The following is a 144,179-nucleotide window of genomic DNA, read 5'->3' as shown; positions in this document are numbered from 1 at the left end:
GAAGTGCAGGAGTGCAGCAGAGATTTGGCCCCGGATCATCAGTTATCCCGGCCAGAAAAGAGTGGATTTTGTTCTTTTCACAAAGTGTGCCACCATAACACTGAAAACTGCAAGGCACTAAAGGGGAATTATGTCTCACCCTCCATCCCGGGACCCAGTAACAATAGCCAGAGGCCGAGAGTGCCACCTTGGACATCTCGGCCACCACGATCCAGCGCCCGAGGAGAAAGTGTGAGGAATATCCCGAGGATTGAGCCCAGTAGAAGAAGGGAGCCTGAGCCCGAGAGAAAAAAGAATTCGCCCCCTGCCACAGGAATGATCAAAATGATATTAGGAGGCTCTACTTATGGAGACTCTAACCGGGCAAGGAAAGGGAGAAGCAGGAGGAAATGTTTGGAGGTAGAGGAAGCAAGAAGGAATGAGGCGATCATTAGTTTTGGCCCGGAAGATTTGAGAGGGGTGAATCTGCCCCACAACGACGCCCTGGTGATCCAAGCCCGAGTGGCGAATTATGATATTCTACGGGTCTTTGTGGACTCAGGCAGCTCTGTAAATGTAATTTTTAAAGATGCCTTTGTACAGATGGATTTGCAGGGCTACCACCTAGAGGCTGTGGAGACTGCCCTCTTTGGTTTTGCTGGCCATATGGTTTACCCGGAAGGGGAGATCATGTTGCCATTAACCTTGGGTTCTCAGGATCTTAAGAGGACGGTGATGACTTCATTCACCGTAGTGGATTCTCCGTCATCATATAATAACATTTTGGGGAGACCGGCTATGAACGAATTGAGAGCCGTAGCATCCACATACCACCAAAAGATAAAATTTCCAGTAGGAGCTCGGGTGGGAGAAGTCCGAGGAGATCAACCATTCTCTCGGAAATGCTATGTGGAGGCAGTCCGAGCTGATCAGAGTAGAACAAGGAAGGAAGGGAAGAAGGCAAGGGTGGACGGGGAAAGAACGATGGGGAGAGGAGAGGTGCATTTTGTGGCAGAAGAAGAACAAGAAGTAATAGAAATCGGATCAGGCCAGCAAATCCGGGTGGCCCGAGATCTCAGTATATCCACTCGGGTCAGTCTGATTCATTGTTTAAAAACTAATATTCGTGTGTTTGCTTGGTCCCAACAGGAGTTGACAGGGATTTCTTCCCTGATAGCAGAACACCAATTGAACATCCTCCCGGGATCTCACCCAGTAAAACAAAAAAAGAGGCCCTTTGGCCCTGAAAAGGACAAAGTGATTGATGCGCAAATTAAGGAGCTTCTGAAAGCTGGCCACATTCGGGAAATTCAATTCCCCACATGGCTTTCGAATGTGGTCTTGGTACCCAAATCTACCGGGAGGTGGCGCATGTGTGTAGACTTCCGCGATCTCAACAAGGCGTGCCCCAAAGATCATTATCCTCTGCCCAGGATTGATCAGCTGGTAGATTCCACCTCGGGCTATGAATTGCCAAGTTTCATGGACGCATACCAGGGGTACCATCAAATCCCCCTGGCTAAAAATGATCAAGACAAAGCCAGCTTCATCACCTCGGGAGGTACATTTTGTTATATTGTAATGCCTTTCGGGTTGAAGAATGCAGGGGCTACTTACCAGCGTCTGTTGGATAAAGTCTTTGAGAAGCAGCTGGGACGGAATGTGGAAGTCTATGTGGATGATATTCTATCCAAATCCCGGGAGGGTGCCAGCTTTATTAGTGATCTAGAAGAAACTTTTGCCACTCTCATGCATTATGGAATCAAGCTTAATCATGCCAAGTGTATTTTTGGCGTAAAGAGTGGCAAATTCTTGGGATTCATTGTGACAGACCGAGGGATCGAGGTGAATCAAGAGAAAGTCAAATCTGTGCTAAACATGCCATCTCCCCGATCTGTCAAGGAGGTACAAAAGCTAACTGGGAGAATTGCTTCCCTTTCCAGATTTATTTCCCGATCAGCACACCGGAGTTATCCTCTTTTTCAAGTCTTAAGGAAGGCCCAGAAATTCGGATGGGATGAGAAATGTGAAAAGACCTTCCAGGACTTGAAAATTCATCTTGCCGGGCTCCCGGTGTTGGTGAAACTAGAACCTGGAGAAAAATTATATGTCTACCTGTCCACTACAGAGTATGCTGTCAGCTCTGTTCTAATAAAAAAGGAAGGAACTGATCAAAAACCTGTCTATTATGTCAGTCATGCTCTGAGGGGGCCCGAGCTCCGGTATAGCGAAGTGGAGAAAATTGCTTTGGCCCTGGTCATGACCGCCCGGAAGCTAAGACCTTACTTTGTGTCACATCAGGTTATTGTTCTTACCAATAGTCCTCTGGGTAGGATCATGACTCACTCTGAAGTATCCGGGCGAATGATAAATGGACAGTAGAGTTGGGGAAATATGACATCGAGTACAAGCCCCGAGTGGCCATTAAAGCGCAGGCTTTGTCATATTTCTTATCTGAAATGATCCAGCCCAGCGAGGAGGAGGTATGGAAAGTGTCAGTGGATGGGGCATCTAGCCTGGTGGGGTGCGGAGTAAGGGTGGTGTTAGTGTCTCCCCTGGGAGAAAAGGTCAAATTAGCATTAAGAATTGATTCCCGGATAACCAACAATGAAGCTGAGTATGAGGCTGTTCTTGCAGGTATTCGAGCTGCCCGGGAAGTTGGAGCTTCTCGGATTATTCTATATTCTGATTCACAGCTCATCACTCAACAAATAAAGGGCATTTATGAGGCTAAGAATGACAGGATGCTTAAATATTTACAGCTCATTCGAGCCCAAGCAGAAAGCTTCATGGATTGGAGTATTGAACAAATACCCCGGGAAGAAAACAGTGAGGCAGACGCTTTGGCTAAAATGGCTGCTTCTTTATCAGAAGTTAATACCCGGGAGGTGCTGCATATTACTCGGCTGGTTCTCTCTACGGAGGAAGAAGCATCACCCATGCCTGAAGATTCATGGATGACACCGCTGATCGCGTACATTACGAACCATGAGCTCCCTGAGGATAAAGCCCGAGCTCAGAAGATCAAAAGACAAGCTCCCAGGTTTGTTCTCTTAAATAAAATTTTGTACAGAAGATCATTCCAAGGACCGCTTTTGAAGTGTTTAAATGAAAAAGAGGTGGATTATGTTCTCCGAGAGATTCATGAGGGGTGTTGTGTCGAGCACCTCGGAGGAATGTCTTTAACTCGAAAAACAATGCTTGCTGGATTCTGGTGGCCCACCTTAAAACAAGATTCTGCTCGTTTGGTCCAGATTTGTGAGGGCTGTCAGCATCATTCGAATTTCAGCTACAGCCCGGCCACTCTCATGAGGCCTATTTGGGCATCCTGCCCTTTTGATCAATGGGGCATGGATATTGTGGGTCCTTTTCCGGTTGCCCGGGCTCAGAAAAAATTCTTACTAGTAGCTGTTGACTACTTTTCCAAGTGGGTTGAAGCTGAGCCTTTAGCAAAGATCACCGAGCAGGAAGTATTGAAATTCTTGTGGAAGAACATTGTGTGCCAGTTCGGTGTGCCCAGGAGAATAATCTCGGACAATGGAAGACAATTTCAAGGCAAATGAATTACGTCATGGTGCCAGGAAATGAAAATCACTCAATCTTTTACCTCTGTTGCATATCATCAAGCCAATGGTCAAACAGAAGTTTTCAATAGAATCATTGTGCAAGCATTAAAAGCAAGACTTCAAGGTAAAGGAAAGAATTGGGTGGAGGAGTTACCTAGTGTTATATGGGCTTACAGAACTACTTCCCGGGCACCTACTCAAGAAACTCCCTTCAGTTTGGTATATGGTTCTGAAGCAGTTCTTCCAGTAGAGATCGGGCAGACTTCTTCCCGGGTAGAATCTTACCCGGAGGACAATGACCAGAGCAGGGCCATGGAATTGGACTTAATAGAAGAAAAAAGGAACAGGGCATTTATTCGAATGGAGGCATACAGAAGTCGTGTGATGAAATCATATAACAAGAAGGTCCGCATCCGAGACTTCCAAGTTGGGGATTTAGTCATGAAAAAAGTCAACCCTGCTGGGGAAGTTGGGAAGCTGGAAGCCCGATGGGAAGGACCTTACAAAATCACTCGGAGAGTCAACTCGGGATCCTTTTATTTAGAAGATGCGCAGGGACGTCCCCTCAAAAGGCCTTGGAATGTGTTTAACTTAAAGAAGTACTATGCATAATAGATGTAATTGTTTGATGGAAGAAATCAATAAAAAATATATTTTCTCAGAGTATTGCGTTTGTTATTATATCTCGGGAGCTGCTATGACCCGGTTCTTAAAAAGCCCAGGGCACTACACCCTGGCTCGGGGCACCACACCTCGACCATTCCGAAGTCCCGGGACATGATCCCCGGCCCAAGGCTCCGTACCTTGGTTCTTAAAAAGCCCAGGGCACTACACCCTGGCTCGGGGCACCACACCTCGACCATTCCCAAGTCCCGGGACATGATGCCCGGCCCAAGGCTCCGTACCTTGGTTCTTAAAAAGCCCAGGACACTACACCCTGGCTCGGGGCACCACACCTCGACCATTCCCAAGTCCCGAGACATGATCTTCGGCCCAAGGCTCCGAACCTCGTTTCTTAAAAGCTCAGGGCACTACATCCTGGTTTGTGGAATCCAAGAAATACTCCTTTTGAGTTCAGGTTTAAATCTCTACATCTGGAGTATTAGTTAAGCTACTTATTTAACGTATGGACCGGGACCCCGGGTATTTGATTGAAATTACCGTTTTCTCGTACTAAGAAATATTCATAAGTTATTGCATTACCCGGGTTGCGGAAAAATTGTCAAAAACCATATTGAAAAAGGCACAGCGATGGAAAGAAATCAGCATTTCCTTACAAAGTTCAAAGGCAAGAAATACAAAGGAAAAAATACAGAGTAAATTACAAGCCTATTCTAAAGTCTGCTGCCCTGATGGTTCTCCGGATTCCCCGGGAGTCTTCTCAGCCTCTTTCCCGATAGCATCATCTTTGGGAAGGGAAGCAATGGCCTTATCAATATCGGGAAAGCCCTCCTTATCTGTTGGAATCAGACCTATCTCCTCAAATTGCTCCTGGCATTTCTCAAAGCCAATAGTAAAGTATTTGTATGCCATATCTTCAACAGCTGCTTGGAATTCCGCCGATTGAAGGAAAATAGTCCTCCATTCTTCATGGGTCAGCTGAAGAAGTCTAAGCTTATCTTCAGCAATTTCGGCTCGATGTTGCTGGGCACTGGCCTCATCCTCGAGATAGCTAATCCGAGATGCCAGGAACGCAGTTTGCCTCTGAGAAGCCTCCTCTCGGGCTATGCTCTCATCACGAGAAAGTTGAGCCGCGGCCAGCTCTTGATTAGCTGCTTCCAAGGAAGCTTGGAGACTGGCAGTTGTCTCCTCGTGAAGCTGAGCCCGGGCCATCTCTCCTTGGAGATGGTCATGGACATCCTGAGCCGCCCGGGCTTGCTTACCCTTCTTGGTTGCCACCGCTGCCACCTCTTCAAAGGCCGAAACTAGCATCTGGGCAGCCTGGACAAGAAGGAATCTTAAAAAAAAAAGGGGGGAGGGAGAGAAAGGGAAAAGAAATAAAAGAATAAAGCTTACAGACAAAAGACGGTTGGACCCCTCCAAAAACCTCACACTAGAAGGAGTGCTTTTCAGGATAGCTATCTCAGCAGGGCTGAGCACCTTCTTGAAGTGCTTAACACCAACAGCGGAAGCTCCCTCGAAGAAGATGTTGGCTAGAGAAAGCTGGTCGGTTGGAGGGAGCTCTTGGCAAGGTTCTTCATTGGACTGGGGGGGGAGAGGAGGAGGTGGAGCAGATCGGAAGGCGCCTTGGTCACCCTCGGGAGGGTCTTCGAGAATAATCAGCTCGGGTTCTGCAGTAGCTTTTCGTTTTCTTTGATTGATGGGAATGAGATCTTCAGATTCCTCCGAGTTCTCAGTCATCTCTCGGGAAGCGCCATCCTGGGGAGGTTCTTCCCGGGACACCTCAGCTCTCAAGGCTGCCGCTTCTGCATCCCATTGTTTCTTTTCTTCCGCAGCTGCCCGACGAGCTGCCATTTCCTTCTCTCGGGCTGCCTTCTCAGCTGCACGCCTTTTAGCAAAAGCTGCTTGCATCTAAAAGTTATCTGCATAGAGGAGTGACAGGGTTATGATACATTAAATAAACAGGACAAAGAAATAAGGAAGCACAGAAGATAAAGTATGTACCGGGTTGAGAGCCCGAGCCAGCCACCTCATCAATTACCCGGTCTATGGGGTCCTCAGCCCGGGAACTCAACCCGTAGGTCACTAAGTTCTCTTCTGAGATAAGGATGGAAGAGGAGTACTTGTGTCCCTCCACGAGGGTTTGACTCATGAGGAAAGGCTCCTAAAATTTTTAGGATGGAGGAAGGGAAGGTTGTTGGGGAAGGGAAGGGAGAAACCGGGTTAGACAGGGTAGAGGACCCGGGAGTTGGATGTAAAAAAATCTTCGTTTCCATCCCTTTTGAGAGGAAGGGATGTCATCAAGGAATCGGGTGTTTAGCCGGGATTTAAGGGAAAATGCATTATCTCCGAAATGGCAAGAAAAATAATAGTGAAGGATGAGGGGGGTGATGAGAAGATTATTCATTTTAAAAAGGACATAGGCCGAGGCCATAATCCTGAAAGAATTGGGATGAAGTTGATTGACAGGTACACCAAAAAATTTGGCAACATCAATATAAAAGGGATGAACGGGAAATTGAAGACCATTCCTAACCTGGTTCCGAAAGAAAGTTGTGTACCTGGGAGGAGGGTTATCGGCCCTATCAGAAGGCCCAGGTATCAAGATAGAAACGGAAGAAGGAATATTGCCCAGCGCTCGAAGTTCCTCATCTGCCCCCGAGCGTAAGGCGCTTCGCATAGAGGAGAACCAGGGAGTTCCCGGGATCTCGATCGCCCGAGGACTCGAGACCTTGGCTTTACCCTTACCCTTGTTCTTCGAAAGAGCTCAAGCCCGGGAGGGGCCAGAAGATGAAGGTTTAGAAAAGAGAGGTTTGGTTGGAAGTGCCACTGGTTTTTTAGAAGATTGGGTGATGGAGCGACGTGGGGGAGAGGGGGGAGAATCGGAACGAAGTGCGGAAAACTCAGCGCTAGGAGAGCCTCGCGCATTCGCTCCTAAGGTGGAAGAAGTGGAGTGAGACATTTTAAGAGAAGAAAACTTACGACGATATATGCGGTGGAAGATTGCCGGAAATGATTTCGCACAAATAGAGTCTCGAGAAGAGAATTCGCAAGAGCTTCGCTGCAATTTCGAATTTGAGAGTAATTTTTGGAAAACCTGTTAGTTAGTATATATAGGCGGTGGGGGAAGATCTCAGCCGTTTATTTAAAAAGCACGCGTGGACGACCACGATTTGCCTAGAAAATTGTACCAGGCATACGGCGGGACACACGCAATAATTAAAAATGTCAGACTTATCGGCTCCTCGAAATACGAAACGTTCCTGACCGTTGAAAGAAAGGGCACGCGTTATCATGGCACCCCGTGGGTTACCCAAGATCTCATTATAGCCCGGGAGGTTTGAGGCCCCGGCATTTACTCTTAAGCCCGGGAGGTTTGAGGCCCCGGCATCTTATCTTAAGCCCGAGAGGTTTGAGGCCCCGGCATTTACTCTTAAGCCCGGGAGGTTTGAGGCCCCGGCATCTTATCTTAATCCCGGGAAGAGTAAGGCCCCGGTACTTCATTTTGAGCATGGGGAATTTTAGGGCCCGGTTTTTTCAGTTGGTCACTTATCAGTTCTGGATATTTATTCTGATTCATTTTATGGTACATATATCATGCGGTGGCAATGAAATACGGGCAATAAGAGTAACTAGATAAGCATTTTTTTATTATTATTATTATTCCGGGAATTCTTTACCCGTTACATTAAAAAATTCCTCTTCTACAGAGGCTATCCACTTAATCACAAAACTCTTTACAGAGCTACCAGTGAACGCCTTCATAAAGCTAGCGGAGTCGGCAATCTTTTGCAGCGTCCTCCTCTCTTTATGAAGCAATAGTTGGAGGATGAAGTCGTCCTCAAAGAGGTCCTCCGTATCAGAAATCTGCAAGCGTTCCCGATACTTTGCAAGCTTGGCCACCAGCTCAGGAGTGATAGCCTCCTCCCACTCGTGAAGAAGCTGAAGTCCTTGCAGCTCCTCCCAGTAATGGAGGATCTTTTGGAAGACTTTATCTTCCAATTCAGATTTCCGTTTCTCAAAAGCTGCTTGCATGAACTCTGCTGCCATGTCGGGAGCTTTCGAACCACTGGAACCCGCCATTGCACTTCTTGAGGACTGAATTGATGGAATGTAGGAGAATAGGTAAGCGGGTTACTGTATATATATATAGGAAGGAATCAGTCTCCACCGTCGATCCGAATCCAATCGGACGATCAGAGGGAATCTAGGAAATTGAGCAGGCAGATGAAAAGACGTGTACGGATATCGAGGAAACAGGCTCATTATTACCTCGGAATACGAACAATTTTCGACAGTATCACTGTTAACGCATGCAGCATAATGACATTCATTGGATTTCCCGAGAGTACTAAACGATGAATGTTCAAAACCTGAGAGAGATGGAAAACTTACACCTCATCACTTCTGCAGGATATTTAGAGACCCAATGCTCTTATTCACTCTGGGATATGTTTTGGAGTAAACATGCATGACTGATCGGGACAGCGAGTCAAGCTCTAGCCCGACTATTTTTAGGATGTGTGGTGATACCCCTGAAAAGGTCCGGGTTAATGATGACCCGGGTTATCGGTTGAATAGCCCGGATCAGAGGCCAACTGCCCGGGTACTTTTCCTCCACCCGGTCTCTCATACAGGTACCCAGGTAACCAACTACCCAGGCCACCTCGAGAATTGCACCACACTCGAGTGTGATCGATATAGGCAGTCTAATCCGTCAGAACCACTTGGGTTTGGAGTGTCCGAGAAGTCATCAGAAGCTAGTATGATAAACCGACTTAGTAGGTGGTGTGATAATCGAGGTAACTACCCATTCTTCCACTATAAATAGCAGGTATTAAAGTCATTTAATGATTCTGAGATCTTTGAACTAAAATCACTTACATATTTTCCCTCAAATATTGCTTGTGTTCATCTAAAAGCCTGCTGACTTAAGCATCGGAGTGGCCACGCCGGACATCCCTCCGGCGCCCATTCACGAGTTACTTTCTTGTTTGCAGGTGTTGATCCAAGCCATTATCTTCACTCAAATTCCCAAACATTATAAATTATTGATTTGGTCCGTTGGAGTCCCGTACCCGGCTCACCCATTTTAACGAGATCACATCACTACCTTTCCATAAATGAGTTATTGTCGTGGTGTCGGGGTCAAATGGCGGCAACATTTGGTTTTGTCATAGCAAAGCCTAAATTCTATAGTTCTCGGAGAGTTACTAGCCATTCGAGAAGGCCTCAAGATTGTACTGGATGGAGGCTTTCATCAAATGAATATATCATCCGACTCATTTTTTGTATTGCAAGCAGTCACAAAGCCATTGAGTGACTTGAGTTATCTTGGTTCATGTGCTTCAAAAATTCAATCTTTGATATCAGATTTAGCAATAATCTCTTTCTATCAAGTAGACGGCTACTGAAATGGTCCATTTTTAGCAAAATATGTTTGTTCTTCCCTTGCATCGTTCTATTGTATGCCTGAAAATTTTTCTTCTTAGTTGGTCAGTCTTGTAACGAGCGATATTAATCTTCATCAATAGAAGTTATAAGTTTTACCTGTTAAAAAATATATAATTAATTTAAAACTATCTTATTTCCTACACTGAGTTCATATCAGCCATTTTTTTTTTATCACAAATGATATTTTAAAAGTAATATTGAGACGTTTACCACTTAAAATATTATTAGAATTTTTTTTGTGTAAACTCATTTTCAAAAATATACATCTTTAAGCTTGCATGCGATAAAAGCTGAAAATTTCATATTTTAAAAATAAAAGTATTCAACTATCAATAAAAACACTGCAGTTAAAAATAGACAAATCATCAACCGTAGTCTTACGTTTTAAAATAATGCAAATACGACACGTGTGAAAATCCGGTCAAGCACCAACATAATAAAAAGACATAGTTTGAAAATATCAAAAAATCACTACATCTCAACTTCATAAAAGATCAGTTGATTCTCAATAATCCAGCGATAGATGATGTAAGTATGTAATCTTTAGAACTTGTTCAACTAATTTATTTATAACTTAATTTGCAACGGTAATCTTTTCAAAATAATATATATATGTTTCCAAATACATATGTCATTGTTGTCATTCATTGTCCTTTATGACATGTTCTGGTAGTGCATCGAAACCTGACATTATGTTAAGATTCAGTGAGTGTTGGGCTCTGATCTTTAATCACTGATTATAGTGGCTATTTAGGGAATGTATGGGTTTGGACTAACTGATTAACTGGATATACTGTCAGTTGAGTTTCATCAGTCAACCTTGAATCAATTTAGCTATTAGTATCATTCTTATATTTTATCAGTCTGACTTTGTATTCAGTTAAGTTTATTGGAAAATTTCTTCTCATGAAAATTCAGTTTTTTTCCTTGAATTCGGTTCGATTAAACTCTATAATTATCCGTTGGATTAACAACAATGTTCAATCACTAGAATTTAAAATATGTTAAACAAAATATTACCTCTTATATCTCACTTTTATTCATAACAACTTTACTATTAAATATCAAATGACACATGGCGTTCCTATCAGTTACTTTAATATAAATTTAAGATCATTATATAATTACTTTGAATTTTTTTCGCAAGAGAATAATTGAACAACCAAAATTTTTCGAGTTTAGATTTCAGAGTTCCATGAATTTAATCATTTACTTATGGTTATCATTTCAATCAAGTCACACCCACTTGAACTTCACAACATGCCATATTTAGATAGTATTTTGTGTCATGTTTTATTATAAAAATATCATTTTTTATTTACACTGTAAATAAATACTAATTAATATACGTTGATTTACGTCAAAAATATTATTTTATGTCAAATTTTTTATTTTATACTAAAAAATAAAATGAGTCCATCCGACTTATTACACAAAAATGAAAAAGATGAAAAGAGTAGATCTCTTGTGAGACAGTCTTATGAATCTTTATCTGTGAGACGGGTTAATCTTACCGATATTCACGATAAAAAGTAATACTATTAACATAAAAAATAATATTATGAATGACCCAAATAAAATATATGTCTCACAAAATACGATCTGTGAGATCGTTTCATACAAATTTTTGTCAAATGAAAAATAACAATACAATGTATAAGACAGTGAAAGCGAAACTAATGGCATCTCAAAAAAATTTCATTGACCATAGATCGTGAGAGGGACAGAGAAAGTATTTCTTCAAATAAAATGAAATATAAGGGGCGAATTTCGTAATCACAACCAAAGTAGTACAAAACAAGTCCCCATTGACCGAGTCAACGCTCCGACAGATCAGACGCGAGCCTGGAGGCGATGGCCGAATGGTACATAGCATCGTGGAAACTGGATGTCTCAATCGTCTTCCTACGTAGCTCCCTCGCCTTCTCCGCCGTGAACCTCCCCCTCAAGCCCTTCTCCTTCTCGTCGGAGCTCCGATTGTTGATGTAGTCGGGCTGCGTGGACCATCCGAAGATCGTCGTCCACCACTTGTTGGACGGATTCGCATTCGGTTTCGGGTCGGGTTTGAAGGAGCAGATTATCGGAGATCGAATTGGGGAAAATGTGGTCGCCATTGTTGTTGATTTCCTCTTTCTATTTTGGTCACTCCAGTGAAGAAGAAGAAGCAGACGGGGGGTTAAATGGGGGAGGAGGGGGAGTGGATCAGATTGTACACGTGGCAAAATAATATTTAATTAAATTAATTCTTTTATTATTATTATTATTATCATCATTATCATCGTCATCATCCTCTATTCTATTTTATTAAAGTTGAGAGCATGATAGTAACCACCTAAAAAAGACATAAATTTTTTTTTCCAACTTTACCCTTATATGCTATTAATATTACACTTTTTTTGTTTTTTTTTTATATTCAATATACACTTTTATTTTTATTTTTTTATTTAAAAAATTCAAATATCAATTTAGTCTCTCAATAATTTGTCAAATTTCATTTTAGTTCATCAATAATAATAAAAAGACTGTACACACGTATCGCGTGCGCAGAATAACCAGTTATTATAATATATACGTTTGTGTTCCTGTGGGCGGTGGAATTCGAGCAGGATAGGGTATTTTTGGGAAGTGGTAATACTTTATTTTAAACTTTATCTTTGTTTAATTGATAATAATAAGGTAATAAGCTTTTTCATTTAAAATTTTAACCAATTCAAAAATGTACATCAAATACTTATACCGTGATCTTGATAATAAATCGAGATGATTATAATAATAAAAATATATATTTTCGATTAAAAAATTTTAAAAATAATTTTGAAATTACATTAATCCATATTTGTTATTACATCTGCATAAATTAAAAAATTTGATGGATTTAAAATTGATTACAACTTAAATGCAAAACTGAGCATAAAGACATGAGACATCCCAAAATCATGCTAATATTAACCTTAATAGGAATGGAACTATGATTTGCAAACTTAAAGTAACATCCAACTTCTAATTTACTTTCATCCAAACAATTAGAGTTGTAAATTTGAGTTGGTTTGTCGAGTTGATCTGTTCCACCGTACAATTTAATTGAGTTTGGTTGAAAATTTTCAACCTATTTAAAAGATGGCCCAGATGGACAACCCATGCGGGTCGTGGGCCTAGACGGGCATGGAAGAAAAATAAAAAATATTTGTTTTATATTATAGATTTATGATGATATATGTATTTTTTAATGAAAGTTGTGTATTTATTTTTATTAATCACTTTCTATAAAATACAGACGTGTGAAATCAATAATGATAAATTTTATTGGTATTTTTTTATAAATAAATATTTCTTTATTTATGAAATTTTTAAATAATTATAATGATTTTTTTTTCTTTTTTTCAGACTGATCTGCCTAACCCGCAACCCACCTTACGTCGGAGATTTCTAACCAGTCGAGATGGCGGTCCAGCCTGCTTCATCAAATGACGGATTTTTGGTGGGCCGGCTGATAAGTGCATTTTATGCACTTAAATTATCCTTATACTTCAAATAGATTGTTAGTCTTTTTTGGATGGAATTATGCGCTTTTGTTGTTTTTTCGTGTGATTGCAGGAACCTAGGTAAGGCTGTCATTTGGGTGCGAAGGTAAGTGAAAATGGCACCTAGTAGAAAAACATGCAAGAAGTGCAGCTCTGAAGGCAGTGAGACTCGCGCATATGCGCGAGCGATGCACCAGCGAAGGAAAAAGAAGACCCCGTGTGGGGACCCCGACGCTAATCATGTTCTTAATCATCATGGGGACTAATTAATCAATTAGTATAAATAGGGTCTAAAATTTTTTTTTTGTTTTTAAAATACAAAGCGGAAACGTAATGTAATTCAATTCAAATTACATATTAAACATAAATATACAAATCTTGTATTATCAACAAGAATTTAACTAGGTTCAACTATATCTCAGTGTTGAATCCTAAGTTGCTTCGAAGCCCGGATCTCCACGCTATCTAGTCCAGCCTCTTTCTCTTCTTGACCCTGATCCTATCTCACCTGTTGCCATGCACACATACAGACAAGACAACAGCCGGATAACTCCGGTGAGAATTACATTCTCAGTATAAATCATGTATACATGCAATCATAAAACAATGTAAAAGCATATAACAGATATGTCTAACATGTATTCAAATCAGAAAATAAATCCATATCAAGAATAAATCCTATTCTAAACATGTACCATCATCAGGAACATAAATCAATATGTACCACATTCAGGAACATAATCAACATCAATCAATATAACTGTCAATTAGACTCGTGACTCCACATTTAAGACTAGACTCAATCCTAGTCTAGGGATCCCGGTTTCCAGAAGTTAGCATTCCTATATCGACCAACAGTAATAGAAAAGACTCCAGTTCTATCCACGTCGATAGGGTATCGATCACCAGTAATAGAAGAAATACCAATTCTATCCACATCGATATGGTATCGATCACCAGTAATAGAAGAAGCTCGTATTCTATCCACATCGGTATAGTATCGATCACCAGTAATAGAAAGAACTCCGATTCTATCCACATCGATATAATATCGATCACCAGTAATAGAAGAAGTTATGATTCTATCCACATCGATACGGTACCGATCACCAGTAATAGAAGAAGAAGCTCCAATTCTATCCACATCGATATAATATCGATCATCAGTAATAGAAGAAGTTATAATTCTATCCACATCGATAGCCAAACATCCGGTGACAGACTTTGGCACTATCGCCAATACACTATCTTGTGACATCGTGCAATGTGCCCGTGGCGATCCCACCACTATCGGGCACTTCTGTCACAAGATTACTCGTCTAATACCTGCTGTCTATAAATCAAGAGAACAAGTACATCAATCAAATCAATACAATAAGATAAAGTATGTGATTTAGGGAAACTCGAGCCAAACCTCACTCGAGTTGTGCAATCCCAACTCAACATTAATTTATACATTTCTCTTCTCGCTCTGACGAAGACGAAGTCCTGCATTCAATCCTGTCCATTCTCAATCTGGTAATAACAATACCGAACAGACACAATATCAGTATATAACTCAATTCAACACATGTTCTGATCAATACTCAAATCAAAACATAATCTGATCAATGCCCATCGACATATGATATCACAATACCATCTCACTCAATATCGAATCTGATCAATATCAATCAACTGATCTTTCGACGGCATAACAATACAGTCTCGATAACCCCGTCAGTCCCAACCTCACAGATATAATACCAGAACTCATAATCGATATCGGTGCAACTCATAATTTCAATAACAATACAAATCTGATATCGAATCTCAATTAATCAATTCCAAAAATCATAACAATCACATAATCAGTCCGTTTCTTAATCTGACTTCGATTCTATGATGTCTAACATGTCAAGAACATCATATATGACGTGTATTCAATTCCAACAACATCATAATTTCAGAACATGTCTAAACGTAATAAAACTTACGTCCAGTTGTAGCTGTCGCCGCTAGGAATACGGTACTATACCCGGATTCGAAAACAGACGGACGGATTGTTCACAAAAGGCGTAAGGATTTTCTATCACTTTTCCCTAACCCTTTTCTCGGTTTTCTTGCCAACTTATGAAGGAAATTGCATTGTATATATATATATATATATATACATCAACGATGCATGCTGAAGCCAAGTGGATCATCCTTCATAAAACACGTCTCGCGCATATGCGCGACATCAACCGGCGCATATGCGCGAGACACCATTTCTTGGCGCGTGTGTCTCGGCATCTCTCGCGCATATGCGTGCCTTCCGTTGCGCATGTGCGCCGAACTCACTGCCCTGCTCGCGCATATGCGCCCATTCACGTCGCGCATATGCGCCGAGCATTTCCTTGGCTACTGGACACCTCGCGCATATGCGCGCCCTCACGCCGCGCATATGCGCGGAGTCTTCTGTCAAAACCGCGCATGTGTGCGCACCAACTCGCGCATGTGCGCGCATGACATTTCCTTCGCACATATTTCGCGTCTGTTCTCGTCTTTCCCGGTCCACTCCGTTCCGTCTATAATCACTTCAATTAATCAAGAAATCATCTCAGATTAATATCAGATTACGGTAAATATACCCAAATCATTTCCGATTACGGTAATCAAATTCTCGGGCCTTACATTTCTCCCCCTCTAAGATATGATTTCGTCCTCGAAATCACAGACAATCAATTCAGATAAGGAAGGAATGTATACTCAAGGTTACTTCAGAAAATTCATTCTATCAAACCATTCTGATAAAATTAAGTGCAAATACTGGCTATACAACACTCGTATATATCAATCAACAGCTCATACCAAATCAATATCATCAGCTGTTATCAAATGCAATCTCAGATATCATCGTAATATCATTCCCATTCAGGAAAAATCCGCAGTACTCACTGTACAATACCTCGACTAAAGCTATCTCGATACTCATTTGATAGATATCATTATACAATAATTCATAAAGTGACAAGACATCAGGTCACCAGTGCTAAAATCTAGCACTACAGTTCCTGGATATCCTCCAGTATCTAGATAGTTCACTCCAACTATCCGTCAATCTATAATCCATAGATAAAACATCATGCTATACATTCTGCCAAAAGTTTAAAATCAACCAAAAATCACGGTATGATATAATTAACTATGGCATTCAATACCATCTGACCCATTTTATGACATACCTCTCAGTCGTCTTGTCATATCTGTACGTCATCCTGTACAATAAACATATGTCGATTTGAACAATCGTTCAATCATAACCACATCCTGGTACATTCTTGGCACGATTTCGGTAAATCTATCACCAGATGCATAGAATTGTACTCCAATTTCTATTCAGGAATCGATAATCTGTATAACCAATCTTCTGGTTTCTATCTTCAAGTCTTCATCTGTCATCGACTTAGACATTTCAATACAAACTCTGACATAACTGATTTCGTTTGTTTACATCAAAACTATCCGTTCGAATTATCACACATCACGTGTTATCAGAATAGTACTGACTCTACTACTGTGTGCTTCTGACAATACCTGTCATTTCGAATTCGAAATATCCGGCACAAACAAATCAGCTAATTATATAAAATAAAGCATTACCTACCTGGTATTCTGATTAACACACTGTCCTGACTATCGAAATCAAGTTCTAAACAATCTGATCACTGTCTCAACTGTGCTACAATCAATCAGTATACTATCTTCAGATATCACAGATTCTGAATGCAATCTGGATTCATAGTCGAATAATTTTGTATACAACAATCTCAGTTTCCAGAATATTCAATACAAATTTCAACTGTTCGATTCAATCAATCATACGCTGCGAATATATCAAAATATCGTAGATAACACGAGCATAAGGTCATCAGAACACTTCGGAACACAGGATTTATCAATCCATACACAGAACTGAAGTATTTCTCAGAGGAACACATAATCAGATGTAACTCGAACTCTCAGACAGTAAATCTTCTAACTGACATTTCAGTTTTTTTCAACTCAATCAATATCATTCTGTACAGAAGTCTAAAATGAAATTCATACCTGATATCAAATCAAGGCTGAAGTCACTCTCCCTGATATAAGACAAATCCGGAATTCATTTGGAACGACTACAGCAACTCTCCTGCTACTGACAAATCATTCTCAGATAGGCTCAACTTCAGTAATCAACTGAATACATAAGGAATTACTCCATTCTTTTCGCTAATCATCGAATCATACATAATACGGATATCAAGGTATTCAAAATCGAGAATCCTTACCGTGTATCATTCGTTCATCGGCCATTTCAGGTCCGAATCTTACCATCTCCTGGCAAGAATCTATAATAGTTCTGTACTTGTTAGCATATTAATATCAATAATGTAATCAGAATCAGATAAAACAAGTACAATACAATCTAATTCAATCTCATTCTCTTTTTACTGCAGTACACAATATATCACAGAATTCACTGATATCAATTCCTTTCCCCAAAAGGTACAAGGACCAATACTACAGTAATACAGACCCAGCAGGTACAACATATCTCAATACAACTCAGTCAAAGATAATCGTAGGGAATGCATTAGTATATATCAATACATATGCAACATAATCATAAAAGATTATTACCTGCCAATATATCATCACGTGTGTCCTGGGTCTGTTCCTCGATCACTACCACCAGATGATTCTGCTCCCTGACATCTTCGGGAACCTTTCTGTGGACAGACTCTAGCAAAGTGTCTTTGCTGTTTACAGATATTGCACCGACCAGTCACTCCCTGGCACTGCTCCATGGGACGCCTCCCTCCGCAAGTCCTGCAATAAACTCCAGTATAACTCGGGCTAGAACCACTGGAGCTAGATGAACCGCTCCCTAACTTCTTGAACTGCTTCTTTCGAGCTTTCAGCAAATCTTGCTTTCCACTCGTGCTGCCGCGATCAAGTCGGAGAGGGGATTGCTGTGTCTGGGGTTGCATCGCACACACCCTTCCTAATTGTCTAATCAGACTCGCCTCCGCTCTCTTCGCTCTACTCAAGGTATCAGCAAAATGGTAAGGTCGCTGCATATTCATCAATGCAACTATCTCCGAGTTCAATCCTCTGATGAACTGATCAGCTACAGCTTCATCATTCCCAGCTATCTGAGGAACAAAACGCAATAAGGTAGAGAATTTAGCAACATATTCTTCAATATTGAGTTGGCCTTGTCTCAAATTCTCAAACTCTGCTCTCTTGTCCTCTCGGTACGAAACTGAGAAAAAATCTTCGATAAAATTCAGTTCTGAATGTTTCCCACGAAATCACTGTACCTCTCTGTTCTAACATTCTTTTACTTGTAATCCACCAACTCCTGGCGGCTTCTCGTAACTGGTTAGGCACCATTTTAACTCTCTGTTCATCCGTACAATCAAGTAAATCAAACAGTATTTCCATGTCATCAAACCAGTTCTCACAATCTTCAGACGTTTCGATACCACTCAGAATCGGCGGCTGAAATAACTGAAACTCCTTCAACTTTATTTCCATCTGAGTTTCTGACACATCTATCAGAACAGTCGAAGTACTACCTCGTTCTGGAACTCTTCTAGGAGGAATATCTGATAATCATAGATGTTAGTAATAACAGGAGACAAATTCCGTCTCAATCCCAATCCTGATCAGCTTACCCCTGATCAAGAATTGGTTCTGATTTATTTTCAAATCAGATACATTACCAAATCAACTCAGGTAATCAGGTAACATGTATTTAAAAGCAGTAAACATACTATCATGCTAGCATACACAATGTAATTCCACATTATAAGTAATCACATGCTAGCAATCAAAAGCAGGAAAGAAAACCTCAGTCTACCCCGCTCACTCTCTTCTATCTCAATCTCAAGAACCTACAGTTCTAGAACCTACTGTTCTGGAGCCTAATGCTCTGATACCACCTGTTGTGGGGACCCGGACGCTAATCATGTTCTTAATCATCATGGGGACTAATTAATCAATTAGTATAAATAGGGTCTAAAATTTTTTTTTGTTTTTAAAATACAAAGCGGAAACGTAATGTAATTCAATTCAAATTACATATTAAACATAAATATACAAATCTTGTATTATCAACAAGAATTCAACTAGGTTCAACTATATCTCAGTGTTGAATCCTAAGTTGCTTCGAAGCCCAGATCTCCACGCTATCTAGTCCAGCCTCTTTCTCTTCTTGACCCTGATCCTATCTCACCTGTTGCCATGCACACATACAGACAAGACAACAGCCGGATAACTCCGGTGAGAATTACATTCTCAGTATAAATCATGTATACATGCAATCATAAAACAATGTAAAAGCATATAACAGATATGTCTAACATGTATTCAAATCAGAAAATAAATCCATATCAAGAATAAATCCTATTCTAAACATGTACCATCATCAGGAACATAAATCAATATGTACCACATTCAGGAACATAATCAACATCAATCAATATAACTGTCAATTAGACTCGTGACTCCACATTTAAGACTAGACTCAATCCTAGTCTAGGGATCCCGGTTTCCAGAAGTTAGCATTCCTATATCGACCAACAGTAATAGAAAAGACTCCAGTTCTATCCACGTCGATAGGGTATCGATCACCAGTAATAGAAGAAATACCAATTCTATCCACATCGATATGGTATCGATCACCAGTAATAGAAGAAGCTCGTATTCTATCCACATCGGTATAGTATCGATCACCAGTAATAGAAAGAACTCCGATTCTATCCACATCGATATAATATCGATCACCAGTAATAGAAGAAGTTATGATTCTATCCACATCGATACGGTACCGATCACCAGTAATAGAAGAAGAAGCTCCAATTCTATCCACATCGATATAATATCGATCATCAGTAATAGAAGAAGTTATAATTCTATCCACATCGATAGCCAAACATCCGGTGACAGACTTTGGCACTATCGCCAATACACTATCTTGTGACATCGTGCAATGTGCCCGTGGCGATCCCACCACTATCGGGCACTTCTGTCACAAGATTACTCGTCTAATACATGCTGTCTATAAATCAAGAGAACAAGTACATCAATCAAATCAATACAATAAGGTAAAGTATGTGATTTAGGGAAACTCGAGCCAAACCTCACTCGAGTTGTGCAATCCCAACTCAACATTAATTTATACCTTTCTCTTCTCGCTCTGACGAAGACGAAGTCCTGCATTCAATCCTGTCCATTCTCAATCTGGTAATAACAATACCGAACAGACACCAGTATATAACTCAATTCAACACATGTTCTGATCAATACTCAAATCAAAACATAATCTGATCAATGCCCATCGACATATGATATCACAATACCATCTCACTCAATATCGAATCTGATCAATAGCAATCAACTGATCTTTCGACGGCATAACAATACAGTCTCGATAACCCCGTCAGTCCCAACCTCACAGATATAATACCAGAACTCATAATCGATATCGGTGCAACTCATAATTTCAATAACAATACAAATCTGATATCGAATCTCAATTAATCAATTCCAAAAATCATAACAATCACATAATCAGTCCGTTTCTTAATCTGACTTCGATTCTATGATGTCTAATATGTCAAGAACATCATATATGACGTGTATTCAATTCCAACAACATCATAATTTCAGAACATGTCTAAACGTAATAAAACTTACGTCCAGTTGTAGCTGTCGCCGCTAGGAACACGGTACTATACCCGGATTCGAAAACAGACGGACGCAGGCACCAACTCGCGCATGTGCGCGCATGACATTTCCTTCGCACATATTTCGCGTCTGTTCTCGTTTTTCCCGGTCCACTCCGTTCCGTCTATAATCACTTCAATTAATCAAGAAATCATCTCAGATTAATATCAGATTACGGTAAATATACCCAAATCATTTCCGATTACGGTAATCAAATTCTCGGGCCTTACACCCCGCTCATGTGCGCAGAGCAAGGGCGCGCATATGCGCGAGAGAAGAAGCTCAGCACAGAAAGAGGCGCGCATATGCGCCGGTCTTGGGCGCGCATATGCGCGCGATGCGATTTCCAGAAATCGTAGGTTTCGACATGGGCTTTATAAGGAAATTAAGATTCGGAAATTTTGAGCAGCCAACACAGCAGAAGTAAAAAAAATAGCGAAAAGGTCAGAGCACGCGGACGACGGCACGCGAAGAACAGAGACAGAAGACGCTGGATCCGGACACGGAGACGCACTTTCACCTCTCGCCAACACGTTCCTAATTCGGTTCTTTACTTTTATGTTTTTAATGAATACAAACAGGTTTTGTATTAATTTAGATTCGAGTATGAACTATTATTTAGAGATTGACGTAGTCGAGATTGAACCTATGATATTGACGTTTTGAATTTTCATTGAATTAATTCATCGTGTTTATTTGTGATTTCTTGGTTTTAATGCTGTTGGATTACTGGCCATAATTCGATTGATCAAATAATTGAGATCTAACACTCGACAGAGGGGATTGAAATTAGGACAGGGAAAATTGCATCGTCAGTTGTATATAACGTGCACAAGACGTATAACTTTGGCGAATCCATAAGAGAACCTTGTTGTCATTTATTACGTGTTACATGATTTTGAATAGATATATTAAAATCGATAATAGGTAGTACAGTTCTATTTATCACTTGAAAAATGGAATAGAAAATATTGTGGGTTCTTGGGTAGTAAATATGGTGCAAATTAATAATATGTTAGACGATTTTAATTTAGCATAGGGGAGACCAGACGAAATCATATCTCTAGATTGCTTTACTCATTGAATTTCGACTGTGTGCATAAAATTTATATAATTCGCTATTTTATCTGAATTGATTATAAACCATCTATTTGATTTCTCTAAATAAAGTTGAACTATGTCAATTATGGTAATTAATATACAGTTTTAAATAGTTACTCCTCGTAGGATCAATATCTATACTCTAACCAGTACTAAAACTTGACACCGTACACTTGCGGTAGTGAAAATAAACAACATCGGCCCAGCCATAAATTTACCTCTTTGACAACTGTACAAACAACCAAACGCAATCGAATATCTTTATCTGAAGGCAAAAACTTATGTGAGACGGTCTCACGTGTCGTATTTTGTAAGACGGATCTCTAATTTGGGTCATCCATGAAAAAGTATTACTTTTTATGCTAAGAGTATTACTTTTTATTGTGAATATCGGTAGAATTGACCTGTCTCACAGATAAATATTGGTAAGACTGTTTCACAAGAGACACACTCTTACCTGAAACACCAAAACATGCTTCAAGGAAAAAGGCAACATGTATCAAATAGTTCAATGGCATTAATATCATAGAAATGTTTTAAAATACATGTAATAATTTATTGGCCGGAGAGAATGTGGACTTAAAATTGAAATGGAACCAAGCATATAATACTGAGTTAATAAGTTTAGATGTTTCTAGCTCACAATTACTTTTAAGGCATACTTATACGATAAAATGAAATATGACAGGAAAAGAATCAAAATATAATGATAGATCTATTTCATACATCTGATTATTACATAAAAAGTGATAAATGAATTAAATATAAATTTTTTAATAACCAAATCATGTTAAGATTAATAAAGTATTTAAATAATAATTATTCTAAAATTATTTGCTATTACTATCGTCATTATTACTTATTGTTTTAGATTATTAAATATTAATTATTATGATAATATTTATTATAATTATAAAATTATTATTTGTTGGGATTGAAAAAGAGTTTAGAGGATGAAGAATAAACTCTTAAAATATTTCGCAAAACTTGGGCTACAACAGCTCGTTCTTGAAATGTCAAAAAATAAACCGAGCATCGAGAAATTGTATTGACTTTCGTTCCAAACCAAGCGAAATAGCCAACATCACTCTCTAAAAATCAATTAAATATTTTATAAATGATTTAAAAAGAATTCAAGTTTAATATATAAAAATGATTTGGTTGAAACATCAAACACTTTGTATCCACTATTTTTGGCATTTCAAATAACACATAAAATTATTCGACAATACATCTGATGTACAAATTTGTTTATGAATATTCAGAAATTAACAAATCTTATGTCACTCATTCTATCACTTAGGAAGATATTCACTAGAAGACTTTGATTGATACAAATCTTTGTATAAACCAACTTCAACTACGATTGCATGTCGCAATCTCACAATCCGCATAATATTTAACGTCTTTTATGTTAAGACTCAAATACAATCTTTTACGTCTTTGTATAAAGATTATCACTCAATCATTCTATGAAATACTTCTCTTTTGTGAGTGATCTCGCTTCAAATAATGTATTCTTCAATACTTGAATATGGAATAATGTTCTACAAAATTTATTTTGTATAGAGGATTTATCTTTGAATATTTAGTCCTCGTTTTGTTCCTCACATCTTACTTTATTGGGCTTGCGACTCATTCTACCTTTTTTTCCTTGTAGAATCTGCATATGCTTTTAATCATCGTCAAAAGCTTGTTATTTGATTTTCAAGGTATTGTATTAATGACCTTCAAGAATGACATGAACCTTTAAAACACGAATATGAATGTTGGGAAATGTTTTGTATGGTCTCTGATATTAAAACAATCATATTTGAGTGGATGTTCACTTCTTGATATCGGGCTGATTTTATTCCAATTGCAGTTAGAGTGTCTAGCTGGTCCGAATGGGGATGTCTAGCCGGTCCGGATGGATGTCTTATTGTACCAAGTCTAGTTGCATCAAGTCGAGCCAGCCTCTTCTATTGATTATAACTTTTAATTCGTCGATTTTTGTGCAAAGTGATCAACGTAAAAGTTGTATCAATTTCTCTTAGATTTCCATAGAATCAAGAATCGCTCAATTTTGATATACTCAAATTACCAGACTATATACAGTTGGTGCCTGTCCGACCGGTGCAAGTTTTGCTGGACAATTCTCTCGATTATCGCTCTTGATTCATAAATTTCTGAGCAAAATGATAAACATGAATGTTGTAACTTTTTGTTGAGGATCGAAGTTGAGTTTAGAGGGGGGGTGAATAAACTCTACTCGTTTTTCCTTTCTTTTGATGAGCTACTAAAATCCTGTTAGAGATAGTAGTTTATCTTGTTGCGTATACCTTCACCTAGATTACAATTATAGGTGCGGAAACAATCTGATGAAGTAAGTGAAAGACAATAATAACAGTAGGCAGTAGTTGTTTATGGAAGTTCGAAGATGAAATCTTCTACGTCTCCCCTTCTCCTGTTTCCAGAAGGTATAACTAAAAGACTTTGGATATTACAGTACAACTCTTGTACACACCCACTTCAGAAGGACTTACACCTTTGTCTACTGAAACTCTTAGTTACTCGACTCAAAAAGAACGTGATACAAAAGGTTCTGAAAAGACTCTTTTCAGATTACAAGCTCTTCCTGATAAAGTATAAGTGTTGTAAAAGATTGTGAAGAGTGTAAGAATCAGTAGCACAAGATGATCTTCAAAAAATCAGATATTTGCTATGAAGCGTGTGCTACTTTTCTTTGTGTTGAACTCAAAGTTATCAAGGAATTTCGAGGTTGTCTCGTTGAGTGAAATAGCGTTGATCCTTGAAAAGATATTATGCGTAGAGTTCTTTTTCTGTAAGGGTTTGTTCCATGTATATATAAGCGACCGAGTTCAACATTTATGATCAGAAGACGTCTTCAGATTTCTGATAGAGTCAGCTTTATTACCAAGAAAAGGTTCCTGCAGAAAAGCTATAAAACAATCAGTCATGTTTTATACTAAACTCGGTAAGTGAATTAAATGACTCCGTATAGTATTTAATGCTGCAATTAATACTAGTACTTGGTAACTTTAACGGTAACATTTAAAGTAGTCACGTTAGGCAACATCTTCTACTGATTCTGTTTTTCTATCCTTTCTACTGCTTTTGTTTTACTAGACCAGTAGCTTCTGATTTTCTTTTTGTCTACTGTTTTCTTAAAGAGTGCTGCTGGTCTGCTGGTTTTTATTTTCATCGCCACAATTAATTCATGTCTATCAATTTCCCCCTTTATGGTGATGCCAAAACCTAAACAGTAGGAAAGCGTTAAATAACAGATTATCAGTTAGCAAAAGGATAATATCAATGAAATTAACACAGTAAATTGTCAATCAGTTCCAATGTCCCTGTAAATGACTTCTTCATCTTGAGGATCCTGAAATCTTCTACCTGAAGGTTCAGCTTCTGATTGCCTTAGTTCTGCTTCAGATGGATCTCTTCGTTTTTCTTCCCCCTTTTTGGCATCAGCGGCAATCACATGGGCCATAAGATCATTCATTCTTCCAGACAAATTTTGAATGCCATTGGTTAACATCTCCAGATATGGAGCTTGAGTAGAGATACGATCATTGAGAGTAGTGAGAGATTGAGTTTGAGAATCAATCTTGGCATCCATTACTTCCATGGAGGTGGAAAATGATCGAATGAGATCATCATGCTCGGTGAGTCGATTTAGTATATCAGTTTGAGCAAGCACGATGTGATTATAATTTCTCGATACAGCTTGTCTGAAAACAATGGTTTCAGCATGCATTTTCTCCACGGATTCCGCCGTTTTATATATTTGTTTGCTCATTCGTTCTCTGAAGAACTGAGCACCACTAAATTCTGATATGCTTTCACAGGACATTCGCTTGACTAAATCAGACAGGTTATTGAGTTCCCTTTGCAGAACGTCAATCTGAAACTCCAAATTGAATGATTCTGATTCAGGTGAGGGGGTTCGCGCAAGCATACGTTGCCTCATTTTAGCAGCGCGAGTGTTCGTGAGAGTTTGAACAGGATCAGTGACAATCAGTGCAGTAGAGACTTGATTGGTGGTGAGGGAAGTGGTGTCCATCACAGCAGTAGAAGGACCAGGGTCAGTAGAGGTTTCATCTAGAATAGCAGAGACATTTGGTTCGGCAGCAATTATGGTAAGAACAATCTCTTCATCAGGAGCAACCAAGTTGGAGACCAAGTTCTCTTCTGTTGGAGCAACGGCAGTAGGTGAAGCTGATTGTTCTGCAGTTATGGTTTCAGATTGCTGGTTCAGAAGAACTTTCATTTCAGCTTGATGAGCAGCAGAAAATTTCTCTAGATTTGGCAAAAGAGATACAGCATCTGATTCTGCCATATGTTGTTCTGCGGTTGGAGAGGGTGATTGTGGCAATGAAGTAACTGGAACTGCTTCCTGAGTAGTAGGGGACGTGGGAACAATTGACTCAATGACTTCTTCAACGGAAGCCAGTTCATGCACAGATAGAAGAGATGATGACTGAAGAGGCCTTGTTGGTGATGCAGGAGTACTGAGAACGGAAGCTTTTGGTGAAGCTGTAGTCCGTTCCTCAACTGTCTGGATCTGTGGAAAGTCTGGAACAAGGCCGACTTGATATTCAATTGGCTCGCCAAAGCCCTTTTCTTGATCAAGAAGTTGCTCACTCATCTGTTTCGATTTGTCAGTTAGAATCAGAATGACATTTTGATCCTGAACAGCAGTAGGAATTGTAGGATCAAAATTTGATTTAAGAATTTTCAGAACCGATTCCAACTTCTGACATTTCAGCTGTTCGAGGATGTAGCTTCTTCTACGCAAGGCCTCGATTACATTTTCTGTTTTGGCAAGCTGAAAGACCCTCTTCTCAGCGTTCATTATTTTCCCATAGGATCCTTTCTTCTTGAAGTAAGCAAAAGAATGAAAAATTCGGACCTTGTGCCACTCGTCAAAGAAATTCATGTCATCATTGGCAGAGCTTTCTATTTCTGCCAAATGAAGATCAACACCTGTGGTCACAGTTGTTCTGAGTCCAAAAGGTTGTGGTTCTTCAATCATCTTTCCTTTGCCTTTGTCGGTTGATGAAATAGGCAAAATGGGTCGAAATGCAGAAGACCCCCTTGTTGGTTCTCTAATCACTATTCCAGACATTGGTCTGAAAGTAGAAGCAGTAGATGTTGCTGGAACAGATGCAGCAGCTTGCACTGAAGTAGGAGCATTGGATCGTGCAGATGGAACCACTTCTGGAAACACCTGTCTGATTGGCACTTTCTCAATTTCAGAAATTGCTGTTGTCTTCTTGATTTTAAGAACAGTCCGTGCTTTCTTTTTTATTTGAGTTGGTATGGTTGGTTGAACATCAGCAGCAGACTCTTCTGATACTGTTTTATCAGAATCAGTAGAGACGATCACTCTTTTCCTTTTAATCTTTCGTTGAGGTTTCTGAGTCTCAGAAAGAGTCTCTCCAATCTCCTTTTTCAAGGCAACAAATTCAGCCACGGTTGGCTTGGGCCTTAAAGCGAGTACATTCTCAGCATCAATCATTGTTACCGAAACAGCATCCTGTTCACTTGTAAAAGCGAAACCAGCATCCTTGAGCATTGTGCTGATCTGAACAGCAAATCCAGAACTTTTCTTGATGACCATGTCTTTCATGATTCTGAATATGAAATGACTCCAATCCACTTTAGTTCCCTTAGTGATGGCAGCCATCACTTGAACTTTCTCATTTGTTAACTTGTCGAACGTGCCAGCTTTGACTAATATAGCCTGAAAGTGGGAGGAGAAAAGTTGCCCAATAGTGCGACATCAATGGAGATGGATGCATCTCCTTGAGAGTGGACGATCTTTCCTTCATGCACAGTTGCCTTAGCATAGAAATCCAGAAGAGCATTTTTGTATATCACAGCTGGTGCTTCCAAGAAGTTTCGAAGTCCTGATTTCTCAAGGTCTTGAAACATTTTAACAAGATTTTTATCTTTGACATTGAGAACTGAAGCAAAGTTGACTTGATATGCATTAAGAGTGTATGCTCCGGCCATTTCTCTACGATGAAAGGATCGGATAAAATTTGCAGTAGATAGAAGATGATTAAGAGAAAGCAGTAGCTGAGTAGCAACAGTTTTGCAACGGTAAAAGTGAAAAATGAGAAGGTGATATTTTAAAATGAATGTACAACCGTCAAGTAAACATAAGGACACGTGTCAGTATGTTTATGGTTGAATGTTTGAAAAGACTTGCAAAGTTTGTCAGAGACGCGAATGATTTAAAAATTTGAAATAGGCGGGCTGTCCAGACGGTTACTAAAAATAATCAGAAGAAGATTTGTCGTTTTATGATAACGTCTGCTGGAAGTTTCAGAGTGCTGAAATATTTGAGCACTGTGACAAAACCAGCAGACTTGTTGTTTTATCGAAAAGACAAATACTCTATCTGTTTTCTGAAAAAGGTATAAAAATCTTAGTCTGACTAAGATACTGTTCCCCCTCGGTAATGCAACTAATAAGTGGACATTAAACACCAAACGACTTTTGGCAATCTTTCCATCTGAACCGTTGAAAATGAACAGTCGCAAGAGTCTTTGTGTCTTCCGAAGATTACTATAAATGCCTGCACAACTTAAACGAAGTTAAACATTCATAATCTAAAATGAAAGCTCAAGTTAGAGAAGAGTTAGAGTCTGATTCAGGGGCCGAGGCAAAAATGTTCAGAAGGAAGTTTGAAGATGTCATTCTTTACGTAATGATCCTTGGATCAAACTCCTGGAGTTGTAATGTCAACAATCAAAAAGATTTGTTGCTTCCATTTAGTCGGAGATGTAGCATCGATCTTTTCCAGAGGTTTTCTAATTCAATAAGAGAGTTCCGGTTGATCGATGAAGCTGATGCCCTGTAAAGTATCTGATTATACATTAGTGCTAACAAGACCCAAGCTTGCTAGATTCTTACTAGACCCAAGCTTGCTGGAATCTTTTCGAAGCAGACCATCCTTTTCCTGCTGAAGATACTACGATCTGCTGATATTACTGAATGCAAAAAGTTTAATGTAAAGCTTCTTGTTAAAGAGCATTTGTTGATCTACTGCTTTTACTTCTGCATCGTTTAATGTACTGGAATGGTTTCTAATAAAATTTCAGTTTAAGTACTTGATATTCCCTTCTGCTTTCCTGCAAATAACTTACTGTTGGCTAAATAAGATAAATAACTGACGAATGATGAATAAAATTCAGAAGAAGAGAAGTCGTCTTGATAGCTTCTATCCAACTGGGATCCAAAAGAGCTTCTTCAATCTTCTTTGGTTCATCTTGAGAAATAAACGCAGCATGTATGTATTCATTTATCATTTGCCTTCTGGTTCTCAAAGGCGCTGCTGGATTACCAATAACCAATGATGGAGGATGAGATTTTCTCCAAATAAAAGGATTTAAAAGGATATCTTCCTGATTTGATATGTTGAGATTGTTCTCGATGGAACCAGTAGTAGGTCTTGAGTGTCTTCTACTGATATTGGCAGATCTAATGTCTGTACTTCTGGTTCCACTATCGGAATGTCTGGTTCTGGATTTTGAAGATCCTTGATGTTTGCTTCTACATCATCTTCACTGTCCAGTTCCAAGTGGATCCTGTCTAACATGTTACTTAAATCTAACGTGTTAGATATTTCAGGAGCACTGCTGTCTTCATCGAAGACAACATGAATCGACTCTTCAACATTAAGAGTTCTATTGTTGAAAATCCTAAAGGCTTTGCTTACAGCAGAGTAACCAAGAAATAGTCCAGCATCTGATTTTGAGTCAAATGCAGTTAAGTGATTTTTGCCATTATTTAGTACAAAACATTTGCAACCAAACACATGAAAATAAGATAATCATCAATAACAACAAGAGTATATTTCATTCCCCCTAAGCTCATGATAGGGATTGGACCAAATAGATCCATATGCAGTAATTTCAGACATCTTGAAGTTGACTTGCTATCTTTGTTCTTGAAACTATATCTTATCTGTTTCCCAAGCTGACAAGCAGAACAAACATGATTTTTAACAAAATTAATATCAGGTAGGCCATCAACTATATTCTGCTTTTTGAGATGATTGATTGACTTGAAATTCAGATGATTCAATTTCTTGTGCCATATCCAGTGTTTATTACTAAGCGAGGCAACTAAGCATGTAGGAGTGTTGACATGATTTGAGTTCCAAGAGACTCTGTAGGTGTTGCCTTCTCTCTTTCAAGTTAATACAGTAGTTTCAGCAGAATCTCTAACTACACATGAGTGCTTCTGAAAAGCTACAGAATAACCATTATCACATAGTTGACTAATGCTAATTAGATTGTAACAAAGGTTGTCAACTAATAAAACATCATTAATGGTTATGTTACCATGGATAATCTTACATTTACCCACGATTTTACCTTTTGAGTTGTCTCCAAAAGTTATCTTTGGTCCAGTGCAACTCATTATCTCGGAGAGTAGGTTTTTCTGTCCAGTCATGTGTCTGGAACGTCCACTGTCCAGATACCATGTAGAGTTACTGATTTCTGTTTTCTTCTGTTATTCCTGCAAACACAAATTTTAGTATCTGGTACCCAAATCTATTTGGGTCCAAGCCTTATCAGTCCTTTGGGGACCCACATTTTTACAATTTTTGTACTTCGGGTATCCATGGAAGTGTGTGCAACAAAGGGTCTGTTGTTTTTAACATTGTGCATCCTAGTATGTTGTCCTTCCCTTCTGTTTCTGTTGTCTAGCATGTATCTCTTCTGAACAGGTTTAGAATTATAGTACTGGTAGTTTTTAACCTTCATAGGAGGTTGTCTTCCCGAGTTGAATCCACTCATGATTCTAGAACTCTGGTCAACTTTTTCCTTAGGTTTAACATAACCCAGACCATAGTGCATTCTTCTGTTCATCTGATTTACATTCCTTTCTACTGAAACAGTAGGTACTTCTGGTTTCTGTACCACGCTGGATTTCACAAAGTGAATATACTTCCCTTTGCACATATCCAATTTTGGCTTAGTATTTGTTTCAGAGGTGCCTTCATTATTACAAAATCCGAGACCACTCCTGTCTCCAGATTGTTTTTGTAACTCTTGCATCTTTTCCAGTGAAATAGAAGACTTGTTCCAAGCATTTACCAGTAGTGATAACTTCTGGTTTTCAGAAAGCATCTTCTGGTAATCTGCTTTTGCTCTTTCATTCTCCGTTTTTAATTTACTCATCTCAACTTATAAATCATTACAGCTGTCTACTTGCAAGCAAGTTAACTTACTGTTCTGATCCTTTAAGTTCTGATTTTCGATCTTAACTTCTTCGAATGATTGAGAAAGTCTAGAATACTCTTCTACCATGTCATGTAATGCATTAACCAGATCAGTTCGTGTGAATTCGTTAGAATCAAAATCAAATACCTCTCCAGATGTCGAGGTTGAATCAGTGTTTGCCATGAGACATTTAACTTCTTCTGCATCACTGTCACTGGAATGACTTTCTGAATCAGATGACTCAGAACTGGAGTCCGCCCATTTGGATTTGCTTTCTTCAGCAATCATTGCTTTTCGATCTCTTCTGGACTTTTTGTCATTCCTCTTGTGATCCTTTCTCTTCTGGTCATCCTTCTTTGGTTTAGGACAATCAGCAATGAAGTGACCTATTTTTCCGTAGTTAAAGCATCCCGTATCACCAGATGGTGAATCTTTCTTGAAGTTACGATTGGGACCCTGATAAGTTCGATGGTTCTTTTTCATGAACCTGGAGAATTTCTTTACAAACAAGGAAATAGCATCACTACTGATTTGTTCAGCAGTCTTCTCCAATGTACTGTCAATGATCACAGTAGGTAATGCTTGAGGTACAACTGTAGCAGCAGTAGAAGAGGTAGTAGCAGTAGCAGTAGCAGCAAGAGCCTTGGTAGGTAGACTTGAGGGCTCTTCTCCACTTCTTACCTCCAGTTCGAACTCGTATGCTTTCAGGTCTGCAAAAAAGTCGTGCAGTTCCAACTTGTTTAGATCTTTGGACACTATCATAGCCATTGTTTTTACATCACATTCTCTGGGTAAGGCTCTCATCACCTTGAGAGCTATTTCTCTGTTGCTATGCTCTTTACCCAGAGCTGTTAGCTCATTTACCAAGCTACTGAATCTTTCATCGAACTCATTTAGAGTTTCACCAGCTTTCATTTTTAGATTTGCGAACTTCTGCATTGCTACAGACAGTTTGTTTTCTTTCGTTTGCTCATTTCCCTCACATATCTTGATGAGCTTTTCCCAAATATCTTTTGCAGTAGAACACATTTTAATCTTGCTAAAGGTATTCTTGTCGAGAGTTTTATATAATATATCCTTTGCAACATTATCAAGGTTGGCCTTCTTCTTATCTTCGCTGGTCCATTCACTTCTTGATTTTTCAACCATCTGCGGTGCACCCTCAGTAACAGCAACAGCTGTGTTAGGCTTTAATATTTTCAATGGACCATCTGTGATGACATACCACATGTCATCATCTTGTGCTGCAAGATGAGCTTGCATTCTAATCTTCCAATCATCAAAATCTTTCTTAGAGAATATATGGATCTTGCTAAAGTGTGCCATATGTTGTAGTTTTTCACGAACAAGAATAACCTGCTCTGATACCAATTTTTGAGGATCGAAGTTGAGTTTAGAGGGGGGGTGAATAAACTCTACTTGTTTTTCTTTTCTTTTGATAAGCTACTAAAATCCTGTTAGAGATAGTAGTTTATCTTGTTGCATATACCTTCACCTAGATTACAATTATAGGTGCGGAAACAATCTGATGAAGTAAGTGAAAGACAATAATAACAGTATGCAGTAGTTGTTTATGGAAGTTCGAAGATGAAATCTTCTACGTCTCCCCTTCTCCTGTTTCCAGAAGGTATAACTAAAAGACTTTGGATATTACAGTACAACTCTTGTACACACCCATTTCAGAAGGACTTACACCTTTGCCTACTGAAACTCTTAGTTACTCGACTCAAAAAGAATGTGATACAAAAGGTTCTGAAAAGACTCTTTTCAGATTACAAGCTCTTCCTGATAAAGTATAAGTGTTGTAAAAGATTGTGAAGAGTGTAAGAATCAGTAGCACAAGATGATCTTTAAAAGATCAGATATTTGCTATGAAGCGTGTGCTACTTTTCTTTGTGTTGAACTCAAAGTTATCAAGGAATTTCGAGGTTGTCTCGTTGAGTGAAATAGCGTTGTTCCTTGAAAAGATATTATGCGTAGAGTTCTTTTTCTGTAAGGGTTTGTTCCATGTATATATAAGCGACCGAGTTCAACATTTATGATCAGAAGACGTCTTCAGATTTCTGATAGAGTCAGCTTTATTACCAAGAAAAGGTTCCTGCAGAAAAGCTATAAAACAATCAGTCATGTTTTATACTAAACTCGGTAAAGTGAATTAAATGACTCCGTATAGTATTTAATGCTGCAATTAATACTAGTACTTGGTAACTTTAACGGTAACATTTAAAGTAGTCACGTTAGGCAACATCTTCTACTGATTCTGTTTTTCTATCCTTTCTACTGCTTTTGTTTTACTAGACCAGTAGCTTCTGATTTTCTTTTTGTCTACTGTTTTCTTAAAGAGTGATGCTGGTCTGCTGGTTTTTATTTTCATCGCCACAATTAATTCATGTCTATCACTTTTTGTATTAGCTTTTCAACAAATCAAGAATCACTCAATTTCAAATCCAATTATCATCGGCTTTGAAAGATAATTTGTAGATCATATAATACTAAGCTTATATGTTTAGATGTCTGTGGCTCACATATACTTTTAGGACATGCTTCATATGATGAAATAAAATATGAAAGGAATATAATGGATTTTGGAATGAATTAAAAATATAATGATAAATCTATTTTGTTCTTATAATTAGTTTATTAAAAAAATGAGAAATGAACAATTATTTTTAATAGCCAAATAATATTATAACTAAAACATTTAAACTAAAATTATTTGTTATTACTATTATCATCATTATATTTTATCATAATTATAATTATAATTTTTATTAAATAATAATAATTATAATATTTTATTTGGTAATATCACTGTTATACTTTTATTAGGTTTATTATTAGATATTAATTATTGATGTTCTATTTATTGTTACTATTCTTTTATAAACAATAATATTATTGACATTATATATATTATTTATTTTTATTTTTATTTTTATTAATCTTGAATTAATTATTAATAGTATTGTTGTTTTTACCATTATTATGGTTATTATGACGATGATGATTATTATTAAATGGTAATTACTTTCATTATTATTTTAATTATTTATATATTGTAATTATATTTATTATATTTAATTATTAAATATTAATTATTATGATTATTTTTATTGTAATTATAAAATTATTATATTTAAAATTATTGATAATTAAAATTATAAATTTTTATTAATTTTATTAATTATTATTATTATTAAAAAATAAGTGATAAATATTTATTATCTAAAGATTTCAAAATATAAAAATGAAACACACGCACATATCTATAATATATATACTATCTATACTATCTATACTATATTATTAAGTGTGATACCCTTAAAGTAACTACTTTAGAGGATATCAAATGATTTAATTTCTAATTACACTTCTTATCTACTAAAATCTCCTCAAGTCTCTCCATATTTTACATAAAAAAAATCTAAACAAAACTTCTCTTTTTAAATCAAACAGCTCTTTTAAATTGAAAATAATTTTGTGTTAATTATTAGATTTATTTGATCAAATTAAAAATAATAATAACACATGCAACGCGTGTACATCTTTTAGTAGTATATATAAATGTTGGGATAATGAGAATGAGTAAACCCAACCAAGAGAGTAGGAATAGACATTTCCATTATTGGAATTACTGGAATGAGTGTTCAAATTCAAAAGGCTATAACCAAGCAAAATAATGAAATGATCTAGAAATATATATTGGAAAAAACTTGGTTGAAACGTTGATTTATAAAGTTGATATGAACCAGATATGCAATATTAGACAAAAACACATGTTATAGTCATTAAAGTGTATGAAAATTTTGCCAAAAAAAAAAAAAAAAAAAGACAAAAACTCGTCTATACTATAGGAGAAAGACAAAAATCCCTGAAAAATGAGGAGCGGAGATATATATAAGCAACTAGAGGCATTTTTTTTTAAAGACGGCAAACTTACATTTTAATTTTTTATCAAATCGAGCTCTGACTTCATAAGCGTACCGAATTATCTTAAACAAGTTTTTTATCAAGTCGAGCTCTGAGTAATTACGACATACCATAAAAACACGTGAAATCAAAAGGTGCAACGTGGGTCTGCAATTTGCACTTTCGATTAAAATATTAATTTAATTAATAATGTGATACGTTGATACAAAGTATAATTACCAATTTTTTATACTAAAACTTGACTTGTCTTAAAAACATTAATAAAAATATTGACTTAAAAAAATCTTTTAATAAAAAAAATCGATTTTAATTGTACGCATTAGACACTAAATATTAATTTTTAATAGTATCATGGCTAGTTTTTTTTTTTCAAGCAAATCCTTAATGCACGTAATTAATACAAAAGTAAAGCAATCTAAATAAAAACCAGAACTCACAACTCAAATACTTCATGTTCATGATGTTGCATCCTTCTATTAACAAAATACATCAGATACCACTCATGTTGCTCGATTCAAATAAAAAAAAATCTCTAGTCAAACTTGATCCAGCCAATTAGACTGTTCCAGTCCTAGTCATGATTTTTTTTTTTTTTTAGGACTACAAATTAGAAAATTTGCTTAAAATAAAGTATAAAATGCCGAGATGTTTCGGAAATATCTATACTGAATATCTATACTATTCTATCAAGTGTGACACACTTAGAGTAACTAACTTTGGTGTCATGGTCTGTTTTACTAATTATATATATTAATAAAATGTTCGAATTTTAATGCATGTTATATGTAGTTCAACGGATAGAGTCATTGTTTCTTAAACTTTAGGTTATAAGTTCAATTCTCATTGAAATCAATTTTTTATTCTTTTTATTTTTCAATTTATTTTTTAATTTATATATCAAAATTACAATGTAGTCGCTCGCTATTTCTTACAGTTATATTTTGATCCTCATTTAAATATAAATCAAATGAATTATAAAAAATATTATACAAACACGCAACGCGTGCGTCGGTGCACTAGTACTAATGGTGTACAGCTCTATCAAACGAGCACTTTTCTTCTATTTAGTGACAGATTTTGACGCCTGAAAACACCCGGCAACATGAGAAATATTCATAGGGGGGAAAAAAAACAATGCTTGAACATATGCATCGGAGTACAAGTCCATCGTTCAACGTTCAGTAGCCAAATAAGAGGAGGTACTCTACTTCCAGAGCTTCCTCAAGGACATGTTTTTGTCAGTTTCCTTCTTCATGACCTTCGCAACAGCCATTTCAAAGTCTTCTTGAGTAACATGAACCCTCCGCTCTCTTAGAGCAAACATACCAGCTTCTGTGCAGACGGCCTGCCAATGTAACAGATTCTTAGGTAATGTTTGTTCATCTTTAAGGGTTAAAAATTATGTCCTAAAAGTACATTTTCAACTCGTTTTCGCATTTCTAAATGTGATCACTATTTTATGTTAAAAAAAATTTCGTTGCCACTACCACTGATTTTCTATTATCTTAAATTCTAGCAAAACATATTATATTGTTCAATTTCAAACTACTACATAGTATCTAAAAAACTATATACCCCAGCACATCAATATCCGCAGGAGCAAGAGTATCATTCCAAAAACATAAGCAACATACTTTAAATTCCCCCATTCATTTCCCAAATATACATTTTCAGGAAACATGTCTACCAAGACCACAAAGATAACCAAACGTATCCTTACAGAACTTTTATCACAAACATACATACGAGAAGAAAGGACTTTCTGTACACGAAAAGGGTAACTTCTCATTATAAGTTTTAAAACAAGCATACGGGAGATCCATAAGAACTATAAGACCAAACAATACATTTAAGCCAATGCTTTAATCAAAGAAGCACACAGACGCCTGATTTCTCATCCATAGAAGCCAAAACATTAGAGAATATATTTATTGCAACATGGTGTATGTTGTACACATGTTTCAGACTTCTTTTACTTGGTATAGCAAATACACATCATATTGTAGTCGAGAAATACTCAGACGAAGCCAAGAATTTGCAATTATACGACCCAATTGTGCGACAAAAAAAGTATGACCCAAAACTTTTATATTGTTAGGGTAATTGAAGAGAAAAACTATATTATAAGGAATTGATGACTTCAAGGGCATTGAATATACTAAGATTAATTTTCTAAAAATGTCGGCATACCTTGAGTTCTGCACCAGATGCGCCGTTCATTTTCTCAGCAATCTTCTTCAGATCAATTCCACGCATCATGTTCATTTTCCTCGAATGTATCTTCAATATGTCAAATCGGGACTGGAAAAGAAATCAAGTTAGCTGTGTGGAAGTCATATGGGATAAGCGACAAATGACAATGTACCAATAAAAACAAAATTAGCAGTTGAAAGAAACCTGCAATATAAGTTTCAAGGATAATCGAAATGCACGGGATAAAGTATAAACAAAGTATATGATGTTAACCACTGACAACTGAACAGAAGATTTCTAGGAATAATTGCTGAATTCAAACAACATACATCCTCATTCGGATTTGGGAACTCAATTTTCCTATCAATTCTTCCAGGCCGAAGTAGAGCTTGGTCCAGAATGTCGATTCTATTAGTAGCCATCAGTACCTGCATAAATCAACCACAGATAAAATATCATGAACAACTCCAATGTTATAATGTAGCTATATCAAATTCACAATAATTTTATGGCATGTCAAAAAAGAAAAACAACAGCAGGAGGATAAGTATTCGACTGAAACACACTTGGACATACTTTTATCTTATTAGATGCTTCGAAACCATCAAGCTGGTTGAGTAGCTCCAACATAGTCCTCTGAACTTCACTATCCCCATTGCCGCTTCCAGATTCCATGCGAGCAGATCCTATGCTATCAATTTCATCCATGAAGATAATAGATGGAGCATGCTCTCTGTCAAAAATTAAAATAACTAGGTATATGTTAGAGGAAAAATTCATAAATATTGTCTATGTATTCACTATATCAATGAAAAAACGTAAGAAAATTAAGAAGAATGTTAGCAAATTAATCATATACAAATGATGCTCTCCATGTTGAACAAACCTGGCCATCACAAAAAGCTCTCTCACCATCCTAGAGCCTTCTCCAATATACTTTTGTACTAATTCTGAGCCTGAGACTCGGATAAAAGTGCAGTCGGTATGATGAGCCACTGCCCTTGCCAGAAGCGTTTTACCAGTGCCAGGAGGTCCATACAGCAAGACTCCCTTCAGCAAATGAAGGAGATAAAAAGATTAATAAATGCTTAAAAACTGTTGAAAGAACTGTAAACCAATTGCTAATGGTACCTTAGGCTGAGCAATTCCCAGACTCTCAAACAATTCAGGATGTTTGATAGGGAGTTCAATCACCTATACAAATAAAAGAGGCAGGGGATGAAAACAACTTAAATAATCAGATGCAACATCACTTTAAGCAATAGTTCTCAACTGCAGAAATTACTAAGAGTACCAGCTCTCACTTGAAAAGACCTTATTTTCAGCCTTGGGAATGTAAGTAAACCTACTCAGTTTGATTCTACCATTTGAGTTTAGATAAATACTAAAAGAATTAACAAACAAAAATGCAAAGATGAGAATCTTGCTTCCTTCAAAACACAAATAAGGTTTTGCATGTGCTACAAGTAAACATCAATCTTCAACCTCTCACCCAAACCAAAATTCTATTTTCATTCCTATTAAAGGAATGATCAACCATGAAGTACTTCCTCCAGAATGAATAAAAACTAAGATGATAAACAAATTTATCAAAATATTCTTAATGCGTATCGACTTTTTACACTTCACTTTAAAAAGGTTTCCTCATTGTCTTCTATGGACCAACAAAATCATTTTCTAAAAAAGAAAAAAATATGAAAAAAAGTGAAATGTCAATAGAAATAAAGTGGTTGAAATCAAATATTGGACTCACGTGCCTCTTAAAAAAGAGAGAAACACTTAAAAATAAATCAAATCAAAACATGAAAATGCAATTCCTCAATCAGAAGTTTAGAAAGAGAATTATTTTACTGACAATAACATATCCGTAACATGATACTTTCAATATAAATCAACAGAAAAAAGAGAATTTGAAGAAAACCTCCTTTATCTCTTTAATTTGCTGGTCAAGACCACCAATCATGTCATAAGTGGAGTCCGGAACTTTCTCTACTTTCATGAGGTTCACCAATGGATCAACTTTACTTGGAAGAATCAAGTGGAGCACATAGCTATCATTTCGTAAAGCAACCCTTGTTGACGGTGTGATCTTAGTGATATCAATGTTCTTGTCAATGTCAACAACATACTTCCCCTCAGGATGGACCTGAGAAAAAAAAACCAAAAGCATCAATTATTAATGTAAATCTGGCAGACTTAAGAAGTTAAATCGCCTTCACAAATTTATAATATAACCGTGACGTGGCGTAAACCCGGGGTTAAGACAAAAATTCTATAACTGAAACAAAGCTAGATGGTCCTCTTTCTACCCTCGCTAAAGTATAAAAATAACGGCTTATCCTCTTTCAATTTCATTTATGTTTCGGTCAGAATTCAATGGCCACTTTCCCAACCTGAAGACCCGAGTATGGATCAACGATTACATTTTATGAACTGATTTGTCGACTTCAAGGCACTCAGCGAGAGAGAGAAATATTGGAGGGATTCTGTTAAAATAAATTTGCCTCTCTACTCTGTTAAACATCACCTCAGGTGCTTCTTGTGCCCCTTAGATTTATGAGGAAATAAATACATGGGCTTGTTCGAACTTTTTGATAAGAGCTCCAATTCACATCGAATGACGATCATTTTCGAGGTGGACTGGAGGACTCACAAGAAAAATGCAACCAGACTAAAATTATGGTTAAAATAAACATAAACCAACCATTCTGCTTCAATTGGACATTGGATGAAATTAGAATCGGGGAACGTAAGATCGGAAAGAGTGAAAGCTGCTGCAAAGCCCCAACCCATGATTTATAGAATGCTGTTAACAGACAAAAATACCACAAACCTTGACAAGAACCTTTGATTTCCCCATGACTTTGACAACTTCACCAACATAAGATCCAGGTTCTTGAAGGAGCTGCAACTCTTCCTTCAGTGATCTCACTAAACACCAAAGATGTTTTTATTTAGAATATCTTCAGCACCACAAATTATCCATGACATACTTTTTGTGCGTAAACAATTGTTTTCTCCCATAATCTTGAGTCACCTTTGCCATGCTAATTTAAATTGATTCCACTCCTTCAATCCGAATTAATCAAGACATAAGAGAAATAGGGTAGCATGCTACCAATTCGCAAGTATAAGTATATTGTTTCCACAAAGAGTTGACACATACAGGCAAAAAGTAATGCAGAAACGGCTTCTGTCAACAGATGAAGAATCTCACCATATAACATCGAGGACCTATACCAGTACTTCTTGAATCAATGAGTTATAACATCATGCTAAAATCTCCCTATCGTTCCATGCGACAACAACAACCTGACTTCAAAATTACAATTTTTTTAAAAACTCCTACTGCATCAAACACTCGCCCACATTCGCATATAAAACATCCGTAGCCAAAGAAATCCTAGACATTTATCTGGAATCGATTTTACTATTATAACTGTAAGTATCATAATAATGAAATTATACCGTAAATTCAACTAATCCCATAAAGTAAAATAAAGGTATAAGAAAATCCTAGGTCTGAGACAGAAATGATACGAAAGAACAAATCCTCATTAAATTCACAAAAGAAGACCTCGGGCATTAAGGTCGTTGCGCTGCGCTTCGAGACGCTGGAGATCGTGGTCTTTCTGACGAACCAGAAGCTGCATATCCTGTATACGTTGCTGATAGTATTGCCGGAGCCCCTCACCGCCGCCAGCCCCTGTACCAGCTTGCTGGTGATGCTGCTTCGATTTCTCCGCCGTTCGAGTCTCTATCGCCGCCGTCGCCATTCTCTATGATCAATTAGTAGCTGCAGATTCTTTACGCAACGATATTTTCTCTCTCGGACCGTCGCCGCTTATGGTGTGTTTTCCGGGCAATTTTGGCAGATATCACTCAGCAACGTGATATTTATAAAACTAACATTTATTTTTGAAATGTCTATTTTACCCTTATTTTAAATATTTTAAAATCTTTTTTTTTTCTTTTAATCCTAAACTAATATTTTCTTTTTTTGGACTGCTCATTTGTTCTTCTTATTTTGCCTACTGTTACTAATCTAAGCTTTACCAAAGACAGAAAAAACAGACTCATGAGTTCTTCCGCGGTTGAAATTATTTAGTTATTTGTTATACATTTTATTTATTTGTTTTATATTTTATAGTGAGTTTTTAATTATTTGTTTTACATTCCATGGATTTCATGATTTAGTTATTTGTTTCATAGATAAGAAATTACGAAATTAAACATAGTGTGAAATAAGCCATAGATGATTTAGGGCGACCGAATGACGACTAGGAGCGATCGAATGATTATTGAGTAATATAACAAAAATAAAGTAAGCAAACTCGTGTTTTATATCTTATTTACTATATTATGGTACGTTGTCATGGATAAGAAATTACTAAATTAAACATAGTGTGAAATAAAGCAAAAATGACTCAGGGAGACCGAATGGCGACTGGAAGCGACTGAGTTATATAGTAAAAAATAGTGAGCAATTTCATGTTTTATATGCTACTTAATATATTATGATATATTTTTATGGATAAGAGATTATAAAATGAAAATAGTGTGAAAAAAGCTAAAAAGCGATTGAGAGCGACTGAATGACGATTGAGTGATATGGTAAAAACAAAGTGAGCAAATTCGTGTTTTATATCATATTTACTATATTATGGTACGTTTTCATGGATAAGAAATTACGAAATTAAACATAGTGTAAAATAAGGCAAAAATGACTGAGGGCGACCGAATGGCGACTGGGAGCAACCGAATGACGACTGAGTTACATAGTAAAAAATAGTGAGCAAGTTCATGTTTTATATGCTACTTAATATATTATAATATATTTTTATGAATAAGAGATTATAAAATGAAAAATAGTGTGAAATAAGCTAAAAAAGCGATTGAGGGCGACCGAATGACGATTGAGTGATATGGTAAAAACAAAGTGAGCGAATTCGTATTTTATATCTTATTTACTATATTATGGTACGTTTTCATGGATAAGAAATTACGAAATTAAACATAGCGTGTAATAAGGCAAAAATGACTGAGGGCAACCGAATGACGACCGAGTTATATAGTAAAAAATAATGAGCAAATTCATGTTTTATATGCTACTTAATATATTATGATATATTTTTATGGATAAGAGATTATAAAATGAAAAATAGTGTGAAATAAACTAAAAATCGAATGAGAGCGACCGAATATCGATTGAGTGATATGGTAAAAACAAAGTGACCAAATTCGTGTTTTATATCCTATTTACTATATTATGATACGTTTTTATGGATAAGAAATTACGAAATTAAATATAACGTGAAATAAGGCAAAAATGACTGAGGGCGACCGAATGGCGACTGGGAGCAACCGAATGGCGACTGAGTTATATAGTAAAAAATAATGAGCAATTTCATGTTTTATATGCTACTTAATATATTATAATATATTTTTATGGATAATAGATTATAGAATGAAAAATAGTGTGAAATAAGCTAAAAACCCGAATGAGGGCGACCAAATATCGATTGAGTGATATGGTAAAAACAAAGTGAGCAAATTCGTGTTTTATATCCTATTTACTATATTATGGTACGTTTTCATGGATAAGAAATTACGAAATTAAACATAGCGTGTAATAAGACAAAAATGACTGAGGGCAACCGAATGACGACTGGGAGCAACCGAATGGCGACTGAGTTATATAGTAAAAAATAGTGAGCAAGTTCATGTTTTATATGCTACTTAATATATTATGATATATTTTTATGGATAAGAGATTATAAAATGAAAAATTGTGTGAAATAAGTTAAAAACAATATTTTCTAGTAAATCAAGTGGTTCTATTAGATCACACATATATCACTCAGTCGCTCTTTGTATTATGACATTATTTTTATATTTTGCAATATCACTTCATTATATTATACTAAAATAGAGTAAATAGATCCCTAACGTAAAGTTGCTTATATTTTCTATTATAAGAATCATATATCACTCAGTCGCTCTCAGTCGCTTTTTGAATTATTTTACGCCACTTTTATAGTTTATACTCACACGGTTATAATATACTATAATATAGTAAATAGTCCACAAAACATTAACTTGATCACCTTTTATATATTGAATAATACAAAATATCTTCGATTCATTTATACTAAATCATTAATGTTCAACTACATTTAAAAAAAAACATCCAACTTCCCACTTCCAGAAAACAATATTTTCTAGTACATCAAGTGGTTCTATTAGATCACTCATATATCACTCAGTCGCTCTCAGTTGCTCTTTGTATTATGAAATTTTTTTTATATTTTACACTATCACTCCATTATACTATACTAAAATAAAGTAAATAGACCAAAAACGTGAAGTTGCTCGTATTTTCTATTATAAGAATCATATATCATTCAGTCGCTCTCAGTCGCTCTTTGAATTATTTTACGTCACTTTTATATTTTATACTCACACGATCATAATATACTATAATATAGTAAATAGTCCACAAAACATTAATTTGATAACCTTTTATAGATTGAATAGTACAAAATATCTTCTATTCATTCATACTAAATCATTAATGTTCAATTACATTTAAAAAAAACATCAAATCATCCACTTTCAAAAAACAATATTTTCTAGTACATCAAGTGGTTTTACGAGTACATTTCGTCTTATAATGTCCAACATCATTGCATAAGCTGCATTTTTTTTCATTGTTGTCTAAACTCTCCAATAGATGGCCTTCTTCATTTATTTGGTCGTCCCCGTTTTGGCTTGAAGTTAGGAGGTAGCATTTCCAAATTAGAAATATAATCGGGAATCTTCCAATCGCTTGAATGAGGCACGGGGTAAATGGTATCCGAGTAGGCTTGACGCCACATATGCACAAGCTAATGCGTGTTTACATGGAATTTTATCCCATTGAAACACACAACAACTGCAGGAGTAGATGGAGAAATCGTTCTTCCACTCTCCATTAGAATTAATCAAAATCTGGATGATCGTCATTTCTATATAAAATAAGCAATAAAGATGTCATAAAAATTAAATGATTTAACATATAATCGGATGACATAACATATCAAAGTGGGCGACTGAAAACATAATTGAGCGACTGAAAATAAAATTAGGCGACTGAACCCATAATGTTTGGGCGACCGATCAATTAAGAATGAAATATATGAAAAATTATATTTACAATATATACATTGTAATAAAAACCAGTAAATCAATAAAAAAATTTGAGATGACATTAGAACTTGCACTTAATTTAAAATTTTTGACAATGTTGAGAAAAACTGAAACTTTTTTAGGAAAACAAATTACTACAATATTCTCTTGCTTAATGTAGAGGAAGAAAAAAATCGAAGAGAAGACCAATGAGTAAAAGATGAAGAAAAGAAGAATCGTTGTGAGAAGAATGAGAAGAATGGAGGTAACAAGAACCTATTTCCTTTCTCTCCTTTTTGTTTTGTACGTTTCTTTTGTTTTTTAATTAACTATTTATTTTTTTAAGTGGATGTTATTTATCAAATTTTGAATTCTAAAAGATTAATATTTAAAATTAAAATTTTTTTAAGGTTAGATTTTAAAGTGCCCCGTGTTTTCCGTCATTAAAATCTAAAGTAAATTAATTACTTTTTAAATTAATATTTTTTCTTCGACTGGCTCCCATTTCGAGCTATGAGTCTGCTCGAGTAGCCTTATATATATATATATATTAATTATATTTAAAACTCATTTTTTTAAAAATTAAAATAGAGTTTTTCAAGTTCGAGCTCGATCAGTTGACCTCAACTATTTAAGTCCAACTCAGATCGATTGCACTAAACTCATTATGATAAATTAATCATTCTAATAAATAAATAAGATAATACTTTTTTTAAAAGAGTTTTATATAAAATTATAATTTATCATAAATTAATAATTTTTTAAAAATTACAAATATTATCATAACACTATAATAAAATTAGATTTTATTGTTTTTGTTTTTTCTAAAACTTATAACGAAAATGATTGAAAAGAAAGAAGAAATATAAACATATTGTTGTCTTTGTTTATATAATTAATTTTATTTCATTAGTCAAATATAATAAATATATTTAATTATTAAAAACAATTAATATCACCACTTATTTTATAAATATATATAATGAATTTTTTTAGATATATTAATTCAAAGAATATGACACCAATGAAACAAAATGAAAAATGTAATTAAATTTCTGTTATTTGAAAAAAATTATATTAAAAATAATAAATTAGTCCGATTAAGTAATAATTCTCTAAATTAATAAAAATTAATGGTCTCAATACTAGATTAATAAATAAATGTAATATTAAAATAAGAAAGATGAAATATGGTCCATAACAACGATAAATTTATTTATATTTTTCTTATGAAATATTGGTGTCCGATTTCATTTTTCTTAAAAAAATATATAAAAATTTTGTGTGAGAGGGTTTCACGGGTCGTATTTTGTGAGATGGATCTCTTATTTGGATTATCAATGAAAAAATATTAATTTTTATGTTAAGATTGTTATTTTTTACGATGAATATAAGTAGAATTGACCTGTGTTACTTATGATTCACGAGAAATAAATTTTTCGAGAAGGTCACAATATCAAATTTATGATTTTCAACGGTTCATTATAATAAATTTTCTTGCTGTGTAATTTACTGAAACGTTAAATATGATCGTAATAAATCCATAAACAAAGGTGGAGCATGAAAATTTTCAGTATATGAACTACGGCACGCCTCCGTCGCTTCTTTCGCCTAGCCCTATTAATGCCGATGGAGTTTCTCTAATTTCTTGATATATTTTTTTCTCATTATTCTAGCAAATTGATTAGTGATTTGAATCTGTTTTAGGGTTTGGAGGTGACGATCTGTGGAGAATTGCTAGCGATCGTACTCACCCGGAGATTGGGATTCCCCACTGCCGCCAATATACCATATATACTAGATATATGTCGGAGATGTAGAATTTTGTTGCTTTTACCTACTCATTCTTGTGTTCATACCGGAAAGGGTAAAAGTTTTATTCTTTTTGAGAAATCAAATCAAGACTAATTTTTTTTTTGCGGGCAATTGGTCGATTTTTTTGGTGTCAATTGTCCAATTCTAAGAATTATGTTGGTTCCCTGAAATTGAGAAATTGGGGTTGAGGATTTAGGTTTTCTCTGCTGTGGAGAGAAAAAAGGTTTTTTTTGGAGGGTTGTTTACTGAGCTGGTGCATAATGGATAAGAAGAAGGTTGTGGCTCCACTGGTTTGCCACGGTCATTCTCGGCCCGTGGTCGATGTGTTCTATAGCCCAGTCACACCTGATGGTTTCTTCCTTGTCAGTGCTAGCAAGGGTAAGCTGAAATCATCATTCTTTTTTGGCTTAATGTGACCTATAATTATGGTTTAAGTCTTAAAGTGTCCTAGGTCGGTTCCACAACATGTGTTCGAGCTTCAAATAAGTAATACCATGGGTTTGAGCTCTCCTCTCGGTCCTCCTGGGTTTACGATCTAGATTGGTGATTTCATTAAGAATCCATGCAGCGAAAGGGCTTATGTTTCATGGCATTTCTATTTACATTTTGGTTTGTTATTTGTTCTTTAATAGGAATAGAAAATGGGGCTATTGTTGTTAAACTTAGAAATTGTTACAGCATTTCCCTTTGCTCCTGTTGCTTCTGTTTCTCGTTTAAGACTTGTAATTCACGAACCATTATTTTATCTATGGATTTGATTATTGTAGAGCACTATCCCAACATTTGTAACTATGACCTAAGTGATCACATTTTGTAATGGATCAATCCCTTGTATTATATGTCACACCTTGAGTGTTGAGTCCACCCTCCGCTTTTATGCGTGAGAAGAGGATTTGGCATTTTTAGGATCGGGGTAACTAGATATCATGCATTGCCTGGTTGGAATTGATGCAGTTGAAATAATGCTTGCATAAAAATTCACCTCTAGATATTTTTGGTTCATTTCAATGTGAATATGAAGTGTGCAAGGCACATAAAAGATGGTATTTTGACATACTATAATGTTAATGTCCGCTTCTTCTCAGATGCCACTCCCATGTTGAGAAACGGAGAGACTGGAGATTGGATTGGAACTTTTCAAGGTCATAAAGGTGCAGTGTGGAGCTGTTGCTTGGATAAACATGCTCTAAGAGCTGCCTCAGCATCGGCTGATTTTTCTGCGTATGTGGTGAACCCACTCGTCCTTATAGGCAAATATACTGTTGTCGGAGAATCATATATTGCATTAATTTGCTGCATCTTTGTTGAATTGTTTAATCTTGTGAACTGAACATATCAAGTAGAAGCTTATTCAAAATGTTAGCTTTGTTGGGTCGTGGATGAACTCTGTCTTTATATTTTTGTACCGATTGCTTGCAGGAAACTGTGGGATGCATTAACTGGTGATGAATTGCATTCATTTGAACACAAGCACATAGTGCGTTCATGTGCCTTCTCAGAGGTACATCAAATATATTAACATCGTGTGCATATTTTTAAAATTTATTCATATCCGTCCAAGGAATTTGGTGCAAAATCTGTCCCATTTGTCTACTGGCTTGATTGCTGCCCTGTTTGTAGCAAATTTATTTGATGCAGCTCAAAGTGTGATATATGGATGTCACCAATGTAGAATTTCAAATTGCAGGATACCCACTTTCTGCTAACTGGAGGAATGGAAAAAGCTCTTCGTATATTTGATTTAAATCGGCCTGATGCACCGCCAAGGGAAATTGAAAAGTCTCCTGGTTCTGTCCGTGCGGTTACTTGGCTTCATAGTGATCAATCGATCTTAAGTTCCTGTACCGATGTTGGAGGGGTGAGGTGTGTAGACATCCCCTTATATATTTTTTTATCATTCTATTCACAGCAAGCTTCTCGTTGTGTCTGAAGTGTCTCTGGTACAACTCTGTTGAAGTCTTCCATTTTGACATATCCATTTGACCTAGTTATCTTCTTATTGTCACCAGGTTATGGGATGTGAGAACTGGTACTATTGTTCGAACACTTGAGACCAAGTCCTCGGTAACTAGTGCTGAAGTGAGTCAAGATGGCCGCTATATAACAACTGCCGATGGGTCAACGGTCAAGTTTTGGGATGCAAATCAGTATGTCAATATATCTGATCATCAAATAGATGAAGAATGCTATTTCTCAGTGTTTTTGTTAACAATGGTCTGCATTTTTCCTTTATCAGCTATGGATTAGTAAAGAGTTACGACATGCCCTGCATTGTGGAATCTGCTTCATTGGAGCCGCGGTATGGTAATAAATTCATTGCTGGCGGAGAAGACATGTGGATTCATGTCTTTGATTTTCACACGGGAGCAGAAGTTGGTAAGTTCTGTACTTAATGGTTATTAATGCTTTCAATGAAAACGGGTGCATTTGGAAATGCATATTTGATGTTCCAAAATTATATTCTTCAGGGATGTGCCGCTTTTTATGTAGTAATTAATTATTATAACATTATGGCATCAAGATATCCTCCTGTCGTATTAATTCCTCGATGTCCATTCATATACACATCACAATCGACATAAAACTTTGCATTGATTGTTTCATGTTTTTACTTTTAAATATGGTGATCATGTGCAGGATGCAACAAGGGGCACCATGGTCCAGTCCACTGTGTGCGGTTCTCTCCGGGAGGTGAATCTTATGCTTCAGGATCCGAAGACGGGACTATTAGAATATGGCAGATGAGCCCTCTAGCGGAACTAGAGACTCTGGCGGTAGATGGACCAGCCGATGAGGTTATTCACCAGTTTCAGAATGTGCACATTGCTGGAGACGAGACTACAGAGGCAGGCGGAAAGGCGATACAAGCTAACTAGGTTGTGTTGCGTGTGAGTGTGTGTTGTTTGTATGTCTCTTGCTTTGGTGGTTTGCCTGATTGCAAGGGTGGATTTAGGTGTTCGTATCTTAACATTTTAAAAATATAAATAAGCCCTTTGTGTTTTGAAAGCTTTTTAACCATCTTTTCGTTTTTTTCTCTTAATAAGAAAGAAAGAAATCGCAAATACATAGTCTAAAAGTATCTTAATGAAACAATTCACAAAATTTTAATGAAAGATTAAAATAAATTATTTTAAAGTAAATTACAAACTAACCGGCTTACCAAATGAGTCACTGAAATCATAAGACAACCCGCCCATTTTATTCTCCGCCTTTTCTTTATGAAGAAAAAGTCGAGAATTATGGAATATTTAGAAATATAACATCCATTTGATTTTCACACTTAATTTTTTTAATTAGGTGGTTGTTACTTCTTTATCCTTTTCACATAAATCCAATAAGAGATATATGACTTTATTTTTTTAATTAAATTATTGTTACTTCTTTACTCTTTTCACATAAATCCAATAAAAAATCATTTTGACATAAATCTAATAAGAAACAAATGCTTATGTTTCAAAATTGAAAAAAATTATAAATGTCAACAGATATGTTTTGAAAAGAAACGGACTAGAATCACAAATGATGTTTTGTTCTTTTGTTTACGACAAACCAGACAAAACGTATAAAATGAATTTTCATTTTCAAGTTTTCATTTTAAATTGAGAAATAAAGAAAAAAATTGGATGCAATGAAATATTTGATTGGCTTATTTAATAATGAGATGCCAAAAATACTAAAGAAATTAGAAAAATAATAAATAGAAATGGACTGTTTATTATTTTAGTTTTGCTATTTGTGAATATTTACTTAAAGTTTAATATTATGGAACTGTGAGAACATTGAAAACAATAACAAATGATAACAGATGTATTCTTTTTCATTAGCTCAAATGTTCAAAGAACAACATGTCTTTGAAATAGATGAAAAACAAGAACTCATAAGTTCCAAAATCCCAACTTAACAAAAATTAAAAAAAAAATTGAAAAGAATAACAAATTCCAGCATGTATGTTCTTCTCCATTAGCTCAAATGTCAAAGGAACATGTAATTGAAATAGAGGAAATATGAACGTGTAAGTTCCAAAATACCAACTTAACAATAATTAAAAAATTAAATACATATATTAAACTATTGATTTCTTCTTTCTGCTTTTAAATTCATCATTTGAAGGAATCCTCTTTTTCTTTGTTATCTCTTTGTTAACTCTAACCTTAGGAGGTAGTACAATCAGAGAATCAATACTAGCAGGTATGTTCCATTCTTCAGAGGGGGGAATAGGATAAATAGTTTCCGTGTATGCCAAAGCCCATACATTTGTGGTATAATAATGTGAGCACAATTCATATATTTTTATACCATGGTGACCAGCAGCAGCAATAGCATGTGCACACGGAAGTTTATCAATATCGAAAACTCGACAACGACATGTTCTTCTATTTAACTCTATGATTGCGTCATGACCAACTCCAATGACGTGGTATTCAAAAGTATTCATCTGAACAACTTCCATTTTCTGTGACTCAATAAATCTTGATCGCAAGGTCGCCTCAGCCCATGGAATAAGATGTTGTGTTGAAGCAACGGCAGCTTTGCTGTGCTTATTAAATCACGATGAGATAAGACTTTGAATCACATCCAACAAAGCAATAATTGGTAGCTCTCGTGCAAACACCAACTTTGCAGTGATTGATTATGATCCATTTGTTGTCATAATATTATACCGAGAACCAGGAAAGTATGCTTTTGCCCATTTTTATCTATCAATACTGCCCTCGAGATATTTTATGATACCTGGATAGCTGTTTTTCATCTCTTCATACAATTCATCAAACTCAACCTGTTTATAAGCTTTAGCAGCTCGCATAAACAACGCAATTCCACCTACCTTGGACTTTGGCCCTGACATGATGTTTTGTCCAAGATGCCACATGCAATGCCCATGTCGTGCTTGCTTGTATACAGAGGCAAGACCGTTGATGATTCATTTATGTCTGTCAGAAATAAAAACTAACTCAACATCATCAGATATCAATTCATGCAAATTTTCAAAAAACCAAGTCCAAGATTCTTCGCATTCTGAATCAACAACTGCCCAAGCAATAGGATACTGTTGGTGGTTTCCATCTTGTGATGTGGCTATCAATAAAACACCTTTATATTTTCCTGTCAAATACGTACCATCAATTGATATCACCTTCCTCATATATCTAAATCCTGCAATACAGACATGGTAGGCCAAAAACATATATTTGAAGCTACCATCTTCGTTGACCATCAAATGTGTTGTTGGCCCTGGATTCACTTGTTCAATCATGTACAAATATGCAGGAAGTAATTTGAAACTTTTGACAGGATCTCCCCTCAGTTGATTTATGGCAAGCTGCTTCCCCTCCAAGCTGCTTCCCCTTCCAAGCTTTAAAATAGCTAATCTCGACGCCCTTATTTTGCATCATTGTTTTGTATTGATTTAAAGGCAGCCATTTTTTGTTGTTCTCTGAAATTTTCCACCAACATATCTGATACTATAGCTGCACTTGCTTGTCGATGCCTCTTTTTCGATTAGTCAGATCACAAGTATGCTTATTGCAATAAGTTCAAACTGAAAACCGTGATGATCTCTTTTTTGTGCTACACGCACCCTCCAACTGCAATTATCATCTACACATCTTACTGAATACAGAGTCGTGAAATGAAGCTTTCACCGCAATATTATACAATTCTCTTTGAACATCTATTTTGTTGTCGAACTCTTTACCAACTGACAAATCAGACTCATCGGTAAAACTATATACCTGCTCACTACAAGAACCAAGCAATATAAATTTTTGGCTATCATTGGCCACTTGTTCACCATTGTCAGACTCCAATTCAACACGTTGTGTTACTCTAGAATTCACATTCTTGTTCATATTTTCCACATCATTTTTTTTTTATGTTCACTTCCACCATTACTTACTATAAAGACGCCATCAAAGTGTTCATCTCTATAAAGTTCACCATTATCATAATCACCGAGATCATCACAAATATTACCCTCACTACCATTATCTCGACGTATACTGAATTCAGAATCAACAAAATCATCATGACACTTGTTATCTATGTGTATATGAAATTTAGAACCACCAGAATCATCATAATCATGTGAATCACATTCATTATTCAAATTATTGTCACAAATAACTTGAACTTTCTTCTCAATTTCCACGTGAAGTAAAGGCCTATGATGTGTATCACCAAGTAATAGATAGGTCAATAGACATTTTTCAATTTTTAAATATATCGGACCAAGAATATGACCACAAATATGTGTTGAGTAACTGAATTCTAATTCAAGCTCACTTTTGTTCAAGCCACAATTCACGTATACTTGATCTTTCAGCATTGACATGCTTACTTCAGCGTCATCAAAATTTATGGCTCCATATCCACCATTCAACCCCGAGCACCATTCAGGTTCTTCTCGCTTATTATTTTTCCATTTTCCATCATATTGGAACAAAACAATCATTTTCTTGTAGAAAAAAATAAAAAAGTATACTATTAAGTAAAAAAAATGCATCACTCAAAATTTAAAAAAAAATTGAAAATCAAAATTAAAATTATCTATGCATTTCAAGTATGAATTTTTTTTCCTAAAAAATAAAAAACTAATACAAAATTTATTTTATTCTTTGATAATTCTGAAGAAAATATCAAACACACTTCTTTTTCTAAAGAAACACTAATACAAAATTTATCTTATTCTTTGGTGATTTTGACGAAATATATAAAAAGAACGGAAATATATGTGATAAATAAATAAATATGAAAGCAATTCACATTCTTCTGCTTTTTTTTTTCGTTTTTTCACATGCTTTGCAGACAAATTAACAGAAATAACATAAATGATCAAAAAACAAATAACAAAAATTATACATACAATCATTACCTGGGATAAGCAAATGATATAAGACTGTTTTCTTTTTGTTATGAAAGATATGTAGAAGAAAGCATAAAAAAGAAAATAATCTAGAATATGGAAAAATAGATAATAATAGAAAATAGGTGGGAAGGCGCTTAAAAAAAGATATGCATATGAGGGAAAATCAATATTTTAGATTAGAGTTAATGAGTAATTAGGTTAGAATAATTATGTTTGAGCATGTAAGGGTAATTTTGACCAAATTCATATTGAAACTTTAAATGAAGGTTAGTTTACAAATTAAAATGGTTAGAAGGTCAAAAATCTAAAAAGTTATCCTATGGAGGTTATATTTCAAATTATCCCCGAGAATTATAAACAATATTTTAGTTTTATAACAAAACGATCTGCCTACTAAAAGTTTTGACATCACCTTGATCGTCCCTATTTTGTGTAATTTAGATACCATTTGGTTCTTGGTATACATGTCAAAACGGGCTGACGGGACGGACCAGCCCGCCACCCGCCGCAACCCGCCATTAGGCGAGGCGGGGCGGGCCAGCCCGCCATTTTGGCGGGCCTCTAAATGGCCAACCCAGCCCAACCCACCTTGGGCTGCGGGTTAGGCGGGCCAACCCGCTTATTATTTTTTTTTTAAAAAAATACTAAACAATATTAAAATAAACATAGAAGAAAAATATATTTCAGTCAAATAAGTTCATAAAAAACTTAAAAACATTGAAATAAGACATTGAAAGCATACAATAATCAACATAATCCATAAAAAAATAAAATGCTTATTCTAATTCACACAAGATTTCATCGTACACATGTACTAAAAATTAACTCATTTAATATCACCAACCGTAAATACAATGAAACCTTTAAATGTGAATTCAAAATCTTTTTTAGTATACACTTTCTCCAGTTTCTTAAGGGTTTGTCATCACAAAAAAACAAAAATTAACGATCTTAAGGGTTTGTCCGCACAAGGCACCTAGCTCTTACCATCCACATTTTCTTAAAAAGTGAGAAACATTAGATGATAACACAAAGTCGAGAAAACAGACGATTGTAAATTTCAGAAAATATTATGTGTTCAACAATACACATAATTACTTTATTTACTATATTATTTCGATAATTCTGGATTAATTCGAGTTAAACATTAAAAAAAAGAGGAGACTAGAGAGTATAACATCTTCAAAAAAAATAGAAGCATGGAGATTTTAGCATATTGATTGAAGTTAGGCACATGAGAAAAAATAAGGAAGAAATAGAAATATTTATATAAAACTTAAAAATATACAATTCGATCCTAATTTGGCGGGCCAGCCCGCAACCCAAACGGGCTCAACCCGTTTGGCCCGCAACCCAAATGGGCTCAACCCGTTTGGCCCGCCTCCAAACGGGCTGCTATTTTATCAACCCAACCCGCTCAATTTTTATGGCGGGGCGGGCCGGCCCGACGGGCTTGACCCAATTTGACAAGCCTAGTTCTTGGTATGAAATTGTTTGGTACAATAATTGTCTTTGTTTGGTAGAGCGATCGAACCGTGGTGCTTGAGCTACTATGCGGTTTAAAAGATTTGAATTGCACCATTACCACTAGCTATAACTTTTGGTTAAGCGGCAAGCGCTCAATTCTACAATTGGTATCAGAGCCAAGGCCACGGATTCGATTCCCGTTGATTGCAAGGAGTGCAATTATTGAGAGGTAGATTGTTGGGTGCAATAATTGTCCCTGCTTGGTAGAGCGATCGAACCGTGGTGCTTGAGCTGCTGTGCGGTTTAAAAGATTTGTGTTGCACCATTACCACTAGCTATAGCTTTTGGTAAAGCGGCAAACGTTCGGTCCTACAGAAACAAATAGTATGGAGATAAGTAATATTTTTTAATAAAATACATGAAAATGATAATTAATATAATGTTTGATTTGATTGATTAATTTGATTAAATTTGAGATAATGTTATAATACTGTTTTATCTTTTTGAAAATATTAATAAAATATTTATAATATCAATGATTTGATTAATGTAAAATAATTAATTGATAGATGTATAAATAATATGGTGCACCAAATATGATACTAAATTGGATACAAATAAGGATAAATAATATAGCGAACCAAACGGTACCTAAAAGTTTAGTACCAAAAGATGATGGTAACCTACATATCAAAGTTTTTTTTACTAAAACTTGCTTGTTATTCTAGATTTTAGATTCTTGTTAAAATATCCTTTAGTATTAAAAGAATATATTATTTTCAATTATTTTTTTTCACTTTTTGTGGTACATAATACAACATAATATCATACTCACATATTGTTTTTTGGATTTTTCTAAGATCTCCAATGGAGTTTAGAGTAATCACTAATTTGAAACTATTTCTAAAAACTTATTAGACTGAATCATAAAGTCATCATTGGATTCTGGTAAATCAATCAATTAAAATCAATAAATATAAGAATATTTTTATCAATTTTTAGAATTTTAAAAAATATTTTAAATATAAAAAATTAAGATAAAATTATATTTGGATGTAAAAATTTGGGAAAGTTGGTGAAAAATTCTCAATCAAAACATTTTTTTGGGTTCATTTCATACCCACAAAATTGTGGTACTATGTCATACAAAATGTGGTACACTTCATGTGTAAATGTGGTACTAAAAAAGTACCCAAGGACGGAACAAAAAAAAATCGACGGCCGGAAACTGAACGCCAATTTAAAAATTTCTCCAATTTTATCAAAATGAAATAAAAGAGAGTAGACCCCACGGTGTTAGTTCACCAACTCCCTCACCCACCACCGCGTCCTCACCACATCACGTTCGGTGAAACCCACCACATAAAAGCCCGTGCCGTCCCAAATTCCCTACCATTCTCCCCCTCCATAATGCCGCCGGAACAACACCAGCCGCCTCCGAACTTCTGGGGCGACACGCCGGAGGAAGAGTTCTACACTTCCCAAGGCGTCCGCAACGCCAAATCCTACTTCCAAACCCCACACGGCAAAGTATTCACCCAATCATTCCTCCCCCTAGATCCCGCCCAACCCATCAAAGCCACCGTCTTCATGACCCACGGCTACGGATCCGACACCGGATGGCTTTTCCAGAAGTTCTGCATGAATTTCGCCAACTGGGGTTATGCGGTCTTCGCCGCCGATCTCCTCGGCCACGGCCGAAGCGACGGGCTAAAGTGCTACCTCGGAGACCTCGATAAAGTGGCTGCCGCTTCCCTTTGTTTCTTTCAGAGTGTGAGGGTTAGCGAGGAATATAAGGACTTGCCAGCTTTTTTGCTTGGGGAATCCATGGGCGGGCTTGCGACGCTGTTGATGTACTTCCAATCGGAGAAGGGTTTATGGACAGGTTTGATCTTCTCGGCTCCGTTGTTCGTCATTCCTGAACCAATGAAGCCCTCTAAGGTATTATTTTGTTTGAATTGATTGATTATTCAAGTTCTGATAACTGATCAAAAGTTTGTGATAAATTTAGCCCTGAATTTTGTGTTTTTGTATAATTCTTTTTGCGTTTTGAAATCTTACACTAAACGTTAGTCGTATCTTATGAGTGAAAGATTGGGGAAGAATGAAGATGGTTGTATCATGAATGGAAGTTTTTGTATTTACAACATCATTTCTTGGAGGAATATTACAATATATCATATCGTTTACAATGTGTCTGCATTTTGAAGGTACACTTATTCGCATATGGACTGCTATTTGGTTTGGCGGACACCTGGGCCGCAATGCCGGACAACAAGATGGTCGGCAAAGCCATAAAAGATCCCGAGAAATTGAAGATCATCGCGAGCAACCCAAGAAGGTACACGGGGAAGCCTAGAGTGGGAACAATGAGGGAGTTACAAAGACAGTGCGAGTATGTTCAGAACAACTTCGACAAGGTCACCATTCCATTCTTTACTGCTCACGGGACATCAGATGGGCTAGCTTGCGCATCGGGCTCCGAGAAATTGTACGACAAGGCCAGTAGCGAGGACAAGACTTTGAAGTTGTATGAAGGGATGTATCACTCGTTGATACAAGGCGAGCCCGACGAGAATGCTAATGCGGTGTTGGGTGATATGAGAGCTTGGATTGATCAAAGAGTCGAGAGGTTTGCAAGTTTGAATTAGTTGTCAATTATTGTGATAGACAAGGTAATACGAAGAGTGTCAGATTTTGTATCGATGAATGGTGTTAATTTTGTGTGTTTGCAAGTTCGATCAAATGCGGGAGGGAGGATTATCATACCCAAAACGTTGACCTATCTACTTGTAAGCAACCACAAATTTAAATTTGTTGCAAGATACGAAGGAATTTGGTGTACCTAATGGATGGTGGGAAAGGTTTTTGCAACCACTAGTCGCTACACTCACGTATCTACGTTAAACAATTTCCAAGTTTGTGGGTTTGGTTTTCTTGCCAATTAGTTTTCAGAACTTCGGTTCAGGTTTATGTCGAATCATGTTCATCCTATAATATAGAGGGAAATATTAATTTTCGAATAAGTCTTTTGTGATTTCGTTGATTTTTATCTATGATACATATCAATTTTGTACGTATTTGCAATAAAAAATAATACATTTTGAATAAAAATTAATATTTTTTCATAGATGATTCAAATAGAATATTTGTCTTACAAAATTGACTCATGAAACCGTCTCCCAAGAGTTTTTTGTGTTAATTTTCTAACCTCACATCTTTGTCAGTTGTATTATTGTAAGATCTAAAGTGCGATAACATAATCCAACTGCATGCAAATTTAGAAAAAATGAAAAATGCTTAATTTAATTATTTTAATTGCATTAATTAAATTTGGCAAGTATGTTTACACGTTTAAAATATATTTTCTATGAGAATGCATAAAACTGTGTTTTTAAGGATTATTCTAGACGCAATCGAGAAACGGAGACTGATGACCGTAAAGGGAAATACTTTTATTAAATGGTTATTTTTAATTATTTAATATATGATATATTTAATATGTTATTTTCGAAAATGGTATCTTTTGATGTGTTTTTACGCGTCGACTCGTATTTTAAGCCGATAATCGATTTTTGACGAAAATATAGACTTTTTGGGAACTCGACTAATATTTTCGAAAATTAATATTTTACCTACTATGTAAGGGCCTATTATACTAAGTTCATAGGGCCTAACTTATTACGCAATTATTTATATCAAAATTTAGAGTTTCCAACCCTAAAACAATTCAGAACACACGCACACCACACTAAGACTCCTAGGGTACCCGATTACACGGTGACTCCTCACGTTTTGAATCACATTCACGTGATCTTTGAGGGCAAATAAATGCAGCAAGTTCCCGTCCTTCTTCACCAACGTTCTTCGTATCTCAAATTATTTTTCGTGCGTGAAATACGCAAAGACACACCTTAATCTTCTTTCACTCACCGCTCGTACCATATTATGTGTGTTAATACATGTTTTCATGAAAAATATGATACATTTTCTTATATTTTCGTTTTTATGGCAATACATAATCAAAACTTGAGTTTTCATGCTTTTAAATTCATGTTTTTGATGCACAAAGGGGCTGCCATGGTAGGCCATTAGAAAAGATGAATTTCAGAGGGTTTAGGAGCCTTAGAGGAGGCTGCATAAGGGCTGGACGTGAGGGACATAAGACTGAACAAAAAGTGAGGGCATGAGGGCTAGGGCTCGACTTTTGGGAAGAAAATAGGAAGGAGGCCGTGCAAGGGCTGACCAGGAGAGGGGCTGGGCTCATGAGGGTCCCAGCCATGAGTCATCGTGGTCCAAGGATGGCGGGATGGTCCAGGAAGGGAAGACGCTCGGCTAGGATCCAATCTAGCCATGCGCGTGAGAGGTAGGAGCGGATGGTGCATGTTCGCATGCATGGGCTGTAGAGCTGGTCTAGGAAGGGTTTAAGGGGTTCGGTTAGGGTCCAATAGGGTCATCTAGGGTTTGGATGGGTCGGTAAAGAGCTAGGGTCGAAGGAATTTAGGGTTGGTTTAGGTTAGGGTTTTCGAAATATAGGCAGGAATTTCCAGCAGAGTTCTAGGCTATTCCAAGGGTTCTAAACGGCTTGATTTTGGTTGCATATGGTATGATTAGGTGTTAATAAGCTAAGGTTCAGACGTATATTCAAGTTTTAAAATGAATTGAAAAATTAGTCGAGGAACGTAAGTTTAAGTCTAAGAAATATTTACGGGTGTAAAAAGAAAGCTTTAAAAAAGTCGAAGGGCCCCTCCGATCTTGGCTTGGGATGGATTCCTCCGCATTTTAAGGTGTTATAGTAGGTTTGGATGGATTCGGGGCGTTGTTTTAAGGTTCATGAGTGAATTGGGAAAGTTAGGGTTTCAGAGGCAAAACAGTCATTTTACACCTGAAAAATGTTAGACGTCCTGGCAGTGCCCTGAATGTTGTAATGAATGTTAAAATATTTATCTTAAAATATTTTGGGATTTTATGATGAAAAAAGATAATGTTAAAAGACGTGTTGCATGCTTGGTTTAAAAATGATACATATGTATGAATTTTTGTAAGTGATGAATATGATGAAAGGATTTGAAGGAGATGACCTGATTGTGACTAATACAAATACGAAAGGATATGATGATATGTAAGGCCAAAGTTCAGTTGACACGTGCGAGTGTCGTTGATGTCCCTGCCGCCTGGTACTATGATTATACGTATGATTGATCAATCGACCAACAGCTGAAACAAAAGTCACAACTAATGATATTAATTCAATAAAAGAGAAACATATATGTATATGATGAAAGGAAAAAATGTTTTAAGTGATCATGTTCATGAAAAACTATTTTATTAAAATATTTTTCATTATACCTTGTGGATGCATATGTATTACTTGTTATAACGGTTATGGTTTGGTGAGTCATTAGACTCATTAGGTGTAAATGATGCAGGTGAAAATAATTTTGATGATGACGGAGGACTTGATGATTGAACTTGTTGGACTAAAGGTGCACATAACCCAAAGACCGATACTAGTTTTTCCGTACTTTTATTATTTAAGAGTACTTTAAAGATTTCATGATTTTTTATGCTTTTGAGTGATTTTTTAGATGATTTAAGAGTTTATGCTATTTTTGAAAAAATACTAGTTTTATGTTTTAATTGACGGTTTATGATTTTGTGTTTTGCACTACGTTTTTAGATTTTGGGTAAAATAGTTGGTGAGTTATTTTAAATGATGCAAATATATATATATATATATATTATATATATATATGTTTGTGTGTTTGTATGTGTAGTATGGTTAAACCGAAGCTAGTAGAGGAAAATTTAAAAAAAAAATTAATATATTTTAAAATAAAACGAGTAGGAGACGTTTTAATTAGAGTCATTAGTAACCTGACACATGCTTTGAATACTTGATTTCCTAACGATAGTTTATGTTTGTGTATATATATATTCAAACTTAATAAAATAATATAGTTAAAAGGCAAACAATCTAACACCGATAGAAATAACATTTCGGATTTCCATGATCATAGAGAGGGAATATGAGGAGAGTGCTTGTTTAACATATTTGATGATCATGGGATTTAGACCAGTTGATGCTAGTCTAAACAACTACAACACACGTCTAGGACATAGTTAAAGCACGAAATATAAATTCATACCAAATTAGGTTGAAATCCCACGGAAAATTTTATTTAATGGGGATTATATTACATACAGAACCTAAAGGTTATATATTCAGTGATTCTGTTATTTTCTTGTTTTTCCCTTTCTTCTGCCAATTTGCGTCATTTTAAGGTTGCATGACAGAAACAAAAAATGGTAGATTTGTATAAGAAAATCAGAACATTACACATACGAAACAGGGGTAAACTCGGGGACGAATATAACAAGTCATGCCTTGGATGGCCATGTTGCTTGAGCCGACATGATAATGCCAACAATAACGCCGAACAATCCAAGTGCACTGCCAAAAATCTCAATAACAAGGATTTTGACAAAAAGGGAAGAGTTTTGGGCGTCGGATAATGCACAGCTACTTCCAATGATTCCAACACACAACCTTCGAGAAAGAAAGAGAAAGGAATACAAAATAAAGTAAGATATAAAATCAGTGGATTCAGCTTCAAAACATATGTTAATTCTTTCAATAATCTAAAGCCAACAGAACAAAAAAAATAAATAAATAGCACTCACCCGCATACAAGGTTTGCAAAACCCACAATTATTCCAGAAGCAAATATAGCATAGCCAGCTCTAAGGGACTCTGGCTCGTAAATCTTAGAAGATGGTACACTCTCCAGCTTCGTCTGAAGAATTATAGCCACAATGACTCCATATATGGCAACGGCTTCACAGAAAATTACACTGAAAGAATAATCACGTTAAAAAAATGTGGTTATAATCCGATATTCAGACCAAATACCTAGTATTATCATCAAGAGATTTCAATACATGTGTGAACAGATAAAGGGACAGACACAGCTTAATTATACTGAAATCGCAAAAAATTAATAGATGATCCTGGAAAATAAAACATGGACCGGTGGTAATGAGACAGAGTCCAATAGGACATTAAACCTAAACTTAGGAAATAAAATTTCATTCATCAACAATCTGAAACAACTACGTAGATAGATCTGTCAAAGACCATAATCACATTTCTCATAAAAGAATTTGAAACAATCCCAACATAGAACCTTTATTCATTCCATTACTAGCTATGTCGTATGCCACTCAAAACATAGATGCATATGCATTGGAATCCAACTCTCTTAATTTCACTCATTCCATTTTTAATCTATGACATTATACAATGGATTAAGGAATATGCATTGAATGAAAGTCATCATGCAAAGCAGACTTCTATGGCTATCATTTGTCAGCTTCTCAAGAGTTCGACAATGTTGTGAATCTTATGATCACAAGTTTGTTCCAAACATAATTACAGAATATTTAGAATGAAGTCTTTCTTTGACAAATTCTATTATCTCGAGACCTTTAACACTTAATACAAACAGGTATATGTCCAGAGGAGATTATTTTTCAAAAGAATAACATTTCCCTAGTTTTATTACAAAAGATTTTTATCAGTTACCCTGAGTCCTGAAATCCTAAAGTCCAGCTCCAGATATATGCTACAGAATTTGTCACAGTTTAATTGGCCAGGAATCACATTCGCTGGAAGCTAGACCTTAAAAGGTTGAATCTTGCACTTCTTTATCTGTTAGATGAGAGCTACAAAATTAAAGATAAAACTCTAAAACTTTCACTAGTGCCTACAAATAAACATATAAGCTATAGGTTGATTCAATATAACCACCTCCTTTTTGCTCTAAAAACCAAATAATCTGGGAATCGATGAGGTAAGGTCATACTCAAAATCCATTTGCTTCAAATTATAATTTTTATTAAGCTCGCGCTGAAGAATCAAACAAGCAACAGAATAACACACGCACAATAACTACGAGAAATCGAGCGGACATAGTTTGAATTAAAGTGTCGTTTACAAATAATTAATCTGAAATCATGAAAACATAGTTCATGAAAATCGGAGAAGCAACAATTACAAGAACCAAGTACCTGATTAGGTTTTTTGAAGTTATGCGAGGGGCCTTGATGGCAGCACCAATTAAGCTACTTCCGGTAATGTATATTCCCCTACAAAATTTCGATAGCTCAACGACAAAGCATGTAAATCGAATCAAAAGAATCGAAGAACACATTTCAGAAAATACCAGGCGGCGCCGAGGACGGAGACGCCTATGGAGATTGCAATTCCGACGGCGGAGAAGGTGTAAGGAGAGATCTGAACCAAAGCTCGCGACCATGAACTAGATGACGTCACCATCGTGCTGTACAACAAAGCTTCCCCTCACCCTCTCTGACTTCTTTTTGGAAAGGTTAGAAAGAATCGATTCTTCTTTCCCGTAAGTAGGGCCTAAGTAAGCCCATTATTTAATCAGCGCCGGCCCATCATTGTAAAATGGGCCTAAGTTGGTGCATAATTTAAGATTATGTAGAAATTTTGTATTGATTCTTGACCTTTGAATTAAAATATATTTATTAATACTATTTAATCTTTACTAATTAAATTAAAAATAACTATTAAATTTATTTCATATAAGTTATGTCATTTAAATTAAATACTTCATTTTAGATTTTTTATATTTAAAATGAAGAACTAGTTGAGAAAAAAAGTTGAGAAAATTGAAATTACTAATAGTATATGAACGGAAATCTAATATTAAATAGGCAAAAACTTGTGTGAAAAGGTCTCACGGGTCGTATTTTGTGAGACAGATCGCTTATTTGGGTTATCAGTGAAAAAATATTACTTTTTATGCTATGAATATTATTTTTCATTGTGAATATCGGTAGGGTTGACCCGTCTCACAGATAAAGATTCGTAAGACCACCTACTCTATCAAATATGTGGTTTGAAAAAATCGAAAAAAAAATGGCAATATATTATACATTTTTGGCTACAACTCTAACAAAAAACAAAAACTATAGTCTCGATTTCTTATTCCTAAACACTAGGATAGCACTGGAAGTGATGGCTCTGTTTTCGGCTTTGTAACAAAAATAAAAATATAAAAAAAATCCGGATTTGAAGTGGCATAAAACTCAAAGAAAATGTCAAAATACGCTTCGTGTGTCTCGTCATATAAAATAAATGGCATTAAATTGACAGTATCTTAACCCGCTAAGATGTTGGGCAAACCAATCTCGGCAAATTGGCACACTGGTCGCTCCAGTCACTTAATATAGGTGGGTTTGGGTTGGTAATTTCAAGATTGTAATCTCAAAGTTCACGTGTTTTGAAAGTGAATTAGAAATTTTAAACTATACAAAATTATTTATTGGTGTTTCGTATACTAAAACATTGTTTCATTCATTACATGAGACGATATGACATATGAATGATATTTACAACTCTATCACTTTATAAAATAAGAGTTAAATATTTAATGCAACGGAGACATGTGACCAAATAATATTTTGTTTCTTCGTTAAAAGATGTTAAAAATAGAAAATCAAATTAAAGTATTATTAATATTTTTAGAAATGTAAATACCGTACCTCTATCATGCTATTCAATAGAGGACAAGTGCTCGGATGAATTATGCGTTGAGGTGTTTAAACCAACACGTCCTCCTGCCCCAAGCTCTCACATCAACCCCCGACGGGAGTGGGCTTTAATCGCAAATCACACTAGTGAAGAAATCAATGATTTTTTTTTTTTTAAATATATATATATATCTTCGAACATAATCTCATATATTCATATTCATGATTTTAGATCTAGTGTTTAAAAAAAACCGTGAAAGGATTTCACGAATCAATTATATGAAATATATTTTCTTATTTAACTCACTCATAAAAAAAATATTATTTTTTATATCAAAAGTTTTATTTATTATTGTAAATATGACCATAGTTTATTGATGTGACCTCGTTGAAATGGGTGAGCCGGGCAAGAACCTTCAACGGATCAGATCAACAATTTGTAATGTTTGGGAACTTTGAATGAGGATAATGGCTATGATAACACCTGCAAACAATCAAAGGAACTCGGGATGGGCACCGGAGGGGTGTCCGACGTAGCCACTCCGATGCTAAAGTCAGCAGGTTCAAGATGAACACAAACAATATTTGAGAGAAAATATATGTAATGCTTAGAGTTCAAAGATTTCCGAATCCTTCAATGACATTAATACTTGCTATTTATAGTAGAAAATGGGGTAGGTACCTTGATTCTCGTGCCACCTACTAAGTATGGCAAGTCGGCTGCCCATACTTGTAGCTTCTGATGGCTTCTAAGACACTACAAGCCCAAGTTGTTCTGACATATTAGACTGCCTGTATCAATCATACTCGAGTGTGATTCAATTCTCGAGGTGACCGGGTAGTTGGTTACCCGGGTACTTGCATGAGGGCCCGGGAAGAGGAGAAGTGTCCGGGAGATTGAGTGGGAGACCGGGCTGCTTGGTGATCACTCGGGAAACCTCATGGTACTCGGGTTCTCGATGGTACCTGGGTCATTAATGACCCGAATCCTTATAGGGGTATCACCACCCATCCCTAAAATAGTCGGGCGAGAGTTTTGACTCGCTGTCCCGATTAGTCATAGTTGTACATTTGTTGAATTTCTGAGTGTGTTGAGAGCATCGGGGTCTTCAAATATCACGGGCTCTGAATAAGGTACCGGGGCCTCAAATCTCCCGAGTTCTGAATAAGATACCGGGGCCTCAAATCTCCCGGGTTCTGAATAATGTGTCGTTTAGTATTCTCGGGTAGTCCAAAGGGTATCATTATTACCCGTGCTTTTAGCATTTATACCGCCAAAAAATCGTTTCATATTCCGAAGTAATAATGATTCCCGTCTCCTCGATATCCTCATACGTCTTTTCATATACCCATTTCAATTTACGAGGTGAATCTCAATCGTCCACGTGTATCTAGATCAACGGCCGATATCTCTTCCCACCGCCTATATATATTAGCCCTCCTATTTTTCAAAAATTACTTTCAAATTCAAACTCTCGGCGAAGCTCTTGCAAAATTTTTTCTCGAAGCTCCTCAGCGCAAACTCCTCCTTCTCCGGTGAACTTCCGTCGCTGCAACCACCACTCTCTCTCTTTTAAAAAACCGTAAGTTCTCTCTTCCCAACCATGTCTAATTCTACTTCCTCTACTTCTGGAGCCAATGCGCGAGGCCCTCCCAGCGATGAGTCCACCGCGTTGCGCTCCAACTCCTCCTCATCTCCCCCTCGCCGTCGCCTCCTTACCCAAACTTCTCAAAAATCGAAAATTCTTCAAACCAAACCCTCTTCTTCGGGCACCTCCCGCATCTCTAAAAAGGACAAGGGTAAGGGCAAAGCCCGGGTTTCTGGCCATCCTTCTACGGAGATCCCGGGAGTTCCTTGGTTCTCCTCAATGAGCAGCTATTTGCGTTCGGGGGCGGACGAGGAACTCAGAACTCTGGGGTCTATTCCTTCCTCTTACTCTATCATAATTCCCGGGGCTTTTGATAGGGCAGACAGTCCTCCCCCGGGTTATACTACCTTCTTCCGGGACCAAGTCAGAAATGGTCTCCGTTTTCCCCTCCCTCTCTTTTACATCTAGGTCGCCAAGTTTTTTGGCGTGCCTGTCAACCAATTCCACCCCAATTCCTTTCTCATCATGGCTTCGGCCTATATTTTATTTAAAATGAATAATCTTCTTATCAACTCCCTCATTCTTCACTATTACTTCTCTTGCCGACTTGGGGATAATGCATTTTCCCTGACTGCCCGGCAAAAGGCCCGATTCCCTGATGACATCCCTTCCTCACAGAAGGGGTGAAAAGGAAGGTATTTCTTTATTCAGCTCCCCGGTCCTCTCCCTTGTTTGACCGGGTTTCTCCCTTCTCTCCCACCACAACGTGCCCTGCCCCAAGCTTACAAATTTGAGGAGCCTTTCCTTGCAAGTCAAACCCTGGTGGAGGGTCACAAATATTCCTCCTCCGTCCTTATCTCCAACGAGAATCTGGTTGCTTATGGGTTGAGTGCCCGGGCTGAGGACCCTTTGGACAGGGCGATTGATGAGGCTGCTGGCTCGGGCGCTCAACCTGGTACTTACTATTTTATACCTGTATTTACTTTATTTTTTGGTAAATTTGCAATTTGTACTGATGTTCCCTTCTCCTCCTGTTTGTGCAGATAACTCAAGAATGCAGGAGGCCTTTGCGAAGAAGTGGGCTGCTGAGAAGGCAGCTAAAGAGAAAAAGTTGGCAGCCCAAAAAGCTGCTCTTGAGAAGAAACAGGCCGAGGAGCAGGCAGCCCGGCAAGCTGAGTTGAATCGGGCGGAGGCCCAGCAGGAAGAGGTGACCCGGGATTCATCCCGGGAAGACCACATACCCCTTACCCAGAGGAAGCGAAAGGCTGTCACAAGCCCGGAGCCAATTCTGGTCGAGGACAACCGGGAGGTGGGTCAAAGCTCCTCCCCAGCGAACTGGTCAACCACCCCCCTCCCCGGGAACAATCCGCCCAACAGCCTCCCCTCCTGGAGCACCCTCCCCGAGCCAATATCCTTGATGCGGGATCCTCGGCAAGGGGTTTGAAGATTCTCAAGCACCTCCTCACTCCTGATGAAGAGGCCCGCTTGAAGAATTCCCGAGCCTCTACCAAGCTCTTCGAGGGTTCGAACAAACTCTTGGAGGTAAGTTTAATCCCCGTAATCTTTTCTTACTTTGATCACTATTGATTTTTACTGACCTTGTTTTTTGAACAGGCCGCTCAACTGCTGATCTCGGCCTTCGAGGAGGTTGCCGGGGCTGCCACTATCTCTGGTAAGCGAGCCCAACACTTCCGAGATAACCAGGAACGGCTATAGGAGGAGTTAGCCCGGGCCCGAGCCGCTCACGAGGAGGAAGTGGCTACTCTGCGCGCAGCCCTGGACAAGGCCCAAGAGGACATCACTGAAGGCCTTGTCCTAGAGGAACGTCTGCAAGGCTCTCTGTCTGTCTCGAAATCGAGTCTCCGCACCGTTTCTAAACAGACAGAGTTGCAATTGCATCGGGCTGAGAAAGCTGAGAGTGCCCTGGCCCAGGCTGAATATAATAATGACAAGTGGCAGGCCTCTTTCCTCCAATCTCTCGAGTTCAAGAAGGCCGTGGTAGATAAGGCATATCCTCTCTTTCAGACCGGCTTTGAAAAATGCTGGGAACAATTTGAGGAAGCCGGACTTCTGCCCCAAGATAAGGAAAACTTTCCTGATTTTGGACTGGCCATTGCATCCCTTCCCAAGGATGCCGAGGAGGAGAAGAAGGCAACCCGAGAAGAGCAGCCCGAGCTTGATCATGTAGATATAGATTAGGATTGTATTTTGTTTTTTCTGTCTTGTAACTTCTTGGCCTTTGGGCTTTTATTAATGAAAATCTTCATTTCCAGTTATCTTCTCTGCAATCATATTCTGATAAATCTTAATAACTCGGGTGATATAACTATTTGTAAATAACCAGAAATTTTTCTAAGGGTTGCGAATCAACTGGTAACTTCAAATAAGTACCCGGGATCTCCATCCCCGTAAAATGCCTCATACTTAGTAAGCGACCCAGATGTAAGTAACCCTAAACTCAGATCTAGAACCTTAGTGCGTATAACCAAAGCAGAAAAATCGGGCAAGAGAGCATATCTTCGGGATTTAGAATGGTCGAGGTGTGATACCTCGAGCCAGGGTGTAGTGCCCTGGGCTTTTAAGAACCAAGGTACGGAGCATTGGGCCGGGAATCATGTCCCGAGACTTGGGAATGGTCGAGGTGTGGTGCCCCGAGCCAGGGTGTGGTGCTCTGGGCTTTTAAGAACGAAGGTACGGAGCTTTGGGCCGGGGATCATGTCCCGGGACTTGGGAATGGTCGAGGTGTGGTGCCCCGAGCCAGGATATAGTGCCCTGGGCTTTTAAGAACCAAGGTACGGAGCCTTGGGCCGGGGATCATGTCCCGGGACTTGGAAATGGTCGAGGTGTGGTGCCCCGAGCGAGGGTATTGTGCCCTGGGCTTTTAAGAACCAAGGTACGGAGCCTTGGGCCGGGGATCATGTCTCGGGACTTGGGAATGGTCGAGGTGTGGTGCCCCGAGCCAGGGTGTAGTGCCCTGGGCTTTTAAGAACCAATGTACGGAGCCTTGGGCCGGGGATCATGTCCCGGGACTTGGGAATGGTCGAGGTGTGGTGTCCCGAGCCAGGGTGTAGTGCCCTGGGCTTTTAAGAACCAAGGTACGGAGCCTTGGGCCGAGGATCATGTCCCGGGACCTCGGAATGGTCGAGGTGTGGTGCCCCGAGCCAGGGTCTAGTGCCCTGGGCTTTTAAGAACCAAGGTACGGAGCCTTGGGCCGGGGATCATGTCCCGGGACTTGGGAATTGTCGAGGTGTGGTGCCCCGAGCCAGGGTGTAGTGCCCTGGGCTTTTCTTTAATCATCCGGGGCCTAGTACCTCCTGACATAGGATAACAGAAACATTCATAACACTCTTTGAGAGAATATATCTTTCATTTATTTCTTTCATCAAATAATTACATCTGTCACGCATAGTACTTCTTTAAATTAAATACATTCCAAGGCCTTTTGAGGAGATGTCCTTGAGCATCTTCTAAATAAAAAGATCCCGAGCTGACTTTCCGGGTGACTTTATAAGGTCCTTCCCACCGTGCTCCCAGCTTCCCAACATCCCCAGCAGGGTTGACCTTCTTCATGACTAGATCCCCCACTTGGAAATCTCGGATTCGGACCTTTTTGTTATATGACTTCATGACCCGGCTCCGATATGCTTCTATTCGAATGAAAGCTCGATCTCTTTTTTCTTCCACCAAATCCAACTCCATAGCCCGGGCCTGCTCATTGTTGTCCGGGTAAGATTCTACCCGGGAAGAAGTTTGCCCGATCTCAACTGGAAGGACTGCTTCAGAACCATAGACCAGATTGAAAGGAGTTTCTTGAGTAGGTGTCCGGGGAGTAGTTCTGTAAGCCCAAAGAACACTGGGTAATTCTTCCACCCAATCCTTTCCTTTGCCTTGTAGCCTTGTCTTCAGTGCTTGTACAATAATTCTATTGACAACTTCTGTCTGCCCATTAGCTTGAGGATATGCAACAGAGGTAAAAGATTGAGTGATCTTCATCTCTCTGCACCATGACGTAATTCCTTTGCCCTGAAACTGTCTCCCATTGTCCGAGATCGGTTTTCTGGGCACTCCAAACCGGCACACAATATTCTTCGATAAAAATTTCAATACCTCCTGCTCAGTGATTTTTGCCAAGGGCTCGGCTTCTACCCACTTGGAAAAGTAATCCACAGCTACTAACAAAAATTTCTTCTGAGCCCGAGCAATTGGGAAATGACCCACAATGTCCATGTCCCATTGATCAAAGGGGCAAGATGCCTAGATAGGCTTCATGAGAGTGGCCGGGCTGTGCTTAAAATTCGAGTGATGTTGACAGCCCTCACAAGCTTGGACCATCCGAGCAGAATCTTGACTAAGAGTTGGTCACCAAAAACCAACAAGCATTGTTTTCCGTGCCAAAGATATTCCTCCGAGGTGCTCAGCACAACACCCTTCATGAATCTCTCGGAGGACGTAATCCACCTTTTTCTCAGATAAACATTTCAGAAGAGGTCCCTGAAATGATCTCCTGTACAAGACTTTATTTAAGAGAACGAACATGGGAGTCTGTCTCTTAATTTTTTGAGCTCGGGCTTTGTCCTCGGGTAGTTCATTATTTACAATGAACTTGATAAGAGGTGTCATCCAGGAATCCTCGGGCTCAGGTAATATTTCTTCCTCGGTGGTAAGGATAAGCTGGGAAACACATAGGACCTCCCGGGTGCTGACTCCTGTCAAAGAAGCATCCATTTTTGCCAGATCATCTGCCTCGCCATTCTCCTCCCGGGGTATTTATTCAATACTCCAATCAGCAAAACCTTCTACTTGGGTTTTGATGAGCTGTAAATATTTGAGCATCTTGTCATCCTTGGCTTCATAAACACCTTTTATTTGTTGAGTGATGAGCTGTGAATCAGAATACAGGATAATCCGGGAAGCTCCAACTTCCCGGGCAGCTCGGATACATGCAAGAACAACCTCATACTCGGCCTCATTATTCGTTACCCGGGAGTCAATTCTTAGTGCTAATTTAATCCTTTCTCCCGGGGGAGATATTATTACAACCCCTACTCCACATCCAGCAAGGCTAGACGCCCCATCCACAAATACTCTCCATACTTCTTCTTCCTCGGGTTGAACCATTTCTGATAAGAAATCTGATAAGGCTTGCGCTTTAATGGCAACCCCAGGCTTGTACTCAATGTCATATTCTCCCAACTCTACTGTCCACTTGATCATCCGTCCGGATACTTCTGAATGAGTCATGATCTTGCCAAGAGGGCTATTGATAAGAACAATGATTTGATGTGACAGGAAGTAAGGTCGTAACTTCCGGGCGATCATGATCAAGGCCAAAGCAACCTTCTCTATTTCACTGTAACGGAGCTCAGGGCCTCTTAAAGCATGGCTGACATAGTAGACATGCTTTTGATCAGAGCCTTCTTCTTTTATTAGAACCGAGCTGACAGCATGCTTCGTAGTAGAAAGATAAACAAATAGTTTTTCCCCGGGCTCTGGCTTTACCAACACAGGGAGCTCGGCAAGGTGAATCTTCAAGTCCTGGAAGACCTGTTCACATTTTTCATCCCACCCGAACTGTTGGGCCTTCCTTAGAACTCGGAAGAAAGGATAACTCATGTGTGCTGACCGGGATATAAATCGAGAAATGGAAGCAATCCTCCCGGTCAGCTTCTGTACTTCTTTGACAGATCGGGGAGATGGCATACTCATCACGGATTTAACTTTTTCCTGATTCACCTCGATCCCTCGGTCTGTCACTATGAATCCCAATAATTTTCCACTCTTTACGCAAAAAATACATTTAGCAGGGTTGAGCTTGATCCCATAATGCATGAGAGTGGCAAAAGTTTCTTCTAGATCAACAATAAAGTCCGCAACCTCCTTGGACTTGCTCAAAATATCATCCACATAAACTTTCACATCTCGACCCAGTTGTTTCTCAAAGACTCTGTTCATGAGACGTTGGTAAGTAGCCCCTGCATTCTTCAACCCGAAAGAATTACAATATAACAAAATGTACCTCCCGAGGTGATGAAGCTGGCTTTATCTTGATCACTCTTGGCCAAGGGAATTTGATGATATCCCTGGTATGCTTCCATGAAACTCAGTAGTTCAAAACCTGAGGTAGAATCTACCAGCTGATCAATCCTGGGTAGGGGATAATGATCATTGGGACAAGCTTTATTGAGATCGCGGAAATCTACACACATCCTCCGTTTCCTGGTAGATTTAGGCACCAACACCACATTCGATAGCCATGTGGGGAATTGAATTTCCCGAATGTGGCCGGCCTTCAGAAGCTCTTTTACTTGCTCACTAATAACTTTGTCCTTTTCAGGACCAAAGTGCCTCTTCTTTTGCTTCACCGGGTGAGATCCCGGGAGAATATTTAGTTGGTGCTCCGATATGAAGGGAGAAATCCCTGTCAACTCCTGTTGAGACCAGGCAAACACATCAATATTGGCTTTTAAACAATTAATCAAACTGACCCGGGTGGATGCACTGAGGTCCCGAGCCACCCGGATTTGCTGGCATGGTCTGATTTCTATTATCTCATGCTCCTCCTCTGTTACAAAATGCACTTCCCCCTTCTCTACCACTCTTCCTTCCACTTCATTCACCCTTGATTTCTTCCCTTCCCTCTTGGTTTTACTCTGATCGGCCCGGACTGCCTCCACATAACACTTCCGAGAAGATGATTGATCTCCCCGGACTTCTCCTATCCGGTCTCCCACAGGAAACTTTATCTTTTGGTGGTAGGTAGATGCCACAGCCTTCAGCTCATTCATGGCCGGCCTTCCCATGATGATATTATATGAAGATGGGGAGTCCACTACAGTGAAAAAGGTCATCACTGTCTTCTTGAGATCCTGAGAGCCAAGGGTTAGTGGTAGGACAATCTTCCCTTCTGGATAGACCACATGGCCAGCAAAACCAAAGAGGGCAGTTTCCACAGCTTCCAAGTGAAAACCCTGCAAATCCATTTGCACAAAGGCATCTTTAAAAATCACATTGACAGAACTGCCCGAGTCAACAAAAATCCTCAAAATGTCATAATTTTCCACCCGGGCTTGGATCACCAAAGCATCATTGTGGGGCAGATTCACCCCCCTCAAATCCTCCGGGCCAAAACTGATGACCGCCTCATTCCTCCTTATCCCTTCTATCTCCATACACTCCCTCCTACTCCTTGATTTTCTCGCCCGGTTGCAGTCTCCATCAGTGGAGCCTCCTGATATCATTTTAATCAACCCCGTGGCAGGGGGCGAATTCTTTTTTCTCTCGGGCTCGGGCTCTCCTCTTCTCCTGGGTTCACTCGTTGGATTACTCCTCATACCTCCTCCTCGGGCACTGGATCCTGGTTGCCGAGATGCCCAAGGTGAAAATCTCGTTCTTTTGTTGTCATGACTAGGTCCCGTGGCAGAAGGTAAAACATAATCTCCCTTCAGTGTCTTGCAATCCTCGGTGTTATGATAGCACACTTTGTGGAGAGTGCAAAATCCTCTCTTTTCTGGTTGGGACAATTGATGGTCCGGGGCCAGATCTCTACTGCACTCTTGTACTTCCCTTTCCCGGGCAATCTTCAAAGGCACATGATGAGGGAAGTGTCCTGGATTACCGCTCTTCTGTCCCTTCTCCTCGGGCTTAGACACCCGGTCCACTCTCTCCTTCCTTACAGCCTCCCTCTTTTGTTTCTGAGCTTCTTCCATATTGATATACTTCTCTGCCCGGGACAATAATTCCTCGAAATCTCCGGGCACTTTCTTGGTCAATGATTTGAAGAAACTCCCCCTCCCTCAAACCCTGTGTGAATGCGGTAGTCTTTGTTTCAGTGGCACAAGTGGGAACGTCAAGAGCCACTCTATTGAATCTTCGGATATAAGCCCTCAGACTCTCCTCCGGGCTCTGCTTGACTTCGAAAAGACTAAAAGCAGTCTTCTTGTACTTTTTGCTGCCACTGAAATGGTGTGAGAACACCTTTTGAAAATCTTTGAAAGAACCAATACTTTGAGGAGCCAAACCCTCTAACCACCTTTGGGCCGAATCCACCAATGTTGTCAGGAACACCTTACACCTGATTCTATTAGTGTAGCAGTGCAACATGGCCATGTTCTCAAATCTGGCCAAGTGTTCCTCAGGGTCTGCGTTGCCATCATAATCCTTTATTTTGGCTGATTTAAAATTCCCGGGAAGAGGTTCTCGGTGGGAAGAGGTTCCCGGACAATGATCTCAGCAAACGGGCATCCCCTGGTGACTGCCCGAGAAGTGCCCCGATTCTCCAACTGTCCTTCCAGCACCTTCATCTTCTGCCTCAATTCCAATAACTCTATCGCCACGGTAGGAGATTTGGATCCGGTGCTGGATTCCTCATCTTCTCCTCTCAGCTCCTCCTCCCTCATCTCCTGCTCGTGCTCATGCTCCTGTCTATCCCCGGGTGGTGTAATATGATGAGAAACTTCTTTCCTGGCCATAGCTTGCTTTATGGCATCAGATACAATCTTTTGCAATTCTTCCGGGGTCAAAGTAATGAGATTTGGTCCAGTGTTATTAACACCAACTTGTATTTAAGTCTGCCCTCCATCATCCTGGGCGCGAGAATTATCTTGGTTGCTTCTTCTTGTACGAGCCATATCAACGTCTTTAACTCAAGTTTCCCACAGACGGCGCCAATGATGTGACCTCGCTGAAATGGGTGAGCCGGGCAAGAAGCTCCAACGGATCAGATCAACAATTTGTAATGTTTGGGAACTTTGAATGAGGATAATGACTATGATAACACCTGCAAACAATCAAAGGAACTCGTGAATGGGCGCCGGAGGGGTGTCCGACGTAGCCACTCCGATGCTAAAGTCAGCAGATTGAAGATGAACACAAGCAATATTTGAGAGAAAATATATGTAATGCTTAGAGTTCAAAGATTTCCGAATCCTTCAATGACATTAATACCTGCCATTTAAAGTCGGCTGCCCATACTTGTAGCTTCTGATGGCTTCTAGGACACTCCAAGCCCAAGTTGTTCTGACAGATTAGACTATCTGTATCAATCATACTCGAGTGTGGTTCATTTCTCGAGGTGACCAGGTAGTTGGTTACCCGGATACTTGCATGAGGGCCCGGGAAGAGGAGAAGTGTCCGGGAGATTGAGTGGGAGACTGGGCTGCTTGGTGATCACTCGGGAATCCTCGTGGTACTCGGGTTCTCGATGGTACCTGGGTCATTAATGACCCGAATCCTTATGGGGGTATCATTGATCTATCTCATGAATAAATATATATACGAGACAGTTTAAAAAAAGACCTATCAGATTTAATTTGGCCGACTTGAATGAAATTAATACATTCGAATTTTAGAATCACGCCTCCAATGGCAACGTATTTTTCAATAATTGTGATATTTTTTTTATTTAATATGATTAATTTCAATATCATTTAAAAAGTATAATGTTGATATATTTATCGAACATTAATATTTTTGATATAAAAATTAATACTTTTTATAAGATGATCTCATAATTAAACTTTGTGAAATGAATCTTTTATTTGAGTTACTTGTGAAAATTTTTATTTTTATGTCAAAAGTATTATTTTTTGTTGTAAATATGAGTATAGTCAAACGTCTCACGGATCACAAGAGACTTACTAGATTTAATTTGGTTGACTTGAATGAACTAATTCATTTGAATTTCAGCAATAATCGTGATTTTTTTTAATGAAAAAAATAATTTAACACGATTGATTTTAATATCATTTAAAAAGTTTCATGCACAGTCATTTGTGAGACCGTTGATCAGGTTCATATTTATAGTGAAAACTAATATTTTTAATATAAAAAATAATAATTTTTATGTGACGGTTTCACAAATCAATTTTATAAAATGAATTTGTTATTTAGTTACATATGAAAAATATTACTTTTTAGGCAATAACAACGTATTTATCAATAAGAGTTATATTTTTGAAATGAAAGAATTAATTTAATATGACTGATTTTAATATCATATAAAAAGTTTCATGTGTAATCATCCGCGAGAATATTGATTAGAATTATATTTACAGTAAAAATTAATATTTTTGATATAAAATTAATAAATTTTACTCAAATTAGAATATGTGTCAATAATTTTTATAATATAACTAACAATGAAAAATAATATTTTTTGTAGTGAAAAATGATATATTAAAAATAAAAAAGTAAAAATTTCCATAAATCGAGTTAAAAGCACGGCTTAGGGCATCCACATCCGTATTCATTAATTTATGTTATTAACCTTCCATTTTTTTGAAAAGTGTGGGGTCCACGAGCCACATAATCATTATATTAACATTTTCTCATTGTTAACACACACTCACATTCATTTGATAACAACTTTCATTATTTATGAGTTTCACTGTACATTTATTTTTTTTTATTTTATATTAATTAAATATATTTCTAATCGTTTGACTTTTTTAAAAAAATATTTTTTTTGGTTGAAATGCAACGGCTCCGTCCAGCCATTGGTAACCTTTTATATTTTTTTACAAAACTAAATATCGGCTCTTTTCATAATAAAGTACACTTTTTTAAATGGAGAAATAAAAAGTTTTTTTAAAAAATCATGGATGTATGTGTATGTAGTCCATAGAAATATGTGTGTCTGACGCGTGTTTTCAGATGATCTTTCGTCTTTTTTTAAAAGAAAAAGTTATGTGAATTAACAAGATTAATTCAGTTGAATTTCTATGCCGACATAAATATTAATTGGTGTTAATAATTACTTATTAATACACCAATGTAGATGCTCCTGTGAAATTATTTCGTGCAACAGTTACATATAAATATTTGAATTTAAAATTTTTGTAATGACTATCCACGTTTACGACAGAGGGCTAGTAACGTGTGGGGTTCCCAACAATCCTATTGAATCATAATAATAAAAAAAAAAAAACAAAAACAAAATATACTGTTCTACGCGTGACAATGTGTGCCCTCGAGCAGTTTATTAAAGTATAAATTATTATATATATGATGAAACAATTATTTAAACATTTCTACCTACGTGGGTGAATGGTCCTTTGCCGATAGGATTAAAAGTACTCTGATTGTTCTCGAAGCTACATTGCCGATAGGGTGTTTCTCGAAGCTACATTTTTACGTATTTCCGAAAATTTGCATGTCGAACCATATATTTACTACATGTTTCGCAAGTTTGTCATCATATGCACAGAAAAAAATAAAGTGGACCTACAAACGAGAGTTTCACTACGAAAGAGGAATTTCAAGATGCTTCCAAAATTTGACGCGAAGGAATACCGTTTGTTAATACAGTAAATCAGTTTAAAGTTTATATATTGATGATGGATGATGTCTCGGATGACCCGGGACACTGGATGAATAGCTCGCCAGGGAGAATCTATGGCAAAAGTTCATCAGAAGGCCGGGTCATTGAACTTTCGAGACGTCTTCTCCCTGGGGTATTGGAAGCCCGGGCTCTCGAGCCATCTCCTGAGAAGTTTACCACCTGGGATACTTCGATATGAGCGCCACACTCGAGTATACTAATAAGATAGGGTGTGGGTGACTGTCCCATCTTTGACATCAATCCAAGTGGTTGACAAAATCAGGTAGGCTGGATGTGACTAGTAGGAGATTTGATATGTCAGAATGTAGGGTATAATCAGCCGCCCTACTATAATTAGTAGGCATCACAAAGAACGAGATCATCGTCACATCCCCTACTATAAATATCAGGTTCTCTCTTTACATTTACTATTTATTCAGATATTGAATACACATATTTATTACTCATTTATTGCCTATACTCTTACACCAATATCACAACGATCACCTGGTTAATGGTTCCTTACTTGAATCATTCACTGACTTAAGCATCGGAGTGACCACGCCGGATATCCTTCCGACGCCCATTCACGTGACTATCTTCTTGACTGCATATCATTCCAACCACTCGGGGAGAAAAGCTTCTTGTTCAAACACATTTTGCTCTCATTTCCTTCACTATTTTGATAGCAGATCCGGGAAGACCCGGCTCATCTATTTTACCCGGATCGCATCATTGGCGCCGTATGTGGGAAAATAGAGTTATAAGACATGGTATGGCACATACTAGGAGAACGAATCAAGAAACTTCTCGGATCCAGGGAGATAATAATTCACATCTTTCTGGTGCAGGTGGTCCGCCACCTACTGGTCCCCAGCCTACCATCAACTTAGACTCTCCAAGTGGTTATCACTTATCAAGTGGAATAGTCTGTGGGTATGGTTGTACATCATTAGTCATTTAACCTAGGAGAGCATAGAGACTCTATGTACCAACATGCATTTTGATCCGTTACCGACTCTATTGAGGGTCATTAGGTAATGAGGTTGGGTGTAGTTTAAAAATACATAGGAGCCAATGCATTGTAGTAGGAGATTCAATGCTCGCCTATGGGTGAAGATATTTTATGTGACCTGATGAGTTAATAGTACAAGGAGTCTCTGTCAAGAGTAAGAAATCTGCATTAGGGAAATGCGTTTTCTTAGTTGGACATACGTGTCACTATTATTACTCAAAGATATATCACATCGTTATCGAAGTCATTTGCAACTCTCGATATACCAATGGTTGCAAGTTCGATCTGAATATATGAGTTTAATGGACCGTATTGTCCACTAACCATAACTTAATCTTCTCGTAGGCACTCTCAATGATACCTAGGAAAACATGGGGTGATATCACTAGAAATCTTATCATGATTTAATAGGTACAATCAAACTTTAGTTCTGGTGTTTTTGATCAAGAGGTTGGTGAAAAAATGTGGTCAATTAGGGAAACCCAAATAGGAATAAATGTTATTCTGAATCATATGAACGTGTGAACCCACGACTATATGTATCTTTGAACCATTGAAGGTCAGACAAGTATTGTATTATGTGTTCCAGTAGAGATAGTCAAGTTTAAGGAGTTGAATTTGACGACTGTAGTTTGATTGAGATTAAACAAATTATTTATAAAGGAGTTTATAAGTTGATTCTATATGCTGAAAGATGTGGAAGTTAGGTTAATAATTAATTAAGTGAGTAAAGTTGAACGGTCTCTTTTAGTGAATGAATTTACAAAATTTACTGTTGCAAAAAATTGATCAATGAAAAATTGTCATTCGAAATTTTTTATGAACTAGATTTATACTCTCGACACGTAGGCCACTATCAATATTATTACTTAATTAGAATATTCTAAATTTATTAAATATGAACTCATCATAACTTCGATCGACGGTCAGATTGTAATATCAAAAGTTGATAATGATTTAATTATGCATGATAAGAATAAAAAATACATGCACGAGAGATTTTAAATAATGAAATTTTAGTGTCCTGATTCAAGCAGGATTTTCGATTTGATCAAAAATCAAAACTTATAAATATTTCATTAAAGGTTATATGAAATAACATAACTTTTACACAAATTTTTCTTCCTTCTCTCTCCTTCAAGCAATTTTCGGCCACTACCTAAATTTTGAAGAAAATTTTTTCGGCCACTTCTTTCACTGTGCGCCGTTTTCTGAAATTCCTACGATCCAATCTCGACGCAAATTCGTGTAGATATCTATAGCAGTCTACACGAGGAACATAACTTCTGATCGTGGACCTAATTAGAAGGCTGAAAATAGTTCGTAGAGAAATACAAGAAGTAATATCTTTGCTTAAAATTCGGAATAATTTAGTGTTCATTGTTTAGAACACGAAATCTCTACGAATGTTTTAAAACCATACGACGCTCAAGATACGTTTTGAATGGACGCTGGAAAACGATACTCCAACATAATTTTTCACAATAAGTAAGTGAAATTCATTTTAAAAAACCTGGTACCCCAAAACCAGGAATCTTTCCTTTATTTCCAACATAAAATCAAATCACAAATCCAAATTAAATGGTATTGGACTAAAAATATCTAGGTAGGGTGCGATATCAATTGAAATGATTTATCTTTTAATGATGTTTTTAGCCTTAATATTTTTCATATGATTAATTGGTCGTGAACTTCTTTTCTATGAGAAGAAGCAATGATGGTAACAAGACAGAGGGTGTAAGTGTTGTCCGAAATGATTAGATGTAAAACGTTTATAGCTGCTTTTTAAATTCGTCTTCAAATCCAAGAACTCAACCTGGACAGAGGGATAAATTTTGTAAAGAAAAAGCATGTGGAGTTAATTGGGTTTGGCTTCCGTGAAACTTCACAGGTGTCGTATGGTTGGACTTGGAAACTACTCGGTTGTCTTCTTCAAATTGATTTCTACATGAATATCGTGAACACCTCAAACGTTTCTCGTGATATCACACATTTTTTTTGTTATTATTATTATTTTCATTTTTCCCGTTATATTTAAGCTTTACAGAGATAAAAAAAATTTTTATTTTAAAATAGAGTAAGTCTCTTGTGAGACGGGTCTCACGAATCTTTATATGTGAGACGAGTCAACCATACCGATATTCACAATAAAAATAATACTCTTAACATAAAATATAATATTTTTTTACCCAAATAAGATATTTGTCTCACAAAATACGACCGGTGAAACCGTCTCACACAAATTTTATATGAAAATTTTAGATTTCAAATAGATAAGAGTGATTTTATCATTTTGAGAAGAATTTGACTAATGAATTTCAAATGTAACATTTAAACATTTTGAGTTTATTTGAAATATATTATTATTACTATTATAATTGGTTTACTCGATGTATAGCGAATTTGATGTCCATCAATTCAAATAAAAAAAATTTAAAATTATATATTAGAAATCTACCGTTTCAAATCCAAACACAGCCTAAAAATTCGTCTTTAAATAAAAATATTATTTTTTTGGGTACTTTACAAGCAATTTTGTGATTGCCATCTGTAATGGCACAAATCATGTGAAACGGGGTTTTAATTTGGTAAGGTGGATCAAATGCCGTGACAACAATTTTTTCGTTTTGTGTGACAAATACTATTCATACATGATATTATATGTTAAAAATAATAATTTAATCAAACAAATTTCTTTTTATATAAAATTTAATCTCCTTAAATTTAAAACCATTCTTAAATACAGATTTCTTTTCAACAACTCTTTTTTTTATTTTAAAAATGCAATCTTGCATTACAATTTGGGATTTGATAAGACTATTTGAAAAGACTATCATTGTTATTATATGAGTTTTGGAATAAAATTGAATCTGATATTTGATATTGTTTTATCAAAATTTTCTTACTGGCTTTCATATACATGAAATTTATTGGTTTTCAGTCTATATACTATTTTTAACTCAAACTGAGTTAAGAAAAAGAAACATTTAAATTTCAGAATAATAATGAATATAAGGTTTTTATTTGGAACTTTTACAAAACATAAAAGGATTTTTTAAAGATATAACAAAATAATTAAACAACAAATGATTTTACTGCGGTCCACCTCAGAAACATAAATTCATGAAAATTCACTCATAAACGCCTTAAACACTGTCACTCGGTTAAGCATGGTTTGTTTCAACCTGACTGCCTGCACGGGCAATGAACGGCCCGGATCACTCCACATGAGTGATCCGGGCCCACCTCCCTGTAAAAAAAAAAAAATTGACTCGAAAAAATCCGAGCCGTTGGATCGACGTCTGCGGGTACTGCCCGCAGGGGTAGGGTCGACTGAACCGTTAAGCAGGCTGAAATACTACCACATGAATTTATTAATATAATATAATATAATATAATATTTAAGATTGAGCAAAGATTTGGTGGAGCTTCGGCACCACGTGCACTTTCTTGACACGATTTTCTTGCACTTTTGAGTTGAATCCAATTGAGGATCCAATTTTGATTGCTACTCCTTTGTCTTCCCCGTTTCCTTTGCATTTCATCGCAAGATTTGATATTTGTCTTGATTTTTATGTTTGTACTCGATCAAGTTTGAGAATTTTGATTCTTCTTCTTATGCTCGGTGTACTGAATCATAAATCGCTCCTGCAAATCTCTGCTACGAAGATTACGCTCTCGTTCTTGGATTTATACAAGATTGTTGATTTACCTTAAAATCTCACAGCGAAAACATCTGTCTCCTTCTCCGTCACCATACCTTATCTCTGTCTTGCCCATCCATTTTCTGTTGGGTTTAATTATAAAAAAATCTAATCTTTACGAGTTTATTTGGCGAAATTTGAGCTGAAATAAGTAGAGAAAAAGGGGTGGAGAATGCAAGCTATTCTACAATCAAAAGGGCTCCTTTCTTTACCTTCAAGCCCCACGACCAAAGGCTTTCTTCCCCAGCCATCACAGGGTTTAAGGTATAGATTCAACCCTGCAAAGTGCTTGTCAAATCCAAGGAAAATTAATGGGTCGTCTTCATTTTTCAATGGGTTCTCAAAGTCCCAAGGATTTGTCACAGAACCGCTAGTATTACTTGGAAAAAACAAGAGAATTGTTCATACATGCAGAGCTGAGGCTGCAGCGGGATCAGCTAATGGGCAACCCTTGTATGGAGAGAAAGACTCACCCAAGTTTATGGGTGTTGAGTTGGCGACTCTAAAGAAAATTATTCCACTTGGGATGATGTTTTTTTGTATTTTATTTAATTACACGATCCTAAGGGATACGAAGGATGTCTTGGTGGTAACAGCCAAAGGATCTAGCGCTGAAATCATACCTTTCTTGAAAACATGGGTGAATTTGCCCATGGCTGTTGGGTTCATGCTCTTGTACACCAAGTTGGCTGATGTTTTGTCGAAAAAAGCTCTTTTTTACAGCGTCATTCTTCCATTTATAGCCTTTTTTGGGGCATTTGGATTTGTGTTATATCCTTTCAGCCAGTACGTCCACCCAACAGCTCTTGCAGATAATCTCCTCAACATTCTGGGTCCAAGATTTCTCGGGCCTCTTGCAATTCTGAGGATTTGGAGTTTCTGTTTGTTTTATGTCATGGCTGAACTTTGGGGAAGCGTGGTTATCTCTGTTCTGTTTTGGGGTTTTGCTAATCAGGTGAAGACCACATTTTTAGTACATTCTTTTTTGAATAGTTTATAAGATGCTTTAGTTACTATTAGTAATTTGAGATTCTTGCTTTTTTATTAGAAATAATCTAATCCCTTCTTGTTGATCTTTTGTGTGCAAGCGAACTGACTTGCTGGCAGCTCAATCATCTTCTCGAGTTGGCTATGAGTCCTAAAGATGGAATAATAATTTTTAAAAAAAATTATTTTCCTTAATTATATTTTAACCACTAATTTATACAAATCGAAGACCACCCTTTCATTATTGATGCTGGAGAAAATCAAATTTATTGACTTGAAGCTCGCTCAAGTATTGAATTTTTTCAGTCGATCTCGAGTAGAGTGCTAACAGTGCTCGACTCAGCTGGTGTGCATGTGTTTTTTGGACTGGATTGAAATTTGTTGAAACTAGAAAGTTATTCCTACCATTAGTTTAATTGATAGTTGGGGAAAACAGGTGACAGGTTCATCTCTCACCGACTGAAAAATAATCATTTCTGTGTGCAAAATCACTTGCATTGATCATGATGAAATACATAAATTTAACTAATCACTAGTTAATCACAATTCTTATTGACTCATCGACTCTAGTCTAATAAGAGTTCAAGGCAACGAATTTATTAGGAGCGTATCTTTTATGGTTGTGGATTTCTAGATACACCAAACTGGACGGCTGTTAAATGAAGAAAATATTTGTGGATGTCTTAATAAACTATATAGTAGCTTATCAGATGAAGAACATAATTTTTTGCTAAAACCTTACTCCTATGTATTGTCCTTTTTTAATGATAACATGCCGTTTTCGAAGGTTTTTATATAAAAGAGTCAAAAAGGGAAATCACATTCAATGGTGGATTGGAAGCTTTTGGTGGTTTAGCCCATCGGTCGCGTGTGCTGCAATTACTTGTTGGGCTTGAAATACAGAATACCAGATCAAATAACAACTGCTTCATATTTTTTTCTTGCAGATTACAACCGTCGAGGAAGCCAAGAAATTTTATCCACTTTTTGGACTTGGTGCAAATGTAGCCCTCGTTTTTTCTGGGCGCACTGTTAAATATTTCTCTAAATTAAGAGAAAATCTTGGCCCCGGGGTTGATGGTTGGGCTGTCTCCCTGAAGGCGATGATGAGCATTGTGGTGCTCATGGGGTTTGCAATATGTTTCCTCTATTGGTGGCTCAATAATAGTGTTGCTCTTCCCACACGCAGTCAGAAAAAGAAGGTAATCTGGAATTCTATTTGTTTATGTTTTATTAGCCACTGTAAATTTTTTGTGCGGTAGATTATGCCAGCATTTTTCAATCGTTTACTGTAGTAACTAGAAAGAACATAATCCGATTTCTTATTTTCTTATATCATATCGTTGCTCATAAACTGCTGTCATGCCATGGAACAAGGCTCATCCTAGTATGTATATATTCACTATGACCATCCCAGAAACAATGCTATGTACGTTTTGTTTTGGGATTTTCTGGAAATGTATCGTTTTCTTTTGTAGTCTAAAGTAAATATTTTTTATTTGCAAGTGTTATGTACCATAAAAATATCTTGTGATAATGATACCATTTTGAAATTTAAAAATTCTAAACATTATGTGGAATAATTTCAATTTTTTTTAATAAAAATATAGGATTGATCTTGTTTACCAGGCGATGAAGTTCCTGCGTTAATTTCTGTTGAAAGAAATTATTTTTCCTGTGCCAGGAGAAGCCAAGAATGGGAACAATGGAGAGCTTAAAGTTCTTGGTGTCTTCCAGATACATTCGAGATCTAGCTACTCTAGTGGTGGCATACGGTATTAGCATCAATCTTGTCGAGGTTACATGGAAATCGAAACTCAAAGCTCAGGTAAAAATAATTTGTTCATAACTTCATATCCAACTGCTTTTGCCAGCATTAAAACGACACCACATTTAGCTTGTTAAATTAATTCTTTTGCCTCCCCAAACTTCACAGTTCCCCACACCAAATGAATATTCTTCCTTTATGGGTGACTTCTCGACTGCGACTGGAATAGCAACTTTCACTATGATGCTATTGAGCCAATGGATTTTTAACAAACATGGTTGGGGAGTGGCGGCTACGATTACACCGACTGTCTTGCTTTTAACTGGAGTTGGGTTCTTTTCTTTGATTTTGTTCGGTGATCCTCTTGCCCCGACTCTCGTCAAATTCGGGATGACCCCACTTTTAGCAGCTGTGTATGTCGGTGCAATGCAGAACATTTTTAGCAAGAGCGCAAAGTACAGCTTATTCGATCCGTGCAAAGAAATGGCTTACATTCCTTTAGACGAGGACACCAAGGTTTGAGTCGTTCAACACCTAACTTTCATGTCAATGCTAATCTGCTGAATTATATTCGTTATTACCTAAAGCAATATCGTTAATAGAGAACACAACTTCATACAAGATTTACGTGGCTTGACCACGAAGTTCTACATCGACGACACAAACATTCAGAGGGCTAGAACTCTTTGTGATCTCTTATGATGTCAGATCTGATTCAAGAATATGTTCTCTGTGTGTGTTTTTTTCCTCTGAACGCTAATAATAGATACTACTTTCATGTGTCAGGTTAAAGGCAAAGCAGCAATCGACGTGGTATGCAATCCTTTAGGGAAGTCGGGGGGAGCTCTAATTCAACAGTTTATGATTTTAACCTTCGGATCACTTGCAAATTCGACTCCCTATCTTGGAGGTATACTTCTTGTAATTGTTCTCGCGTGGTTAGGAGCGGCCAAATCTTTAGATGGCCAGTTCACTGCATTGAGACGAGAAGAAGATCTCGAAAAGGAAATGGAACGAGCATCCATGAAGATCCTGGTTGTATCTTCGGATGAAAGTGGCAATAGCCCTCTTGCTAGTCGATCAAGGCTAAACTCGACTGGAGGCGACTGAGACAAGTTTCCAAAGCCTCGACTCCACGTCGTAAGAAAATATAACATGTTTACCAATGTTTCCTAGATCAGCTGGAGTTAATGTAGCCGTAGATTATTAGTTTTTTCATCTGTTTCTCAAATATACTATTATGTTATATGTGTAGATAAATGAAATATGTGCGCACTAAGTTATTTAAAATTTAACAATACTTGTCAATATTATATATGCGTTAATTAGGAATTGAAATATCATATGAAACTACATATCCCAGGACTTTTCAATCATATCCGTACTTAATTTATGTGTTAAAAGAGTTTGATTTATCTATGTGTGTTTATATATATATATATATATATATATATATATATATATATATATATATATATATATACTATTTTATTAAGTTTGAGATACTTAGAATAACTATCTTTGGTGTCATAGTCTTTTTTAATAATTATATATATTAATAAAATGTTAAAATTTTAACGCAAGTTATATGTAGTTCAGTGGATAGAATCATTGTTTTTTGGGGTTTAGGTTATAGGTTTAATACTTACTGAGGTCATTTTTTTATTCTTTTATTTTTCAATTTATTTTTTAATTTATATATCAAAATTAAAGTGTAATATGTCATTATTTCTTATAATTATATTTTGATCTTCATTTAAATATAAATCAAATGAATTATAAAAAATATTATGCAGCATGCATAGATGTACTAGTATATATAAAGTCTCACTTGAATTGTTCAAATACATCCTTTTTTTGTTGTTGGCATTTTTAAGTTTTTTTTAGGTTTTTCGATTCATCTTAGGTCCACGAGTAATTAATTTGTGTACATTTATTTATTTATCATATTTAATATATTTCATTGACTTTTTACACATAAAATTTTATTAGTTATTAATATTAATTAAATTAATTATTTAACAATAATAAAGACAAAAAGATAATTCAAAAAATCTCTTGAAATCAATCAGAATAGTTTATGAGTAATTAATTTGTATACATTTATTTATTTTAAATATATTATTTGTTAATATTTAATCTGTTTTATTGACACTTAAATTTTTTATTAGTTGTTAATATTAATTAAATTAATTATTTAACAATAGTAAAGACAAGATAATCAGAGAAATTTCTGAAAATCAATAATTTAAGATAAATTTTTTTAATGAAATGTAACATAACGTTAATACGAAACATTTTTAATTAAATTAATTAAAAATAATAAAGACGAGAAATCAAGATGCTATCTCACCATAAAATTTAAAATTGTATTAGTTATTATTATTAATTAATTTATAATAATAAATAAAAGATAACCCGAAAAACATCTTAAAATCTATAAGAATAATTTAGATAAAAAACTCAATGAAATGTAACATAAATTTAAAATGTTATAAATCATTGATATTAATATTAAATTTTTTGGGATTAGATTAAAGTTTAGAGGAGTGATGAATAAATTCTAAAAACTTTTCTAAACTATGAACCATTCTTCACAAGTTTTCATGTTGTTAAAAATATTCTTAAATATTTAGACTTATAGGGCCACTAAAAATGAATATGCGCGAAACGATCTGATTTGACTAGTGATGAACTATGTTTGATCATTTGATAAGAAAAAGCTCGAAATAAAATTTGAGAGAATGTAAGGTGATAAAATAACAAAAGTACTTTTATGGATGTTCGAAAATAAAATTCCTACGTCACAAAATTTTCCACTTAGGAAGGTTTCCACTAAAAGACATTGATTTTACAACTTTGTTATAACCCACTTCGGTTATAACTTTTCACTACTTAAATGAAGTTCTTACCGATCACTTTACAACTCTGAATATTAAGAACCCTCATGTAATGACCATGTGCTATCCTGACCTTGGGCTCTCTTTTAGGACCTTTTCTCTCACGGGCTTTCCACATACGCCATTACCCGTAGCATTATCTCACCCCTGGCAGTGGTCTCTTTCGCTCCATCTTAGCAGTATCAAAAAGCTCGTTTAGAGATGTTTCAGAGAAATGGAAACCACATATGAGAAACTTGCTGAGCACCGATGCTTCAAGAATTCTGAACATTTTCACCATGCACCTTTTATTATAATGATCATGAGCTATCCCGATTTTGGGCTTCCTTTTAAGGCCTTTTCCCTCACGGACTTTCCACATGCGTCATTACTCATAGCATTATCCCACTCCTGGCAGTGGTTTCATGCTCCATCTTAGTAGTCTCAAAAATATCGTTCAGAGATGTTTCAGAGAAATGAAAACCACATCTGAGAAACTTGCTGAGCCCCGATGCTTCAAGAATTCTGGATATTTTCACTATGGCTTCATCCTTCATGGCCAGCATAGATGCAAAGTTAATAGTAAGTGTGTCTGCAGAGTTCAAAGTCATCTTGAAGCTTGACTAAATAAAATGGCTTGACTTGATATGTTTTACCGGTTAGAAAACATGGGAGACGAGAAAGCAAGACAGCAAGGAAATTGAATATGCAAGTAGTCGAAAATGAATGAAGTTGATGAATATGAATCATATATACCATCCGATTTGATAGAAATGACACTTCACGCGTCTGTATGTCATTTGTTAATGTTTGCAAATTTGAAATGTCAAAAAGTGATTTTAGACCGTTCATATATCCGCGTAAGAATAATTGATAAAAAATGTCAAAACAATAATTGAAGATAAGAAAATTCAGAAATAATGAGAATGTTCAAATGATTAATATTCCTTAGGAAAAGCTATTCAAAGCATATGATAAAATCCAACTTTTACAACTTCTAACAGCTGCAGTCAAAAATGTATACTAGTTTGATTAATTGTTTTATCGGCTCGACTTTTGCCCCTTTAAATATATGCATTAATTTAAATTAACTAAATCAAGATTGTTACATAAGCAAGAAAATTTAGGGTCTGGTAAAGGCTTAGTGAAAATGTCAGCGGCTTGTTGATCAATTGAGATCTACTATAGCCAGATGTCTTTCTTATCACGTGATCTCAAATAAAATGAAGTCTTATATCAATATGATTTGTTTGAGAATGAAGAACATGATTGTAGTGATTACTATTGCATCGATATTATCACAGAAAATTGGGGACTTAGCGGCTAGAATTTCATAACCTCTTAATTGTTGCTGAATCCAGAGAAGTTATGCACAATTACTCCCAACAACTAGATATTCTGCTTCAGCCGTTGATGTAACAATTGAGGTCTGCTTTTTGTCGAACCAATAGATCAGTCTATCTCCCAAGAATTGACATGATCCACTGGTACTTTCCGGTTGATCTTGAAACATGCGCAATCTGTGTCTGAATAGTCAATGAGGTTAAAACTTGAGTATTTGGGATATCAAAGATCCACGAGTTCCTTTGAGATATTTAAATATGTGTTTATTTGCAGTGTAATGATATTGTTTTAAATTAGCTGGAAAACGTGAACATAAAGAGACTACAAACATAATTTTTAGCCGGTTGGTGGTCAGATATAAAAGTACTGAACGAATCAAGCTTCTGTACACAGTGATGTCCACTGATATTTCCCCTTCGTCTCTTTGTTTAGTTTGATCGATGAGCTCATTGGGACATGGACAACTGCACATTTCTCTATGCTAAATTTTTGAGTAGATCTTTCGTATATTTGGTCTGGCTGATGAAGATGTCATTTTTGAGTTGTTTGACTTGTAACTCAAGGAAGAATCTGAGTTTTCCTACCATTTTCACTTCAAACTTTTCATGCATTATCTTGGAAAACTTTTCACAAAGTTTTGGATTAGTTGAACCAAAAATTATTTCATCCACATATATTTGAACAAGTAAAGCATTATCACCCTTAAAAAATTTGAATAGGGTTTTATCAACCATTCTAGTCATAAAATAATGGTCAAACCATAATTTAGATAATGTGTCATACTATGCACGAGGAGCTTGTTTTAAACCATATAATACATTCTCAAGTTTATAAACACATCTTATGACGTGACTAACAAATCCAACAGCTTTTTCAACATAAACTTCTTCATCAATCAAACTCATTTGATAAACCTTAAAGTATTTAAAGGCAACATAGGCAAGAAATATTGTAATGAATTTAACTATAGCTACAGGACCAAATGATTCATCAAAATTTATTCTTTCTTCATGTCTATATCTTTGTGCAACTAATCTAGCTTTATTTCTTACTATTGATCTACTCTCATCATTTTTATTCCTAAATACCATCTAGCTCCTGTAGCATGTAGATTGGCGGTAGGGGAACTAGATGCCAAATCTTACTCCTTTTAAATTGATTAAGTTCTTCTTGTATGGTATATATCTTGTTTGAATCACCTAAGGTTTAATTAATTTTCTTTGGTTCAAGTTGTGAAACAAATGCAGCATACATAAATTCATCTATAATTTGTTTTCTAGTTATAAGAGGAGCGGTCAAATTACCGATGACTAGCTCAAGTAGATGATTCTTATTCCACCGGATATTTGGTCCAAATGGATTTGTATCTAGCTGTTGAATTGTTGAATCTTCATTAGTTTCATCTTCAACCTCCTCTTGATGTATTTCGGGCTGGTGATCAATCACTGGCTCGACTTCTTCAGCAGTCTGATTTTGATTAGTTTCTTCATTGTCAGGTGGACTTGCTTCAAGAGTGATTCCAACCGTTCTTCTTAGACCTATCTCATGATTACTGATAGAATCAAGATTAGTAGCATCTAATTTATTGCTCAAATAATGTATATTGCTACTACTATTATCATGACAGATAGAAGATTCATGAAAAACCACATGAACAGATTCTTCAACAGTTAGAGTTATATAAATGTAAACTCTATAACTTTAGCTGAAGAATATACTAATAACACACAAGCATTAGATTTAACATCAAAAGAGATTATATGTGTTTTAGTGAAATACTTACATTAAAATATGCGAAAATATGATATTTCTAGTTGTTTGCTTGTCCATATCTCGTAGGGAGTCTTTCCATGATTTTGATTAATAATTGATTTCTTATGAGTATAGCATGTGGTGTTGAAAGCTTCTCCCTAAAACTTTTGAGAGATACCAAATTCTGCTAGCATCTTCGAGTCGCTTCTTTGAGTGTTCTGTTTTTTTCTCTCAGCAACACTATTTTGTTGAGATGATCTTGCGGCTGAAAGATCATGCTTAATGTTATTATCTTCTAGATATGTTGAAAAGAGTCCGTAGGTAAACTCATTGTCTTTGTCACTCCTGATCATATCCACTACATCAGTTCTCTCAGTCTGGAAGCTTCTTAAAATCTTGATTAGTTGGGCAGCGGTATGATATTTAGAACTCAGGAAGATCACCCATGTAAATATTGAAAAGTCATCAATAATCATCATGGTGTATTTGTTTCCCCCTAGACTTGTCACGGGTATAGAACCAAATAGATCAATGTGTAAAAGTTCAAGACATTGAGCCATCGAGGCACTTATTTTGTTCTTGAATGTTCATTTGACATGTTTAGTTAACTGCCATGCGTAATAAACTTTATCTTTGATAAAATCAATGTTAGGTAACCCCAAGACAATATTTTTCTTACTTAGATTGACAATAGATTTAAAATTTAAGTGATTGAGCTGTTTATGCCGAAGTAAGTTCTTATTTACATGCAATGCAACAAAACATGTAGGAGTAACAAGATTATTATCATTACAATTCACTTTATAAGTGTTTTTGCAGTGCCCGAAAACCAATACACGTAAACCACATGCATGATTTAATTTGTTAACATATTTAATTAATTTAAAAAGAGTTAAATGGTGCATGTTACATGATTTAATTGATGCTAAATGTTTATATGTTTATTTTTATGCAAATTAAAATGTTTTCTCGAGTTTTAACTTTTCAGAAGAATATTCGATGCGAGATCGGGGAAAAGAGACCGGAGACGATGTAGATGATTTAATAAAATGTTATATTTTTATTTTAAGCCAAGAAAATTTGTTAATTTAAATGATTTATGAATTTTAGCATTTTAAAGCTCAATTTAAAATATTAGACGATTTACAAGATTTTAAGCTTTTAAAATGTAAAATTTGAAAATTTGGGGATTTAATCCTTAAATTGTGTGTAAAATATTTTATAATAAATTTTATGCTTTAATTAATGTATTTAATTAGTGTTTAAGTTAAAATAGGATTTTAAATACTACTTTGAGCTATTTTCGAAATTTTGAAATTTTAATCTTGAAAATTTGGTACTTAACTATTTTATCAAATTTTTGAGTGCATTTAAATAATTAGATTAGTAATATTTTACCACTAATTTTTTAATTAGGAATATTTTTTAACCCTAATCTAAACCCCAACTCACGCGCGCACACACACAACGCAAACACACATACACGTTACAATTTGGAGGTAGAAAACTAGCGTTCTAAGCTCTTCTTTCAGATGCCACCATCTCAACCTCTTCCTTGCAAATTTCTGAATATTCACATTCTTTATCTAGCAAGAAAACGTGCAGCAAGCGTCTCCCGTCATCCCTCGTAATCCACCGCGTCGGTATTCGATAACTTCGTGCGTTTTAACGTAAAGGCATGTATAAACTTTTCTTTTACGCATTGACCTCATCATATTATGTATTTTGATGTATATTATGCATGAAAATTTGTTTTTTATATGCCAAGTTCGATGGATTATGGTTTAAACGATTTTTGGAAACATTTGAGTCACAAAACTCGCAATTTGCTGTCATTTCGATTTTTGCGATTTATAGGTTAGTTTACTGAAAATATTTTCAACATATGATTTGTAGCACTCTGTGTTATCTTCAATTCAATGAAAAATTTGTAATTTTTTGATAAAGAACGAGTGATATATGATTTTTATCGTAAAAACGCACAACCTGAGAAAAATTCTGTGTCACAAAACCCATCATCCTCTGTTATTTTATTTTCGCGATTTATATGTTTGTTTTCTTGAAACCTTTTCAACATATGATTTGTAGCCCTCTGTGTTATCTTTGTTTCGATAGAAAATTCGTAATTTCTGATTCGAAAGGAGGGAGATATGATTTTTATCGTTAAACCGCACAACCTGAGAAAAATTCTGTGTTACAAAACCCATCATCCTCTGTTATTTCGATTTTTGTGATTTATAGGTTGGTTTTCTGAAAATGTTTTCAAAATATGATTTATAGCACTATGTGTTATTTTCGATTTGATAGCAAATTCGTAATTTTCTGATAATTAATAAGAGAGATATGATTTTTATCGTAAAACCGCTCAACCTGTGGAAATTTGTGCATGTTCTTCATGTTTTCTCAAGATTTTGGTTGCAGGTTTCGTTGGGATCTCCCGGATCTTTGCTGCTATGTTTGGGTATGATGTGGAGTGTGTTTAGACATGGTTAAGTGATCTGGTAAGGGACAGAAAGGGCCTGGAGGGACAGCACAACCGCTGGAAGTTAATAGGGCATGTGCGATTCTTTTTTTCATGCGTGTAGGTGTTGTAGGGTTCGAGCTTATGGTTTCAAGTCATGGGCTAGGTTGGGGCTCTTGGCGTTTAGGAAGTCTCTAAGGGTCATAGGATGAGTCTTGTAGTGGTGGTTCATTGGCTGGAACCAGAAACATGCACATGTGCAAGTTGGGTGCGCGGTAAGGGCTGGTCATGGTTTTGGCTTCTTTGAGGCTTGGGCTGCAGGTCTGGTTTGGAAAGGACTGGACCAATGTCTCATGGGATGTCTATGGGTCGAGTCTAGTGTCTGGTTTGGGTCCGGTGCTGTGAGAAGCGTATATGTTGCATAGCTCAACTAAAGAGGGTTGTTTCGTGGATAGGCTATTGGTCACATTTTTGTTTTTTGGGTCTTGGTCATGGTTCGGGGATAATTTAGGCTTTTGGACAGTAGGTTAGGGTGGTGGCTAAGTATTTTTCGAGTCCCAATTCATTCGGTAAGTCGTAAGCTATTTAAATTAATTCGGGAATCGTACGAGTCCAAGTGCATCTTTGGGTCTATGTTTAATTAACTAATTTTTGAGGTTGAAGCAGCATGTCTAGGTCATTCCAACGAAGCCCACCACGTTTTTAAGTATGATCGACGTGCAAAAATATTTTCATTTTTGAGGTATATGATTTGTCTTGTGGCCACCCAGTAAAGCATGACTGGAGATTTATGATTATGGGATTGAAAAACGGTAAAGCATGACCGGGGACCTCTCCACCGGATAAAGTATGACCGGGGATTTATGTGTGTGGGATTGGACATCCGGTCAAAAGGCTGTGGTAATCCCTGGCAGCCCAGTACTGTTGTTTAGTCTGATAAGACGATTTATGTTATGAGCCACTTGCTTTGAAACATATTTCTACGCAAAATAATGTATGATGAAAGCACTTTCATGAAAATGTTTACGCATCTGTGGCACGTCTATGCTTATGTATGCTCAGTTTTTACTATGTACGCGCTACTTTCGAATGCATGAATTTTATTAAGTATTACTTGCTATTTGTGGTTTATACATGTTGAGTTTTTAAACTCACTAGACTTGATCGATGCAGATGATGATGCTTTTGAGGAGGCAGGAGGTGCTGACCAGTGAGCTTGCTCGGACTGTGTGCAGTGCAAACCTGAGGACCGCTATTATTATGAAATGATTTTATGCACGTTAAACATTTTTACTATGATTTTATTAATTCACGTTTTGTTGGCAACCAAGTATTTTCTTATGCTCGTTTTCAAATTATGCTTTTTCAGTTGTTATGAATGATATTTTTATGCCCTGGAAATATTTTCGTACTTGGACTAATTTCAAGAATTTAGTCAAACATTTTATTTAATTTATAATGCGAGGGTTCACTATTTAAATAAGAAAATTTTAATTTTTTCGCAAATTTTAAAGTAGTATTAATTATTTTAGCACGGGATGTTACAGTTGGTATCAAAGCGGTGTTCTTGTGAAGGGTTGTGCCTATTACCGGTCACGAGAAGCTCATGAAGTCACGCCTCAAGTCTGCAAGTTTTAATTTTTTTTATTTTGGGAGCATAAAAAAATGTGATTTCGTTATATGCATGTTTAAGATTTGATTTACATTTAGTGTATAAAATGAATATTATTTCATGCATTTTGGTTACGTGTTGGGTTTATTTTGGAACAGTATGCCTCCTAGACGTTTGGCTGCCCGTGAGGCTCGAGAGGAAGGCCGTGAGGCTCGTGGCGATGAGAGGGTTACTCCTCCACATCCACCACCAGATTTACAGGCACAAATTCTTGCTGGAATGACTCAATTTTTTACATAGTTTGCGAGGAATAATGCTGGTATGAACACGGGTATGAAGACTAGGCCAGAGCAGTGTATGAGCGCTTCCAGAGGATGGACCCCAAGGAAGTTGCAGCGATGACTGACTCGTTGGTAGCTGAGGATGGATTAAGTCCATTGATGTGATCTTTACCTTTTTGAAATCGGAGGATGCAGATAGGGTCAGGTGTGCTGCTTATTTGTTATCAGAAGATGCCGAACTGTGGTGGGAGAATGCATCTATGGCAGTGAATATGCAGTCCCTTACTTGGGAGGGTTTCAAGAAGGTGTTTTACTTCAAATACTTTACTGAGGAGATTCGCTCCCGATTGACTAGGGAGTTCATAAATTTGAGACAGGGAGATCGCTGTGTGGCAGACTTTGTGAGGAAGTTCGAGTAGAGGTGTCACTTTGTGCCCTTGATAGCTAACGATGCCAAAGAAAAGTTGAGGCACTTCCTTGATGGTTTACGCTCGATATTGCGCCGAGATGTTCGAGTGGATGTTCCTACTACCTATGCTGTTGTTGTATCTAGAGCCTTGGCGGCTGAACATGACTAGAAAGATATTGAGAATGACAGGCAGGGCAAGAGGCCCTATCAGGCACCCCAACAACACCATTCCCAGAAGCAAAACAAGAAATCATTTCAGGGGCAGCAGGGTAAGAGACCGTTTCAGGGACAGCTGAAAGGCAAGAGTCCACTTCATCAGAAGAAGGTCCTCAGAAACCTGCTGATTATCCGGTGTGCCTGAAGTGCAGCCGCAGACATGAGAGACAATGTTTATGGGGTACGGGAAAATGCTTCAAATGTGGAGGCAGTGACCACATGCTTAAAGATTGTCCACAATGGAAGCAGTCAACACAGGGCAGAATCTTTGCCATGCATGCCGAGGAGGCGAACCCAGACACTACACTGCCGACAAATAATTAAATTAATTCAACATTGCATTATCTATTGGAAAAAAAAAACTTATTATGCATGTTTCGAAATCTTGGGTGGTTAGTAGGCTTAATTATAAAATTTTATGGGAATACTAGCTTGCTGCATTTCGAATTTTTGGGATTTTTTTTATAGTGGATTCAATCTGTGCATGAGGTTAAATTTAGTTTTTTCCTTTCTTTTTGAGAATCGTAAGTTTAAATATTATGCTAACATCGTCCCAGGAAATATCTTCATATCGAGAGTAGCCACGAAGGCTTTGTTAGATTCCGGGGCTACTCACTCCTTTATATCAGAGACCTTTACGAATTATCTGGGTGTCAAGTCCATTGGACTCGATGTAAGTTACTCTGTGACAGTCCCATCTGGGGAAGAATTATCAGCTTCTAGCGTGGCCAGATACATATATCTTGAACTATAGGGCCATATAGTGTATGCTGATCTTATTGTACTACCGATGCCAGAGTTTGATATCATTCTGGGTATGGGCCGGTTGATGAAGAACAAATTTTTGATCGATTTGAGTTCGGTTTTGGTTAGGCAGTTGGGCATGAAGCAGTTCGTATTCGAGTCAGATAGATGGCGAAGCTTACCTCGTATGATAGCTTGCATTCAGGCAAGGAAGCTTATGCATAAGAGGTTTCAGGCATTCTTGGCAAGTATTATTTCAGCCCATGATGCTTCCAGTTCATTGCTATCAGATGTGCCAGTTGTCAGGGACTTTCCTGATGTATTCCCTCACGACGTAACTGGTATTCCACCAGAGAGAGAGGTGGAGTTTGCTATTGATTCATGCCAGGTATTGTGCCAATCTCCAAGACACCATATCGTTTAGTGCCAGCAGAGATGTTAGAGCTTAAACAATAGATTCAGGAGCTTCTTGACAAGGAATTTATTCACCCTAGTTTCTCACCTTGGGGCGCACCAGTGCTTTTCATGAAGAAGAAAGACATAAGCATGAGGCTATGTATCGACCGAGAGTTGAATAGGGTAATGATGCGATCATGGTAGCCGTTAATGGGTTTATGAGCAGTCGAGGAGGGCTTACGGGCAAGGAGCAAAGTGCCGAAATGTTCGTGATGCATGGGAGTGAGTTCGGAAGCCAAAGGATTATCATTCAAGCATTGTTAGAGACGGCCGAGACTACACGGACGTGTACATGGACCTGCACACGGGGTCCGTGCCCTTTTCAGCCGAAAATGGAGAATTTGCGTGACTACACGGACCCAAGCACGGAGGTGGACACGGGGTCCGTGCCCCTTGTTTCCGGCTAAAGTTTATTTTTTTCGAGCGAACACGGACCCGTACACGGATGTCTACACGGGGTCCGTGTCCTGTGTTTTTCTGCGCGGATTTGTTTCCTTCTTAGAGTTTTATTTCTTTTGGTAACTAGATTATTGTTATCTTTTTGATATATAAACATGTGTTGGACGAAAATTAAACACAATTCAGATTATCATTGATATTTTATCAAAGTTTAGAGTTTTTCTCTCAAAGCTTCTCAAAGCTTTTGCTTTGTGTTCATTCAAAAATCAAACTTATCAAAGTTTTTAACTTTGTGGCGTTTGTCGATCGTTCTTGTGCGGATTGTCAAGGGTTTGTTCTTTGAAGGTTCGTTATAATTTCGGTTGTTTATTCTCGTGAATAGTTATTGCTAAGTTTTTATAATTTAGAGGTGAATATCACACATTCAAACTTGATTCAAAAGATCGGGACAACAACGATTCTTTGTTCGACATTAAATTGAGGGCGCGATTCGATTTTAATCGTGTTTGCTTTTATTCGTACAAAGATTCACATCATTTGGTATCAGAGCTTAGGTTCATTGAATTCAAGTAAGTTTATCTTGTTCTTAAATCTTTAGATCTGTGTTAAGTTTTCGTCCTTTTTCGGATCTGATTTTGTTCTACCATTCTTCATCAGTTTCTGAAATTTTGGTGATATTTTTGTTGGGATTTTCGAGTTTTTACTCAGCCTTAGAGTAAAAAAAAAAAAATACCAAAAATCCGAAAATTCACCCTTATTTCTTTTTGACATTTTGTTCTATTCCTTCTTGTGAGTCATATACAAGTGTCTCACACAGTCAAAAAAAAAAAATATTTATCTTCAAATTACTTGTCTACGCAGTCCAAGTGAGTCAATCACGTTTGTTCACAAGTTGAACTTGATTGTTTGATATACGAATACAAAGCTTGAGCACACTTTCGAGAGAAACATCAAATTCGAGTGGAAACATTTGAGTGTGAGTGTTATTTTTTTTTGGAAGTGACTAGTGAGTATTTGTTGTGAGCAAACAAAATAACAGGGAGAAGACGAGTGAATTTCTTTGGAGTGACCGTGAGCTTTTGGGTGAGGAATATATCTTGTTTTCTACTAACGTTTTCTTGCAGGTACTAAACTGAAATTTAAATGGAGAGGGAGGTAGGAGATAGTTCAAACCCGGGGTTGTCTAAAGTCCAAATGGAGGCGTTGTTTGGACATTTTAGTAAGATGATGAGGAATGAATTAGAGACCCTACATGAGAGGTTGGATAAAATTGAGGTTAGTACTAGTGGCAGTAAATCTAAGCATAAAGACTTGGGTAGAGGAGAAGAAGAGGAAGAGTATGATTTGGGAGGAGACGAGGAGAGTCAAAATGAGAATTGGGGTAGGAATGGAAGAGGTAGAGGATTCGGGAGAGGAAAAAGAGAAGCCGTACGGGGTAGATATGATGGGAATAGGGAAGATGGAAACATGGGTAGCATTAAGATGAAAATTCCTTTATTCCATGGGAAATCCGACCCGGAGGCGTACCTAGAGTGGGAAAAGAGGGTAGAGTTCGTATTTGAGTGCCACCACTACTCCGAACAAAAGAAGGTTAGGTTGGCGATGGTTGAATTCTTAGACTATGCTCTCATATGGTGGGATCAATTAGTGACCACTAGGAGGAGGTATAATGAGAGACCCATTGAATCTTGGGATGAGATGAAGAGGGTCATGAGGAAGAGGTTTGTGCCCAACCACTATTATAGAGAGATGTTTAAGATGCTACAAACTTTGAGGCAATGGTTGAAGAGTGTTGAGGACTACTATAAGGAGATGGAAGTAGTCATGATTAGAGCAAATATCGAGGAGGATAATGAGGCGACAATGGCACGATTTCTTTGTGGTTTGAACAGGGAAATCCAAGATCAAGTGGAGCTACGGCACTACTTGGATCTAGATGAGATGGTGCAAATGGCCATAAAAGTGGAGCAACAACTCAAAAGGCGTGGAGTTGGCCGCACCAATCAAAATGTGGGTTCATCATCTTCTTGGCGATCACACAGCGTTGCACGTGAAGAAAGCACGGTGTTGGCCAAGCCCAAAGCCGAATTTAAGCATGAGACACCTAAACAAGGAGTGCAAGGTAAACCTGAAACTCCTCTTAATCGTTCTAGAGACACTAAGTGTTTTAGGTGTCAAGGGTTGTGTCATATTGCTAGCGAATGTCCTAATAAGAGGGTGATGATTTTGAATGACTATGGTGAATATGAATCTCAAAGTGAGGATGATGATGAGATGCCTGCATTGGAGGATCCTGTTGAGGGATATGAGGCGGTTGTAGGTGAAGCCTTGGTGACTAGGCGTATAATGAGTGCCCAAGCCAGGGAGGTGGAAAACAATCAAAGAGAGAACTTGTTTCATACTAGATGCTTTGTGAACGAAAAGGTTTGCAATGTCATTATAGATGGAGGTAGTTGTACCAATGTAGCTAGTTGTGAGATGGTGGAGAAGTTGAATTTGCCTACTTTAAAACATCCTCAACCATATAGGCTACAATGATTGAATGAATGTGCAGAAGTGAAAGTGAACAAGCAAGTTTTGGTGCCTTTTTCTATTGGTAAATATGTTGATGAGGTATTGTGTGATGTGGTGCCAATGCATGCTTGTCATATCTTCTTGGGTAGACCTTGACAGTATGATAGGAAAGTGACACATGACGGTTTCAAGAATAGGTACTCATTTTTCCTAAACAAAGAACCGATTGTATTACTTCCCTTATCCCCAAAACAAATATTTGAGGATCAATTAAAGAAAAGAAAAAGAGATGAGGCCAAAAAAATGAGTGTTCAAAAAAGTGAGATGGCCTTAGAAAAAGAAAGAGATATGGTAAAAAAAAAAGTGAACAAAATGGTGAGATGACCAAAGAAAAGAAAAAAGAGAGAGGAAAAGAGGCCAAAGAAAAAGAAAAAGAAAAAAAAAAACAATTTGAAGGCCCAAAAGAGTGAAAAGAGTGAGGTTGAGAGTTGTTTATTCTTGCATAACCCATTTCATGTACCTTTGTACAAGGTGGTTTATTCTTATTGTGATGATATAGCCGGTTCAATCTCGAGCATTGCTATTTCTTATTTGCAGGATTTTGGAGCTGTCATGCCAAGGAGACGAGTTAGTCTTGTAGAAGGGAGAACCCAAAGGTCTGAGTCTCGAGGATACAAGTATCATCGCGATGAGGTAAGGTTAGTTGGCCACACGACAACTATGAGGTATGACTTTCTTCCTTACCTTAATTTATTGTTGTTTTGTTTTCAAGAATTATGGGAACAAGTTGAAAATGTGATGTTTAGAAGATATGAATGTGATTTAATCTTGTTGCCTAAGTGTCATAGAATTGAGAATGGAGATGTATTGCATGAATTAGATTCAAATGTTATTGATTTTGAGTGTTCAAAGATTGTCCAATTGACACTTTGTCATGACAATGACTTGTATGCATTAGAATTAAATTCATGTGATGAGTTAAATGAATACATGGGTAGTACATTTAATGTGTCCTATTTGCATGATTTATATTTGGTTAGGGAAGGTTTTGAGAGATTGATGGTTGGGAATGATAATTGTTTCGTTCATGATGAGTCATATTTGGTTGGTGGTGATTTTGAAAGGTCCATCACAGAATATGATAATTCCTCGATTCATGATGGATATATGTTTAAAGAAAATAAATTCTTCATTCTATATTCATTGCATGAGATAAAGTTTATTCCTAGTGAACTGTGGATGTACACGTGTATGGATCTTATTTTTGTGTTAACTAGGTCTAAGAAGGGGGGGAATCTGATATTTGTGATACTTAATCATATTTTATCATTTGGTGTCTTTTACTATTTGGTATATGTTGAGGTTGGTGAATTGAAAGTGAAGTCGACCTTGGAGTTGGAGTTCAAAGCGTTGATGGAGCACGTGGGCGATAGCACCTATCGACTTGAGTTTAAAGGTAAGCATGTTGGTCGTATAATCCTTGTTATTACTAAATTGCTTCATTTTTGTGTAGGTAGCAAAGATTTGAGGACAAATCCTTTTCAAGAAGGGGAGGATGATGCGATCATGGTAGCCGTTAATGGGTTTATGAGCAGTCGAGGAGGGCTTACGGGCAAGGAGCAAAGTGTCGAAAGGTTTGTGATGCATGGGAGTGAGTTCGGAAGCCAAAGGATTATCATTCAAGCATTGTTAGAGACGGCCGAGACTACACGGACATGTACACGGACCTGCACACGGGGTCCGTGCCCTTTTCAGCCAAAGATGGAGAATTTGCGTGACTACACGGACCCAAGCACGGAGGTGGACACGGGGTCCGTGCCCCTTGTTTCCGGCTAAAGTTTATTTTTTTCGAGCGAACACGGACCCGTACACGGATGTCTACACGGGGTTCGTGTCCTGTGTTTTTCTGCGCGGATTTGTTTCCTTCTTAGAGTTTTATTTCTTTTGGTAACTAGATTATTGTTATCTTTTTGATATATAAACATGTGTTGGACGAAAATTAAACACAATTCAGATTATCATTGATATTTTATCAAAGTTTAGAGTTTTTCTCTCAAAGCTTCTCAAAGCTTTTGCTTTGTGTTCATTCAAAAATCAAACTTATCAAAGTTTTTAACTTTGTGGCGTTTGTCGATCGTTCTTGTGCGGATTGTCAAGGGCTTGTTCTTTGAAGGTTCGTTATAATTTCGGTTGTTTATTCTCGTGAATATTTATTGCTAAGTTTTTATAATTTAGAGGTGAATATCACACATTCAAACTTGATTCAAAAGATCGGGACAACAACGATTCTTTATTCGACATTAAATTGAGGGCGCGATTCGATTTTAATCGTGTTTGCTTTTATTCGTACAAAGATTCACATCAGGTAACAATTAAGAACATGTACCCGTTACCAAGGATCGATGATTTATTCAATCAATTGCAGGGAGCTACAATGTTCTCCAAGATAGATCTACGTTTTGGGTATCACTGAAGGTAAAAGACGCAAACGTACATAAGACAACATTAAGGAATCGCTATGGACATTACGAGTTTTTAGTAATGCCGTTTGGGTTGACAAATGCTCCAGCGATCTTCATGGATCTCATGAATCACGTGTTTCAGCAGTACTTGGATCATTTCGTCATAGTATTCATTGACGACATTCTTATCTACTCGAAGAATCAATAGGATCATAGTCAGCATTTGAATACAGTTTTGCAAGTCTTGCAGAGCCATAAGTTGTTTACGAAGTTCAATAAGTGTTAATTTTGGTTGGAGAAGGTAGCATTTTGGGTCATATTATTTCTAGTGACATTGAAGTTGATACGTCTAAAGTGGGAGCAGTGAAAGAATGGATCGAATCGAGGAACACATATGAGATTCGCAGTTTCCTAGGCCTGGCAGGTTATTACAGGAAATTCATTCAGGGTTTCTCTTCGACTGCAGTGCCACTTTGTTCGTTGACTAAGAAGAATGCCAAGTTCATTTTCAAAATAGCTTCGAAACCTTGAAGCAAGCTCTTATCTCAGTGCCAGTTTTAGCCAAGCCATCAGGGCAAGGTAACTTTGTGTTGTACACCGATGCTTCTAAACTTGGTTTAGGCACCATTCTGATGCAGCATGGTCAAGTTATAGCTTATGCCTCCAGACAGTTGAAGGTGCATGAGAGGAACTATCCGACTCATGATCTCGAGTTAGCCGCCGTTGTCTTTCTTTGAAGATATGGATACACTACTTGTACAGCGAGAAATGTCAGATATTCACCGATCACAAGAGTCTCAAATATTTCTTCACGCAGAAGCAGCTGAACATGCGAGAAAGACGATGGTTGGAGCTGGTAAAGGACTATGATTGTGGCATTAGCTACCATCCAGGGAAAGCTAATGTTGTGGCACATGCATTGAGCAGAAAATTAGTAGTCGTAGCACAACTGTCAGTGCAGAGACCTCTTCAGTCAGAAATTCAAAGGTTTGGTCCTGAGATTTATTCTAGGGGCAGAGCTCCTAAGTTATCTACTTTGACATTTTAGTCTTCGTGGCTAGACCGCATCCGTAGAGGTCAGTCTTGAGATGAGCAATTACAGAAATGAAGACAGAGAAATGAATCTAAGGGCAATGTACTCTATTCAGGGGTTAAATGGTGCATGTTACATGAATTAATTGATGGTAAATGTTTTTATGTTTATTTTTATGCAAATTAAAATTTTTTCTCGAGTTTTAGCTTTTCAGGAGAATATTCGATGCATGATCAGAGAAAGGAGACCAGCGACGATGTAGGTGATTTAATAAAATGTTGTATTTTTATTTTAAGCCAAAACAATTTGTTATTTTAAATTATTTATGAATTTTAGCATTTTAAAGTTCAATTTAAATTATTAGACGATTTATAAGATTTTAACCTTTTAAAATATAAAATTTGAAAATTTGGGGATTTAATCCTTAAATGGGGTGTAAAATATTTTATAATGAATTTTATGCCTTAATTAATGTATTTAATTAGTGTTTAAGTTAAAATAGGATTTTAAGTACTCATTTTAGCTATTTTCAAAATTTAAAATTTTAATCTTGAAAATTTGGTACTTAACTATTTTATCAAATTTTTGAGTGGGTTTAAATAATTTTTACCACTAATTAGTTAATTAAGCAATTTTTGTAACCCTAATCTAATCCCCTAACTCACGCACGCACGCACACAACGCACATAGACATACATGTTATAATTTGGAGGCATAAAACTAGGGTTCTAAGCTCTTCTTTCAGCAGCCACCATCTCAGCCTCTTCCTTGAAAATTTTGGAAGATTCAAGTTCTTTTTCTAGCAAGAAAACGTGCGGAAAGCGTCTCCCGGTCACCTCCTGCCATCCACCGCGTCGGTATTTGATATCTTCGTGCGTTTTAACGCAAATGCATGTATAAACTTTTTTTTATGCATCAACCTCATCATATTATGTATTTTGATGTATATTATGCATGAAAATTTGTTCGTTATATACAAATTTCGATGGATTATGGTTTAAACGATTTCTGGAAAATTTTGAGTCACAAAACTCGGAATTTGCTGTCATTTCGATTTCTGCGATTTATAGGTTGGTTTTCTGGAAACGTTTTCAACATATGATTTGTAGCACTCTGTGTTATCTTCGATTCAATGAAAAATTTGTAATTTTATGATACGAAACGAGGGAGATATGATTGTTATCGTAAAACCGCACAACCTGGGATAAATTCTGTGTTGCAAAACCCATCATCCTCTGCTATTTCAATTTTTTAGATTTATAGGTTGGTTTTCTTGAAACGTTTTCAACATATGATTTCTAGTCCTTTGGGTTATATTTGATTCGATAGAAAATTCGTAATTTTCTGATAAGAAACGACGGAGATATGATTTTTATCGTAAAATCACACAACCTGGGAAAATTATGTGTTACAAAACCCATCATCCTCTGTTATTTTGATTTCTGTGATTTATAAGTTAGTTTCCTGGAAAATTTTCAAAATATAGTTTGTAGAACTATGTGTTACCTTCGATTCGATAGCAAATTCGTAATTTTCTAATATGTAATGAGAGAGATATGATTTTATTGTAAAACTGCTCAAGCTGTGGAAATTTGTGCATGTTCTTCAGGTTTTATCAAGATTTTGGTTGCAGGCTTTGTTGGGATCTCTTGGATCTTTTCTGCTATGTTTGGGTATGATGTGTAATCTGGTAAGGGTTAGAAAGGGCCTGGAGGGACAGCACAGCCGCTAGAAGTGAATAGGGCCTATGCAATTCTTTTTTTCGTGCGTGTAGGTTCTGTAGGGTTTGAGCTTATGGTTTCAAGTCAAGGGCTGGGTTGGGGCTCTTGGCTATGGTTTATGCAATCTCTAAGGGTCCTAGGATGAGTCTTGTGGTGGTGGTTCATGGGCTGGATGGCTGGAACCAGAAACATGCACCTGTGCAGGTTGGGCACGCGTTAGGGGCTGGTCACGATTTTGGCTTGTTTTAGGCTTGGGCTGTGGGTCTGGGCTAGAAAGGGCTGGACCAGGGTCTCATTGATGTATAAGGGTCGAGTCTATGGTTTGGTTTGGGTCTGGTTCACGTTGGTTTAGGCACGAAGTCGTGAGAAGCGTGTATGTGTCATAGCGCACCTAAAAGGGGCTGTTTCGAGGATAGGCTATTGGTTACTTTTTTTTGGGTCTTGGTCATTGTTCGGGGCTAATTTAGGCTCTTGGACAATAGTTTATGGCGTTGACTAAGTATGGTTCGAGTACCTAGTCGTTCGATAAGTCGTAAGCTATTTTAATTAATTTGAGAATCGTACGCGTTCGAGTGCATCTTTGGGATTATGTTTAATTATTTAAATTTTGAGGTTGGGGCAGCATGTCCAGAGCGTTCCAACGAATCTCACAACGTTTGTAAGTATGATCGACGTACAAAAATATTTTTATTTTGGAGGTATGTGATTTGTCTTGTGGCCACCCGGTAAAGCATGACTGGGGATTTATGATTATGAGATTGGAAAATGGTAAAGCATGACCGGAGATCTCTCTCCCCGGTAAAGTATGACCGATGATTTATGTATGTGAGAGTGGGCATCCGGTCGAAAGGCTGTGGTGGTCCCTGTCAGCCCAGTACTGTGGTTTAGTCTGATCAGATGATTTATGTTATGGGCCACTTGCTTTAAAACATATTTCTACGCAAAATTATGTATGATATAATGGCAGCACTTTCATGAAAATGTTTACGCAGCTATGACACGTCTATGCTTATGTATGCTCAGCTTTTACTATGTCACGCCCCGAGACCGGGGTTAGTCGACACCGGCGTTGTTCAACAATCACATAATTGCTAAACAACAAGCCTCGTAGTACAGTATAAACCAAAACCAGTTTATATCATAAATACCATAAAAATGGAGTCGTCCTTACAATAGTAACTCTGAAAAAGATAAAAAAATCTGCGGAAGCGTTTACAACTTGAATTAAAACTCACAAGAACATAATCTTAATTAAAATTCTTCATGCGTCCACTATCAGTCCAAAAACTGGTGTCTGATTCTTCTTTCTCTATTTCTTCTTCTGATTTATCTGGGAGGATAGAGTAAGGGGTGAGTGATATGGTCGTCACTCAGCAAGTGGGGGCCGTTCGAGCACAATATAACAACATGCATAAAATTTAGAAATCACATGACTTGCATAACATCATTCATATCACATGCATAACATTTACCAGACACTGAGATTCCTCAACTTTCTATGGTTTACTGATATCAGTCCCTAATTTTTACTCCTCTAAGGGGGCGAGGCCGAATCGGTTATATCCCCACCGTATGAGGGTCATGTCATGGTTGGGATTCCCTCCCATATACAGTCGAATCCTCACAGTGTCCAAAACCACATGACAACCAACACAAGAATGAAGTAGAAGAAGAAAGTGTACTCGACCGTATTTTCGTAAAAACGAAGGAACATGCATAACAAATTTTATTCCTTAAAACAAGCCCACTTACCTTAGACCTGGAAGAAAACATGAATTCAAAAATCTTAGAAGAATCATGCAACTGACACTTCGAAATCACAGCAGCACATCACCCGGAAAATCAGCCGTCTTTGAAAATTCACTGCACATTATTAAACTGTTGGATCGAGCTCCAAATTTCACAGTACGTTCCAACGTACATCAAATAAATTATGAACAGTGGAGATCGAATTTGGAAGTCGTTTTAACCTGTTATGGACAAACAACGTAGGTATGCTGTTTTTCGCCTAAAATATGAGCAGTTTTCTTGCAAAGGTTATAAACGAAAAAAGTAACCGTTGGATTTGGCCGAAATTTGGATATGTTATTTGAAACATATGGAAGAACATTCTGAACGGTGGAGATTGGATTACGTGCTACTCTCAAATGCATGAATTTTATTAAGTATTACTTGCTATTTGTGGTTTATGCATGTTGAGTCTTTAGACTCACTAGACTTGATCGATGCAGATGATGATAGTTTTGAGGAGACAAGAGGTGCTAATCAGTGAGCTTGCTCGGACTTTCTGCCGTGCAAACCCGATGACCGCTATTGTTATGAAAGGATTTTATGTATGTTAAGCATTTTTACTCTGATTTTATTAATTCACGTTTTGTTGGCAGCCAAGTATTTTCTTATGCTCGTTTTTGAATAATGCTTTTTCGATTGTTATGAATGATATTTTTATGCCCTGGAAATATTTTCGTACTCGGACTAATTTCAAGAATTTAGTCAAACATTTTATTTAATTTAAAATGCGAGTGTTTACTATTTAAATAAGAAAATTTTAATTTTTCGGCAAATTTTAAAGTAGTATTAGTTATTTTAGCACGAGATGTTACAGTTTTGTTCTCTTAGTCCAATTATCATAACATCACAATTTGCATATTTAATAGTACACCTATGTTTGTGAAATTCAATTAAATAGCTTGTCACAAATTAGACTTACATTAATCAAGTCGTAAAACAAATTTTTAACTAATGATATATTTTTAATGATTACCTTTCCATGGATAATCTTACTCTGACCAACGACCTTACCATTGAAGTTATCACCAAATGTGATTTTTGGTCCTTTATAGTAAATAACCTCAAACAGCAGATTGATTGATGTCTCCAATCATATATCTTGAGCACCAATTATCTAGAAACCATATTGATTCCTTGATGATTTTCTTCCTTGACACCTGAAATCAAACAACCAAACTCTTGGTACCCAAAACTAGTTGGGTCCTGAACTAATTAATCCCTTCGGGACCCATACTTGAATTAACCTAACTGGCTTGCTCGTATGTGTCCAAAAGGGTACGAGCTTGGCATAAACTGGTGAATTTGTGTGATATGATATTTCTCTCACCAGATGTTTTTTAGATCATTCTTTCTTCCCATTCAGTATGTATCTCTTTCGTACATGCCTACGATTGTGATAACAACTAGATGTTTCCTTCATAAAGTAATGTCCGGTTAGACTTGATTTTCAGCTAGACCAGTTTGATCCATTATAGTCAGATTGAATTTTTTTGCATTTTAACCATGTCCTATTGGACTTAGAACTCTCCGGTTTGATATAGTATAACCCACGACGCTTGCCTCTGCTCTCAAAATTTACATTCTGGATTGGTTGAACTTCGGGCTTGTCATGTTCATATACCGTGATATACCTGACAAAATTTATCATTTTAAATTTTTCCTTGTCTAAACACGATTGAGTTTTTACTTCAGAATCACTACACTCATTGTCGCTAAACCCTAGCTCGATTCTATCACTGGCTAGTTTTTGCAATTCAAGCAGCTTCTTAGTACAGGCAGAAGATTTGTTCCAAAAATTGACTAGAAGTGTCAATTGTTTATTTTCATTTAAAGTTACTTGGAACACTCTCCGTATATCATAATTTTTAGCCGCTAATAGATTGAATTTTATTTCAAACTGTTAACCTCATTTCGCTGTGAATAGCAAGATGTGTGACTTATCCGTTATATGTTTAATTTCTGCTTTAGCTTCATCAAATAATTTCGAGATTTTCTTAAACTCATCTTCCATGTCATGACAGTGCAATGACAAGATCCTCACATGTAAATTCATCTGAATCAAAGTTAAATACCATGTCATAAGCAATTTCTATCTTAGCATCTGAAGTCTCCGGCTCAAAATATGCCATAAGACACTGGAATTTCTCATCATCACTCTCGCTGGTAGATATCTCTGAACTTGATTGTTCTAGGTCTGAATCAATCCATTTGCTCTTGCTTTTATCAGCAACAAGCACTTTCTAGACTATTTTCTTCGTATTGAAAATTTTCTCATCTTTGGACCGTCTCTTCTCTTATCTTTCTTTGGCCTATTGCAATCTGCAATGAAATAGCCTAGCTTTTCAGGTAAAAACAAGCTTGATTATCATGAGCTTGGTCATTTTTACGATAAAAGTTAAATTTAGATCGATTTTTCTTCATAAATTTTCAAAATTTCTAAAAAAATAAGGACATGGCCTCATTGTTTATCTGGTCATTAGATTTTTTGCTAGAAGCTTCTTCGCTAACATTTTGACGACTAGAGCTTTGGTATGTTGAAGAGTTGATGGCTCTTCTTTTGTTTCCCAACTCAAACTGGGTTTAAGGTCAGCAAAAAAGGTCGTGTAGCTTGAGTTTGTTGAGATCCTTGGACTCTCTCATAGTCACCGTTTTGTCATCTCATTATTTGGGAAATGCTCATGACCTTCAAAGAAATCTTAGGGTTAGAGTATTTTTTAACAAATTCATTAAGAGTATCGACATGCTTCATTTTGGCATTATCGAACTTCTGTATTGCAACGATCAACTTGTTTTCTTTGGTTTGATCGTTGCCCTCGCAAAGTTGGGTCAATTTTTCTCAGATTTATTAGGGTATTGTACAAGTCTTTATTTTGCTGACACTACAACAAAAACGCTAAACGACAACGAATTTTATCCGTTGTCGTAGGTCATTTAAAACTGTTATAATTGATAGTATTTTTGAATGTGCGTTCTAGAACAACAATTTTAAACCGTTGTCGTAACTCTAATTAGCGACAATTTTTGAAATTAAAAACCATCGCGATTATGTCTAAACCATCGCTAATTAGCGACGGATTATGTCTAAACCGTTTTGACTAAGCCATCGCTAATTAGCGACATTTTAAGTTATACTGTCGCTAACATTAGCAACGATTTTTTATAAACCTTAGCAACGGTTTAGTGTTTTTTGACTAAACCGTCCCTAATTAGCGACGGTTTAAGTAAAATAAAAAATAATTACTTTTATAATTTAATAAATCAAACAAAAAAAACTTACTATCTTTCTAAGCTAATAAAATTCATGATCTTAATTAACATTTAGAAATTTACCAAGAATTTAAGCGAAAAACTTACACTAAATCGAAACTAAAGTCGTATAAGAGAGAAAAATGTATTGTAGATGTGGAAGGTGTGGAGGAAAATGGACCGAAAATGCTAGTATTTATAGACCATTTGCGACAGTTTTACCACGGGAGTTGTTTATTAAAATGTCTCTATTAGTGACGGTTAAGAAAAGATAGCGACGATTTTTATTTAAATCGTCACTATTTTAACAACGGTTCACTAAAACTGTTGTCGTTTCTCCAAAAAACAAGCTAATCCACAACGGTTCACTAAAACCGTTGTCGTTTCTCCAAAAAACACGCTAATCCACAACGATTTTCTTTCGTTTCTCCAAAAAAACATACTAATCCACAACAGTTTTCTAAAATCGTTGTCGTTTGTCCAAAAAACACGTTAATTGACAAAAATCGTTGTCGTTTGTCTAAAAAACAAGCTAATCCACAATGGTTTTTATTAAAACCATTGTTAAAAGTAAAAACACAACGGTTTTCCAATAAAACCGTTGTCTTTTGAGTGTTGTGGAATGCATATTTTCTTATAGTGTGAATATGTTCTTGTCCAGAGTCTTATACAAAATGTCTTTGGGCCTTTGGCCACATTATCAAAGTTGACCTTTTTTTTTATCCTCAGTCTTCCATTCAGACTAGTGCTTCTCGATCAACTTTGGAGCACCATCAGATACTGAAACTGTTGTATTTGTTTTGAGTATCTTCATTGGACCATCAATGATGACATATCACAGTTCAAGAAAAACCCTCACTGATACCACTTTTTAGGATCATATTGGAGTTTATATGGGGTGAATATAATAAAACTTTCTAAACATTGAACCGTTCTTAAAAAGTTTTTAGGTTGCTAAGAAATATTGTTGAATGACTATACTTACTAAACAACTAAAAATAAGTAAGTGGGAAATGGTTTGGCTTAACTAGCGATGAACTATATTTACCCGTTTAATAAGAAACAACTTGAAATAAGATTTGAGATAATGTAAGGTGAGTAATAAAATAAAACAAGTATTTTTATGAATGTTTGGAGATAAAACTCCTATGTCGCCCTTTCTTCCACTTAAGAATTTTTCAACTAGAAGACTTTGGTTTAGCATCGTCTGGTAAAAACAACCAACTTCAGTTAGAATTTATCACCGTCTAACTAAAATTCTTAGTGATCATTTTACAACTCTGGATATAAGAACCCTCGGTTTCCCATAAAACAAATATAAAACTTCAATTGTTAGACTTGACTATTTTGAGTTGGATATATCAGCACAAAATGATCCTTGGATGATCTGATGTATTCTGATAAGCCTATGCTAAGTGAACAATAAGTGTGTGATCGCTTATGAGTGCTCAGAAATCTTGATTATAAAGATTGTAACAGGCGAGATTTCTTGGAGAGATTCTTTGATTCTATATCAACATATTTATAGTAGGGAAGCTTCAACGGTCGGATATGCTTTCCAACAATTACTTGTACTATTTTTCAACAGAACGAACTTGTCTCTATCAACATTGTACGTTGTAATAAATGCCATTAAATGTCTCATAATATTATTGTAGCTCCTAGCTTCTGAAAAAGTTAATTTGAATTAAGTCACTTTGACAAACATTCTATCATATCGAAAGTTGTTAATGTACTATTATTGAAACTAGTAATCTCTGAGCAGTTTGAAATAATGTGTCTTATTTATTTGAACACTTCTGATCGACGGTTGGAGAAAAACAGATTGTGTTTAATACAAAACAGTCATAAGATAGATGATCTGTAGCTGATGATGAATAGAACACAGGAGCGGCTAGACTTTGCATCGACGATCGAAAACCTGAAAAACAAACTAGCGGCTGGTTTCTTGTAACAGCTCAATGGTGTTATTTTGTCGATAATCAAAACTTAGGGTAAAATAAATATTCTAACATAATTAAATTAATTAACAATAATAAAGGCAAAATAGAAACCGGGAAGCTATCTTAAAATCTATAAGACTAATTTAGAAGGAAAAAAGCCAATAATAATAATGATTTAAAGTCAAACTAAGACTAAAGAAAAATACAAAGGGAAAAACATATATAGTGTGTCTGTATATTCCATTGTCATTGATTTATCTAAATGTAATAAACATAATATATACCAATTTTTTATATTTTTATAGAATTTAATTATATATCTGAAATTTTATAAATAATATTTTACAGAATTTTTATGTATAAATAAATATTAATGAATTATTATTAATATCCATTATGTTCATTTTAGTTATTTATATTTGTGTCGACTTGAAATAAATAAAAGAGTAAATATTATATACATAGAAACTTAACTGAATCGAGTCAATTATAATTTCCAATATTTTATTTTTAATATTTTAAAAAAGAGTTTACATTTTGAGATGAGCTTGAGCCGGAACGGGGATTTGAGCCCAAAAGGCTCGAGTCTCGTATTAGTTTTAGTCAACTATCTTTACTTTTATTTTTTTTGTAATTGTATTTTTTTTCGACATCACACTTATGTGCGCGATGTCATGTCAAGACTCTCGATGGAAAATGACTGAAATTAATAATATAGATGATGAAAAATCAATTTATCAAAATTATATTCAACAGTTGGGAGTGAAATGAAATGAGAGAAGAATACAAGGAATATTAATGCAAATATTCCAATGTACACATGATCGCGTGCTCCCTGTTGTATTAATAACAAAATCCATTAAAACACCACGGAACAAATATCGATGGAGACCTGAAATGAAATCTCTCCCCCTCTCCTTTGAAATCTTATCTCATTCATTATTCCTCATAAACAAATGGAAGTGTTATTAAAAGATTGATGATAATATATATACAATTTATTGATATTACTTGTTGCTACTCCACTTTATGGTTTATAACTAATGTTTAACTAACTATAAGAAGCTGTTGAAGAATTTCTTTTAATAGGGAAAAGATGCATCACATTAGTACTTGAGGAAATTCTCTCGCCCCACAAATCGACCAAGCTATGTCTACCAAAACGCAGAAACCGCCAGTAGCATTGCCAGAATCTATCACATTATCAGGCAAGTTATCACCACTAATGGCTACCGAAATCTGGTTCGATGACGCTTGCATATTAGACTTGGATAACTTTGTGAAGAAACTTTCAAGCATAAAAGGGAAGGGGGTGAGACCAGACTTAGTGGGCTCAATAATCACTCATTATGCTTCCAAATGGCTTCCAGATTTGGCAGCAGACGAATCGGAACGAACCATAGCCAGCTTCGAAGACTTCCCTGAAAGTATCACAGCTTCATGGATGAAGAAAAGGTTCTTCATTGAAACTTTGGTTGGGATTCTTCCGCAAGAAAAGGATTCAATCCCATGTAACTTCTTGTTACGGATGCTACGTGTCGCGAACATGGTGAACGTGGATGCTGATTGTCTCGTGGAGCTCGAGAAACGAGTTTGTTTGCAGCTCGATCAGGCTTCTCTGAAGGAGTTGATGATACCATGTTTTAGTCACACTAGTACTACACTTCTTGATGTTGAGTTAATTCTCCGGTTGGTGAAGAAATTTGTGAGTTCGGATAATGTTTCGAGGACCGGAGCTGCCCTTTTGAAGGTGGCGAAACTTGTGGACAGTTACCTTGCAGAAGCGGCTGTGGATTCGCATTTGATGTTGCCAGAGTTCGTGGCTCTTGCTGGCGTGCTTCCTAGTCACGCACGCTCAACTGATGATGGGTTGTATCGAGCTATTGATACGTACCTTAAAGTAAGCCGGCTTTTTTATGTCATGCTGTGATTTTCTCTATCTTCTGTTTGATAAAAAAGGTGCTTAGTCTATTACCAGACTTGAATCCAGCTTAGAAATCTCAGTTTCAACTCGGTCGACTCTTCGATGACAGTCTTGAAATTGATACTATAGTGAGAGTTTTGTATTTTAACCAAGACAAAATCTTCATTATGTAGATGGCGTTCTAAGAGTTTTTATGATCGATTACGCCTAGTCATTAGACACTACCCAGATAATTATGAAACTTGTCAAGTTTTTTTTATCTAGCTAACAAAACATGATCATATTTATTCTCTAGGCACATCCGGGGGTTTCGAAGCAAGATAGAACAAGACTCTGCAGCCTAATCGACAGCAGAAAGCTCTCATCAGAGGCATCGCTCCACGCAGCTCAAAATGAGAGACTCCCTGTTCGTGCCGTGATCCAAGTTCTCCTCTCAGAGCAAAGCAAGGTGACAAGGCACATGGAATGGAGCGGATCGTTGAGTGTGGCCAGAAGCCCAGGAATCCCGGGGCTCGAGCTCCCGGCACGTTGTCTCTCGAAACGTGAAATGAACGTGCAACAAATGGAGATCAAGAGACTGAAAGAAGATGTCCTCAGGCTGCAGAGCCAATGCATGGCTATGGAGCGACAGATTGAGAAAATGTTGGAGAAAAAGAAGCAGGGTGGCTATTTTAGTTGGAAGAAGCTCGGGTTTCCGGTGTTTAGGCCCAACAAAGTCGGAGGAGTCGTGAGAGAGGGCGAGCTTGTGGTTGGGGTTAAAACAGCAGGGGACACAAAGCCGAGACTTGTGAGAGGCAGAACGTCCACCAAATGGCGTAAATCCGTGTTCTGATTAGTTCAGTGGTGGTCTGGAGTAGCCAATGTATGGTGCTTGCATTGAATTATAATAATCTATATATTTACATTTCATATAAACAAACCTTTTGCGTATTCATTTATCTACTACTCTTTAGATATATATAGCTGTGGATTAAGAGTAGGTCTTTTGTGTGACAGTCTCACGAATATTTATTTGTTAGAAGGGTCAACCCTATCGATATTCACAATAAAAAATAATACTCTTAACATAAAAAATAATACTTTTTCGTGGATGACACAAATAAGATATCCGTCTCACAAAATACGACCCGTAAGACGATCTCACACAAGTTTATGCCGTGGATTAATTCTGATTGGGAAACAAGAGCTTTCACAATTGCTGGAGGATCTGTATACATATTCTTGGCTATAATAATAGTAGCGCACTATCATCGTCATGAAGCTGAGACTTGTCCTAGTTCTTGGTACGTGAGGATGTGTTGTTAGGTGCTCATTTATTTTGTCATTGACGCCGAAGTAAACTTTTATTTTTAAAAATATAACAATAAAAAAAAATTCGAGATTAAGTAACAATATCTTATTTTTTGTATTTTTCGTTATTATTATTATTTTTTTAAACATAATATTATAGGAAAAAAATTAAACTAATAATTAAATAATAGCTCATGAAATAATAGTAATTTTATTAATAACAAAAAATAAATTAATGAATTTGCCACTTTATTATAGAATTACAAATGATTATTTTTGTTATACTATAAAAAAATATTTAAGGTTTTTTAATAAAATATTATCTAAAAAAATTGATAATTTTTTTAGATATGGCAAATGGAGCGGTCTCGTGAAATTATATAAGAATCCAGCAGTTTGAACGGCGGATCTAACAAGTCAAACACTGGGTTCCGGTCTACTGTATTATGCCACCCAATTGTAACATACAATTTGAGTCCACCCCCGAGTTACATGACTTTCTTTTTTATTTCTGGTAACGGCAACCTGAGCCATTACCCGTAAATGTGCATTAGATTAACCCTAGTTTACAAACCACATCAATCAGGTAAACTTCATTAGTTAAGTCTTGTGCGATAAACTCGTTCAAGAAAATGTTGGTGTGAAATTGAACATGTGATCAATGTTAGAGTACGGTATTTTCACTATCGCAAGTATACGGTGTCAAGTTTTAGTATTGGGTTGAGTACAGATATCGATCCCACGAAGAGTAATTATTTAAAATTGTATACCAAATACCATAATTGACATAGTTCAACTTTATTTAGAAAAATCAAAGAGTTGATGTATAATCAATTCAGAGAAACTAACAATTTTTGAAATTCTAGCACACAGTCAAAATTCAATGAGTAAATAAATCTAGAGATATGATTTCATCTGGTTTCCCCTATGCTAAATCAAAATTAATTAACATGTTATTAAATTGCATCGTTTTTATTAATCAAGAACTCACAATATTTTCTATTCCCTTTTTCAAGTGATAAATAGAACTGTATTACCTATTACCGATTTTAATATGTCTATTCAAAATCAAGTAACATGTAATAAATGCAACCAAGGTTCTCTTATGGATTCGCCAAAGTTATACGTCTTTTGCACGTTATAAACATCTGACGATGCGATTTCCCCTGTCCTAATTTCGATCACTTCTCTCGAGTGTTAGATCTCAATTATTAGATCAGTCGAATTATGGCCAATAATTCAAAAGCATTAATGACAAGAAATCACAAATAAACACGATGAATTAATTCATGAAAATTCAAAACATCAATAACATGGGTTCAACCAAGACTACATCAATCTCTAGATAATGGAATTAGTTCATACTCGAATCTAAATTAATACAAAACCTGTTTGTATTCATTAAACACGTAAAAGTAAGAAACCGAATTAAGAACGTGTTGGCGAGAGATGAAAGTGTGTCCTACGTGTCCGGATCCAGCGTCTTCTATCTCTGTTCTTTGCGCTCCGTCGTTGGCTCTCTCTTTTCCCTTTCACTCTCTGATGTCGGCTGTGTAGAATATTTTCGGAACCCCTTTAAAATCCACGCGAAACCCTTTTTAATTCTGAATGTAGCTTCGCGCGCATATGCGCGCCCAAGACTCGCGCATATGCGCGGGTCCTTCTGTATGTTGGCATTCTTCTCGCGCACATATGCGCGCACAAGTTCAGCGCATATGCGCGCTGCTCACTGGTCTCGCCTCATGTCTCTCGCGCATATGCGCGAGACTCACTGTATTTTACCTCGCTTCGGTGCATCGCTCGCGCATATGTGCGAGCCTCACTGTCTTCAGACTTGGGCGTCTTGCATGTTTCTCATCTAGGTGCCATTTTCACTTTCCTTCGCGCCCGAATGACAGTCTTACCTAGGTTCCTGCATTCACACCAAAAAACAACAAAAGCGCGTAATTCCGCCCAAAAAGACTAACAATCTATATGAAGTATAAGGATAATTTAAGTGCATAAATGCACTTATCAAATCCCCCCAAACTTAAACTTTTGCTAGTCCCGAGCAAAATAAAATAAATAAAACATTAAATAGACTCGACTAAACACATCCTAAAGAAAGTAACTGAACGAACAAGAATTGTGGAATAAAAGGATAACAACTAGCCTTAGAGATTACAGTCCCCATCATATTGAATCAAGCACATGCCACATTACTCACAGTTCACGTGCGTGTGTGTTCTGCTATTCTCGTTTACCCACTCTAGAAGCCAAGATAAGTTCATAACTTTTCATCTCATAAAATTTTGGACTCATCGACACAAATGTAATTAGCAAAATCATTGAGACACACATTTACGTTCACAAATCAACAGGACTTGTAGGGTAACATTTGGCTAAACAAAGTGGTAATATGAAGACAATAATTAACCAAATAAAGTCCAATATCATGAGATGCACACATGTACACAATCAAATTCTGTGTCTATCGACGGCATTTTTCAAGTGTCCATAGGCTTAACTCTGACAACTCTTCTCCACTAGTATATTGGGTACGTGTGACTCGTTTAATAGGTCTTTTAAGCTTATAACGTTAGGCTATGGTTAATGGCTACAAATGAAGGTAGGGAATCAAAAGTGAGAGAAACCAACCAATTTATTTTCCAACACGCTTCTTCTTCTTCCTCTTATTTCACAGCCTTCCTCTTATTTCACATCAACTTGCTTTGCCAGAACATATTCATCATTTTGTCCTCTTTTTCACATCAATACGTCATACTCTTTTATTTTGTATTCAACTTTTTCCTTCTCCCTTTTTTTTCAACATCTCCCCTTTTTTTTCTCTCTTTTCATCTTTTTTTGTCCGATGATATTCTTATACGCACACAAGGGAGAATAACTTTTGTAGTGATACACAGGTTCGTTTTCTCTCAGTTTTAGGTAGGTACTAGTGTATATGCTCAAAAGTTGGTAGTTGACGTAGGAGTTTAGAATTGATACGAATGGGGGATTTTGTGTGCCTTGGCACACTCCATTCGATTTTCATTAAGCTCAAACATGGAACATTAGGGTATAATATGATGTTATGGGTAGGCTTGAAAGGCTCAAACGTTCCAAAAATCGCCTAAATCATCCCTAAGTCACACAATACCCGTATCTCACCTCGAAAAGTGCCAAACCAAGTTCTACATTACTTTCAATTTACCAATCAACAAACACAGACAGATCATATTTTCGGGTATTCAAACAGAACAAATCACACATCTCATTCTCATTTAGGCTCAAAGGGCTAAGAAATGACAAATTATTTAAGGAAAAACAGGCCCAACATATTTCAAAGACTGCCGGAATCATTTTTGTGTTAGTGAACATGCAACTCAATAACAAGTAATCAACATGCAGATTTTGGAGTCTATTCATATATTCCAAATCACAAATCACATGAACACTCTCTTAGCATCGGATGTATCAACAATCATAGCAATCGTGAGTTAATGTGTAAACGGTTAAATAAAGATAACATGCATTTAGATTCGTAATCAAGGAACAACATGTGTTTCGGGTCAACTCTCCTCATTGTTTGGTTATCACCTTAATTCCACAATTCTAAAAAAATTTAACGACTAAGAAAAACAAAAAGACTAAATTAAATATTTTTTTTAAAATAAATAAATGAACATCAAAATTAAACACTAAAGCATCAAATCAACTCAAATCACCCCCCCAAACTTAAAATATGCATTGTCCTCAATGTATAAACAAGAAAGAACGGGACAATCATACCTCCCACGACGAGCGTCAGTGCTCGCCGTCATCATCATCAAAATCTTTGTACATGTGCTGGGGTGGGGCCTGTGGTGGTGGTCCTGGATACTGTGGTGGTGGTCCTGGATACTGTGGTGGCCAAGCAGGTGGCTGGGGAAACATGGGATCCTCTGGACCTATAGGTGGGAACCGCTGAGCAAGCACGGACGTGAAGTCCACCATGTATCCCATGAAATGGTCGGCGCGGTGCTGAAGCGAATCCAGCACCTGGCGCTGCTCAACTAGTAGCCTCCTCTGGTCCTCCATCTCTATCTCAAGTCTACGAAATCGGTCTCCCCTGCGCTGTCGGGCTGCCCCAGGTTGTGGTGGTGGTGGACGCTGTGCCTGTGGTAGCTCCTCGTCATCTGGATTCTCGTGGGGCATATAAGAGGCAGCGCCAAAGAAGGCAACAATGGGAGCCTTCGACTTAAGCACTTGCTCATCAGGCGACCAGGAGACACCGGCCTGTCTGCATAGCTCGGTAACAATGTGAGGGCATGGAAGGGCGACCGTGGCAAATCCTGTGCCGGCTCTCATGATCGATCCATATATTAATTTTCCCAAGTCAACAGATTTGCCCATTAAAATAGCAAAGACAAGTGCAACTTTATCTTTGGTTACATCGTGGTAATGCGAGGATGGGAGAACCCGAGCCAACACGAACGATGTCCACGCACTTGCATTGGGGCTCATATCGGATTTCTTCAGAGAGATTGGACCACTCGAGCTCATTTTCTATACGGCACCTGCCTGACACACGGTCCGAATGACCTCTGAATAATTAACCCCCTCTTCTAGAAATTCACTGTACTCGTCTTCGTCGAGGCTTGGCATCTGATAGATCCTGTTTATCGTTTGAGAGTCAAACGATACCAATTTACCTCGCACCAGTACTTTCGACTCGTCATGCCGTATCCGCAGATTAGCATAGAACTCTCGCACAACTGAAATCACAGCATCTAGAGGAGGGTGAGCAAATTCAACCCATTGTCTTCGCTCCAGTTCACGCACAATCATACCACGTACTATCGATAAATTAAATCCCCTCTCCGGGATTATGGACCGGGTCATCGAGCTCTCATAAACTTGCTGGGCTTCCTCATTCCAAAATCTGTTAGAGTCGAAGCTTGAAGAGGAGGAGGCGCCCTTCTTTGATTTTTTTTTCGGTGCTATCAACTCAATAATCAAATATTACAACCACACACTAACTCAGCCAACAGAGAAGCCAAAATTGAAGCTAATCGGACCCCAAAGTTGAACACTATGATTTCACCACACCAATTAATCCAATAAGCAATGCAATATACGACCCAGTCACGACTATTCGAGAACAACAACAAGTGCCCAATTCACAATATTAAAGTTTCCCCAAGTTGCTTGAACCAATTTCTAACAAATCCTCAAATTTTAACAAAATCTGGAGAAAACCCCTTGCTTGAACAAGAAGATGATCGGAATTAGGAGTACGGTCGTAAATCACAGCGGTGATTGGAGGCGGCAGTTGGCTTTCAGAGAAAGGACGGCGGCGGCATGCGGTGTTTCGAAGGAGGCGGCTGGGGGGGTATGATAAGTGCATTCTGTGAGTTGTTCGCGATCTGCCCCCTTTTCTTTTTAAACTGAGTCGCGCACATATGCGCGTCATGACGTGGCGCATATGCGCAGAGGCTACTGTCTTTTTGGTGTCAATTGGCGCATATGTGCGTCCCTCATGGCGCATATGCGCAGACTCCACTGCCTATAGCGCGCAAGTGCGCGAGAATATGACGCGCATGTGCGCCGATGGTCTTTGTCGGTACCCTGTATCCTCGCACATATGCATGCCCTTAGTGGCGCATATGCGCCAAACCTTCTGCCATACTCGCGCATGTGCGCGAAAATAAATCGCGCATATGCGCAGAACATCCTGTCCATAAGCTTTTCGAAATTTTTTTTTTAAATAACCTGCAAAAATAAAACGATTCAAATTAATAATTGAAAAAAAATTAAAATTAATAAATAAGAAATTGAAATAAATTAATAAAAACAAAACGAATGCAAAAATAAAAAAATGTGGGTTGCCTCCCACACAGCGCTTGGTTTAACGTCATCAGCCTGACTTTCCCCTGTTCATGGTGGTTCGTATGATTTCTTGGATGCCCTTATTGCCACCGGTTGATCTTCAACTTCCATGGTCATCTTTCCTCGTTTCACGTCAATTACGACTCCAACAACAGCCAATAATGGTCGTCCTAGAATGACATGAACGTCCTGACTATGCTCCATATCGAGTACCAAGAATTCTGCTAGAACTTTCAATTTGTCAATCTTCAGTTCAACATCTTCCACAATACCCAATGGCACCTTCACCGATTTATCTGCCAGCTGCAAGCTTAATTCGGTGGGTTTTATCGTGCTCAATCCAAGTTTCTCGTAGAGAGAACTTGGCATTATATTTATACTTGTTCCTGAGTCACAAATAGCTTTTTCTACTAAATGACCCCCTATTTCGCATGGTACAATAAATTCACCGGGATCTAGCAACTTCTGAGGAAGATTTCTTCGTGTTCCTTCGGTAACTTCACCTTCCACCTGTTCTACAAACTCATTATTAGTGTGTAGGTTCTTGAGATCTTCAAGACCTTTTTTCTTTTAAAATTCAGCTTGTAATTGTAAAAATCACTGGGGGTAGGAAAGTAATGAAATATCAATGCATTGATTTAAATCATACCTTTCAGATTTCTTACCTCGGGCTCTTTTGGTTGGACTTAGCTTTCCATCCCGAACAAGTGTGAGTTCGACCTCCTTCTCTTCTCTGCCTACCACACCAATCTGTTCATGATGTATAAAGATGGCATTCACTTCTCTTAGGTTTGGGTCTGCAGTCTTTTGAACTGCGCCTGACGGTTGAGACGTTAGTTGCTTCGTTATCTGCCCCACTTGCGATTCAAGGATTTTCAAGGTCGCACCAATACTCGCCATGTCTGTCTCAAGGTTGTCCAGTCTAGACTCAGTTCTAGACAACCTTTTGCCAGATTCAACAACAAATGTTCCAACTAAATCTTCAAATGATGGCTTCCCTTCCCCATTTGAAGTATTGAACCCCGGTGGAGGATTCAACACATTCTTATTGTTTGCATAAGAAAAATTTTCATGGTTTCTCAACCCAGGATGATAAGTATTAGGGGGAGGGTTACCTCGATATCTGCCTCCAACATTTCTGTTGTTGATATACTGAGCTTCTTCAAGAAAATGTGGTTCTTCAACGACAAGCGATGGTCCCTCAGTATTTGATGTACTCACTTTATTCATGGTTGCTATCTGTGTAGTCAATGCTGATACTTGTGCAGTGAGTGATGTGATAGGATCCACAGCATAAACTCCGGTAGTCCTCTGTACTCCTGACCTCTCAGACGGCCATTGGTAGCTGTTAATAGTCATCTGCTCAAGTAAGTCGTAGGCTTGAGCAGGAGATTTGGCAAATATCGTGCCACCTGCTGCTGCATCCACTGTTGTTCGTGTCTGACCATTCAACCCGTTATAGAAAAGCTCAATCTGGACCCAGTCTTCAAAACCATGATTAGGGCACCTCCGCAATAACTCTTTGTACCTTTCCCACATCTCATAAAGCTGCTCAAAGTCAGTTTGCCTGAAAGTACTGATCTCAATCTTCAATTGCGCAGACTTAGCTGGGGGAAAATATTTAGAAAGAAATTTCGTCGCCAGTTCCTGCCATGTAGTGATACTTCCCAAAGGAAGTGATTGGAGCCATCCTCTCGCCTGGTCCCTGAGAGAAAATGGAAACAAGCGCAATCTAATAATATCATCAGAAACATTATTAATTTTTACCGTGTCCGTGATCTCCAAGAATGTCCTTAAATGAACATGAGGATCAGAAGTGGCAGTTCCAGCAAATTGGTTCTGTTGAACCATATTTATCAGTGCAGGCTTCAACTCGAAATTGTTTGCGTTTATGGTCCCTCTTGCAATACCAGAGTAATGATTGTTGATCACTGGTCTGAAGTGGTCTCTGATAGGTATGGCGTCCGGCGGGTTATATCTCGCGTCCTCTCTGTTTTCAGCCATTGTTTGGATTTCTTCCCTTCTCGCTTTTCTTAGTCTCCTCGCAGTTCTTTCGATCTCTGGATCAAAGATAAGCAAATCAGGGCTGTGCGATCTAAGCATGCACTGCAAACAGAAAAGATTATAACGTAACAAAATAAATAAATAAAATAAAATCTAAATTAAAGTCAAGACTACTTAGTAACGATATTAATATGCAATTAAACAGTTTACTCCTCGGCAACGGCGCCAAAAACTTGTTGTGTATTTTCACTACCGCAAGTATACGGTGTCAAGTTTTAGTACTGGGTTGAGTACATATATCGATCCCACGAAGAGTAATTATTTAAAATTGTATACCAAGTACCATAATTGACATAGTTCAACTTTATTTAGAAAAATCAAAGAGTTGATGTATAATCAATTCAGAGAAACAAACAATTTTTGTAATTCTAGCACACAGTCGAAATTCAATGAGTAAATAAATCTAGAGATATGATTTCATCTGGTTTTCCTTATGCTAAATCAAAATTAATTAACATGTTATTAAATTGCATCGTTTTTATTAACCAAGAACTCACAATATTTTCTATTCCTTTTTCAAGTGATAAATAGAACTGTATTACCTATTACCGATTTTAATATGTCTATTCAAAATCAAATAACACGTAATAAATGCAACCAAGGTTCTCTTATGGATTCGCCAAAGTTATACGTTTTTTGCACGTTATAAACATCTGACGATGTGATTTCCCCTGTCCTAATTTCGATCACCTCTCTCGAGTGTTAGATCTCAATTATTAGATCAGTCGAATTATGGCCAGTAATTCAAAAGCATTAATGACAAGAAATTACAAATAAACACGATGAATTAATTCATGAAAATTCAAAACATCAATAACATGATTTCAACCAAGACTATATCAATCTCTAGATAATGGAATTAGTTCATACTCGAATCTAAATTAATACAACACCTGTTTTTATTCATTAAAAACGTAAAAGTAAGAAACCAAATTAAGAACGTGTTGGCGAGAGATGAAAGTGCGTCTCCGTGTCCGGATCCAGCGTCTTCTATCTCTGTTCTTCGCGCTCCGTCGTTGGCTCTCGCTTTTTCCTTTCACTCTCTGATGTCGGCTGTGTAGAATATTTTCGGAACCCCTTTAAAATCCACGCGAAACCCTTTTTAATTCTGAATGTAGCGCCGCGCGCATATGCGCGGGTCCTTCTGTATGTTGGCATTCTTCTCGCGCACATATGCGCGCACAAGTTCAGCGCATATGCGCGCTGCTCACTGGTCTCGTCTCATGTCTCTCGCGCATATGCGCGAGACTCACTGTATTTTACCTCGCTTCGGTGCATCGCTCGCGCATATGCGCGATCTTACTCGCGCATATGCGCGAGCCTCACTGTCTTCAGACCCGGGCGTCTTGCATGTTTCTCATCTAGGTGTCATTTTCACTTTCCTTCGCGCCCGAATGACAGTCTTACCTAGGTTCCTGCAATCACACCAAAAAACAACAAAAGCGCGTAATTCCGCCCAAAAAGACTAATAATCTATATGAAGTATAAGGATAATTTAAGTGCATAAAATGCACTTATCAACCGTATATTCTAAACAGGTTCTTAGTTGAATTAGCAACCTAAAATAAGGATAAATGTCGTTTGAGCTTGAGACTAGCATATGTGATGTAAACGCCATATTTCATTGATAAGGGAACGAATATGTACATTCATACATATGAGTGATAATTTGATGATGCACTGAACAACCCTCCCTCAGACTGTCCAAGTGCTTATCATTTATCGAATAGAATATGGTTGTACACAATTAGTCATTTGACCCGAGACAACGTAAATGATCTACGTACTAGCATGCACTTTGATCCGTTTACCGAGTCCATTAAAGTTCATCAGGTGGCGATGTTGATTGTAGTTTTGAAATACATAAGAGCACATACATGTAGTTGGGGATTCACTGTTTGCCTACGAATGAAGATATACTATATGATATGATGAGTTAATAGTACAAGGAATCTCTGGCCAGAGTAAGACATGTACATTTTTGAAAGATGTTTCCTTTGTTGCACATATCATGTTGCTGTTATTACTCAAAGATACATCACATCATTATCGAATTCAAATATAACTCTCGATATACCAGTGATTCCAAATTCGATCGCAATATATGAGTTGAAGGGATCGTACTGTATGGTAACCATAACTTAAGGTTCTTACAAGTACTATCAGTGATACCTAAGGTATCACATGGAGATAGTACTAGATGCTCTTACCATGATTCGATGAGTGCAATCAAACTTGAGTTCTGACATTTTTTGTCAAGGGATTGATGAAAAGAATGAGGCTAATTAGGATAAGGCCGAATAAGAATAAATATTTCGAATTACAAGAAGTTGTGAACCCACGACTAGTTGTATCCCTAGACAAATGAGAGTCGCACAAGTATCAGATTCTGTGTTTTTTTGAGATAGTCAAGTTCAAGGAGTTGAATTTGACGATTATAGTTTGATGGAGATCAAACAAATAGCTTACAAAGGAGTTTATAAGTTGATTCTATATAGTGAAAGTCGTGGGAGTTAACTTAACTGCTAATTAGGTAAGGAGAGTGAAACTGTTTGTTTTCGTGAAAGAGTTCATAAAACTGGTAGTTTTCAAAAATAGTTCAGTGAAAATTTTGATATTCGAAAATTTCAATTTTCATTATATGAACAAGATTTGTACCCTCGGTACATCGCCGCTATCTAATCGTCAATTAGAGTTATAACGAGTTCACGCTTATTTATTTAATAAATTTAGAATCTACTAATTAAATAATAATGTTAATAGTGATACTACTATATGTACATAATTCTCATGGAATATTCTAGAGGGGTCTAGAATTGATTAATTAATTTATTAACAATTAATAAAGAAATTAAATAATGGTTATTTAATTTTACATATATGTCTATACATGTACATATTGTATATGTATGTACAGATATATTAATATATATATAAAAATTATCAAGAGTTAGATTTGCATGATATATAAAAAATTAGAATTTTAATTAATTAATGAAAATAAGAATCCTAATGGGAGTAGAATTATGAATCCTAGTAGGAGGACTCCTAATGTGATCAGGAATCAAAATTATAATTATTTCATTGATGTTCACAGGAAATAAGATTATTTTTCCGCAAAAATTTGTTTGCTTCTCTTCTCCCTCAAGTCAAAATTCAGCCATCTCAATTTCACAATTTCACGGCCACTACCAAGGCTCATCATTGCCACAAGATCTCTGAAAACTACGACAATCCAGTCTCAAGGCAAAAAAAATTAGGATCTTTAGTGCAATCTAAACAAGGAATCCAGCCTGTGATCATTGACATGATTAGACGATCAAAAGAGGGAGATCCGTTCGAAAAGTATTACAAGAAGTGCTATATCCGCTTAAAAAATAGAATAGTCGGAACAGACGTTAAATATGCAAAGGTAAACGATTCTAAACATCGTATGTATGTTCTAATTCATACGATTCCCAAGGAACGTTTCAAATGTCGAAACTAAAATTTGAAACCTCTGTTGCGTCTTGAGTGCGAGAAAACGATACCCAACAATCAATTGCTCTCAAGTAAACCTATTCCACTAATTTGAACTCCCTTTCAAGTAGGGGTGAGATCGGGTAGAAACTCTTCCTGTAACCCTCCTACCCAATCCCGATCCCGATGCCGATAATAATCGAGAGATTTTTTTATCCCGATCCCTTACCCAACAAGTTTTGAGACCCGAATATTCGGGATCCTGTCGAATTCAGAGATTATATCTCGATAAATTTTTTTTTTTGGAAACACAAGATGCAACCCTCACATCACCAAAAATTATTTTCTAGAAGCCTTATTATCCTAAGAAAAACGTAATGCATAACGTAGTAAATTTATTTCACTTATTTTGAAAAATAAACTTTTTTGGAAAGCTTAACTTAAATTACAATTATTTGAGAAAAAAATTTGAACTATTGACATAAAAAAAAAGTTACTTGGAAAGAATATATTTCGGAACGAATAGTAAAATAAAATTTGTTTGTTTTCAGTTTATTTTAATTATTTTCAAATATTTCGATTTTATAAAATCTGCGTAATGATTTTTTACTCATATAATATTACATAATATCTTGTTTTTCAAAATTGATTAAAATAATAGTGCATTCATTTTTTAAATAGCTAGATTTAGCATTTGAGTGTTTATGTTAGCAAATTAAAATGGAGACCAATTTCATGAAGAAAAATAAAATTAGTTTAATATAGAAATAAAATATTAGAAGAGAGTTACTTAGTTTTCACATGTAAAATAATTCTTATTCCACTAAAATTTGTAATTTATCGAGTTATTGAAAAGGGAGAATGTTAGGATTTTAAAATATTAAATGTTATATTATGTAATATTTAATATATAAGGCTATTTTTAAAATATATGAATATTTTTATCATGGGCTAAAATAAAAAATTTCTTTTATTTATTTGGATGAATTAATTAATAATTTAATTTAAACTCTAAAATTGTTATCTATGGGCTAGCTCCTTTTAAATGAGTTATCCAATTTTTGTTAGAGCTTCGGACCGTAACATGTCAATAATATTAATTTGAGTCGAGACGAGAATCCCCACCGTGCAGGGGACAAATCCAATGCGGGGATGGGATGGAGCCAAAACTAACCCTCATTTACATGGCCTACAATATTTATTTATTAGGGTTACAATTTATTGGACTGCTTCAATGTTTAGATCAAGAGACTACATTAGTTCAATAAAATTTAATGGGCCAACTCATTGTATGATTTTGGAGGTACGATATAAATCAAACATACAAAATAAAAATAAAATTAAGTAATTGTTCTTATATAACAACATACCAATAAGTTAATTATGTTTTGGCTAGTATATTAATTTGTTGGTATTTAAATCATGAAATGGACAAATCAATCATACAAATTGAATAATATATCAATTCTTAGTTTTTGGTATTATAGAGAGATGTTCATATAAATCATGTTATAACATTTATGTTTTGATGATTTAACAACGCTGTTGATCCAATGGATAATTATAGATTTTAGCCAAATCGAATTCAAGAAAGAAACTAATTATTCATGTTTACATATGTTTCCGAAGAAAAATTACAGAATCCTACCGATTGCCTAAGCGGAACTATTAGTATATTATTTGAAGGTCAAAAGGTCACTAACAGTAGGCAAGCTGAGACAAAGAGTCGTCGAACAGAAACAAAGCTTATCAAAGGTCGATGTATGGAGTTGTTTGCCATGGTAGATCAATAAGTTTAAAAAACGGACAATTCCTGAACATATGCTGATTATTCCTGAAGAGCAAAGCCAAGCTGATGATTGGATAAGATCTCTTGTAACAAATTTTTCAGTCCGCTGAATGTCAAGAGTCCATTCGCACTATCCCAAGTGCACTATTTGTCAGAAAGGACTATGACATCGCACAACGATGTCTGTGTTTGTAATATATTTCCACATATTTAAAAAAAAACTACTGTTGTAGGCGTTGCCTACAAATAGATTAGTCAGGTATGCTTAATAACTATCTCATTTTCGCTTCAATATAGGAAAAGTTTTTCGAGTTCAAAGCAATTTTCCAAGCACATAATGCTATTTTGTAATATGATCATTAATGATCAATTTATTCTTAGAATTTCTTTTGAGAAATCTTTGTAATTGATAATAAGAAGTTTTAGTGATCATTTTGTTAAGTTTGTATGAGACACTAAGAGTTTCAGTTAGACAATGTGGTAAGTCATATTGAAGTGAGCAATTTGAAAGTATTATAATTGTCAGTCTTTTATTGATATCTTTCGCAAGGAAGAATTAGTGATATAGAGGTATTTGAAGTCTTCGAGCATCTAGAACAAATGTGTGTCATTTACTTATTTTGTTCATACACTTAAGTTATTTTGTGTTCAATCCCTTATCAGTGAGCCTCCTTCTGCGCAGTCCACAACTATTGGCTTCTTGATACTGTTGGGATCGAGAAAGAGTTTAGAGGAGGGGTGAACAAACTTTTTAAAATTATTTGCTTTTAATATTTGTTTTCAACCGTTTTTAGGCTGTTGAAATTTTTTCTCAAACTGTTAGAAATATGAACCACTATGAAGTGCGGAAAACGGTTCAAGATTTCTAATGATAGCTTTAACCTGTTGGAAAAATTTTAACAAAATGTATTATGAAAATTAAGTGCTCGCAAGAAGTAAAGACACGATTTTTATGGATGTTCAGAGATAAAAACTCCTAGTTCACCCCTTTTTCCTCTTCAGGAAGGATTCCACTAAAAAACTTTGGCTTTACAAAAACTCTTTGAATTAGCCCACTCCAACCAGGATTTATTACACTGTCTGTTTTGGAACTCTTAGTGGTCACTGTACAATTCTGGATTTTAAGAACACTCAGTTCACCATATACCACATGTCATGCCCCGAGACTCGGGATTGACACCAGCGTTGTTTAACAATCACACAATCGAAACAACAAGCCTTTGTAGTACATTATAAACCGAAACCAATTTATAATTCATAATTTCAACGAAATAAACATTATCTTTACAAAACCGAAATCTCAAAAGAAAACGACAGAGTTTAATGCGGAAACGTAAAACTGCATAATAATAATCTTAAACTTAATCTAATTTCTTGAGCATTCACCATCCCCAGAACTGCTCAGATTCTTCCTCCTCAATTTCTTCTTCAAGCTTATCTAGGAAGGCTTGTAAGGGGGGGTGAGTATTTTGGGAATACTCAGTAAATGGGGGATATTGAACACAACATAACAATTTTATAACATTTTTCAAAACGTACATATAAATACAACATGCTTTTCATAAACTTAACATCGTATCCGTAACGTACCAACACTGCGATTTTTCACCTTTCAACGGTTTACTGACGTCAGTCCCTAAGTTTTAATCTTCTAAGGGGGCGAGGCCATAAAAAGGTTCTATCCCACTGTTGAGGGCCGTATGTTGGAATTCCACCCATTTTCAGGGAGTCCTCACAGTGTCAACACATACACGTAACAATTTTCGTAAAAACGTATAGACGGGAGACGAAGCTCGACCGAATTTTTAAACCAAAAACCGAAAATTTCATATGCATAAAACCGAAATTTAAAACAGCCCACTTACTGTATTCTGCCCAACTCTTCTGTCGGTCTTGAGCTGCCTTGAGCTTTTCCCGAATGATCTTAACCTTGTCCATGGTCATCTGTACTAGCTCGGGTCCCACTAAGCTTTCTCTCCCACTTCATCCCAATAAAGTGGTGATCCACATTTCCTTCCATAAAGAGCTTCGTATGGAGCCATTCCAATGCTGCTGTGATAGCTGTTGTTGTAAGCGAATTCAACTAAGGGTAGATGAGTGCTCCAGTTGCTACTGAATTCCAGGGTGCATGCCCTCAGCATATCTTCTAAGGTTTGTATGGTTCTCTCAGTTTGCCCATCGATTTGCGGATGGTAGGTCGTACTTAAGGTCACTTTCGTTCCCATAGCCTCTTGAAAGCTCTTCTAAAAGCGCGAGACGAACCTCGGGTCTCTATCAGATAAGATGCTCACTGGTACTCCATGCAGCCTCACAATGTTGTCCATGTATAGTGAAGCCAGCTTGTCAAGATTGTAATTCATGCGGACAGGTAGGAAGTGTGCAGTCTTTGTGAGTATGTCCACGATCACCCATATACCGTCGTGGCTTTTCTTAGACTTCGGCAATCCTACCACAAAGTCCATGGAAATATGCTCCCATTTCCACTCGGGAATTTCCAGAGGGTGCAGTAATTCCCCAGGTCGCTAGTGTTCTGCATTGACCTACTGACATACCTGACATCGGGAAACAAATTCTGCTACATCTCTTTTCATGCCGTTCCACCAGAAATTATTCTTGAGGTCCCTGTACATTTTCGTACTGCCTGGATGGACTGAGAATTTCGACTTGTGCACCTTTGCCATTATCTCTTGGCGAAGGTTATCGCTGTCGGGCACACAGTCTTCCTTTCATCCTTAAGATTCCTTTGTCATCAATCTGATGATCTTGAGACTTCCCTTCTTTGACTTGGTCCTTAAGTTTAAGCAGTACCGGGTCTCTATCTTGGTTTAGCTTGATGGTCTCCTGCAGACATGGCTGGGCCGAGAGGGAAGCTAGAGTTATCTTGCATGGGCCCTTCCGACTTAGCGCATCAGCCACTTTGTTTGCTTTACCCGGATGGTAGCTTATGGTCAAGTCATTATCCTTCAGAATTTCGATCCATTGCCTTTGCTTCATATTAAGTTCTTCTGGGTGAACAGGTACTTGAGGCTCTGATGGTCTGTGAAGATTTCACATTTAGCACCATATAGGTAGTGCTTCCAAATCTTTAAGGCGAAGACAACTGCTGCCAGGTCCAGATCATGATTAGGGTAGTTCTGCTCATGCGGTTTCAACTGCCTTGATGCGTAGGCGATCACTCTTCCTTCCTGCATGAGTACGCATCCTAGACCTTCCTTACAGGCGTCACTGTAGATAGTGAAATCTTTATTTTCTGCGGGTAGGATCAATACTTGCATGGATGCGAGTTTCTCTTTCAATGTCTGGAAACTCTTCTCATGATCCTTATTCCAGATGAATTTAGAATTCTTCTGCGTGAGCTTCGTCAGTGGCACGGCTATCGAGGAGAACCCTTCGACAAACTTCCGGTAGTAACCTGCCAAATCCAAGAAAGCTTCTGATATTGGTGGCGTTCTTCGGTCTCGGCCACTCAGTAATCGCCTCTACCTTCCCTGGATCCAATGACACTCCTTCTCTTGAGATCACGTGTCCCAGAAATGACACACTCCTTAGACAGAATTCACACTTGCTAAACTTAGCATAGAGCTTATTCTCTCTTAAGGTCTGCAGGGCAAAGTGAAGGTGTTCTTCATGGCTCGTCTTGTCAGGAGAATAGACGAGGATATCGTCGATGAATACCACTATGAACTGATCCAAGAATGGCTTGAATACTCTGTTCATCAGATCCATGAATGCTGCCGGTGCGTTGGTCAGACCAAAAGGCATCACTGTGAATTCATAATGCCCATATCTGGTTCGAAAGGCTTTTTGGGGATATCTTCAGCCCTGACCTTTAACTGGTGATAACATGTCCTCAGATCCAGTTTAGAAAAGACGGAAGCTCCTTTAAGCTGATCAAATAGATCGTCTATCCGAGGCAAAGGGTACCTGTTCTTGATTGTGATCTTGTTTAGTTCTTTATAATCTATACATAATCTCATACTTCCATCTTTCTTCCTTAAAAGTAGCATTGTAGCTCCCCAGGGGAATGCACTTGGCCTAATCTGCTTTTTGTCTATCAAATCTTGAAGTTGTTCTTTTAGCTCCTTGAGTTCATCTGGATCCATTCGATACAGTGTATTGGAGATTAGTGCATCACTGGTACCAAATTTATCTCGAACTCTACTTCTTAGTCCGAGAACATTCCAAGAAGCTTTTCTGAAAAAAGGTCTGAAAATTTTAGTATTATTGGAATATCTTCCAGCTTCAGCTCATCTCCTTCTTGCACTTTGTTCACCATTGCTAGATAAACTTCTCTCCTCGTATTATGGCTTTCCAAGTCTAGATAACAGAAAAATGTATTCTTGTTCCTTGGCATCGCCATGTTAACTGATTTCTTTTTGATTCGGGGTTCAGAGTTTGACATTCTTAGTCTGGCAATCTACTATTGCACGGTTCTTAGATAACCAATTCATCCCTAGGATGACATCGAAATCTACCGAAGTGAATTGAATCAAGTCGGTACTGAATATATGCGAATTGATTCTGATTTATTCTATCTGGAAATTATCCCGATTACTATCTCAAAAATTAAACCCATATAAAATATTGAAACTTAACTCAGTATCGATCTATAGCTTATTGACTTAAATCCCGAAAATTATAACCTAGTCGTTATCTCAAATAATTATTCTTTTACTAAATCTTACTTCCATCAAGACCATGAGCCTATCACGCTCTAACACAAAAGATTTCATTGAATGTCATTCTCTTTGAATCATTTTTTAGTACCATAAAAGTCAAAACTTATTGTACTATACTTTCCTTGATACCAATCAATATATCATAACTTATTGTATTTACGTAAGGTCGTAGCCTACTTGTTATCCCAAAACAATATAAATTCCTTAACATGAGGTTATTGTCTTACAAGATATTCCAAGATCCTAAATATTTAAAGCTAATGATTAACATTTCTTAATAACCCAAACTTAATGCCCACACAGTAAACTGCTAACACAAAAGCAACTCTCTATCGGAATACCCAAAATTTATGATATAATCTTATATCAACTTTTCTTATATTAGTTTTCATAAATAACTTATCATCCTCAAGTCGAATTTTTCATCTTAAATTGAAAACTTATTTGATATATCTCTTATATGTATATTCCCAACAATATAAACAAATATTAATTGTCCTCATAATAAAATTCCATAAAAATCCTCTAACTAGCACAAAAAACGCGTTGAACGAGATTTTTCGAGAAATTTTCCAAAAATAAAATTTTGGATATTGACTCCTGGATAGAAAGAATACATCGAGAGGATTCCAGAACAGTTGAAGGAATTAAATTCTGAGTTTCCTATAAAGAGTTATGAGTTCTACGAAACTTTCCTAAAATAGTAAAAACGCGATTTTGGAGGTCTAAACAAAGGATTTTCACGTTTTCGGACTATGCCTCAATACAAAGTTGTGAATATTACTCGTTGGACCGTTTCGGAGGGGATAACATTGGCCTATTTTCAAAATCTCACTGAAAATTTTTCCCGAAAAATTTCTTCCCCACCCAGATTATGAACCTGGCGGCTCTGATACCACTTAAATGTCACGCCCCAAGACTCGGGATTGACATTGGCGTTGTTTAACAATCACACAATCGAAATAACAAGCCTTTTTAGTACAGTATAAACCGAAACCAATTTATAATTCATAATTTCAACGAAATAAACATTGTCTTTACAAAACCGAAATCTCAAAAAAACGACAGAGTTTAATGCGGAAACGTAAAATTGCATAATAATAATCTTAAACTTAATCTAATTTCTTGAGCATTCACCATCCCCAGAACTGCTCAGATTCTTCCTCCTCAATTTCTTCTTCAAGCTTATCTGGGAAGGGTTGTAAGGGGGGTGAGTATTTTGAGAATACTCAGTAAATGGGGGATATTGAACACAACATAACAATTTTATAAAATTTTCGAAACGTACATATAAATACAGCAAGCTTGTCATAAACGTAACATCATATCCGTAACGTACCAACACTGCGATTTTTCACCTTTCAACGGTTTACTGACGTCAGTCCCTAAGTTTTAATCCTCTAAGGGGGCGAGGCCATAAAACGGTTCTATCCCACCGTTGAGGGCCGTATGTTGGAATTTCACCCATTTTCAGGGAGTCCTCACAGTGTCAACACGTACACGTAACAATTTTCGTAAAAACGTATAGACGGGAGACGGAGCTCGACCGAATTTTTAAACCAAAAACTGAAAATTTAATATGCATAAAACCAAAATTTAAAACAGCCCATTTACTGTATTTTGGATGCTAAGAAAACGTAGGTGCTTGGCTTCTCGAAGTGGATCGTTCCTTGCTCTTCACTAGGCGGCGCTTCGGCTTGGCTTTCTAGGACGGATTTTGGGCAGAGTTTCGGCTAGGACAAGTTGCTGGAATTTTCGAAATTCAGCAAGGGATTTTCGGATTTCTAGTGTGAAGAATGGATAGGTATTGTGTGGTATTTATAGGGGAGGAGAAGGGAGTTAATTATGGCATTCAAATCATACCAAAAATCATGCCAAATCTCAAAAATTTGACTCTAATATTTCTTGCTATTTTCGAAAATTCTACTACTTAAATTGTGGGATTTAATCCTTGATTCCCACTCTTGAATGGTTCGAAAATATGGTGTAAGAGGGGGAAAGGATTTGCTTCCAATCTTTGGCTCAAGATTGCATGATATCAAGTATCTAGGCACCACCATATTTAGGCAAAATATCTTGTATAATTCGAAATTTGCTTGTAAAGTCCATGCCTTAATTCTTCTAACTTGTATAATATCCTAATCTTCTAAATTTTCTTACCTATTTTCGAAAATTAGCATGCCTAAGTGTGGGTATTATAGTCTTGGCCATAAAGATTCCTCAATTATTATTTCCCCTTATGCAAATCTTATTCTATACAATCATAATAAAAATCTTATGCTCAAATCTCCTTGAAAAAAAAAAAAAATACATCAATGAGAAAAATTTGGTTCTCACACCACAACTTAATCAAATAACCAAAAGGAAACATTCTGTTTTTGGTAGCACGAAGATGATCCTTGAATGATCAGTTATCTTTATTTTTAGTGTGTGCTGATGAGCGATGAAGTATGTAAGCTTTGAGTGCGCTTTGAATCTTTAAAGTATGTAGGCTTGTGATAGTCGCACAGTTTGATCAGAAACACTCCTCTCCTCTTGCATACTCTCAACTCTTCTTTTATAAGCTGACATTCAACGGTCGGGAGGATGGTGAGTGACGTAAACCTGTAACCATGGAATGTTATGTCACTATCAGCTGCATCTGCATTAATATTCCTCAGAAATGCATTTATTGTTCTCTTTTTACTAGCATGACCTTGAGTCCCATTCCTTGAAGAGTTACTACTTAGTTACCGTTTATGGCAAATGTTTTTGTCATCAGAACTTTGTAAGATATAAATGATCTTTCTTTTATAGGATATGATATGAATGCAGATCATTCTCAGGACTGGTGTAGAAACTAGCTGACTTTGAAGCGGTGCGAACCATTGAATGTCCTGAACCGATCAGAGAATATCTTTCATTAAGTGAGCAATAAATAGCTCTTTTAATGACATTATTTAAAGTTTATGAACAACAGGTTTGGGAATTCCTTCAAATTTTGAGCTCTTTTTACTTCAAACGGTTGAATTATAAGCGGTCTGTAATTCAAGCGGTCATGCTTCTTTTGTTTTAACCGATTGCAAGACAAGCTTTCCTTTGTTTAAGCGGTTAGAATCCTTTAGTTTTAGCCCGTTTAGAAGTTGTCCGGTTGCTGAGCTAGGAGATTGAGCTGGTTCCTGTTACACAAAAAATTTGCAGCTGTGTCATGAGACAGTGAAGTGCTACTTTGATTTTGTCGATCACCAAAACTCTTGGGTAATAGTGATTCCTTAACAATTTTTTCCTTTTTGGTGATGACAAAACCTAGCTGCAAGACTATACAATAATTTACATAAAATTGCAACAAGCTTAAATAAGGCACACGCTTAGAAAATGTTGTATTTCACTGATTGAATTAAATTACAATTTTTAAATCAAAATAAACAATTAAACAAATATAGTATATTAACGTTTCTTTTGACCTGGAATTTGTTTAGCTTGTTCTGCCTTGACCCGCTCTTCAATCCTTTTCATTACTGATATTTATGCTTGCTGAACTCTCATTTGCCGCTCTCTTTCTTCCTTTTTGACATCATCATGGACATGGAATTCCCTTTGCCGCTCTCTTTCTCATCTCAACATGTGCTTGAAAATGAGTTATTTGACCCGAGATCTCAATGCACGTGTTGAGATGAGAAGAATTATACTTGTCTTTCCAAAGGGAAAAACTTGTATGCATGGCAGAAAAGTCCTTGTAGAGACCAAACTTCATCGATTGAAAAGCTTCTTTCAGATCAAATGCTTGCGGTTAAGAGTAAGAATTGATTGGTCCATAGCGGCAAGCCTATCTGGAATCTCTTTCTGGCAATTTTCTTCCATGAATTCTTCTTCTTCAGATACAATTTGATCATAAATTAATCTGGACTTGAAAGAGACCAGTTGAGAAGAAGATGCTTTACCAGCAGACTTAGATGGCTGAGGCACATGGAGTTGAGCAGTTATACTTTCAATTATTTTGTCAATATCATCAGTTGAGACAGTTGGTAGATTTCTTGTAGCTTCCTTTTCGTCCGATCCTTTTGATGGAGCATCAGATGGAGGAGAGCATGTAGGCATAGATGCAATGGTCACCTCATCTTTCTGTAGATCTTTGGGAGATGATATCAACGATTCTTGGAGAGCGCCTTGAGTAGGATCATCAATCGAAGGAGATTTTGGAGAATAGGGTTTCTCTTTATTGATTGCAGTCTTATCAGAAAAAAAAAAACATTGTACAACCTCTTCAACAGAAAGGGGTGGAACTTCAGAGAGGTCGATATGTGTCGGTTGAGCAGATGCATCAACTACAGAGATCGTGTGAGAAGCAGGAAAAAGGTCTGGAGCATCCTGACGACAGTGTTGTTCAGTAATGGGAACATCCTCTGGCATGAGTATTTCGGTGGGTGGTAGGATGTTGTCCTCATTTCTCATCAAGGCAGTTTCTACCGGTACTTCTGATGATGTAGATTTAATATTCTCACTAGATGATGAAGATGGTTGATTTTGAGTTGTGGTTTGGGCTTTGAACGTCTCAGAGCTCAGCTCTTCATCAAATTTCAGTTTTGAGTCAAGCTTACTCTGTTCTTCAATCGCTGGAAGTTTAAGTTCGTGCCTCTTTTGAGCAACAATCATAGAAAGCGAGAGAGCGTCCATTTCAGGTTGTGAGATGACAGCCGAGTCATCTTTTGCAGTTGGGCAAGTAGGAACAAAGTTGTTCCGTCTCAATTGAATTAGTGCTCAGAGAGCACTTTCTTTCATCTGAATTTCCAAGAAGTCTCGACGAAGCAGAGCAATGGGGATATCAGATGTTCTGTCCATTCCAATATGGACCGTTCAAGCTTGGCAGCAGCTTTGATTTTGTCAGTTTGAATCAACGAGTCGAATGTTGTGACAGTTCTAAATTGGACCCATTGATCAAACATTTCCATTTTCTTCTGAACGATCGCATTTACTCGTTCGCTTGTTAGAACAATGACAATCTGAACGGAGTTCGTCTTAGGTGGCTCCTCGATCAGAATTTGCTTCCCTTTATCTGTGGGATGAAGAATGGAAATACCTGAGAAGGAAGATGTCGTTTCTGGTTCAGCAATCTGAATCCCTTTGAGTGTTGTTGTTGCGATTGCAGGAATGGGTGGAGGAACTAATGGTGTTGACTGATGCTTGATCATCTTGATTTTGGCAGCTTTGGGCTTTTCTGACCGTTTTTTCTTAAAGACCTGAGAAACTGGTACATCATCTTTTGATTCTTCATCAGAGCTGGATTTCAGAACCAGCTCTTGCTTTGTACCTTTTGGAGTTGTATTAGTCATCTTTTGCTTCACAAATTCAACCCCAGTCTCTGTTTTTATTGAGACTATCTGTAAGGTCCAAAATTAAGACAACGTAATCTAACTGCATGCAAATCTAGGAATTCTAAAAAATGGCAAATTAATTGATTTTAATTGGTTAATTGATTATGTGACATGCATGATTATATATTAAATATGATTTTATTGTCATTATGCATAAAACTGAATTTTAAGGATTATCCAAGTTGCGATCGAGGAACGGAGACCGATGACATAAAAATATAAAATTTTTTTAATTTAATGATTAATTTTAATTATTTTAAAAATGGTTGATGGTCTTTCATATTTTTGAAATTAAGGGGTTTTGAGGTGATTTTATACGCCGAGACGTAAAATTTATCGATGTTAGTTTTCAACAAAAAAATACAACTTTTTGGCAACCCGGCTAATAAATTCACAAACTTATTTTAACAAAACTATTTTTATATTTTGATTAAATTCTAATTAAGCATTAATGAGCCTAATTTGTGTGCTTAATGGACCTAAGCTTAATTAAGAAAATAATTAACTATATAATATGTTAATCCCACCCCAAACCCTACACAAAACTCACGCCACACACCCTCACAAACCCTCCAAACACAGGACACACACATACAAAATTTGGGGAAGAAAAATCGAAATTTCAAGGGAGATTTCTAGCCAAGGGTGTCGTCCCCGTTCTTCGCAATCGTCAACGTAAATTCGTGCGTAAAATACGCAAAGGCACACATATTTCTTTCCTTCAAAACATCATCACACCATAATATGTTTTTATGCATGAAAATTATGGAAAACAAGTGTCACTTTGAATTATTTTTGGATTTATGGCATATGTCAAACTTTTGGCTTGTATTTTCCTTCATAAATCATGTTTTTGTATGGTTAAATGGCTGCCATGATTTAGGTTATGATCACACATTTTTTTACATGGGTTTGAAGGCCTAGAACACACACAGAATCACAACAAACAAGAAACATGCAAGCTGGAACCAATTCTGGCATAGGTTGATCACATGGTTCGGTGTTCATGGGATAATGGCTTAGCCTGGGTTCAGTTGGGGCCAGGACCGAGCTAAGACCATGAGCGAGTCAGGTGTAGAGTCCTAGCCATGCTAGGACTCGAGTTAAGAGGGCTGGGAGGAGTCTTAGCAAACAAGAACTCCACCCCAGAAGCAAAGGGTGCAGGCGCTGGTTGTGCAGCTTGTGCAGGGTTAAGTGGCTCGACTAGGGGACTTTGGGGCTGGGCTAGGCTAGGTCCTTAGGGTTCTAAGAGGGTGCACAATGGTCTGGGCAGGGGCTGGTGCGGCCTGGTTGGTTGCTGGTCGAGAGGGAACGTAAGGGAAGCATGGCAGCCTGTGCTTCGCGTGAGGTTGCTGTCATGGGCAGTGCTTCGGGTGCGAGTTCAAGGGCTGGGGCTGGCCTAGGCTGGGTCTAGGCGTGGTCCAGGGATGGTTAGGTCCATGAGGGGTCGAGTGGTTTACAGCTGGTTGAGTCCTAGTTTAATTAGGAGTCCTAATGCAACTAGGATACACACTTATACACATGCATGCACTTGGGTCCAGGGTTCAGGGGCTTTAACGCGAGCCATGTGCTGGTTCTTGGGCTTGAAGCTGGTCAGTAGGGTTCATAGATGGGTTGGCTTGGGTTTGGCTTGAGGTGGCTCGGGTGTGGCTCGAGTATTTTGGGAGATGGCTCGGCGTGTTCGATTGTGTGTCAAAAACAAGATTTTAATAAATAAAATTGAATCCATTGGTCCACGGGTGTGGCTCATGACTTAGAAGGGTAGAATAAATAATAAAAATGATATGTTTAAAATTTGGAATCAAAATAATGAGTTTTGGATTTATCCGTGATTTTATCGCCGCACGAAACGTTAATTAACGAATTAATTGAAACGCCTAGTTTAAAATTTAAAAAAAGTATGAAAAATTATATTTAAGCTCAATTAATTATTAAAAGTCTACATTTTTAATTTGAGAATTTTATATTAAGGTTTGGTTTAATTCGGGATTAAAACGCATTAATACGTCACATTTAAAGATTAATTTAAAAGTCATCGATTTACGATAAATAAAAATATTAGAAAATTCATGTAAGCTTAAATAATTATTTGGGACATGTTAGAGTCAATGAAATTAAGAAAATTTCAAAAACGTGAAATTTTACGTCTAGGGGTAAACGGTCATTTTACACCTAGAAATTAGTAAACGTCATGGCAGTTATCTGAATGCTGTTTATATGCTAATATGATTATTTGAAATGTTTATGAATTTTTATATGTTAAAATTTTATTTTAAATGTTCATGGATATGTATATGTTAAAATGTTATTTTTAAAATGTTTATGGGTTTTATGGTTTAAATATGGACATTTAAAGGACATATTGCATGTTTTGTTTAAAAGAAAAACGTTACATGCATGTTTAAAATTTATAAAGTGGTGATAATATGAAAAGTTGATGGAAGTGAAGTAATTGTGACTAATACGATGATATGTTGGAAATTTCGTGAGGGTTACGGTCCCAGTGGGAGCCCGACGATCGTGTTTCCTTGGATACGAATATGAATATGTATATGTATACGATGATATGTTAATACGTAAGGCCAAGGCCCAGTTGACCGGTGTGAGTGTTGCTGGAGTCCCTGCCGCCCAGTACTGTGGTTACATGTAGATGGATCCATCGCCCAACATGTAGACGTAGACGTAAATGAACACGAAAGTCACAATTAACCATCTGAATTCAACGAAAGGAAAAAAAGAATACGTATATGTTGATGATAATATGAATATGTTGAGGATGACATGAATATGTTTATGAAAATGTTTATAAAAAGGGATCATGAAAATGTTTACTAAAATGTTCATGTTTGAAGTTTATGCATGTCATGAAAATGATATTTTTACGTAAAAGTATTTTTACTGTTTCTTGTGATTTTATACGTATTATTTGGTATCAAAAATATGATATGTTGAGTCTTTAGACTCACTAGGTGTGATTGATGCAGGTGATTATGTTAATAATGTTGAGGGAGGCTTGGATTCCTGATTGGACTGGACTGGAGGTGCACATAACCCGAGGACCAGCGTTTCTAATTTTCTGCACTTATGATTTAAGTTTATGATTATGCTAAAAGATTTTTAAGACCATTTATTTATGCTTTTTGAGTAGTTTTTCAGAGGATGATATTATTAGTAAATAATTGGAAAGTTTATTTTTAGGTTTGGTAAAATGCTAGAGGATTTGACGATTTTTTTGATTTTCAAATAATAGTTGGATTTATTATTTTAAAATGGTGCAAAATATTTTATAGAAATATTGGAGTAAATCGGCCGATGCTAGTAAGGGTTTTTTTTTTTTTAAAAAATTTCTAGTACATTTTAAGCAAAACGAATAGCAGACGTTTCACTATCTCCTCGTCGGTTGATCGATTCTTTTTGACAAATTTTTCAACCGTTGGAAAATTTAACATCTTGGTTTTTCCAACTTCAGCCATTCCCACCTGTTGAACTCCTGCATCAGTTAGCATATAGGAGATTTGAAATGCAAAGCCTTGAGACTGATTTTCTTTTTTTTTTTTATCATTGCAACAAGTGTCTTGAACAGGATATCAGACCAGTTGACCTTCAGATTTGATGAAATTGTGGCCATGACAAGAAATTTTTCAAGGGTTATCTTGTCATACGCACCAGCCTTGGCGAGAAATCCCTTCGCCACAATATCAGCCACCAGTTTGAATTCGATCTTCAGATCGCGTTTTTGACAGGTTGGAGAAGAAATGAGGTATTCATAAATGGAAAAATTGCTTCTCCAAAGCTCTAGATTGCCCTCTTGAAGTGTATAAAAATCGGTAATTCCAGCAGCTGATAGTTTAAACAAATCAGCAAATATGTTCTGGGTGAAATGAAGATTTTTCCCTTGAACATCACATATAATTTCGTCCGTTTTCCATATATGCAGAATTGAAGAACTCCTTCAATAGAACCTCAGAGTATTTCTCATTGCACCTCAAAAATGGACGAAGTCCAGAATATTCAAGCATATGAAACATAGCTTGCACTGGCTTGTTGGTCATGTCTAACACAGATGCAAAGTTGATGGCGATGGTGTTGTGAGCAATGGATGCGTCCATTCTTGTGTGGAGAAAGATATGATGAAATCTGCATGAAGATTTTTATTAGCAAAGTATCTTGGATTAACTAAGTGAGATTAGTAATTGCAGTGTTAGAATGAGGATGATAATACAAAATATTTCAAAATGTATGTATGTTTGGTTCGGAGAATCACTGATCAGTCCACGTGGGGGATTGTAAGTGGCAGGATTTTAAAATTTGAAAAAATTTTAGACGGCGGTATAATGATTTGATTCAAGTTAAGAAGATAACAGTCACGTCTTTTTGGGGTAGTTACAAAGTTGAGTAATTTCTACAAAATGACATGGAAAATCGTGCCCCGCATAGAAAAATAAACTGGTTGTTTGATGTGATTAGAGAAGAAGCGATTGAATCACACAATAATTATGGGTTGATCATTGGTCAGTCTATGCGGTTGAAAATACCAATTTTTTCTTTTAATCCATTATTTTATCGACTCAACCGATATTTACCCCTAAATATATGCATAACATAGGTTTACCCTCGGAAGATGAACCATGACTGATATGCATGAAGCTCTTCATATCCAGCTGTCAGTGATTATGATGGTGACTCTTCGTATGGTTCTTATCTATAAATGCGAGCAGAAGGGTTAGTCACAAAATCACTTGAAAAAAAAAGCAAGATAAAGCAAGATAAGATGAATCACGAAAGCAGTTCGAACGAGCTTGATCTCGCCGAAGAATACATGCGGTCAATCGTGGCAGCCAGGAAATCTACAATAGAGGACAACATCTTTGAGAAGATGCTGTCAACCTGGATGAATATCCAGGAACTCCAGTCCTCTCTATCATGTGTATTGAACTACCGCTGTCCATGAACCAGATGGATTCTTCCAAGTTCTTCTTCTTCAGTACCCGAAATTATTGAAATGAGAAATTGTTACCCTTTCATATTTGGGTCCCGAGCTGATTAGACCCTTAGAAACCTGCACCTGAATTATCCTAAGGGATTTTTCATGGTGTATCCCGAGGTGAATGTGGTTAAATGCATAATCTTGTGGTGTGTGTAGTGTTATTTCTTTTTCAGTATGTTGTATTAGCTGTCTGTCATTTTCAATCAATCTGTACCTGTTTTGAACCGGTAGGCTATTGTAGTAACGGTTAGATCTTGTTTTTGAGTGATATCCGGTTGAACTTGGCTTTCCTTGGTACCAATCTGAACCGCTGTGAATGGTTGAATTTGTCCTGCGTCTGAGCCACGATTGTTTGGACTTAGCACTCTCAACTTCGATGTATCCTAAACCACGTCACCTTCCATTGTTCTCAAGTTTTACATTCTGAATGCTTTGGACTTCAGGCTTGTCATGTTCATGTACCGTACTAGATCTGACAAATTTAATTGATTTTAAACTGTCTTTCTCTAGCAACGATTGAGTTGGTGCTTCTGAGGTGTTGCATTCATTGACGCTATAACCTAGCCCGGTTCTGTCTCCAGTCGGTTTTTGCATCTCATGCAGCCTATCAAGAGAAGTAGAGGACTTGTTCCATGCGTTGACTATGTTCATCAATCATTTGTTCTCTTTTAACATGTCATGAAATAATCTACGCAGATCATCATTCTCAGCCGCTAGTAGATTTAACTTTACTTTTAAACCGTCACTCTCCTTTTGCTGCGAGCAGCTAGAGAGAGTCAACTTGTCTTTCAAGTCCTGTTTTTCTGCTTTGGCTTCATCGAATTGCTGCGATAGTCCTTTGAACTCATTCACCATGTCGTATAGTGCCGTGACCAGGTCTTCTCGTGTAAATTCAATAAATTCAAAGTCAAATACCATTTC

The 144,179-nt window shown here is 36.9% G+C and overlaps 8 protein-coding genes across 10 annotated transcripts; 4 read left to right on the top strand and 4 right to left on the bottom strand.

Annotated features, from left to right (window-relative positions):
- Positions 1 to 11,437: 11,437 nt before the first annotated feature.
- LOC142550216 (uncharacterized) lies at positions 11,438 to 11,734 on the bottom strand. The gene has a single exon (XM_075659454.1). It carries the CDS (start codon positions 11,732 to 11,734, stop codon positions 11,438 to 11,440), a length of 297 nt encoding a protein of 98 aa, XP_075515569.1.
- Positions 11,735 to 36,260: 24,526 nt separating this feature from the next.
- LOC142549298 (26S proteasome regulatory subunit 8 homolog A) lies at positions 36,261 to 41,206 on the bottom strand. The gene is made up of 9 exons (XM_075658163.1): positions 40,928 to 41,206; positions 40,184 to 40,281; positions 39,272 to 39,496; positions 38,482 to 38,544; positions 38,237 to 38,400; positions 37,927 to 38,083; positions 37,680 to 37,778; positions 37,348 to 37,458; positions 36,261 to 36,502 (listed from the first exon to the last, which is right to left on the bottom strand). Exons 1-9 carry the CDS (start codon positions 41,124 to 41,126, stop codon positions 36,362 to 36,364), a joined length of 1,257 nt encoding a protein of 418 aa, XP_075514278.1. The 5' UTR covers positions 41,127 to 41,206; the 3' UTR covers positions 36,261 to 36,361.
- A 4,838-nt stretch (positions 41,207 to 46,044) lies between these two features.
- Positions 46,045 to 49,338, top strand: LOC142549296 (uncharacterized). 2 transcript variants are annotated; one of them, XM_075658162.1, is made up of 8 exons: positions 46,045 to 46,384; positions 46,529 to 46,710; positions 47,418 to 47,553; positions 47,752 to 47,833; positions 48,020 to 48,195; positions 48,342 to 48,479; positions 48,569 to 48,708; positions 48,970 to 49,338. In XM_075658162.1, exons 2-8 carry the CDS (start codon positions 46,593 to 46,595, stop codon positions 49,206 to 49,208), a joined length of 1,029 nt encoding a protein of 342 aa, XP_075514277.1. In that variant the 5' UTR covers positions 46,045 to 46,384; positions 46,529 to 46,592; the 3' UTR covers positions 49,209 to 49,338. The 2 variants fall into 2 exon arrangements, with proteins under 2 accessions (XP_075514277.1, XP_075514276.1); XM_075658161.1 differs by having other exon boundaries at positions 46,045 to 46,710.
- Positions 49,339 to 56,006: 6,668 nt separating this feature from the next.
- LOC142549295 (caffeoylshikimate esterase-like) lies at positions 56,007 to 57,508 on the top strand. Its single transcript, XM_075658160.1, has 2 exons — positions 56,007 to 56,605; positions 56,875 to 57,508. The coding sequence occupies exons 1-2, from the start codon at positions 56,075 to 56,077 to the stop codon at positions 57,313 to 57,315; spliced, it is 972 nt and encodes a 323-aa protein (XP_075514275.1). The 5' UTR covers positions 56,007 to 56,074; the 3' UTR covers positions 57,316 to 57,508.
- A 3,309-nt stretch (positions 57,509 to 60,817) lies between these two features.
- Positions 60,818 to 63,065, bottom strand: LOC142549294 (V-type proton ATPase subunit c''2). Its single transcript, XM_075658159.1, has 4 exons — positions 62,890 to 63,065; positions 62,735 to 62,812; positions 61,349 to 61,519; positions 60,818 to 61,214 (listed from the first exon to the last, which is right to left on the bottom strand). The coding sequence occupies exons 1-4, from the start codon at positions 63,000 to 63,002 to the stop codon at positions 61,046 to 61,048; spliced, it is 531 nt and encodes a 176-aa protein (XP_075514274.1). The 5' UTR covers positions 63,003 to 63,065; the 3' UTR covers positions 60,818 to 61,045.
- Positions 63,066 to 70,581: 7,516 nt separating this feature from the next.
- Positions 70,582 to 73,520, bottom strand: LOC142550215 (uncharacterized). Its single transcript, XM_075659453.1, has 2 exons — positions 71,930 to 73,520; positions 70,582 to 71,786 (listed from the first exon to the last, which is right to left on the bottom strand). The coding sequence occupies exons 1-2, from the start codon at positions 73,518 to 73,520 to the stop codon at positions 70,582 to 70,584; spliced, it is 2,796 nt and encodes a 931-aa protein (XP_075515568.1).
- Positions 73,521 to 81,585: 8,065 nt separating this feature from the next.
- Positions 81,586 to 85,960, top strand: LOC142549293 (plastidic ATP/ADP-transporter-like). Its single transcript, XM_075658158.1, has 5 exons — positions 81,586 to 82,805; positions 83,785 to 84,039; positions 84,522 to 84,665; positions 84,774 to 85,121; positions 85,392 to 85,960. Exons 1-5 carry the CDS (start codon positions 82,023 to 82,025, stop codon positions 85,713 to 85,715), a joined length of 1,854 nt encoding a protein of 617 aa, XP_075514273.1. The 5' UTR covers positions 81,586 to 82,022; the 3' UTR covers positions 85,716 to 85,960.
- A 26,890-nt stretch (positions 85,961 to 112,850) lies between these two features.
- Positions 112,851 to 115,165, top strand: LOC142548157 (root phototropism protein 3-like). 2 transcript variants are annotated; one of them, XM_075656489.1, is made up of 3 exons: positions 112,851 to 113,768; positions 114,088 to 114,638; positions 115,070 to 115,165. In XM_075656489.1, exons 1-2 carry the CDS (start codon positions 113,019 to 113,021, stop codon positions 114,622 to 114,624), a joined length of 1,287 nt encoding a protein of 428 aa, XP_075512604.1. In that variant the 5' UTR covers positions 112,851 to 113,018; the 3' UTR covers positions 114,625 to 114,638; positions 115,070 to 115,165. The 2 variants fall into 2 exon arrangements, with proteins under 2 accessions (XP_075512604.1, XP_075512603.1); XM_075656488.1 differs by lacking the exon at positions 115,070 to 115,165 and having other exon boundaries at positions 114,088 to 114,730.
- Positions 115,166 to 144,179: the final 29,014 nt, after the last annotated feature.

This window comes from Primulina tabacum, chromosome 6 (assembly GCF_025594145.1).
Source record: "Primulina tabacum isolate GXHZ01 chromosome 6, ASM2559414v2, whole genome shotgun sequence".
Lineage (NCBI taxonomy): Eukaryota > Viridiplantae > Streptophyta > Magnoliopsida > Lamiales > Gesneriaceae > Primulina > Primulina tabacum.
This window is presented reverse-complemented; position numbering and strand designations above follow the sequence as displayed.

What these genes read in the sequence shown, in the direction of transcription:
- LOC142549298 (XM_075658163.1), bottom strand. Translation starts at nt 41,126, where the DNA reads ATGGCGACGGCGGCGATAGAGACTCGAACGGCGGAGAAATCGAAGCAG. An exon ending in CAACGACCTTAATGCCCGAG is followed by an intron (nt 40,282 to 40,927) that starts GTCTTCTTTTGT and finishes TTTGGTGTTTAG; the next exon opens with TGAGATCACTGAAGGAAGAG. An exon ending in AAATTAAAGAGATAAAGGAG is followed by an intron (nt 38,545 to 39,271) that starts GTTTTCTTCAAA and finishes TTATTTGTATAG; the next exon opens with GTGATTGAACTCCCTATCAA.
- LOC142548157 (XM_075656489.1), top strand. Translation starts at nt 113,019, where the DNA reads ATGTCTACCAAAACGCAGAAACCGCCAGTAGCATTGCCAGAATCTATC. An exon ending in CTATTGATACGTACCTTAAA is followed by an intron (nt 113,769 to 114,087) that starts GTAAGCCGGCTT and finishes TTTATTCTCTAG; the next exon opens with GCACATCCGGGGGTTTCGAA.
- LOC142549293 (XM_075658158.1), top strand. Translation starts at nt 82,023, where the DNA reads ATGCAAGCTATTCTACAATCAAAAGGGCTCCTTTCTTTACCTTCAAGC. An exon ending in TTTGGGGTTTTGCTAATCAG is followed by an intron (nt 82,806 to 83,784) that starts GTGAAGACCACA and finishes TTTTTCTTGCAG; the next exon opens with ATTACAACCGTCGAGGAAGC. An exon ending in CACGCAGTCAGAAAAAGAAG is followed by an intron (nt 84,040 to 84,521) that starts GTAATCTGGAAT and finishes TTCCTGTGCCAG; the next exon opens with GAGAAGCCAAGAATGGGAAC.
- LOC142550216 (XM_075659454.1), bottom strand. Translation starts at nt 11,734, where the DNA reads ATGGCGACCACATTTTCCCCAATTCGATCTCCGATAATCTGCTCCTTC.
- LOC142549296 (XM_075658162.1), top strand. Translation starts at nt 46,593, where the DNA reads ATGGATAAGAAGAAGGTTGTGGCTCCACTGGTTTGCCACGGTCATTCT. An exon ending in ACCGATGTTGGAGGGGTGAG is followed by an intron (nt 48,196 to 48,341) that starts GTGTGTAGACAT and finishes TATTGTCACCAG; the next exon opens with GTTATGGGATGTGAGAACTG. An exon ending in AAGTTTTGGGATGCAAATCA is followed by an intron (nt 48,480 to 48,568) that starts GTATGTCAATAT and finishes TTCCTTTATCAG; the next exon opens with CTATGGATTAGTAAAGAGTT.
- LOC142550215 (XM_075659453.1), bottom strand. Translation starts at nt 73,520, where the DNA reads ATGGAAGAAGCTCAGAAACAAAAGAGGGAGGCTGTAAGGAAGGAGAGA. An exon ending in GCTGGTAGATTCTACCTCAG is followed by an intron (nt 71,787 to 71,929) that starts GTTTTGAACTAC and finishes TGAAGAATGCAG; the next exon opens with GGGCTACTTACCAACGTCTC.
- LOC142549294 (XM_075658159.1), bottom strand. Translation starts at nt 63,002, where the DNA reads ATGGTGACGTCATCTAGTTCATGGTCGCGAGCTTTGGTTCAGATCTCT. An exon ending in ACTTCAAAAAACCTAATCAG is followed by an intron (nt 61,520 to 62,734) that starts GTACTTGGTTCT and finishes TTATTCTTTCAG; the next exon opens with TGTAATTTTCTGTGAAGCCG. An exon ending in TTTGCAAACCTTGTATGCGG is followed by an intron (nt 61,215 to 61,348) that starts GTGAGTGCTATT and finishes TCTTTCTCGAAG; the next exon opens with GTTGTGTGTTGGAATCATTG.
- LOC142549295 (XM_075658160.1), top strand. Translation starts at nt 56,075, where the DNA reads ATGCCGCCGGAACAACACCAGCCGCCTCCGAACTTCTGGGGCGACACG. An exon ending in AACCAATGAAGCCCTCTAAG is followed by an intron (nt 56,606 to 56,874) that starts GTATTATTTTGT and finishes TGCATTTTGAAG; the next exon opens with GTACACTTATTCGCATATGG.